The sequence below is a fragment of the Sceloporus occidentalis genome, unplaced genomic scaffold (assembly GCF_023333645.1).
Source record: "Sceloporus occidentalis isolate IW3139 unplaced genomic scaffold, rSceOcc1.0.p SCAF_104, whole genome shotgun sequence".
NCBI lineage: Eukaryota > Metazoa > Chordata > Lepidosauria > Squamata > Phrynosomatidae > Sceloporus > Sceloporus occidentalis.
This window is the reverse complement of record NW_028317084.1, coordinates 2,173,538-2,276,418: the sequence shown is the minus strand read 5'-3', so window position 1 is coordinate 2,276,418 and position 102,881 is coordinate 2,173,538. Positions and strand designations below refer to the sequence as shown.

The following is a 102,881-nucleotide window of genomic DNA, read 5'->3' as shown; positions in this document are numbered from 1 at the left end:
GTTTTTATGTTCTCAAGATGGAGTAGGGGTCTTAAGGTTCCCAGCAATTTCCTATTCAAAACTCTTTTAAAAAGAACTTTGATAGAGACTTACTGACTTCTGTCAAATCAGTTAATACACTCAGAGATTTTTTTAAGCTGACCAGAAGGTTCTGCTTCACCTGGTTCAGGAGTACACAACAGGCAATCTTCAAGCTACACAACACTTGAAGCCATTTCCTTTGCTGCCAGCAATTGCCCTGTGCCACCATACAATGCATGGTACCCCCATTTTCACTTTAAAAGGCCCTCACATCCTCTAGGACAGAGGTGGGCCTGCACTGGGGCCCAGAGGACCGCATCACAGAAAAGGTAATAATTGTAGGAAAGGTGGAGAGCAGTAGAAAGAGATGGATAGACTCAATCAAGGAGGCCACATGCATGAGCCTATAGGACCTGAGCAGAGCAGTGGAGGACAGAGGGGCTTGGAGATGTCTCATTCCCAGGGCTGCCATGAGTCAAGGCAGACTTGAGGAAGTCAACAACAACAAAAACAACAACACCCCAGTTGGCTTGTTATGTAGCTCAAGAACAGTGCTTGGAACATTAGGCTTGAAAATTAATTTCTTAATGGATTTCTTCTTCAATAACTAGGGTTTAACTATTCTCAGTTCAGTAAGACATTAAGCTAACACCTTTACTCACTATAACATACAATTCTCTGAAGTTCTCTCTCTTTCTAGAATTTCCAGATCATCACTGGCAACCACACTTTTCTCAAGAGTCAGCTCTGTATCAAAATCTGAAGTACACACCCTAAAATTAATTCCTTCTTTCCTCATCCTCTTCCTCCTGTTTGCCCCCGCTGTTGCCACCTCTTGCCTCCTCTTCCCCCCACTGCCTCCATCCTCATCTTCCTCCTTGCCTCTGATGCCCCCCCATGTGGTCTTGCCCTCTGCGGATACTCAAATCTGCAGATAAGACTGGCAAGTCCACGGATACGGAGGACAAACTGTATCAAGTAAACAGTGGCACAATTCTTTGAGAGCTCCCTATCAATAAAAGACCCCCTTCTCTCAGCTAGAGATGAGAGAAGGAAAAACACACAACAGCCTCTCCACTATGCAATAAGAGGCCTAGAATCATAGAATGCTAGAGTAGCTATTAAATGATAAGGGTTGATAAGGGGACAGTTATCCCCTTATCAACCCTAATAAAACAAGGGTATCAACAAATAATCTTCTTCCAATAAAATAAAAAAAATGCTCTTCCAATATCTCTGTGCCAGTTAATCACTTATATAAACCAATAATATAGAAACCAACAAGGGCAGTTGTGGCTATGGAAGGGAAGATGGGATATTGGACACAAACTACATTTGTGGGAGGAAAAGCCCTTGGGAGGAGAGTCGATGGGGGTAATCTGCAGTCTCAGCAGGCACGGGTCACACTTACACCAGACTGCTAGATCTAGTCATACTGATTGGATTGGGAAAATACTGCACAGATGAGCACCAGACTCGCATGATTGGTGGTCCCACTTGAGTATTTGCTGATTGAGGAACCACTGGGCCCCATGTCCACTCGACCTGAAGGGGCACACACCTTGTTAATCTGATAATTATGATATTTTAGAATATTATTGATTTACGACTAATGTAATTGTATTAATGTTGTGGCCATATTGTCAACCCGTAACATGGCATTTGGCCCATTTGGTCCAGCTCAGCAGCTGAAAAACAAGCGTGTGAAGGTGAGACTCACTCACCCAATTTCTTTTCTCAGATGGCAGCATGCCACAGGATGGCAACTAACCCCCTCTGAGAAACATGCCAAGAAAACTCTATGATAGGTTCACCTTAGGTTCACAGTAAGTCAAAAATGACTTGGAGGCACACAACAACAACAACAACAAGGTTTTTTAACCCCTACATTTCCACAACGACCAGGTGGCAATGGAGAAAGTTTAGCCAGTCTAACTCCTGTTTTTGTATTGGATGCTCCAGAATCTGGATGGAGTGGAATGAATGGATTCCAACGCTCTCAGATTTTCAACTCTGTGGCAGCTATGGTGTCACAACAAACTACAAATCCCAGAATTCCATAGCACTGAGCCATGACAATTAAAGTGGTGTCAAACCAAATTATTTCTGCAGTGCAGATGCAGCCTAAGCCACCTGGCACTTAACAGCTGGAGAAATTCCATTTGGCTCAGCTGTGGTTCAATGCATCAGCTTCAAGCTCAATTATTTTTATCTTACACATTTCCTGGCACTAACCCTGCCTCTTTGCCAGCTCCTGGGAAAAGGGGAGAGGCTACATTTCTCCAAAGGTACAATTTCTTTAGAACTAAAAGAATGAGGGCATGTGTGAAGAGCAAATGGTTTTGTCAGGTTCAGGAATAAAAATATTATTTTTAAAAAAACCTTGGCAAAATAAAATGTCAAAACAGACTGGAGTATGTTTCTTCCTCTAAATTCTTGGGAATTGGAAATAATACAATCTGCTTTGAAACAAACCTGATAAAGTGGGCCTCACCCACTTTGTTAAAATAAGGCCCAGAAATTAAACAATGCAAGGAAAGTCAGAAAGGGTAAAACACTTTGTATGCTTTAAAAAAACACTTAAAATGTAACAGATGTGAATAACAAAGATATCTGTCATATTATAAAAACAGCCAACGAATACTTCTCCATATTGCTTTTTCTATGACAAAAGAATCACTTTCTGATTTTGAAAATAAATATGAAACCTATTCTTTTAATCTAAAGAGTTTTAAAAGTGTCTCACTTTTTAAATGCAATCCTATGGATGCCTCTTCAGAAGCAAATGTAGGAGAAGGAGAATGACCTCACTCATGCATTCCAGGTTTGTTATTCACACTATGGATCTTCAACTATGTGCATCTCTGGGAGTTTGGTTGCTCACATGTGCCAGCACTGAAATAAACAAGGAATTGACTATGTGAATATTGTATATTCAAAATACTTTCCAGGCATGCAGATTTTAATCCTGAATTATCCTGAGTATATTTGCATCAGTTATTCACAATGCTGATGATGCAAATCTTTTTTAAAAACTTGGGAAAAACCCTGGTATCAATTATCTCAAGTTAAGTTAAGTGGGTTTTTGACAGCCCCCCTCCCCACCCCCCAAACTTAACCAGGTGTATTTGGGATGCATGTGAACAACAGATAATTCATCCTGAATTATTTTCACCATCTGAATAGGGCCGGAGTCTCTCTCTTATACACATTAGGATATATAAACCCTGCCACCCTGTGAGGTTAAACTGGATCCCTTCAGAGCTTGCAGTTATTCCATAACAAGAGAAGAAAAAATTAGAAAGTTATTGAATAACTAAGGGTGTGCTTAGTGTGGGATATCATACCCTTACACTGAAAATCTACATTGTTATATTAAATGAAAGCTGGAATGCAGGTCAATTAATTGTATTAAAGTTACAGGGCAGCATGCTTAGAACCCATGTAAATTTGGCTCAATATACCCTGTTATTTTGTAGGGGAGGATTGGGCAAAGTGTTGTTCCTTAAACATGTTTTGCAGCCTTGACAACTTCAGAATCCCCAGAGTGACTTTTTTTTTCCTGTCTCCAAAAAGCAGGGGAATTGTTCTCCCTGGAAGACTTTAGGTACAAAAATGTACATTTTAAATGAAAGGTCTTCCTGTAAAGTTAAACATTTTTAAACAGTTTTGGAGAACCATAAATGGACTTCCTGCTATTTTGGGACTTTTGTTTTGGCACTTTTTGGGGGGAGGGTAATCCCAGACCTGCTGTACTTGCCCACCTACTTTAAGGCCTTGCCATTAGCTAGTGTTAAGCTTTTTTGCTTCTAAGCATGCTCAACTTGTAAATAAACTGTAACAATTACAAAATTGCCAACTGACTGACACAACCAAAAGTGTGTCCTCCAATGTTGCATAGCTGAAAACTGGCCAAGCAACATCAGAGTGTGATAACGGGGGCAAAAGTTATTAATGAGGATGTACACACAAGCTAGGAGAGGCTGCAGTGGTTTGCTTTTACCTGAGCCTACTGGGAAGGGCAAGACTGCCCCCACCTCTTCCAGCACTAAAGTTAACTGAGTCCAAACTACTTTTGCACTTTGAATTCAATCTGCAGCAACTGAAGTAAATTGAGAAGAAAGGGGGAATGTGGGAGGAAAAGAGAGAAATATTAAAAGCAGCAGAAACATTGCAGCAACAGAGGATTAATCAGGACGGTCTCTGCTAGGACATTTGGAGGATATAAGACAGCTAAGCCTTTAGGGCAATTTCTTAGGAGCAAAGTTCTCCTTTATAATCATTCAGAATGACTAACTCCTAATTCATTTGTCAGCTCCAACTTATGACAATATATTGCCATGGCCATTTGAAAGGAGACTGGAGAAGTTGTGGTCTACATGTTATGGTCCAGGATCCAATCCATTGCAGTGAACATCCCTTTTAGATTGATCATTTACAGACTGTCCATAAATTCTACTCTAGAAACAATCAGTATTTTGGGGTTTAATACACCCACTCCAAAATTCAGGTTATTCTGAAAGTTGCATATACAACAAAATAACTCTTCTAAAAAAAAAAAAATCTCCTGCTGTAAGGGATGTAACTTTTGGTTACACAGAAAGTAGTGCTTTGCCAACTCAGGACTAATACACCAGCAGCTTGACAGACCTGTATCATTTGATACAACCCTTTGAAGTTTACGAAGAGGGTCACAATTTTTGTGTCATCTGCATATCTTAGGTTATTAATCTTCGTTCCTCTGATCTTCACTCCTAATGTCTCTGAGTAAATTTCCTATAAGGTGAGAGTTACCAAGTTTGGCTTCAATCTGAGAACTGTTGGAATCACAAAAATTACTATATTCCAGCAGTTGTTTTTGTAATCCAGAATATGGTGGGAGATATATGTATATAGGACAGAAAGGCAGTTACGGATGTGTAAACTGAGTTACAAATTCATAACTGTTTCATATCCACAATCCCTATTTCGCCCCTAGTTTGCAGGGCTACATAGGAACCAAAGTCCTCCTATCTCCACTTACCAGGAAGCAGAAACTATGACCAACAGGAGTCTGTTCCCCTATCTGTCAGGAAGCAGCTGGCTGATGGTGGCACCTTCCCTTGAATAAGGGATCCCCAGCACAAGGAGTAAATGCAAGAGGGTTTCTGCTTCTGTCCTTTGCATCAGATTGCTCAAAGGCAAGGATGACACCATCAGACAGCTGTTTCCCAATTAACAGGGGGCAGACTTCCATTGATGAGAGTGACTGCTTCCTAGTAAGTGAAGATTGGAGAGGATGGAATAGGATTTACTGCAACTAGTCTTTACACAAACATAAATCCCGAACAGGATTCTGGCCAATGTGCCTGTCTTTTTTCACTTCACAAAGTCGGTAGCAAAAGCAGGGAAGGCTTGGGAGGAAAAGCTTAACCATTCTCTCTTTCCTAGAAGATCGATGATTCTGCTAATTAGTAAAAGCAAAATAGTGTTTCATCATAATTACAGATAACTTCACATTTTGTCTAGTTCAGTTGCTATGGAGGTTTAAGTGGCTTTCTGTTCAGGTGCTCAAAGGGTGATCAAATTATGCATCAATCACACATGCTGTATGAATGGAAAAAAATATTTGGGGTGCCCTCCTGGTTCCCCCCACTCCAAAGTGAATTTCATGTCAAGTAAATAAACTATATGTTAATTCAAACTACCTCAAACACCCCCTCCAAATCTGGTGAAAATCCAATGAAACAATAAATAAATTGGGTGCCCCTCATGCCCACTGCAGAGTAAGTTTTGTGTAGGGCACCTACCCTATATTTTAAGTAGACTATCCCAAACATACGTGTCAAAATCAGAGAAAAGCCATCCAGCCATCATGCAGTGTGCTAACAAAAATGAAAACAAACAGGCACACTTTTATTTAGATGCCATCAGATATAATGCAGCTACTAGATAATCTCAGCCCCATCACTTGGATTGCTGTGCATTTTTGATTTTGTTGAGGGAAGCTTTCCTCAAAAGCATTTTAGGAATTCCTAAGTGCTGCTATGATTCACTTTAAGATTCACTTTCCTAAGAAATGCTGGTAACATATTTATGATTCACCCTAGGCCTCCCTCCAAATATTTTGGACTTCAATCCCCATCATACTGACCTAGCAGGGACAATAATAAGAGATCATGGCAGATGCCCAAAAGAACTGGTGAGCCAAAGGTTCCTGCCCCTACCCCTGACCTAGAGGGCTAACACATAATCAAAGACTGCAGTTTTGGAATAGCTGAATTTCACAGTCATAGATTTGGAAAAGACCCCAAGGGCCATCCACTCCAACTCCCTGCCATGCAGCAATACATGATCAAAGCACTGCCAAGAGATGGCCACCCAGATTCTGTTTTAAAACCTCCAAAGATTTTTATGACAAATCAAGCATAACATAACAGAGGTTTCTGTTTCTGTACTTATATAAACACTTGCACAAATAACTCTTCTCTTTCATTGTTTCTGTCAGCGAACTGGGGTAAATGGCAAAAGCAAAGATGTTGCTGAATCCATGGCATCTTGTAATGGTGTCCGTGCTCTTGCATGGGGTGAATGGGACCCTTGTAAAGCTCAACAATGGTGGGTTTGAAGACATTGTTATTGCAATTAACCCTGGATTATCTGAAGATATCAAAATCATAGACAACATCAAGGTAAGAATTTTACTTTTAAAAGTATGTTAATTTAGCAATTTAACCTTGCCAAATTATGATATGCTGTCAGAGGGTGGGACATTCTATCACCATAGGGATCTGTGCAGCCACTGCTAATGGAAATCCCCCCTGATCCCAAAGACTCATTCAAGAATACAAATGGACCTTAACAAGTTGTTGCAACATGGAGTTATCCTGTTCATTTTTCCATTCCATTCATCAGGACCTTTTTCAAGATATTGTACTCTGTTCCAGTGGATCTCAGACTCTGGATCTTGAGGTGTTTTGGACTTCCACTCCCCAATCGTTGGCTGTGGCTTCTGGGACTTAAAGCCCAAACACCTGGAGAACCAATGTTTAAGAACCATTCCACTTCCCACACAATTTTCTACTTTTTACTGCAAAGCCAGTCAGTAGAGTTGCATGGCCACTGAGCATGACTAGTCCTCAGTAGCTTTTAGGTTACTTAAGTACTTAAGGTTTTTGTCCAAATTGTTTTTGAGCTTTTGAGCCCAGTACGTTAAACTGAACCTCTTCTGCAGGGGTGTAGGGGAGGGAGGGAGACAAAAAGAGGACATTACTCCTACCATAAGAATTCTTCCCTCTCCCCAATGAAATTTTCCTTCAGTCCCCAATTTTCTAGCCTTGCATATGAATCACATTCTACCAAGTGAAAATTGTTCACATTGAGTCCTCTTCTATTCATTGTTTTGCATTCCCTTGGTCAGTTTGCATTTTCTTTGGATGCCTAAACTTTTTTTTCTAAATGCTCAACTGATGTTTTAGCTTACTGCAACACTAGAAGTTTCAGAGTGAAGGAAAATTTCAATGGGGAGGCAGAATTTTTATTTGGAGGTTAGGTCCCTCACCCCACCCGCCCCCACGGCTTTCCCCCAGCTACAGCCTTACTGTTTATGGCCACATAAGCAAAGCCACTCATAGGCTGAACACTGGAAATAGAGATGGGTGGTGTTTACATCAAAGAAACAACAAAACTCCTGAAGATCAGCATCCTGTTCTCTTGTTTTAACTGTGTCTTAAAATAAAATTTGTCAATTGTCTGTATGTATATATATATATATATACACACACACACACACACACACACACACACACACACGCCACTAATCAGAACATATTGGGCTATGTTGACAATACATTTCGGGTTAACCAAGTCAAACAGAAAGTGGTTGACTATTTTGGGGTATACATGAAGGAGAAATATACAAAAACACAGCCCCTTTCAAATGTCTAAAGTAATAATCAGTTCCTAGACTATATGTTTTTTATTGTGAATTATCCTTTAAACATGAACAGTGCACCCTTGTCTTATGCAGGGATCCGTTCTGGACTCCCCTCCCCCCGGGTAAAGGGGAAAATGTGTATGCTCAAGCCCCGTTAGAAGTAATGGGGCTCGTGCATGCGGTGCACCCCATTACTCCTTCTGGGGCACGAAAGGAGTTTTTCTGGCATGGCTTCCAGCATATGCTGGAAGCCATGTATGGGGCACCCACCTATAACGCGGGTGAGCTGTATTTGATTTCAATTGGATTAAAGTTCAACTAATCTATCCAACAACAATAGGCAAAATCCAATTCCAATTGTAAATAGACCTGCTGAATCAGTACAGCAATAGCAATAGCAATAGCAAGTATATTTCTACCACTTATCAGAGAACTAGCACTCCTTAAGCAGTTTACAATGTGTAAGCCAATTGCCTGCAACAAGGTGGGTAATCATTTTACTGACCTACAAAAGGATAGAAGGTGAGTGGATCTTGGAGTCCTCCTCTAGGATCAAACATACAATGTTGTGGCTGCAGTACTGGCATTTAACCACTGTGTCACCAGAACACCTAACACAAGTGATGAATTTACACAAGTGATGATTTACCAGATTCCCATTGAACAGAGGACCCTACTGTATTTGGCACTAACAACTGGATTTAGACCAGGATGAGAATCTTGCAGCCCTGCAGAATGATGTTGGGCTGGACTTTCCACTGTTCCTCACCACTGGCTCTGTTTGATAGGGCTGATCAGAGTTAGAGCCATAGAACATATGGACAGTGACACAATTACTGTCCCTGCTATATGTCATTGAATTTAAGAAATGGCAGATAAAAAATTAGCAACAAAAAGCACTGGTGAAATCAACAAAGTTGAAGAAAGGTCTTAACCTGCTGCTAGAAAAACATCAGAGTACATGCTGGGCATGATTTTCTGGACAAATGGGGTGTCACGACCAAGGGGGACTTTCCCCACCTCTAACCAGTAGCAAACAGAGAAAGACCTTGAAAAGACTTCCGAATGATAAATTTTAGCTTCATATCTAGTGATGGAGTAACACAATTGCTTTGATATACCATCTACCTTTCCTCACCACCACCACCACTTTGAAAAAAAGATGTACAAGCATCTCACTTCAAATTTTTCTGTTCCTCTAAAGTCTAGATAATGTACTAAATGCTACTGCTTATCTCAGCTGGACTAGATCCCTTGAATCAATTGGCTAAGAGTGAGTCAACACTAATGAAAAATTTATTAATTGAAAATAGCATAATTTGGTTGGAATGAATAATAGGATTTAGACTGACATGTGTGCATGTGCCCAACCGTTAACTTTGTACATAATGTCAATGTTCCTTTTTCAGGAGACAGAGTTAGTTGTGCATGCTAGCACTCAAGTTGCACAATATAGACTTGTTTCACATGAACAAATAATGTGACTGATCCCTGATGGGATACACTTGCATTTCAGTTTGCTGCTGGGTGTTATCAGACCCAGTAGCATAATAATAAAGCATAATAATAATAATAATAATAATAATAATAATAATAATAATACCTGCTAACAACCCAAAACATGACTGTATCCCATCGGGGATCAGTTGTATTATTTGTTAATGCAATGATCTCCTATGTTAACAGTATGATTGTCAGTGCTGTATATTTTTATATATTGCTTTCATTCCTGTACTTTACAGATAAACAAAATTGCAAGTTCTCTAAGCATGATATGCAAATCTGAGACTAACTGAACACATCTTTAAAACATATAATATGCTTTTTCTTTTCTTTTCCTGTTAGGATATGGTTAAAGAGGCTTCGCCTTATCTCTTCAGTGCTACAAAGCAAAGGTTTCATTTCAAGACTGTAAAAATTGTAATTCCTTTGAGTTGGACACAAAAACCAGAATATAAAAGAGTAACAAGAGAATCCTATGACAATGTGAGTGTAGAATATATTTTAAAATGTAAATGTGTTTCTTCTGTTTTGAAAAAAACCATGGGGATACAATCCCCCTGTATACACAGTGAAAGTAATTTCTTCTAAGTACAATGGGGCTGTCTTCTGATAAACTTGCACAAATTTGGGCCATACACAGTTTAATGTTCTTATTGATGTTATAGGAAAGTTCTTAAGACCAATTCATTTAGTAATAACAACATGCAACTTCCAGATACAGAGGTGATATACTTATGAATACCAGTTGGGGGGGGGGGGGGGCTGGGAGCAGTTGGAAATAGTTGTTGTGTTTACGTACTTTTTGGGGGTTTCCTGAAAATATCTTGGTAGCCACTGTCTGAAACCAGATACTCAGCTACTTGCATCCTTTGCCTGATCCTTTTTTGTTCTGTCACTGTGACTATACATACATACTCACACATTCACTGACAGGTAAGCTGCAATCTTCCATATACTCAACTGAACACAATTTGGTGCATATCTAAATTAATCTGTATAATATTATGGTACAAGTCATATGGATTACACATTTGCCAAAATGAAGGATTGGATTCCAGCTTCTTTAGAATATTTCTACATGAGATAAAACTTTCTAATAATATGCATATTGCAAGACAAATATCTGTGCATTCCTGCACAGAACAAAATTCTAGGTTTTTGTTGTAGTTAAATTGCCATATAACATCAACATGAAATGTTATTTGTCATTTTTCTTAGGTAATCTTTCAACCAGTTTCAATTTTATTTTAGGCTGATGTCATTGTGGCCAATCCTTTCCTGAAATATGGTGATGAACCCTACACCTTGCAATATGGAGGGTGTGGAGAACCGGGACGGTACATCCACTTCACCCCTAATTTCCTGACAAATACCAGTTTGCTCCGTGTTTATGGATCTAGAGGTAGTACTTCATAATTCAAATCAAATAGCTATTTTATTACTGTCTTAAAAGAGTTAAGCTTGCCATGCATGGGGTTAAAGTATATTTTTCCAATCAGTGTATTGTCATTTCTGTAGCATTCCTTCATATTAAAACATTTAACACGTCTAAAGACAAGGAAAGCTAATTTAACATTCAGTTAGCTTTTCAGAACAGAGGTCTAGGAATCACCATTCCAAAACATTGGGCAATCCTTTTATTCTATGTTTGTTATTTCTAATGTTGACCTTAGTCTCCCTTGAGAGAAATCTCGTAATAACTTAATTGTTGTTATTGTGTGCCTTCAAGTCATTTCGGACTTATAGAGACTCTAAGGTAAATCTATCATATATTGGGGAGGGAGCAAGATTTGTTCAGAGAGGTTTTGCCTTTGTCTGAGAGAGTGTGACTTGCCCAGGGTCACCAAGCAGGAGTTCGTGGCTGAACCCTGGTCTCCAGAATTATAATCCAATGCTCAAACCATTACTCTGTGCTGGCTCTCAATAACTTAAAAACTTAATGAAATTAAATTAAATGAATAATAAATAATAACTATTTTAATTTTAAAAATGTATTGTAAATCTCATGTGTCACAGCTAGGATCATTTCTGTGCTTTCTACAGGCAGAGTATTTGTCCACGAATGGGCTCATCTCAGATGGGGTGTTTTTGATGAATATAACAATGATGCACCTTTCTATACCACTGGAAAATACAAGGCTGAAGCAACAAGGTATGAATGAATTAGTGTGTCTTCAACCAAGATGAGTGTTTTAAAAGATATGCTTGACTTGGGCTTGTTGATTTAGATGTGGGGTGAGTGATTTTTCAGAAGATTTACCATTATATAGAGATGTCTGGTTATTCCCCCCCCCCCCTTAAAATAATCAAATGATTGAATCAGTCCACAGCCACTGGATATTCAGTGTAACATAAACATGAAGTCTCATTTTAATTCTTTTTCAGTCAAAAATTTGCAACCAGTAAAGATAAAAGTAGTATCACAAAGAGTCATTCCTGCCTCAAGGATCTCTGATCACAGCTCTAATAAATGCATTAGGATATCATTGTCTTCAACAATTTGATTTATACTAAAACAGGCATCTCTATCACTACTTTTTGCCAGAGATTATCCACAACTTCTGCATAAAATCTTCACAACTGAATAATCCCACCTGCCAAGAGTTCTGTCATCTAGCATTTTTAGTGTTTTGGGAGTAAAAGGTTTGTCTAGCAAGGATTATCTAACCTGCCAGTTGAAAATGGATCCCATTTTAATAGAAGTGCTATGAGAGAGTGTTATCATTTTTTGACTAGCCAACTATTTATTTCTAACATTGTTCAGATGCTCATCTGATATCACTGGTCAATATTTATTCCGAACTAAGACAGGAGATATCAAAAAATGTGAAATACAACAAGACACTCATCTCTATAAGTCGGAATGTATGTTTATTCCAGACAAAAAGCAAACTGCTCCAGCATCTATAATGTACAACCAAGATCTCTCTTCAGTAAGTACTGCTAAAACATCAAAGAAGAGGCTATATGATTTATTTTATGCAATGTCCATCTTTAAAAATATTATCAATTTAAATTTTGCCAAATTTTAGAAGAATGAAGCAGTGTCCTGCAGCTAACACAATGTCTGCATACACACTGCAGGAATAATCCAGTCTGACACTACTTTAACTGCCATGTGACTCAATGCTATGGAATTCTGGAGTTTGTAGTTTGTTGTGGCACCAGAGCTTTCTGATAGAGAAGGCCAAATGTCTCACAAAATTACAGTTGCCAAAATGTCTTCAGTATTAGTTTATGTCTGTTATCTCTCATTTCTCTTATGTTTCCTTCTTTTCCAGACTTTCATCTTCTCTTTTCTTCCCGCTATTTAATTTTCATCCTACTTTAATTTGAACATCATTTCTATTCTCTGAAGCTGATACAGGTTAAATATCCCATATCCAAAATTGTTCACATGAGTCGCTGAGATAGTGACATCTTTGCTTTCTGATGATTCAGTGTACACAAACTTTGTTTCATGCACAAAATTTCTAAAAATTTTATGTGTTTCATTATTAAATGCTCCTGTTCAAAGTTTCAGATACTCTGTTCCATTTTCTCTTCCTACTTCTCTGTTTTGTCCTCCTCCTCCTCCATCTGTCAGCATGATCAACTTCATTGGAATGGATATTGCTATTTTGGTTACACACTGTATTTAATGAAAACTGGATCACAAAATGGGAAACTGTTCTTTGCAGACTTTCAGATTAGTAGATAAGTTAGAACAAACGCTTGAGAGACATTTGCTATTATATTTGACAGATGGCACTCACCATTTTTAAGAGACTGAAGATGAAGTATCACAAGAATAACATTTGACAGAGTTTCTCTGATCTTCTTGTAGCAAAAAATTCCCTATTTGCATCAAATTCCAAAAAGGTAGATAGTTTGTAGAGGCTTGGGACCTTGGAGGCCTACACCTACCCCTCAAATGTCATCACTTACAGTTTTGCAAATAGAGGCCCATGGGCCAAAACAGGTCAGAATGATGGCCCATCAGTTACCTACAAGACTTGATCAACAATTTGGGGCTGGGGAAGAAATGGGTGTGCTCGGGGTATACAAGGGGTAGAGGGGGTCAAGCAGTTATACTCAGGCCCCAAGGAGTCAAATCTTGACCAGTTCTGTTTTATAATAATTTGTTTTATTTATATACCGCTATTCCAAAGATCATAGCGGTGAACAGCAAGTAAGCTAATTAGCAAGTAAGCTAATTTGCCCCCAACAGTCTGGGTACTCATTTTAGCGACCTTGGAAGGATGCAAGCCTGAGTCGAGCTTGGGCCCTTTTGCTGGTCTTGAACTCGCAACCTTGTGGTTTCGAGTGAATGGCTGCAGTACAGGCATTTAACCACTGCGCCATAAAGTAGGGATGGCTGTAGGGATTGCCAGAGAAGGTCTAGGCCTAACCTGTTCTTCTTATCTTTTATCTAGGTTACTCAGTTCTGTGACAAGAGTAACCATAATGTTAAAGCACCAAACATGCAGAACAAAATGTGCAACTTTAAAAGCACATGGGAAATAATTATGGACTCTGCTGACTTTGCCAGTTCTTCTTCAAGAGGTGCTCCTTCCCCTGACCCCATTATCTCCTTGCTGCAAATGCAGGAAAGAGTTGTGTGTCTAGTATTAGATGTTTCTGGAAGTATGGATGGGGTAAGTCTTTCTTCCACTTTTGCATAAAGTGTGTTATATTAGTTCAACCAAAGACATTAATGAGACCTAGGCCTGTTACAGACTGCCAAAATAAAGCTGCTTGGGGTCTCTTTGGAGGTATGCTATTTAAATGATGCATGCATCCTAAGAATCCAGAAGCTGCACCAAAGCTGCACTCCAGTGCTTAGGAATGGAGTGTGGCTGTGGTGCGACCTCCGGACTCTTAGGACCTATGCATCATTTAAATAGCATACCTCCAAAGAGACCCGAAGCAGCTTTATTTTGGCAGTCTGTAACAGGCCCTAGATTATTATGATCAGATCTAGCCTTCCAAAGAAAAGCCATAGTTAATGTAACTGCTGGAAGGTGTTCAGCATTGCCCAGCAGTGGCCTATCATATCATTAACTCCTTTTGTCTGAGGGTGGAAAATTCATCCATGGTCCACCCTCCAACTCCTTTTAACACTCTTCAGCAACACAGCAACATGGCTATTCTCCACTTTTCCAATGTAGTGCCATCAGAGCCACATGCAGTGTTAAGGAAATTTCCATAATAAGCAGAAAGGGTCAGGAAAAGTTGAAAAATGGTTAAGAATTGGAGGTATTTTGATGACTCTGTAATTTGAATAACTTACAAAACGTATTCCCTAATATACATGGGAATCATCCAACTGAAAAGCAAAACATTTTCAAAACTAACTAACTAACTAATTCTAGGCATGCCTTTCCCAACACGTATCTTCTTGATATTTTTGGATGACAAGTCCCATGATGCCTAGCCAACATGTTAAATGGTCAAGAATAATAGGGGATATAGCTAAATATATCTTGCGTGCACCAGACTAGGTATTTTTTCTTGAAGATAATATATAGCAATTTATAAAGCAAAAGAAACATATACAGTGAGCCCACGCCATACGTGGGCTTCCCTTCCATGGCTTTCAGCATATGCTGAAGCTGCGGCACAATGTAATGAATGGCAAGCATGCCTGTGGCATGCGTGGCGCATGGTGCTGCATGCACGTGCACCATTATTTTCAATGGGACATGAGCATACGTAATTTCTCCCTTACATGGGGGGATGCAGAATGAATCCCCACGTAAGGGAAGGGAAGACTGTATTACAGAATTAATATTACTCAGGTCCACTATCTATGGAATAAACTCAGTTCCAAGGAACTGTGTTGTTGTGTACTTCCCATAAGACAGACAAAATTATTTAGGACAGACATATATTTTATGGATGCATCTATACTTTATTAATGGAAAAATATCAACCCTCCCCCTCCCGAAATTAAAATCCTTTTTAGTAATTCTCATTTCATTTTTGTCTTTCCTGGAATGCATTAACAATTCTGCTTCTCTCTCCCACCCCTGTCTTCAAATGCAGCATAATCGTATTGTTCGGATGAAACAAGCTGCAGAAACATTCCTCATACAGATCATTGAAAATGGTTCCTGGGTTGGAATTGTCACATTCAATAATGCAGCAACCATTAAGACCAGTTTAAAACAGATTGTCAGTGACAGTGTGCGCAAAACTCTTAGTACCTATCTCCCCGTTGCAGCAAATGGAGGAACTAACATATGTGCTGGAGTGGAAAGAGGATTTCAGGTGGGAGGAAAAAATCCAATTATTTTGATTTCTCATGTTTCTGCTTAGTTTATTTCTTCAGTTTTGTTGAGATCTTGGAAAATTGGTTTATAAACGTACCTGCCGTAACAAATTCCTTTATCCAGGTTGGCCCTGCAGTTCCAACCCTTGGGATCTTGCCTCTCACCCTGCCCTTGTTCCCCTCTTAAAATCTCTTCCTGGATTGAGTACTTGGACCTCAGGGTGACACCTTAAATATGGACCTGTGGCTGTGCTGCTGTGTCTGGTTCATATTGGCATGAGTGGCTTGATTCCTATTCAGGCTTAATAGAAGGCCAGAGATAGATTTTTTTAAAAAGCAACAAACAGATTTATTAAATACTGTGTAAGAATATAATAAACCACTATATTCTGTTCTTTAGGGTCCCGGTATCATATGCAGTTCTCTTTCTTTTTCTTCAAACTCAAAACTCTGTTAACATCTGCACTGCAGAATTAATGCAGTTTGACACCGCTTTAACTGTCATGGCTCGCTGCTAAGGAATTCTGAAATCTGTAGTTTTTAAAAGATATTTAGCCCTCTTTGTCAGAGAACTCTGGAAGCTTATCGCACCCATTTCCCCCCATTATGGGCACTGGAAGGGACTGCTCAGAACCGCGCGAGTCTGAAGAAAAACGTATTTTACCACACCTCAAAATGTCCTCAAAATGGCCCCATTCCGTCACCCAGTGCCAAGCCGTTCCCATTCAGAACTGAAGTGCATCCTTTGCTTCGGTCAGAAGACTTCTGACCGAAGCAAAGGACGTGCCTCGGTCCTGAATGGGAACAGCTTGGCACCGGGCGATGGAATGGGGTCATTTTGAGAACACTTTGAGGTGTGGTAAAATGCATTTTTCCTCAGACATGCGTGGCCCCGAGTGGCTCCTTCCCCTGCCCATAATGGGGGAAAATGGGTGTGATAAGCTTCTCAGTTAGCTCAATGCTGTGTTGGTGCCTGGTTCAAACCCTGTCTCAAACTCAGTCCCTACCTATCTGAAACCCTGTCTGAATCTCCTCAGATGCATTCTGTTCCCCTCCAGTTCCCTAAGCCTTGAAGCCAAATCTGCCTAGCACTTCCTTCATACCTGTTTTTGTTGTTGTGTGCCTCCAAGACATTTTTGACTCATGGTGACCCTAAGGTGAACCTATTATGGAGTTTTCCTGGAAAGTTTCTTCACAAGGGGTTTGCCATTGTCATCACCTGAGGCTGAGAGAGTGTGATTTGCCCAAGGTCACCCAGGGGGTTGTTACACTCAAGAGGGGAATCAAACACTGATCTCCAGTGTCGTAGTCCAAGGTTCAAACCAATACACCACACTAGCTCTCCTACTTCATACCTACATACCTTCATTGGTTTGTAGGGAGCATTCATTGAAAGGAATATGACACCCAACCAGAGTTTCCAGGGGTTCCTAATTTTAAGAGATGTCCCTTATTCCAGAACTGCAAAGCTTGACACTGATAGGACTGGCAGGTGCTCCCTATTATAAGGGATGTCCCCTATTTGAGAACTGGAATGCTTTTCCTTTTATATAGAGGGAGCAAGATGTAAAAACATATTAATAATTCTATAGTTTGGGGTATAGACGCTTCATAAAGACAGAAATGTATTGTTGTTTTTATGTGCCTTCAAGTTGTTTCCAACCAGCAACACTATCATGGGGTTCTCTTGCCAAGATTTGTTCAGAGGGGAGGTTGATGTTGCCTTCCTTTGTGGCTGAGAGTGTGTGACCTGCCGAAGATCATCTTTTGGGTGGCCATGGCCAAGCAGGAATTCATACCCTAATCTCTCAGAGTCCTAATACAATATTCAAACCATTACACTGCACTGGCACAGAAATGTGTGCACCATGTAATTAATGAAGGTGGACGGTATGTTAATTTTATAGAGAAATACATAGCTAAATTAATTGAAATCATTTCTTTCATTTGGTATTTAGGTAGAACACAAACTTGTTTTAGAAGTTACTTCCTGGTTGTCAACACTATACAGTCAGTCTTTTGTACCCACGGATTCTTTATCCAGAGATTCAAGCATCCATGGATAGAAATCCCCCCCCCCCAAAAAAAAGTATAAATTCCAAATAGCAAACTTTGAATTTTGCCATTTGATTTTGGTATCCATGCAGGGTCCTGGAACCTAACCCCAGTGGATACCAAGGGTTCACTGTGTGTCATGAATTTTGATTGTCCCTTATTACCATTGTGAAAACCTCTTTCTATTTCTGTTAAAAGTCAGTAGCCAAAAGGGTGAAGCCAATGAATGAGAAAAATATATAGTAATAGAAAGATGTTTTAGGTTTAAATGTGTTGCTTCTGACACTCTTGTGTAATGGGTCAGTGAAAGAGTATTAAAGACAAAGAAAAACTAAGGGACATCTTATCTTATCTATGCTAGTCTTGGTGTCTTAGGTATCATCCAGCCTTTGATTCTCTAACTCCAAACATGAGAAGCAGTACATAGTGTTAGTTCCTTAATAAATTGCTATAAACACTAGTGACAATATATGCTGCTTCAGTTGGATATTGCATCCATCTCACCTAACTTGGCTTCTGGGACATTTTGGAAATTATTTCACAAATATTTCCTGCCACAACAAAACATGCCACTCTTGTACAGTTCTGCACATTACTATCGGCCCTCTGTTTTTGCAGGGGATCCGTCCCATACCCCCTGCGAAAATGAAGACTCGCCAATATTCAAGCCCCATGGGCTTGAAAGGGGCACGTGCGCACGGGGTGCACCCGACTGATAATAACAGAGGTCATCCCTCCATGACTATTCAAAACTGCGGACCTCAAGAATGGAGGTTGACTGTACAAGCTTCTCGCTGTTGTACCTACATATTTTATTTAACATTGTTGCTAAAATTGTAAATATTCTTTTTAATCTAGGTATTCTTAAAAAAATATGCAAGTACAGAAGGCTGTGAAATTGTGCTCTTAACAGATGGAGAAGATTCAGGAGTAAGCTCTTGTTTTGCTAAAGTTCGAAGCAGTGGATCTGTAATCCACACAATTGCTTTGGGGCCAAGTGCTGCAAAAGAACTAGAAATGTTGTCAGACATGACAGGTAAGGCAATAAGTGGAAGAAGCAGTTTTACTCATCTGCACGACATACTTGCAGCCAGTCACTCCCAATAAGATGTTGCTGCAGGTCCCAGCTTTGCTAAGCTATTTCTAGCTACACAATTTCCCTGCTAGTTGTTCAACCCATAAAATCAGTCCTAGCAACCATGATAATTAACTGGATAGTCTGTCTCATATAGATGCCGGGGACAAAAAACACCAACACCAGCAAAATGAAATGCCATTGACCACATACACTGCTTGTAAACTTTCAAGAGGTGTTTTATTTGAAAATGAATTTTGGACCAGCAGTTGATTTTCTTCTTTTCAATGAGATTTATGCTTTGTATAAAACATACCCTTGTAACAAACAATGGCACTTCTCTTTCCTTTAAGAAGAGTGATCGCTTCTTAAAAAGCCTTCCCTGGACCCCTTAGACTTTAACAATTATAGACTAGGATGAAATCTTCATTTTTCTGTATGCCTCTATGGTCATCTTAGTGGGTGATATTCACCTGAACATTGCCAGGGGAAGTGTGTCCCTGCTGGTTATTTTGAACCCCTCAGCAGTGTTCAATACCATCAACATCCCTGCTCTGCACACCCCTGCCATCCTCCCAACCCTCAGTTTTTTTAAACAACAACAACAACAACAACAATACTTTATTGTGAAATAAAGCCCTACACTGCTTAGAAGCATGTGGGAGGGTCCAAAATTGAGAAAACCCCACCTTTATAACCCTTAAGCTTGTTTTGAGTCAAAACATTTTTGAGGTAAAAAACTGAGGGGACATTTGGGAAACTCAGGGCTGTACTTTCCCCTTCTTTGTCCTACAACAAGGCACACTAGAAATATATGTCAGATTTGCTTCCAACTGGAAGATTATTCTAATTCTTCTGTCAATCATGTTTCAGGAGGTTTGAAATTTTCTGCCACTGACAGTGTGGATTCCAACAGCCTCATAGATGCTTTCAGTGGGATTTCATCAGGAAGTGGAAGCATCAGTCTACAATCTCTTCAGGTCTGGTGTGCAAAGATTTGGGGTTGGTGATGTTGGTGATGGTTGTAGCTTAATGCCCAGCTTGGAAAAGTTAATTTTCTGAATGACAACTAGAATTTTTCAGCCAGCCTGAGGGGAGATTCAGGGATCCGTAGTCTGAAATGCTAACTTTGGGAATGTCTGACATTAAGCAACACTTTGCCTAATATGGATAGGCCCTTAACAAAATTTTAAAAGCATACACAGGGAAATCAATTCTACAATCTACGTTTTGCTGCTGGTGTACAAGGATAAAGTCATAAGAAATTCACAGGAGGAGAGAGAGGAAGAACAAAGGTATATTGTTTAGGTAGAGCTGAAATAACATTGCAAAAATTGCAGAATTTGCAGGCCCAAGTTCAGTTTTATGTATAACTGGACTATACACTTTTCTCTTTTCCCTAGCAAAAAGCAAATTCAGGAAAGGTATGTATCAGGAAAATGGCACAGTGGAAAAAGATTAATACAAATTTCTTCAGTGCCATGATCCCAGTCTTGTCTGGACCTCAATGGTTGGCATTTGCCAAAATTAAGAGACAGACGACCTGGTCAAGGATCAAAGCTGTCTTGTTCAGTAGTACTGTAAAGCTGATCCAGTATAACTTTAAATTTCTGACTGCACACTTACTTTTCTTTGTTTGTAGAATAATAGTTGGGCCTTCCAGTTTCAGCCTCTAATCACTGATTGCATTTGGTCAGAGATTGTTCCACTTTTTCATATCATTATCATGCACCATGCTAAACAAACATCTTAATGTATAACCTGAAAACATCATTGAAATATGCTATGGTGCTGCATTCTTCAAATCTGGAGTATGTAACTGTTCAATAGATCAAGTATGTTCAGTTTTGAAATATTTTAGGGTACTGATGTAACTGCAACAGGGCAACTAAGTCCAAGATCATAAAGATACAAGACAAACCTTCTCATGGCCATATCAGCATTCTGTCTGAACATCTGGTATGTTTTTGTCCCTCAGTACACTACAGTACCCTTCGTACACTACAATGAGGGTACCTTTTAAAGCAGGAATGGGTGAAGTGCTGCTCATGTATCTTTAAAGAAAATTCTATTTCTGATCTAAAACAGGGGCTGAAATCGCATTTAAATGGTAAATTGTACCCCTCTGAGACACCTGGGGCACGATTTGTTATTTGGACTGAGAAAATAATAATCTGGGTGGTTCACCCTGCCAACATTTACTTGAGAAAGGGAAAAGGTAGAGCCCATACAGTGGCATCACAAGGGAGTTGTGTGTGGTGTGTGTGTGTGTGTGTGTGTGTGTGTGTGTGTGTGTGTGCTGACTGAACCGTGTGACACCAGTGGGTGGCACCACTGCTTCTGAAACATTTGTTTTTCGGCAGAAATATGCTGTGTCATCTGCCTGTGTCCCTTAAAAGGCTGATGAGTGGCATGAGTCTCAGTGGAAGAAGAAAGGAGAGATCCCAGGTTTTTTTAAATTCAATTTTAAAATAAAAATAACATTCAACTACACAAAACTATGTATATGTAAATGCATAGGGTCCGTGCATATGATATTGTCATTTAAAGGTCTAATTTTAATTTTGCTAGTTGTTTATGTCACAACTATTATAGTGGCAATCAGTGATATGCAGGAATTACAATTAATGAGTAACATTAGTACAAAAACCATGAGTAAAGATTCTGTATGGTGTGGAATGGGAGGAGGTCAATGGTCGGTGACAGCATGAGTTACCACACTGGGTGATACCAACCATAGTGACTCCACTGCCCTCATACTCTACCAAAATTGTTCAAAGGCAATATACTACTGTTTCCATTCTCTTCAAAACATGAAATAAACTGTTTAATATATTATGTTCACCGATATGCTTCATCAAACACTTTTTGCTTTTTTCCTAACAGCTTGAAAGTAAAGGACAAAACATCAGTCCGAAACATTGGATGTATGGCACTGTTTCCATTGATAGGACTGTGGGAAATGACACTTTCTTTGTTGTTACATGGACTAGGAGTATATCTCCACCAAGAATTTATCTGACAGATCCGAAAGGCAAAAATTACACTAAAACGGATTTTGCAGTTGATAACACCAACCTTCGAACAGCTCGACTCAAGATTCCTGGAACCGCAGAGGTAAAAACTGAGCTTTCTCTACAGTCCTATATATTTAACCCTGCAGACAATAAGAATGTGCCTGATTCTTTAAAAAAAACAGGCAACTGGCTGTCTTGTGGAGAAAAAGAAAATGCAGCTATGCCTGAAGGGAGGGGAGGAATATTGGTGCTTGGTTTTTCTGCACCTAAAAGGAGAAAAGAATCATTTCTCTTTACAAACACTAAATCTACCATTTTATATTTGAAGGCAGGAGATTGGATTTATTCAATCCAGAATACTGATTCAGCAGATCAAGTCATTTCAATAACGGTCACCACCCGAGCAGCATCTGCCACTGTGCCTCCAGTAACTGTGAAGTCCTATATGAACAGAGATGCCAACAACTATCCTAATCCAGTCATTGTTTATGCAGAGGTCACCCAAGGATTTTCACCTATTATTGGTGGAAAAGTCATTGCCAGAGTTGAGTCAGCATCTGGAATACCTGTGGAGCTAGAGCTTCTTGACAATGGCTCTGGTAAGTTTATGTTAAAGTATTTGGTGGTATTTAGAATTCGCCTGTCTTTTGTTTATAATTTATCCTTTATAAGATTTCTTTCACAAGAGTGAGAAGTTGGAGGGAATGAGCCACCATGCTGAATGCTGAACCCTAGACACGAATAGTTGTTGGGCTTTACAATTTGGAGACAGTAGAAGCTTGAGGCTTATCAAGCACATGGCAAGCAAATCATACAACATGCTAGTGGTCTTCATTTTGTTCGGCAAGTCACACATCTTACAGACCTGATTAATTCTGTGAAAATTAACACTATCACAGTTATACACATTAGTCTGCTGATGAATCTACTTGACCAAAATGAGAATCTGGTATTCATTTGCATCCACGAAAACAGCGTCAGATATTGCTGTAAATGTCTCTAGTGTGTGTTCTAACAGTAAGACATATGATGCAGATGTTAATTTCTAATATGTATGTATATTAACTCAGGTGCTGATATTCTCAAGCATGATGGAATCTATTCAAGGTATTTCACAGCCTTCAAAGAAAATGGAAGATACAACATCAAAGTGAGTGTTCAAGGGAAAGACAAGACTGTCCGGCGGACCCGCAGAAATAGTCATGTTCTCTATATACCAGGTTATGTAGATGATGGTAAGGATTTATGAAATAACATTATGTTTTTTTTTTTAAATGCAAAAAATAAAGAGTAAAGAATAGGCCTATTAATTGCCAAATTGTGAAGTACAGATCTTCAGGAAAACATTTTTCCCCCTCCTCTGGTAGGGAAATCTTTATGAAAGTCTACACTTCACAAGGAAACTGAGTACATGTTGGGACAGGGACTCTGCCAATGTTGGTTGTGGTGCACAAAAAAAGAGGCTGCTGGCCTCTTCCCAGTCTTCCTTCCCCATGGCAAGAATAGATGGCATTTAGCTGAAGAAGACCCAGAAAATTTGAATATGAATGAGCCCACCACTCTTATGGCAAGCTCTGAGCCTCTGGTTTAATGCATTTTGTTAAATTTGATTCTACATACAAATCTGCAGGTTGAACATAGCCAGTGGGTCCCATCCCAAAAGATGTCTTGAAATCTTCCAGAGCAACAGAGGGCCTTATCTATTATTATTATTATTATTATTATTATTATTATTATTATTATTACTACTACTATTAGAACGTAACTATCCAAACACAGAAATAAATCTATTACATTCTTCTATCTCAACATGACATGATTTATTCTTATCTTCCCTTTCTTTTGGAATCAAATTCCCCTCTTCTCCCTTCCTTATTTCTTACAGGTTTGAGTCTATCCACTTTAGTTTAACGGTAACTCATGATCCTTCTATTTATTTACATACTACATTGCTATTCAACCTCTCACTATTGCTATTTTATTTCTTGCTTACATCTTCTCATATAATTGTAAGTTCTTCTATTTCATCCATTATTGTATGAATGTAACATACCTTTATTCCCATGTGGCATGTGCGCGCACACACACACACACACACACATCATATCTCATTTATGGGTTCCTATAATTTTATCCATTTACTATCTCCATTTATCGCCATTATTCATCTCCATTTGTTCATTCTGTTTCAGTCTTGTTGTTTACTTTCCTTATTATAAACCTCATTCTTCATTCTCATTAATTTTTTAAGCTATAAATTATTGCCCACTAGTTTTGCCCATTTTTATTTCCAATAGTTTCTCATATCTTCCTAGCCCTCTTCATATTTCTTTATTGATTTTTCCTTGATTAAAGCGTTGACTTATCCATTTCCATCTTATCATATATTTTATTAGCCATTCTTTGATTGAGGGTGTGGCCTTATCTGGCTCTAATCTTGTGTACTTCAGACAATAGCATGGGTATGCATGACTCTCCAGCCAGTGACAGTCCAAATATTATTTGGCTCCAGTTTGTATCATCTCTAATTATCGTAGTCATGAGGACCAGATCAAATGGGACCTAGACCTTCTTCTGAAGGCTGAAGGAAGGTCCAACTAAAAGAATATTGCCATAAGCAATTCTAGAAGTAGGAAACTTGATGAGCATATTTGCAAAATTGTTATTAAGAATGGATATTTTAGAGTGAGAAAAATGGCAGCTTCGGCAAAAGAGGACATCTGAGAAGCAGAAGCAATCAAAGATGATGCATATATGGACTGGGAAAATAATGAGAAAATTTGGACATTTTTGGTCACATACTCTGACTTTCAAACAACCTTCTCTCCTAGGTGAAATAATAATGAATCCACCAAAGCCTGAACCTAGTGAGGATGAAATCCAAGAACATGTGGAAATTTTCAGCAGGGTTGCATCAGGAGGTTCTTTTCAAATAACAGGCGTTCCAGCTGGCAATGCCCCAGATGTCTTTCCTCCCTGTAAAATCACTGACCTTGAGGTCATATTCAATGGAAAGGATGATTTCTTTTTGTCATGGACAGCTCCTGGGAATGATTATGATGTAGGAAAAGGTGAGTGAAATTCTGCTTTGAAGAAAGGTTCTTGTATAAGGACAGATATATATTGTCTTTTCTGCATAAAGAAGGAGGGTGGGAAGAATACGGTAGCATTCTCTCCTTTTAACAGTCTACAATTGTATTTCATTACTGCTATGAAAAGATACAAAATCCACAAAGCAGTGTTACCTTTATTGGGACAACTTCAGATGATAAAATACAACATGCAAGCTTTTGAAGCATCACTGGTTTCTTCATCAGGCAAAGATTCTAAATATCATGCAGGAGAAGAAAGGTGACAGAATCACAAGCCTATATTTTGTCTCAGATGTTACCTTTTGTTAGTTAAGGTGGTATTCAGGGGTTTCAATGCAGGCAGAGGCCACTCCTCTACTTGGCTATGTGAGGATTAGGGAAAAAAGACAGGTAATAAAATTTAAATTCCATTAATAACAGAAACGTATTATGACCAACCCAGTTACCCTTCAATATTCTATGGAAAGAGTGTTTCATCCCTCGAGGTGTTATTGCTTGTCTTTTCTTGAGTTGTACATCTTCTGGGAGTGTTGGGCATGTTTCATTTGCACCATAAACTGTGCCTAGGAGAAGGCTGGGAATTGATATAACCAGGGAATAATGTGCTCTCTAATACTGACCCTAATCAATTGTCTGTATTTTGTGACCACTTTTCAGAGGAAACACTATATAGTGTGACTTACAGTAATTCAAAGTGAACGTAACACATTAATGTGGCCAGGTCAGACATCTTCAGGAACAGGTGCAACTGGTTGCAATGATATCTTGAGCTGGCCCTGTTATCACTCTTACTTTTGAAACATGAAAAAATATCTATGGGCTAATGTGTTCTCTGCTCTTTATTTTGCAGCTAAAAGTTATGAAATAAAAATGAGTGCCAATCCTTTGGAACTCATACACAGTACTTTTCATAGTGCCACCTCCCTGAACACATCTGGTCTGATACCTGAAGTTGCTGGAGTCAAACAATCTTTTCAGTATAAGGCAGAAAACTTCACAAAAGAAAATGAAACCTCCATCTACTTTGCCATGCGTGCCATCGATGACAGCAACAATGTTGGGGAAACATCTAACATAGCAGCTGTGCCTCTTTCTCAGTTGCTTGAAACTCCCTCTTATGCATACAATATTTTTACCATTATCATGATAGCAATATGTTCTTTGACTATTATCTGTTTTATTGTAGGTGCAACAGTTTGTGTTTTAAAAAAACAAAAAAAGGGAAATTCTAGAAGTCCTGAAACTGGACTGTAGCATTAATATATTAATGTTTAAGAAATAAGAATCTTAAAGTATACAGTGGAGAAAGTGGGTTTGATTTAGACTAACTTCAATGTTGGTCATGACTAACTTGTCTTATTGATTTCAGCAGGATCCAACTTCAACTAAGGACTTTATTGCACCAACTCCGGTGCCTGACATACAGTACCTCTTCTGAATTGATCTCAAATTCAGACGTTACATTGATTTTATCACATGGATATTTTCCTCAAAATGGTTTCCTGTTGCTTCCAGTGTTAAATTTGGACCCTGTAAGTCACTTCAGCAGCCATTTTTTCCAAATCGGAAGCTTCGGAATTAGAAAAAATGACCACCGAAATGACTTACGAAGCGTGAATTCAACACTGGAGGCAACAGGAAGCCATTTTGCAGAAAATGTCCATGTGATAAAATCAGCACAACTTCTGAATTTGAACCCAATTCAGAAGAGGTAAATTGGGCATCGGAGGTGGTGTGATAAAGTCATAAATTAAGCTGTATCTGCACTGCAGAAATAATCCAGTTTGATACAACTTCAGTCTGGAATTCTGAGATTTTTACTTTTGTGAGACATTTATCCTTCTCTGTCAGAGAACTCTAGTGCCACAACAAACTACAATTTCCAAGATTTCATAGCACTGAGCCAGGGCAGTTAAAGTGGTGTCAAACCAGATTATTTCTGCAGTGCTGATACAGCCTAAGTCTCGATCCAGCCCATTGATTATATTGCATAATCTTTGAGTGCATGAACCAGTAGATCATTTATCTCCATATATAATGTGGCTCTTGTGGTTTTCAAAGACTCTAGTATAATTATTTAGAATGTAATTTTATTTGGTCGATCATAGAAATATGTTAGCTTTTCTGCAGAATAAGTAAGAAACACAACTGCTAATGGCAGCATCCTCTACCTCTGTTATCCAAAGCACTATCAAGCTGTTGCTATGAAGAGCTGACCAGTCTTTCCCAGACTATGGCCTGTTACAGACTGCCAAAATAAAGCTGCTTCGGGTCTCTTTGGGGATATGCTATTTAAATGATACATGGGTCCTAAGAGTCCGGAGGTCGCGCTAAAGCCACACTCCATTCCTAAGTGCAGGTTTGGTGCAGCTTCCGGATTCTTAGGATGCATGCATCATTTAAACAGCATACCTCCAGAGAGACCCGAAGCAGCTTTATTTTGGCAGTCTGTAACAGGCCTATGTAACTGCAAAGGAGATTGTTATGTTGGGGGTATACATCCCTGGCATGGCAGCTAATTGCAGCAATCCAGGGCGGTCCTGAAGTATGAATTAATATGTTTATTCTGCACAGTGGGAAAGAATTCCATTGCAGATGTGCACTCTAAACGAAAAAAAGGAAAGAATGTTTGAAAATATTCAAATAATAGATGAAAATGGGATTCCTCTGTGTTGTGAAATCTTAGCAGCAGAATCCTGAACAGATAGAGGGGAATTTTCAGTTTGTTTATTCTGTGCCAAAAAAGGTGTGTGGGGTGGGTTGCACAGAAAGTGGCATATTTTGCACAGAAAAAGTTTCCCATGCAAAAAACATGATTTTATGCACAGAAAATTTCTCCATGGAAAGTCATGTTTTCTGCATCAAAGAGGGCATTTTCTTTGCCAAAAAACAAAAAAAAAAACAAAAAAAAAAACAGATGATTTTTTTTAAAGAGAATAAATCCTGAAATGCAAGTATTCCTTGAAACTGCAGTTTTCAAAAGTATTTCTCCTCATTCTAAACTAATGTAAAAAGGATTCTTGAGCATAAAAGAATGGAAATCCAGTAAGTGGATCCCTTGAAACTGGCTGCCTAGATTCAAATGTAGATGTGATGGTTGTTCTTTATTCTGCAGCTAAAAAATAAGAAATAAAATACATGAAAACCCCTCTTCTGTGAACACTGTTGGTTTGATATTTTAAGTTCTTAGGATAAAAATTCTTTTAGTGTGAACCATTACGTTTCACAAAAGAAAATGACTGTATTATGTTCTTTGACATTCATTTGATGACCGTAACAATGTTGAAGAAACTCTGATATACAAGGGATGCTCTGCTAAATTCAGCTAATGTACATACTACTCCCTCTGGTGGGAAAACCACCTTACTACTGTCCCTAATTTTTTTTTTAATGCCAGTGCAGCTCTTTGGAGTAACTGTTAAAAATTATGTGGCTTAATTTTTGTTTGCTCAGCCAGACAAATATGGTACACTCCCTTCTCTTCCACTTCCCTATAACACCACTTCCCTTTCTCCTGTGTTCCTGTGCCATTGCATTGCAGGTAATACAGTTGCCCCTCCACATCCAAGGATTTTTTTATCCACGGATTCAACCATCCATGGTTTGAAAATATTGAGGGAAAATATAAAAATCCAAAAAGCAAATCTTGATTTTGCCATTTTATATAAGGGACACCATTCCACTATACCACTGCATTTAATGGGACATGAGCATCCACAGATTTTGGTATTCACAAGGTGTCCTGGAATGAAAACCCAGCAGACAACAAGGGTGCACAGTACATAGGTGCGTTACAGACCACCCAAAAGCGGGCGGTCTGGTGCCGGCTCCATTAGCTGCGCCAAGAAGCCCCAGCGGCCAGACCGCGAGGCTTCCCAGCACAGCTAAAAAGGAGCGCCAAAAAGGTGCGCACTTGCGGCGTCACTTTCGCTGTGCCACGTCTGGACGCTGTGCGTCCAAGACATAAACATGGCAGTGCCCATGTGGACGGGCGCTGCCATTTAGTACGTGCTCCGCGCATCCTAGGGAGAGGAGTGGTTAGGAAGGTGAGAACCTTCCTAATCCTAGGACGCTCCTTCCTAATCCTAGGACGCACGGAGCGCGTACTAAATGGTGGTGTGTAACCCGCCATAGTGTGTAATCTGAAACTGAGCAAGGGAATACAATGCTTTGAGCATTGGAATGAGAGTCTGGAGACCAGGGTTTGAATCTCCACTCATGAAAATTCACTGGGTGACCTTGGACTAGTCACATTCTTTCAGTATCAGAGGAAGGCAAAGGCACACACACCCCCAAAACAAATCTTGCCAAGAAAGTCCAGTGAAAAGATTACCTTAGTGTCTCCATACATTGGAAATGGCTTGAAGGCACACAACAATAACACACATTTGGTAAATTCTTATTTCTCATATTTTGGAAGGGCAGGGAATGCTTAGCAATGTTGTTCTGCCCCAAAAGTCAGAGAGAATGGCGCTGAGGATGGAATCCTGTCAGACAACTAGCAATTCTGCTTTTTCCAGGCTCACACAAGTGGTAAAACAGATAAATCTTTCAGCTCTGAGTAGTGTGTTTCCCCAGTGCCTTGGTTTCTTCATGGTCATTGTGCCCATACATTTCCCCCCTATTGCTGCCACTACTTCTGCCAGTATTGTGCATCAACAAGATTTTGGCCAGAATCTCTTCATGTACTACAGGTCATACTATGTTTTTATATAGTCAGAAGTTTTAGGAACTCCTTGCCTAGCCCAATAACAGCCTGATCCTTTTCAAGAAGCTGACCTTTGTTGCTGAAGACGTTCCTATAAAATCAACCCTGTTCTGTCCTTCCAGAATGAGTACTTGTATGGTTTAGCGACATCCTAAAGAGGAAAGAATTAGCAATGGAAAGATTTCTGCAAAATAAGAGCTGGCAGACTGAGGAGTGTTTCCATGAAGGCTGGTGCCTGGCTTCTTTCATCTTGCTTGCAGGCTTTTAAACTCCAGGACTGGCATTTTTGGAAGTGAATTGTACTGTGTGTGTTTTTTCCTTTTTTTTTCTTTTTTCTTTTATACATACAATACAATATAATATTGGAAGGGCTGTCTTTTCAAAATACAGTGATGATCTGTTCTGGAAAAAATGGTATTCATCTATTCCTTTTAAATCATTACTCTATCTTTTTCTTCCTCGGCCAAAATGCTGCAGAGATATACTGTTCTCATATTATAAGCACCATTTGGGCTAAGGAATGAAGTTAGATTAGCCTTGGTGCTAAGAAAATCACATAGCAATGCCCTGCATTTCTTCTTAATCCAGCCCAGATTTACCATGTAAACTCAGATGGCTCCTTCCTGGCACTAACTTCCATTACCACAACACAGTTCACATTGGTTCCCAGATATTAAGACTATCTAAAAGAAATATTGAAGAATGCAACAAAAAGTTAGAAATAATGTTCATTTGCACATGACTAATCTCTGACATAAGCATTGCTCACATGTAGGACATTCTTAGTGTTTTGGGATAACATGCTATATACACAAATGTATGCATTTAATATATTGTGCACTGGATGGAAAGCTCTAATTATGGTGAGCTCATATGGCATGAATATATGGCAAAACAGATGAAACTGCATTTGCCTTTTTGTTTTTGTTTTTTAAAGCATATGGATATCTTTCAGCAGTAGCTATGCTTATGCATGCACTGCACTCCTAGCCAAGGGATCATTAATCTTACCATATTAAAGTTCTCATTGATTATATTGTAACACCAGGATATTAAACCTGTTGTGTCAAGGTCCTCTCTTTAAAAGGAACAGCCAGTATTATCAGCTACTTAACAGATCTGACAGTGAGGACAGTTCAAGAATGGAACACACTCCCGCAAAATGTAGTAGAGGCTGGATAGCCATCTGTTGGGTGTGTTTTGACTGAGAGTTCCTGCATGGCAGGGGGTTGGACTGGATGGCTCTTGTGATCTCTTCCAACTCTATGATTCTATGATTCCTTTAAGAAGGCTATTAAGAGAGATCTCTTCCTGCAGGCCTTTCCAGACTAGAACATCTTTGCTGATCTGCCTCCCCCCATACTTTTTCTTCCATTATCCTCCATCTTTATCTTTATTTTATCTGGACCCCACTAGAAACTCTTATTTCATTTTAATTGTTATTGTATATTAAAGTTTTTTATGTCTTTTCTTGGTTTAATCTCTTTTTAGTGTTAATTATGTTTTCATGACTGGGGGGAGGGATGGGGATCTTGAAATTTTTAACGTATTTCTCTTTTAATTGTATTTTATTTTACTGTTGCAATCTGCTTGAATTCCTCGAGATTAAGCAGACTATAAATTATTATTATTATTATTATTATTATTATTACTATTATTACTATTCTCAATGATCCCCCTAAAAAAACCTTGATGGAAGCATCGTTTATTTATGCTGCAGTCACTGGCAGAATGGACCTCTTCCTCCCTATGCATCTGATGCACTGTAAAGTAGGTTGGCAAGGGAGTTACAATCATGTAAAAAGTGTCACAATCACGTCTATGGACCATATACACATGCCTGCTGTCCTGCCATAATTGTGTTAGTTTAATAACTAGCATATTCTTTTTCCATACTGTTTTTGCATCAATCTTTACCACATGTTCTCCATATTAGTGCTTTAGCATTGCTTTGGTGATCCATGTGATCTGCTTTCTGTTCCAAATCTCTAAATTACAATTGTTTTGATTTTCTTCTAATCCAATCTGTATTTACTTCCTGTTCTTGCTATGTGCAAATTATGAGACGTTTATATTCTTCCTGCACTGAATTCATACAATTGTTAAAATTCATTTTAGTAATGTTAGCATTTATTTGAACAATTTATTTAATGTGCACAATTTCCCCTGTTAAATAAAAACATGTTTCTGCATAGTTTAGCCAGTTTTTAGTTGTTTGCATTTTAAACTATGTACATTGTATTGTCCTCATCTTATTTCTCAGAAACACTCTGTAAGCCTTGCAGACATGGAAGTACTTGAGCGGAGGTGTACCTTTTTCTTTCGAGTCTTAGGAGATGCAAAAATGCTACTTCTGTTAAGATCGTTCCAGCCTATGATTTTTTTCCCCATCCTTAATTTTACCAAATATAACATTGTTGTTGTCTGCCTTCAAGTCATTTCTGACTTATGATCATCCTAAGGCAACCCTATCACTGGGTTTCCTTGGCAAGATTTGTTCTTATTTTATTAAATTTTTAATTTAGAATTAATAAAGAAAAATAAAAGTTACATGCTTAATTACAACTAAAATATTCCTTGAGTACAAACAAATTATATATGTAAGCCTACTACAAACAAAAACCTGTTAACATGTATGGAAATTAAAAAAGAAAAGAGAAAGAAAGAGAAAAAGGGAGAAGGACAAAAGAGTGGAAAAGGAGAATAAGAAGATAAAAAGAAAAGAATGTATGAAAGATAGAAAAAGAAGAAGAAAGAAAGAGAGAGAAAAAAAGAACTTCCTTATTTCAACAGAGTCCTAGGATATCTTCATGCTTACTAACTAATGTCCAGGTCATTCAAGTGATTACTGTATATACTCGACTATAAGTCAACCTCATGTATAAGTCGAAGGCAGGTTTTGAGGCCAAAATTATGGATTTTGCTATGACCTGTCGAGGGTAAAATTTAAGGGCATATATTAAAGGATCTAAAAGAAGCAAAACAATGTCAAAGAACCAGCAGGCATAACTCTTTGCATTTAGTCTTAAGACTGGATGGATGAGAGAGTAAAGGAGGTTGGGAGCTTCACATATTATACTCTTGCTTTTCATCACGAGATGGTTCCTTCTTTTAAATAAGAATTAAGATACAATGCTTACATTGACCCCTGGATAAGTTGACTCAGGTTTTTGGGGTCAATTTTTTTACCTAAATTTCTAGACTTATACATGAGTATATACAGTAAATTATGATAATAATAATCATAGATCCCAACTTAAGTCAAAAATTCCAGTAAACTTTTCTATACATTATTAACTTAGTCATCTAGTACATAATTATTCAGTCAATCTTTAAAGCCCCAACTCATAATTTCACTATATTCTTTCCTAATATATGTTATCATCTGTTCCCAACTTTGTATGAATATGTCTATTTTGTTAGCTTTAACAAGACATGTCAGTTTATCCAGTTAGGCAATTCTAATACTTTTACCAACCAGTCTTGCAGTGTTGGCAAGGAGGGATTTTTTCCACATTTTGGTATATTCTAATCTGGCAGCTATTATCATATAAAATAAAAATCTTTCTTTTGATTTATTTATATCCTCTTTTATCACAGTCAATACGTATAGTTCTGGGGTCATTTTTAATTTTATATTCAATATTTTCTCGATTCCTATATGTATAAATATAAATAGCTGGTAGAGAAATTCCATTCAGTTACATAAATCAGTTTCACATTTTTTTCTATTCAGACATATCTTGCACATAGATAATCAGAAAGGCTAAACAGTTCTTGACAGTTTAAATGTGTTTTAAAATGTTTGCAGTGTGCTTTTCCCTCAATTGCAAAACATTACAATGAATGCTCTGATTAACCTATGGAAAACCTATGGAGATTTGCTGTGATAGTTAACATGTAACCTAAGATTACAGTAGCAAACACCTGTATTTTCCTGGCATATCAAAGTCCAGCCATAAATCATAAAGGAATTCTTTTTGCGCACCTAAGCATAAACTCTGCTATTGTATCTCTCAGTGAGGCTGGCATACGTAGTTCGAGCAAAATGGTGCTTCGAGGGTGGCTTTTTTTAGTGGTTTTACAATTTTTACCTGGAGCGACACATGCCAAGATAAAACTTAATAATGGTGGGTTTGAAGATATTGTTATTGCAATTAACCCTGCATTACAGGAAGACAACAAAATAGTTGACAACATTAAGGTAAGTGTGTGAAGTTATAAACTCATCAACTTAATGACGTTACCAAATTATGGTAAACTAGTAAATTTAGCTTGAATTCTGTGACCACAGATCCACATTTTAGTTTATTGCTGGATATGTCCTTTTCCAGCATGCTAAGTATATTATATATTAAGTGAATTATATATTATATATAAAGTATAAAATTCCCAAAGCCTGTTGTTTCATCCTATATATGGTTTTGTTTATGGTATTTTGTATTTTGTGGTATATCTGTATCTGAGATGTTTTTTAAAAAGGTCTATTTACAGACATTTCTATTAATTACAACTGTAAAGGCTATGGCCTGTTACAAACGGGCGTAAAGTACGTCCTGGGGACGTACTAGGGTTAGGCAAAGTGCGTGCCTTATGCACGCACCTAACCCTAGTACGGACCCAGTCAGTACAAAATGGCGGCGCCCTATGTACACGGTGCTGCCATTATGATGTCACGAACGCACCGCCTCCAAACGGGGCGGCGCGGACGTGACGTCATTGCACCGCATCGCACGAGGGCGCCTAGAGCGCCCTTTCCATGGCACGAGAAGGAGCTCCAAAACGGAGCTCCTTCTGCGGTTTGCAGCGCTGGCGCAGCCTTTAGATGGCTGCGCCAGCAACACATAGGAGAAAGGGGCCAAGCGGCCCCTTTCTCCTCCTCCTCACTGTTGCCCGGTGTCCTTGGGGCTTGAAGCCCCAAGGATACCCCTTTCCAGGCCACGGGGAAGCAGCTTTTTGCCACTTCCCCTTGGCCTGGAAAGCGACAGATCGGGGCCTCGGAGGCTGCCATTCTGGCAGCTGAGGCCCCGATACAGCAGGGAAAGGGGCGGGAACAGGCCACCCCAAACGGGCGGTCTGTGATCCACCTATGTTTCTTGTACTTCATGTCAAGCATCTGTTGTTGTTCTTGTTGTGTGCCTTCAATTCATTTCCACCTTATGGCAACCCTAAGGTGAAACTATCATGGAGTTTTTTTGGCAAGATTTATTCTGAGGGAGTTTGCCTTTGCCTTCCTCTGTGGCTGAGAGAATATGATTTGCTCAAGGTTACCCAATGGGTTTCCATGACTGAGCAGGGATTCGAACCCTGCTCTCCAGAGCTGTAGTCCAATGCTCAAACCACTACACCATGCTGGCTCTTGTTTAGTAGGAGAGGAAAACTGGATTCTAGTGACATATGTAATGTTCAGTTCACGTTCTGGCCCAGTATATAGACATATTCCTTTAAAACTCCTCTAGTAATAAATGTATTTAATAAGTGCATAGTACAACATAGGGCTTAAATATCCTAGAGCTACCAGATCACATCTGATCTTGGATCTGAAGCTAAGCAAGGTCAGCCCTGGTAAGTAGTTGGATGAGAGGCTGCCAACAAATACAAGGTACTTTAAACTATGCTTCAGAGAGATGATAAAATTTTAAATATTCTTTAGTAGTTAAGTATGATTACACATACTTTTAAGGCACTATTAGTATTTAGAGCCAGCATGGCAAGCAAAGTAGTTTGAGTGTAGGACTCTAAAGACCACGGTTCAAATTCCCATTTGACCATGGAAACCCACTAGGTGACATTGGGCAAGTCACACTCTCTCAGCCTCAGAGGAACACAAGGGCACGCCTCCTCTGAATAAATCTTGATAGAAAACCCCATGATATGTATGCCTTAGGGTTGCCAAAATGCTCACAAGATGTTACATGGAAATTACATTTTCCAAGTATTCAAACAGAACTATTCTGTGGCTGAGAAAATATGGTGTTCTACTTATCCAACTACACGGTTTTGGTGATGAATTCAGTGTGAAAAACAGTCAAATAAATATCATGGGCAACTAGTGAAAAGCTCTGTCTTGTCACTGATGGGGAGTAGCACTTCATAAAATGGGAGTAGCCATTTTTTGAACTATTATGCTTCTTTAATACAAGCACAGGCAGATTTAGATCCAGTTCTGTGCAAGCAGAGATGGTGATGGCTGGTGATGGTACGGTCACTGAAAAATAACCAGAAGGAAAAGAGAGCTTGCAGTGTATACAGCAGGTACACATAAATGTTCCAAGACATGAAACTTGGACCCCATTCACACTAAGAAAATAACCCAGGAAGAATCCAGGTTGAATTCTGTTGTTCACACACATCCCAAATGCTCTGGATGCTCTTTTGAGGGGGAGAGGTGGTAACCTCCCCCCCACTTAACCTGGGTTTCCCTTGACTTTTCCTGAAAGATTCACATCAATCTGCATTGAAGGCAGTGTGAATAAGCTTCCAAATCATTCAAAGGAAAGGAGGCAGCTCCATTTTATTCTGAAATGATGGTATGTATGAATAACGCAGGGGTTACAATGACTAGAAGAAATTTGTGAACCCAAAACAAAATGGGAACAACAAACCTGATATACATCAGTGTGACGATCCGCATCTCCTCGGGACATGAAAAAAGTGAATCACTGGTGTCTATTTTAAAAACTGCACTGACCCACTATGCCACAATGTGGTTTAAACATTCTACTACTGCCACCAAGTGGCATCCTCTGATTAGAGCAGCCCAGTTTATTGTTCCCTATAGGACCTAAACAGCCTAGAAACACGAGATTCTGACTAATTAGATTTGCAACCTAATGTTGCAGACCTGTAACTGTTCTGTAAGACTACGTAGTCTTACTGCAGGACTATGTAAATATTCCTCAGCTAACTTTAACTGGCATCAGTTGGATCAGGTGAAGGAGGTCTGTTCAGCTGCCAGCCTGGGCACAAGGAAGATGATGTTTCCATGTCTTACCAATTTTCACTTTAACCACATGAAACTATGTACATGTAAATACATTTAGGCTGTGTGTATGACATCATTATTTAAAGGTATAATTTTAATTTTGCTAGTAGTTTATGTCACAACTATTAGCATTATATCAAGTCATATACAAGAATTACAGGTTATGAGTAACATTCATGCAAAAAAACATTAGTAAGGATTCTGTATGGTGTGGGAGGGGGTCAGTTGCAGGGGTGACACCATGAGTTACTGCACCAGATGACGCCAAACCTGACTTGACCTATTAAGTCACTAACAGATATACTGAAGGAAAGTTGACGGAATGTAAACTGTAGAACTCTGAAAGTAATATATTAAAAAATCCACTGTATCAAGTTGGAGCAGAAAGAAGTAGGGAGAAATTACAGAAAGCCAAATGCAAGTAATAGGCACTGAACACAAGCTGTACAACAAATTGATTATGCTTTGTGCTTTCTTTTTTTGTTAGGATATGGTTAAAGAGGCATCCACTTATCTCTTCAATGCTACCCGACAAAGGTTTTATTTCAAGGCTGTTAAAATTGTAATTCCTTTGACATGGACACCCAAATCTGAATATAAAAGAGTTAGCACAGAATCCTATGGAAGGGTGAGCATGAACAATTCAAACATAACTGAATGGTGGTAAAGACAAAAGATACAACGTGAAGCTGAAGACCTATATGCAGTTCGTGAAACAAACTTTCATTGAACTAAGGGGAACTTATGTATGAGTAAAATGATGGAGTGTTTCATACATTTTTTTAAAAAAAAGATGCGATGACCAGTGGTTTCAAGACACATTTCTTAAAATTTCTACAAATTTGTGGACTATACATCTGTGAATTAGAACTGGCCATGTTACCTTAAGGTATGTTTTAGATTTAGAGGCAGTATGCTTTTAAATATAGTTGCTGGAGAGCAAACGTTTGACTGTGTGCATGCAGGAGACATTTGTGTACTGTAAGCAGTATAGAGGACTAATCTGACTCCACAGGGCTCTGGCTATGTGATATCTACTGACCATCTGCCTACTCTATACCACTAAAACCAATAGGATTTTCTTCTTAAAAATGCATATATTGAGCTTCATATATAGCTTACTCAAGTAGTTACTCCAAAGACGACTAGCTGTTTAAGAAAATTCTCTATGAAACAAAATCTCGGTGAAAGCATATACTGGTATTACAAACCTAGGCTGCATTCCAGAGATGCAGAATCCTATTCTGCCTGCAGGGCCTAATTCTAATTTGTAGATATTCTTGGGTTCTGCATTCCAGCAATGAGTAAGATTTAGGTCCTCCAGTGCAACTTTATGGTCAACTTTAACTAAAAGTTGCACTGAAAGACTTAGCATTAGATTCCTAGAGAGAATGCTCAACTAAGCATTTGTAGCTCCTTCAGTGCAGTTCTATGGTCAGTGTCTGTTGGACATTGACCACAGAGTTGCCCTGGAGGACCTAGAGATTCCTACAGAGGTGTCCTCTCAAGTAAATACATGGTGTTTTTGTTACTTGGAGGTCTCTCGTATACAGGATCACCATGGGTCAATGTTGACCTGAAGACAGTTAACAACAACAGCATATATATACAGAAAGAGAGAGAGAAAGAGAGAAATGATTAATTGGCAGAATTTATTAACAAAAAATAATGTTGCATTAAAATTAATGTTATATTTTTTAGTTCTTTGTGTTAATTACACACACACACACACATACAAAAACGCATACATATATATCAGCCTCTTTGTCTATCCTGATACAGAGAAGTGGGAATTTTAAAATTAACACATATAAATTACATATGTGAAATACCTGTGTAAGTTCTGCTTCCACCAAAATGGGAAAATTAAAATTAAAAAGTACTTGTCATTTCTTTTCTAGGCAATCTTTTAAATAGCTCCTGTTTTATTTTAGGCTGATGTCATTGTGGCAGATCCTTTCCTGAAATACAACGATGAACCCTACACCTTGCAATATGGAGGATGTGGGGAACCAGGGCGGTACATTCATTTCACACCTAACTTCCTGACAAATGACAGTTTACAAGATGTTTATGGATCACGAGGTAGCTAATGTGAATTAACATTTTTCTTTCTATTCTTTAAATATCATATAATGATCTGAAAAGGGAATAACCAACATGCAAAAAATCATGAGAAACTTTTATTTTTCTGTTTTTAAAGAATCATTTATCTCCTTACTTCCTTGGGGTCCAAAAATGGTTAAGGAATTAGCAATATGCCGATGTTGGGTTCATCTGTACATTTTAAAGTTATAAAAGCCTATGCTCCTGGTTGGAATGCACTCTTGCTAGAAACAGCATCACTGATATGGCTCAAAACAACTGCCTACATTTTTAGATTCTTCATGGGACTGTAGCTATGGGTACTGATAAATTATGAATATTCACAACTCACAGTCTAACACCACTTCCCATGTCATTCTTTTTCTATTTGACTGAAAAACATTTCCAAATGTTATTTTAAATGATCTGGGAGGAAATGTAAATAAATTTATATTCTAAATGGAAATAACTATTATTACAATTTTATTTTATTTTATTGCTGGTCCTGAAAGGCAGAGTTTTTGTCCATGAGTGGGCTCATCTCAGATGGGGTGTCTTTGATGAATACAACAACAATGCACCATTCTATACTACTGGAATAGACACAGCTGAAGCAACAAGGTACCATCGTAAAAGTAAATATTTCTTTGTCTGTAAGTGCCTTCAAGTCACCTGTAAACTTATGTCAACTCCATGATTTTCATAGGGCTAACCTAGGCCTTGCCATTGCCTTCTTCTGAAATAAACTAACCTACAGCACCTGGTACTCCTTGGCCATCTTGTTTGCATGTACCAACCATGTCTGACCCCTCTGAGATTCCAAGATCAAATGAGATCTGGGGTCTTTAAAATATTTAGGCCATATCTTATTAAATATAAGTAATATGTTACATGTGGTGGTTTACCTTTGGTTTCTTACTTTGGGTGTGGTGTGAATGGTTGTCAAGGGCAGTTATTTGGAAGCAGTTATTAGGTAATATATAATGTTCACTTGAGATGTTGGGTGTCCTTTTCACTTGAACAGGAACAATTCCCTTAGAAAGTACTGAAATTATGGAAGAAATAGGGGCATACTCTAATCTACCTGTCTTGTTCCTGTGTCACTCCATTGTTAGCCAGCCATAACATCTGTAGTCATCAATAAGCAGTGATTAAACTCCTCTTTGACATGCTGAAGCAAAGGCAGACTGAATGGATTCCCCAAACTGTCAGAGGTGTAATTGCTATGTCTAGGTGCCCCTATTTTAAAGAACACCCTTGTAATTAAATTGAATGTGGTTTATGAATCACATGTCCAGAACAAAGTGATTCATAAACCACAGCTCTCTGGGCCAATAGAATGTTATGAACAGTGGTGTCACTGGGGTTGGTGTCACCCCAGTGTAGTAGTTCATGCTGACACCCCCCAGCTGCCCCCCTACAAAAGACAGGCCACCTCTGCTCTGGTGGGGGTGGGGTGCTCTTGCCACCTGACAGCCCTTTCCAGGTCTGGCATGGCTGCTGGCCAGGTGGAAAAGGGAGGTGACTCCCTTTCTCACCCGGCAAGTTGCTCCCGCAGACCCAGAAGGCAGCTCCTTCCCACCTGTGGCTGCTGGTGCGAGTGAAGTGCTGTAGTTGCCTGATAGCCCTTTCTGCTTCTGGTGAGCTACTGGCTGGATTGGAAAGGGAGGCAATGGCAGCAAGGATGATCATGGACCCATTTGATTTTGTGGAAGGGAAGGATTCTGTGGCTGATGCTGGTACCTTCTGTTCCTGGCCTGGCCAGCAGCCTTGCCAGATGCTACCTTTCATATGATGGATGACAGACATGCCCTGGCTGGTGGAGTGGGACAGCTGGTGGAAACAACCATGAGTGACTGCCCCACTGGGTGTTCTCCCCACTCTGAGGTGTCACCCAGTGCTGTCTGTACCCCCTGCCTAGTGTTAATCCTGGTTATGAGGATGCTGTCCCCTCCCTATTTTAAAGAACACCCTTGTAATTAAATTGAATGGCAGAAATACATACAACAGCGGACCAGTTAAAGTGTACTGAAAGGCACCCCCTTAATATCTATCTTGTTAGCTACCCCGTTGTATGAAACTGATGGCACTGAGAGTTTCCTGGTATACTATCAGATGTTTACATCCTCATAGACTTAGTTAGATTCCAGGAGCTCCTTAAATGTCCTCACACAACCACTGCAGGGCACTGGATATTTTTAAAACCCTCAGTCAAACATGTATTTTGGAGACTGTGTATACAAACCAGTGCAAAGTGCCATGTCCCATCTTATGACCAAGTAATAGCCTCATAGCTCAGTCTCAAATGCTTGCTTAATCTACTGCCATCCCTCCAGAAACCATAGATTAATATCTCATTGGATTCCACTGTGGCACTCATGCATTATCATGGGCTTCTCTCTGCTGCTTTTGATACAGTTGAGCCCAGTTTTTTTGGTAGACCTGCTCCAGGAGCTGGGATTTGCTGATTTACTCCTTGAGTGGTTTACATCATATCCTTTGAATAGGTTGTTTGCTGTGGTAGCTGGAGGTCAAGTTTCTACTTCTGTTTTGTTGTCAATTGGAGTCTCACAAGACACTGTCTTGGGTCCGCTGTTGTTCTCCTTTACACTCGGTCTCTAGGGAATCTAAGTTCCTATGGTTTTCAAAATCATTTATATGCTGATGATACTCTAATGTACTTTTCCACTCTAGAACTTCCCTCGAATACTGAACAGCAAGTTTTGTTATGTCTCTCAGCCATATCAGCATGGATGTTTCATCGGCATCTGAAACTTAACATGGCTAAAATAGAACTGCTTATCTTTCCACCTAAGCCGACTTTACAACACACATTTTCAATTACAATCAATAATGTTCTCATTCATCTAGTCAAGGAAGCATGTAACCTAGGCTTTGTATATCTGATTCTTTGTTGTTGTTTATCCCTCAGATCCAAGCTACGGCCAAATCTTGTCAATTCTTTCTTTATAATGTAGCGAAAATTAGACCCTTTCTTTCGGTATCTACTGACCATGCCCTGGTTATCTCGCACCTGGACTACTGTAACCTTCTTCTACTGAGGCATCCTCTGTCCCACCTTGGTCCTTTATTCTCTGTTCAATATTCAGCTGCCAGGAATATTTTTTCAGCCTGACGCTTTGATCACATCACACCTCTATTGACTTATCTCCACTGGCTTCCCATTCCTTTCAGGATTCATTATAAGCGTCTTCTTTCAACCTTTAAAGCCCTTCATGGTTTAGTGCCCTCCCTCCTATTTGTCAGGTCTTATCTCCTCTTACTACCCTACCCACGCTTTATGATCCAGAGGCTCTGGGCTTCTGTCCCAGTGAAGACCTTTCTCTTCCCCAGCTTGGATTTGCCTTGGATTTTCTCTTGCTGCCTCCTATTCAGGGAATCAACTCCCCAAACGTCTGTGGACAATGAGTTCCTTGGTTAATTTTAAGTCTGAATTAAAGACGTTCTTGTTTATGGAGGCATTTCAGATCTCAGCCTGATATTTTGGACACTTTAGATTAAGAGTACATTGTTGCTCCATAGTTCACAGTTTTACGGTTACAGTCACCCCTCCATTTTTGCAGTCTTGAAGTCCGCAGTCTCAATGATTCATGAAAGGGCGAGCCCCATTGGCTAAAATGGCATGTATGCCCATGGAGTGTGCAGCCATTTAAGCCAATGGGGCTTTAATATATGCAAGTTTCCATGGGGGTGTGTGTGTGTGGAACGGATCCCCCTGTGAAACGGGAGGGTGACTATATTTGATGGTTAATTTATTAATTTTAAAATGTTATGCTTTGTGATTTTAGAATGTAAGCCAATAGCAGGATTTATATTATTTATAACTTGTTTGTATGATTATGTAAAGTGCCGTGTAAATCATACGGTGCTATTGCCGAACCATGGCAGAAATAATAATAATAATAATAATAATAATAATAATGGGCAAAGATTCTGTTTCTTTGTATGATTAAAGTGAATGAAAAAGGTGAATCAGGGCTGAAACAGACGGGTAGTAAGCGTCAGCTTCCCGGCAGTGTGGGGGCATGGCAATCAGACAGCGCACGCTCCCATGCCTCCGTAAAGCTGCATGGCTGACCACACATTCACTGGTGTCACAGCATTCCGGCAGCATGGCATTTACACGCGCTTCACCTCAGAAATGCCGAAAAGCCTGCACTGGAGTGGAAAAGATGTCACAAAAAAGAGCGGCAATTTGCTGCTTCTTTTTTGCGCCAGCAAAATGCCGGAGTAGGGTCGTGGTGTGTGGTTTCCATGGTGCTTCTTTCAGGGGCAGTGATACACTGCCCATTTGGGCTGGTCTGTTTCAGCCTTTAGTTAGCAAATCCATCTTTCTTCGTTGGACTGAGTTGTTTTATTTAAGCATTGTGATATTATTAATGCTGGCTTCTTGATTCTCTAACTATCTATTTCTGTAATGCTCTTTAGATGTTCAGCAGATATCACTGGACAATATATATTCCGAACTAGGTCAGGAACTACCAGAAAATGCAGAATTGAACGCCGAACTCAGCTTTATGAGACTGGATGTCAATTTATTCCAGACAAAAAACAAAGTACCCCAGCATCTATAATGTACATGCAAAGTCTCTCTTCAGTAAGTATAACTAATTTCACCACTGAGGCTACAGTTTAATTCTGAATTAGAATTAGAATTCAGTTCGGGAGCAGTAAGTCACTTTTTAAAGCTGTGCAATAAGCTCCTTTGTCTCAGTTTAAACCTTAAAGGGTTTTTCCAGGGTATGGAGCATGGTTCGGCAATAGAATTCAGTTCCTCTACCCCCACCCAAAAAAACCCCAAACCCCAAAGAAGATTTATAAACTTTCCTCCCTGATAGGTATGGCAAAGAATTTCCACAGTTGTGTCATCATTTTTAAGGAATGACTGTCATAAAATAGAAATTGCTAATAAAGTTGTAATGGGAACCTGTTCTTACCTTTTATGTAGGTTAGTCACTTCTGTGATGAAAGTAACCATAACATTAGGGCACCTAACATGCAGAACAAAATGTGCAACTTCAGAAGCACTTGGGATGTCATTAAAGACTCCCCTGATTTTGCCAATTCTTCCCCAAGAAGTGCTCCTCCACCTGACCCTGCTATCTCACTGCTGCAAACAAGGGAAAGAGTTTTGTGTCTAGTGTTTGATGCTTCTGGGAATATGAATGAGGTAAGTCTATTTTTTTTCTATTTCAAGAGGAAAAGTTTTCAGAAATTATGCAGTTTCAAAGTAGTGGAATTGATTATGACGACAACGATGAATCTTTGTAGCAACATCACAAACATGGAATTCCTCAACCAAGGAAATTAGGGTGCCTCCACCTCTTTTAAGTTTCCATCAGGCAGCCCAAACTATGCTGTTTCACGTGGCTTTTAATGTTTAAAATTGAATATTTTAATGTGTTGTGAAATGCTTTTATCCTTGTGTTTTTAAAACTGTTTTTGTATTGTTAAAATTGTTCATCATCTTGTGGGCCCTTGTGACCTGGGAAGCAATAGTCCCCTCTCCCTTTTAAATCACCTTTTGTTTTTGCCTTATTATCTATAATATATTAGAAACATATTCCGTGAAACAATCCAAAATGTTACAAAATCCAAAATTGTCAAGACTGGTGGCTGAAATAGTGACAACTTTGCTTTTTAATGGTTCAGTATACACAAACTTTCTTTCATGCACAAAATTGATAAAAATATTGTGTATAAAATTATCTTCAGGGTATGCGTATAAGGTGTATGCAAAACTTAAATTGATTTTTGTTTAAATTAATTAAATTTATGTTTAGGCATGGGTCTCATCTATTATGTATATGCATATTCTGAAATCCAAAAAAACTCTAATATCAAAAACACTTCAGGTCCCAAGCATTTCAGATAAGGGAGATGCAACCTGTATAAAGTTTCTATCCATATTTACATTTTTAGATCAACCTATAACCTATAATTACATTTTCTAGTAATTTTCACCTGCTGTGTTTTGTGAAATGAACAGACTGTTTTACATCTCACTCCCCATGCAGAACAATCGCATTAGTCGGCTGAGGCAAGCTGCAGAACTATTCCTTCTACAGATCATTGAAATGGGATCCTGGGTTGGAATTGTCACATTCAGTGATGAAGCAACCATTCAGACTGGTTTGCAACAGATTGTTAGTGACAGTGTGCGCCAAAATCTTATTGCCTATCTTCCTACTACAGCTGGTGGAGGAATCAGCATATGTTCTGGAATACGTGCAGGATATGAGGTGAACATTTCCAGTTATTTTTAAACTGTTGAGACATTTTATATTTCCATTGTTAAGAACTTCTTTTGAATTTTGCTACTGGAAAGCCAGAATGGTATTAGTTACTGATGGGTCTAGGAATGATCATATCACACCAATATTACAGTCACTCCACTGTCTGTCAATAAGTTTCTGGGCAAGTGCAAAACGTTGATTATTATCTTTAAAGCCCTGCATGGTTTGGTTCCAAATTAGTTCTCTGGGGGACATTTACTTTAGTCACGCAGGTCCAGGTTGCCACCTCCAAAATTGTGGAATGACCTGCCAGAAGAGATTCACCAGCTGGTTATACTATTTAGGTTTAAGACAGCACTAAAGACCAATCTCTTTCAGCAGGCCTATACACATGACTTTTAAATTATGACTGTTTAAATTATGAATTGATTGTTTATGCATGCTCTTTTAACTGGTATTATGCTCTTTCAACTGATTATGCATGTTTAACTGGTGTTACATGCTTTTGACTGATGAAGATTTTCATACCAGCACTTAAGTGCTGGTAAAATGCAGCTAAAACGTTTAGGAAGTGCATGTGTGTGAAAGCCTGATGTGCTTCCTAAACATCAGGAGATCATCGGCTCCCCTCCAATGTCTCTGAATAATTTGGAGAGAGGCAATTTCCTATGAATGGAAGCTCATAGGAAATTGACTCTCTCTGAATGATTCAGGGATGCTGGAGGAGAGCCAACAATTCCCTGATGTTTAGGAAGCGCATCAGGTTTTCACACACGCGTACTTCCTAAACAGTTTAGCTGCATTTTAACAGCGCTTAAGCGCTGGTCTGAAAATCTCCGTTATGTGTCCATCTGCTGTATTTGAATCTGTTGTTCTCCACCTCAATCCACAGAAGAGGCAGGTAAATAATAATAATAATAATAACAATTTTGCAAAAATACTGGGGAGGGGGATGGAGTTGTCACTGAAAGGAGACTGACATCAGTGTCTGACTTAGCAATACACAGAAGGCAGAAACAGAATGATATTAGAGAATAGACTTGACTCTCCAAGGTTTGCCTGCTCCACCTAAACTGGTTGGCTACCTTCAGTGGTGAGGATGCTGTCCCATCATCTGTCTAGAAGGGAGATTCAGTTGCAACACCAACCTGTTTTTATACCTAGAATGATAGGACACACCATCTTGGGTTTTGCCTCTGACAAAAATATCTTGGGTTAGCCCTGCTCTAGGTAGTGAAGATTTGCTGTAGAGGCAAACAGCGTGTTTTCTGCCTTTCTTCAGAGAAAAGGGAAGAGGTATTTTGCAGCACTGAAGAAAAGCATAAAGAAATTAATTTTATATGTTTGAGGGAGGCATCAGAAAATGGTTGAACACTGCTGCAGAAATGAAGGACATCTTGCCAATGATTGCTCAAGTTCAAAAGCCCACAAGAACACTCCAGTGCTTTAATGCTAACTTTGACTGTCCTCCAGTCCCTATGATCTTTCTTTGTTGCCTTGGAATTCAAATCTTCTTTGAGGTGATCGACCTGTTTCTGGTCTACTTGGGCAGACAAGAAGGTCCAGGCATGTGCTGGTGGAATCCAGGTGTCTCAGCACAGTACGCAATGGACATATGACCTTCCTTTAAAAAGTAAGAAGCAGTTAGGAGTTGCCATTTAAATCTTCCTCAAAGAATGCATGCCTCTTCCAGTCCATATTGATAGTCCTCTTACAACTTGCAAGGACCCATGAGATGACACTTTGCAGAGGGACTCTTCAAAGCTGACTGATTTTCACAACTTCCAGGCCCTGATGAATCTGACTGTCTTTGAGAGATTATAGAATCATAACTATTTTTAGTGGTTAATATAAGCATGACTCCACATTACAGTGGGCCCTCAGTATCCAAGGGGGATCCATTTCAGACCCTCCATGGATACCAAAATCCACAGATGCTCAAGTCCCATAGTACTCAATGATGGCACGGCCATGCAGCTTCCCAAGCATTTTGGATAAGGGAGACTCAGCCAGTTTTTCTCCTTCTGCTGTCCTTTCTCAGAAGGGGTGAAGAGTGATGAATCTTGAAGGCTTGATAATCCCGATTCATCAGCTTCTCAAGCCAAGGCTGGGATTTCTTATCCTTGTTCTACAGCTTGGCAAAACACACCTGCAAATTAATCCCACATAATGTCCTGTAACTTTTATGTTTCCTGGTAAGATTTAAAATGCTTATTTTCCCTCTAATATAGGTATTTTTACAAAAGTATTCAAGTCCTGAAGGCTGTGAAATTGTACTTTTGGCAGCTGGAGAAGACTCGGCTATAACCTCTTGCTTCAGAGAAGTACCAAATAGTGGGTCAATAATTCACACCATTGCCTTGGGGCCAAATGCTGCAAAAGAATTAGAAATGTTGGCAGACATGACAGGTGTGTAATCCGACTGCTATTTTATTTTATTTTATTTATTGGATTCATAGTCCACTTTTCTCTCAGGATGGGATTCAAGGCAGATTCCAATAATTTAATACAAGACTCAGTTATAATCCTGTTTTACAAAAGATCAACAAGAACTGAACGTCGTTTTAAAACAGTTTTAGCAGATTTTTAGGAACTGGCTACAAGAGCTTTTAATAATGTGCTTTTCAAAGAAGTAGCCATGTTAGTCTCTTGCAGCATATAAAGAAGGAAGGGGTAAAATGGATGTGGCAGCACCTTTAAGACTAACTGGGTTTTATTTTAGCATGAGCTTCTGTGGATACAAACCCATTTCTTCAGATGCAATACAGAGTGAGTATGATGATATTCTTGAACGTTGGTCTCAAGATGAGAAATACCCATGGTGACCTCCTAGCTACTCTCCTTCTTTTCCAGTATAGGCATGAGAATGGAAGTTTTCACTTTCATTTTTTAAAAATTAACTATTGTTTAGCAAGTCACCCAAGCCCACTAATTCTGGTTTATTTTAGCTGTGGTTTATTTGACGTAATCTACTTTTATAGTTCTCCATATGAAGTCAGCATGTTTCAAACAAAGCATAGGCCTGGTACATACCTCTGGGACAGGCTGGGCTGGTGGCGGCCTGTTTTCCTGCAGAGGGGTCCCTCCGCCCCAAAAAGAACCCGGAAAAAAAGGGTTCTTTTTGGGTTGCCGGGTGAATGTCACGAGTGCACCAATGGTGCACTCATGACGTAAATGACACGCAGCAATGTGTCTATGCTGCACATCACTTACATCAAGATGGCAGTACTTGTATGGATGGGATGCCGCCATCAGGACGCCGCCATGCCGTGCAGTTGGTGCACGGTCCCTAACCCTAGTATCGCTGCCACCTTTCAGCCTGCCTGTCTCAAGCCATAGTTAAATAAGATTAACCACAGCTAACCCTAACATTAATTACTGACAACAATTAGGCTGTGGAACGTACGGTGCAGCCATTTTGCAGTTGCCTGCTGGGTTTCTCTCTCTGAGGGGGCAGTGTGGCACATCCAGCTAGAAGCAGCTAGAAGCCCAGCCAGAGTGAATGGAATTGGAGTACCTATATGGCAGCTGTTGGGATACCTGTATGGCTGCCTCCTCAGTCTAAGCCAGTTCCTTCTGGAACATCAGCCCTCCTTTGTACACTTGATTTTCTGTTCTCTGTGGGGCTTGTAATTAGTATCTTCATTCTCAGCTCTGTATAATTTACCACATCTTTGGGGGGTAGGATGGTCAACATGAGGCTGGAATCCAGGACATTGGTTTGGATGCTCTCTTGGGAACAAAATGTATGTTAAGCCGCATTATTGTGGGGGAAAAAGGCTTTTTAATTTATTCATCTGATGCGTTTTAGGAAAACCTTTCTTCATGGACTGAAAAATTACAAGGTTTATACATTTATTGACAAATGTTATACAATATTTTTCAGAAAACATTTTCAGAAAAAAATTATGCACATTAAATGCATTATATTTTATGTGACAAAGTACTCTAAAGGGTAAATGAATAAAAATAAGTAGAAAGTGTATATTGATGGTTTTGTTAAGCATTTTTATGTAAAGCATTTTTATGTTTGTTAATCATTTTTCTGAGAAATATTTTTAAATAAATATGTATAACATTTGAAACATATTTCTAAAATAAATATGTATAACATTTGCCAATAAATGTATAAACCTTGTAATTTTACAGCTTCTGAAGAAGGTTTTCCTGAAATACAACAGCTGAACAAATTAAAAAGCCTTTTTTACAACAATATGCCTTAATGTACGTTTTGTTACATATAACCCTACTGTATTCTGAAAGGCTAGATAATAATCTATCATATCCTTTTCCTAAAAAACAAACAAACTATAACTATGCCCACCAATGCCCACTGAACTGTAAAAAGAAATATCTAATCTAGACGAAATGGGACAGTTGAGCATTCTGATCTATTTTACAATATACCTCTCTTAGAAGTATAAATCCATTTTCATTGAAGCCACAAGCCCTACATGAGCAATGATTGCTAGTGTTGTTGTTTCCAACATTTTAAAGCCTCGTCCACTCACATTGTACAACTCTATATGTGAATATTTCGTAGTACTACAAAACAAATCACCAAGAAAGCTTAATTGCTCCATTCATTCTTCTATATCATGTTTCAGGAGGTCTGAAGTTTTCTGCTACTGACAGTTTGGACAGTAATGGCCTTATAAATGCTTTCATTGGAATTTCATCAGAAGGTGAATCTTCATCAGAAAGTGGCACTATTTCTCAGCAACTCATTCAGGTCTGAATTTCAAAGATTTGGGAGCAACAAGGAGTCCACGGTATAAACTGAATTGCCATTTTAAGAAAAAAAAATCATTCCTGAGCGGTGAACCTTTAGTAGCTAAGTGTTGTGAAATGTTATAACAGTTTTCAGATATTAGATTTCAATTCTGCATTAGGAGTACTGTATAATGTATAAAGAGATTTTTTTTTAAAATGGCCAAGGAAGACAGATATGGGAAATAATTAAAGATGCCAAATATTTTGGGTCTTCCATGTGACATAACATTGATATGTGATTGTTATATATTTATTATTTTGATACTATTAAAAGGGAAAGGGAAGTTGGTATTTCGTATTATTAAAAGAAGTATGTAGCTGTGTGATGTGATGGCATGGATTGACTGTAGGACTATAGACTTTGAAAACAGGGATTTCCTGGCAACATTTCTTCAGAGAAGGTTTGCCTTTGCCTTTTTCTGAGGCTGAGAGAGTGTAACTTGTCTAAGGTCACCCAGTGAGTTTCTATGACTGAACAAGGATTCGAACCCTGGTTTCCAGAGTTGTAGTACAATGCTCAAACCACTACAATATATCTGTTGTGCGTTTTTAAAGTAAAATTGTTTCGTATTCTTTTAAAATTTTCCAACAGCTTGAAAGCAAAGGACAGAGCCTCAGTCCCAACAAGTGGTTGGATGGTACTGTATCCATTGACAGAACAGTGGGAAGTGACACTTCCTTTATAGTTACATGGAATCTGACTGTATACCCACCAGGATGTTTTCTATTAGATCCCAAAGGAAAAAGGTATAATCTGAATGACTTTACCCTTGACAGCACCAACCTTCGAACAGCTCAGCTCAAGATTCCTGGAGTCGCAGAGGTAAAAACTGAGCTTTCTTTCAATTCCACATATATATAAAACATTGCAGACATAAATAATATGCCTGTTTCTTTCACTAAACTGGCACATGGCTGTTTTACAGAGTTGCTGAACCTGCAGCTGTGACAACAGATTGTGCCAGTGCAGCTTAAAGAGCGCAATAGATTTTGTAACTAAGAAGAGCCATGTAGCTCTGTTCTGTTTGCCTCTGGAATTTTCTCAAAGTTATTTAATTCCAGAATTCTCAGTTGCAGTGTTTTGTAGCAGCTGTGATTACCTTCAGTATGCCATATTAGCATTTTCCTTATTCAGGGAAGATGAATATATATTTGAGCCACAGACCCCAGAAGAGGGTGGTAAGTGAGCTCCAGCTGAGGAGGCTGAGCCCTAAAACTGGATGATCAGGCAAAATTAGACCAGCAGGACTCTCGTGTAGTTGAATCTCCCCAGGAATTATCAGAAGTAATGCACTTATAATACAGTAATCTTTCCACATTGTACATGTAAACATCTTATTAGGTAAAGATGATTCATTGATAATGGATGAAAAAAGTAATTTGCCCTTCCCCTGCAAGTAAGTGAAATTAGTACAGTGGGCTCTTGTTATCCACTGAGGTTTGGTTCCAGGAACACCGCCCCCCCCCCCCCCATGGATAACAAAATCCGTGGATGCTCAAGTCCCATTAAATACAATGGCAAAGCAAAATGGTGTCTCTTATATAAAATGGCAAAAATCAAGGTGTGCTATTTGGAATTTGTACGTTTTAAAAACATTTTCAAGCCATGGTTGCTTGAATCCATGGATAGAAAATTCGTAGATAAGGAGGACCAACTGTATCAACCCGTCTGTGACTAATGAGCCCTCCTTCCACTTGAAAACAGTTCTGGTGACCCTGTGCTCAGTCTAAATCTCTATAACCAGTTTAAGAACCCTAAAACTAGTTGAATATGTGTAGCAGAGGCTCATCAAAACTGCCACCTAAATCTATATCAGCTTTCCTGAAGCTCAGCTATTAAGCATATAGGCTTTCTTCCTGCGTAATGTCACCTTCCCCAACTTGATGCCCTATCAATCATATCATATGGTCTTTCTATGCCTTATGGATGTTGTAGCCCAAAATATCAGGAGGGCACCAGGCTGGGAAAGTATTTGACTCTAATGCTAATTTGGAAAGGGAATTGAGCAGGAAATCTCCTTGATTCTACTCAGAGTCTTAATGAGATGTGAGTATAATAGAATTCCTGACACTGAAACATAATTTTGATATAGTGCTTTTAAAGACTCAACCAACTACTAATGAATCTGAAGGAAGCCCCAGTGTTTTAACTTACTACTTTTTCAATAGCTCAAAATAAGGGAAACCAAAGACCACATTGCATAAGAGCAGGGTGGAGGGTGAAGCTGGATCCAATTTAATTCTTCAGTTCAAATTATGAAGAGCAGAGATAGCGTAAACCTCTCAGGGAATGAATATCACTGTGGATCACACCCTGCTACCATGGAATCCTCTTAGACTAAGATAATATCTCCTGTATTATTCAAATTCTCATATGTCCAGATAGCTGTGCTATCTCGAGTTTGGGCAAAAGAACACCATTCATACATTTTTCAAACATAAAACTATTTCAAAACTGATTTTCAGGCAGGAGATTGGAGTTATTCAATTGTGAATACACACTCGGCAGCTCAAACCATTGCAATAACGGTCATCACCCGAGCAGCATCTCCCACTGTGCCTCCAGTGACTGTGAAGTCCTACATGAACAGAGATACCAACACCTATCCTAATCCAATGATCATTTACGCAGAAGTCAGCCAAGGGCTTTTGCCTGTTGTTGGTGCAAAAGTCACCGCCACAGTTGAATCACCATCGGAAATATTTGGAGAGCTAGAGCTCGTTGATGATGGTTCAGGTTAGTTTATTTTAAAATAAATGCAGTTCAAAATTCACCTGTGTGTGTAGTTTTCAAATGTTAAATACATATAAAAATGCCTGCATGGAATTGGCCCATCTAGCCCAATACTGTCTGCACTGACTGGCAGTGTTTCTGCTGACTGAGAACCTTCATGTATTATAATTGAACTATGAACCTATTGAGCTAGTGGTTAGCACCCATGCAACTGCAATGCTATTATGGAGGATAATTTAGGTTGGGTTGTGGGATAAATTCAGTGCACAATTGTCTCCTTCTTTGCCATGCTGCTTTCTTGTGACAATGAACAGAACTGCTAAGGAATCTATCTCTCTTCCTTCAGGTTGGTCCTCAGGACACAGATAGCCAATGAATGACAAAAATGAAATATTTGTATAGTTTAACTTCATGACATTACATTATGATTACACATTGGCCTTTATAGATCACCAAGGAGGCTTAAACAGACTAGAATGAAAATATGCCATAGAGATTACTTTCATCTTGTGTGCCATGTCTTTTCATTTCTATAAGGATCTGAGGATCTGCAGTTTTTAATCCCTCTTGCACTATGCATTGCCCCATTCTTTTCAGCTCTGTTTGTCTCTAGTTTCTTCACAGGTCCTTTGGGTAGATCTGCACTGTAGAAATAGTGCAGTTTGACACCACTTTGAATGCCATGACTCCATCCTACAGAATCCTGGGATTTGTAGTTTTGTGAGGCACTAGCACTCTTTGGCAGAGAAGGCTGAAGACCTTGTAAAACTACAAACACCAGAATTCCAAAGGATAGAGCTACCACACTTAAAGGGGTGCCAAACTGCATTATTTCTACGGTGTACAAACACCCCCAGTCTTCTCAATTTTTTTCTCAGAGGCTCCATCATCTACCAAGTGCTCCTTCATTATATTTACATGCACTTGAACCCATCACATTAGTAGATCCATTCTTCTAACTCTTTCCTTGCTATGTTTCACCATTCTCCCTTGTCCTACTAAGCATACTCAGCCTTTGGTCTTCTAGACAGTGACTCCTGCCTTTGCTGTGGAATGTCTGCCTAACCCTTCAATGCTATTATCAGTGTCCAAGCCTGTCAGTCCCTAAAGGGTTTACCTCCCCTCTAGCACCTTCAGTTTTCCTCACAGAATTATACATCCAGTTCTTTAATTCAAATCCTAGACTATGCAGGAAGTCACAGACAACATACACCTAAAATTTAAGTGGAAAAACAGAGTTGAAAGAAGCCTGGTGAGGAAAAGGCATATTGCACATGCTTAGAGATATTTTACCCAAACTCCAGGAAACAGTTTGAATACAATGGTGCATTACAGACCGCCTAAAAGCGGCAGTCTGCCGGCACTGCTGGTTGCTCCATGAGGGAGTCACAGCAGCCAAACCGCGCGGCTCCCACGCGGAGCAAAAAAGAAGCCCCAAAATGGCGCTTCTTCCTGCGGCACGGTTATGACGCCGCGAGGCGCCAATGGCGCACTCGCGACATCATAAGCGCTGTGCGATGTGCGGACGCACAGCATCCGTTACGTCAATATGGCAGTGGCCGTGTGGAACGGCCACCGCCATTTTGTGCGCGTACTATATGGCGGTATGTAACCTGCCTCAGATTCTGAATCCTTGTTTGAGTTTTGGGGAGGTTTGTCATGAATTAAATATGGACAGATGTGGAAAAGCTGCATATAAAGCAGGACAGCAGCAAACAAAAACTTTTTTTTTAAGTTTCTAGGAAAAATCTGATGGTAGGAGGAAACATACCGTGAAGGGGAGAGAATCAAGATGTTCACAAGTTATTGCAAATTAACAAAACATTTACATCCAATGCTTATACTTGAAAGAGAAGTACTAGTGCTTTTATTTCTGTGAGAGATATGCCATCATTTTGCATGTGCTACGTCTTAATTGCATGCATACAGAGAAGAAGTGAAACAGATTGTTTGCTAGCACTGAGAAAACATTCCTTATATCCTGAGAAACACTCTCTGATCATTAATTCTTAATTTCTGTGTCAGAATTTTCTGCTGTGAATTTACTTATGTCACATTGGGATTGTGGTTATCTTCTGTGGCTTAGTGTTTTTCAGATTTAACAAGGGTATACATTTATGATAATAAGACATAACTCCTTAACAGTACAATGCATATACAGGATAAAGCAAAATTTGCTAGACAGTTAGATGTATTTATAAATACAAATAATACAAATCTGTAATGTAATAACAAAAAAATAAATAAGTTAAACCAGTAGTAAAATCAATTAAAAATCTATTAATACCTGTGCATTATGTTGTTACTACTTTCTATGTCTGAAACTTTTGAATATGGATTGCATTGGCCCTTTCATTGTCTACCAGGTTCTGCTAATTTCTGTCTGGAGCTCCACCCAAAAGTCTCATTTTAATCCATAAAATGTTGGAGGCTATGCACAACTAACATCACCTTATTATTATTATTATTATTATTATTATTATTATTAACCTTTATTTATAAAGCGCTGTAAGTTTACACAGCCCTGTACATACAATCTTTTTAATTAGACGGTTCCCTGCCCTCAGGCTTACAATCTAAAAAGACACGACACAAAAGGAGAAGGGAGTGGTGGCGGGGAAGGGGATGAGGTCCAGCAGTTCTTCTCTACCTCCGAGGCCTGGACCAAGGCAGATGGACTGGAGGGAGGGCTTGGCTTCTTAATGGATGGTTAATCTTCTTCCAGGGAGGCCTGTTGGAGCTAGCCAGCCTCTCTAGTAGGATAATACATATAAAACCCTAAACCAGTGGTTTCCCAAACTCTGATCTTCCAAGTGTTTTGGACTTCAACCCCCAGATGCCCCAGTCTGGGAATGGAAGTCTTAAACATCTGGAGAATCAAAGTTTGGAAACCACTGCCCTAAACATAAGTAACTAATTGGGCTTTACTGTCTGGGCCTGTTGAAGCAGGAAACATGCCCAGTGCATAGCAAGCTACACTAGATACTAGCTGACCATGTTTGGTTTGGTCACACATCTTTCAGACCTTCAAATTAGCAATCATACAGTTATGCACATTAGCACACTAGCTTGTTAATAACAAAGTATAATCACTGTTTGAAGCGCACATTGATCTATATCCATGAAAATGAGAGTGCCTGCTTCGTTGTTGGGGGGGTTGTTTTTTTGGGGGGAAACATGGTAAGACCCTTGCTTTACATAGTAATTGTTGATATTTTTTTCTATTGAGGTGCTGATATTATGAAGAATGATGGCATCTACTCAAGATATTTCACATCTTTCAAAGAAAATGGTAGATACAGCATTAAAATATGTGTCCAAGGGAATGACAAGAAAGTCAGATGGGTCCGCAGACAGAGTCAAATACAAAGTTCTGTGGAAAATGGTAATGGTTTATAAATTATGCCTATTTTCCATTTGTATTTCTGGCCCTGCAGTGTAGATTTTGAGAGCACACACACGTGAAACTGTGGACAATTCTCTGTCTGCCTGCTGCTGCTGGAACTCTTTCCTTCAGTGGACCAGCACTTTTGAATCCTGGTCGAGGTTAGAAGGAAAAAGGCAAAGAGATATGAGGTACAAAGCACAGAGAACCATCATAAATAATGCCAACACTGCAAGTTTCCTCAATAGGGAGGACTTCAGTTGTTAAAAGCAGTGAAGAGGTTAAAGAGGAAAACCAAGTCATTTGAGTTTTTGCCTGTTGATTTTTACATGCAGCTTGATATGTAGAAATGGAAGTCAATAAATTAGATTGTGAAGAAGGAAAGAAGGAGAGATCATGTGTGAAAGAGAGGAAGATCTAGATATTATCGGCACAAAATCATGCTCTTAACCAAATAAGGAAACAAAGGGAAAGATGCCTCTCGCACTCAATAAAACACAATAATGATAATAATGAACAGACAAGGCAAAGTAAAGCTGCTTCGGCTCACTATGGAGGTATGCTGTTTAAATGATGCATGCGTCCAAAGAGGTCAGAAACTACACCAAAGCCATGCTCCAGTCATAAGGACTGGAGCACAGCTTTGGCACAGTTTCTGGCCTCTTAAGATTAGGGTTGCCATAACTGGCTGCCACCAAACCGGGACAAACAAACAAACAAATTTAATAAATAAATAAAAATAAAAAATACAGGGAGGCCCAGGCCAAAGCGCTGAGCGTTGCGCTGCCTCCTGGGCCTCCGCCAGCCCCGAGAAGGCCCAGGAGGCAGCGCAATGCTCGGTGCTTTGGCCTGGGCCTCCTCCAGCTGCAGGGATGCCCAGGCTGAAGCACCGAGCGCGCTGCCGCCTCCAAGGCCTCCCCAGGGCTGGCGGAGGCCGTGCAACGCTCTGTGCTTCGGCCTGGGCCTCCTCCAGCCACGGGGAGGCCCAGCCCGAAGCATTGAGCCCAGCTCGGCGGCAAGTCCCTCTCAGAGACGGAGGACGCTCCTCCGCCTCTGGAGAAGGCCTTGCCTGTCCCGGGAACTGAGGGTGAGAGGGATGGGAGTGTGCCTGCCTCCCAGAAAGCGGGTTAATCCCACCAGTTCCCAGGATTTGGCAAACCTACTTAAGATGTGTGTGTCATTTAAACAGCATACCTCCAAAGTGACCCAAAGCAGCTTTATTTTGGCCTGTCTGTTCAGGCCCATTGTCTCATTCTGTCATAGAATTTTTGCACAACAGGGAAAAGCAAGGAGACTTAAAATGTGAATGTTTGTATCTTTGTAATCAGACTATATTATTTGATGGGGGATTATTTATTTATTTATTTATTTATTTATTTATTATTGGTAGGTATAATAAGAATGAATACACCAAGAAGTGAAGGTACTGAAGGTGAAATCCAAGCAGACCTAGGACACTTCAGCAGAATTGCTACAGGCAATTATTTTACAGTGGTAGGAGTTCCTTCTGGATGTTCAAATCGCACAGACGTTCTTCCCCCATGTAAAATCACTGACCTTGAGGTAGAGCTAGATGACAATACATTTATTTTATCGTGGTCAGCTCCTGGAAATGACTATGATGTGGGAAAAGGTAAGTGTGAAATCACATGATAAATGAAGTACTGTATTGTTATCCAAGACTATGAGTTATAGCTGTATTGATTTACTAGGAATAAAATATTTTGTCTTGTCTACATAATGGCAGGCGAAGGCAACTGCTAGTTTTATTTACACAAGCATTTTATGTCCACTGTATCCAGAAAATGAGACTTGGTGGTGTGGGCTTTGTGCAACTGCAGTGAGCGTTGATATGTTTCAAAGCACACTTCCATGGGATGGCAACTAAACCCAACTGGTCTGGCTGATGTGGAAATATGAATTAGAGCATGTCCTGGACCACATAAGGATTCCAGGATAGATGTGTACAGAGAGTTCCTTGGGACAGGAAAAAGGAAAGCTATTAAATGGCAGCTTTCTAAGACTAAACATCTTTGTTAAAATATGCATGTGTTGAGATATGATGTTTCTTCTTTATTTTGCAGCCAGAAGGTATGAAATAAAAATGAGTGAAAACCCTTTGGACTTAAGAAATGCAACCTTTCACTATGCCCACTCTCTGAACACTTCTGGTCTGACACCTGAAGTTGCTGGAGTCAAACAGTTCTTTCAGTATGCGCCAGAAAACATAACAAAACAACATGGCACCTCCATCTACTTTGCCATTCGAGCCATTGATGAGAGCAACAATGTTGGAGAAGCATCTAATATAGCCAGGGCAGTTGTGGTTATTTATCCACTGGCCAGTACACCCTCTACCAATGACAATAACAATACTGTCACCATAATTGTGATAACAATATGTGCTTTAGCAATTATCATCTGTGCTATTGTAAATATAACAGTTTGTGTTTTACATAAGCAAAAAAGGATTCGGCCGAGAAGTCCAGAGACTGCAATGTAAGAATTATATATTCACTTTTAAGAGGCTAGAATCCCAGAATGAAAAATGGAGAATGGGAGATAGATCCAGATTAATTTAGTTGAAGTTATTATTAACTTGTCCCACTGATTTAATGGGATCTAAATTCAGCCCATTGATTATATTTCTGGTATTTTAGTACATGAACCAGTAACACATTTCTCGGTATATCTGATGCGGATCTATCTAATCTCATGCTTTTTAAAACAACAAAATAAATCAGAGCATTTTATTTTAAACTGGGCATCTAGTTCTTAGTCCAAAAATTTAACTTCAATTTGTTAATCTATTAATTATTTAGGTTGTCTAGCAATTTTATTTCTTTATCCTGATTATTTTAAAGTTAATTTGGGAACTAAAGGCAACCCCTCAAAACTGTGCCCCTGATCATCATAATTGTATCTAAAATTTATTTTTTCCCCTAGAAGTTGTAATATTTTTGAAACTTTTGTCAATCAGTAAATATACTAAGTAAATTATCCTGAATTTCAGAGTACCTGAAGTGAGAACTAGTGGACCATTTTTGACACACTGAGCCTTGAAAAGAAGTAGTCGGTCAAAAACACACATACAACAGATCTTTAGAAGAATTTCATGCTAGTCAGATTATAAATAGGATGCTTCTAACAGACGCAAGCAGAGTTTTCTTACTCAGCTGCTATAAAAAGTCACTGCTCTTTCAAATAGCTATATAAGTCTGCTGAATATGCCAAGCCCATGAATACTATCTGTACAAATATCAGGAGCCTTTATGCCACAATGGCCACAGATATGCACTCATCATTCTTCCAGAGGAGAGGCGGAAGTTCATTTAGCTCCACTCCTATTTTCATAGGAATAGTTCAGAAATACCCCATAAGACTCAGCAGTGGTCTAACTTTAGGATTCATCTAGCCCTGAATAACTAGATACAAGATTAAAAAGGCTTAGATCCAAGTGTTTAAGTGGATACACTGAAGTTGTGGCGTTTACATAAGTGTTGATTTACCAAGTTCCCATGAATTCATGGGTTTGCTCTAGCGGGGGGACTAAGAACTGGATTTATGTCAGAATTACAAAAATGTTGTCTCCTCTTGTCTAGTAAAAATACATTTCTCTGTCATTTTATTAGGAAATATTAGGAGACACAGAAATAATTTGTTCAGAGTTTTATAACATTTAAGAAACTATAGTTTTTTGTGAGTTTTGGGGCTATGTGGCCATGTTCTAGAAGAGCTGCACAGCCCGAAAAGACCAAAAAACTATGGATGCCGGCCATGAAAGCCTTCAACTTCACATTTAAGAAACTCCCAGTATATTATAAAGCAGTATAAAGGGAGATCAGCATGGTGTAGTGGTTTCAGCATCAAATTTGGACTCTGGAGACCATGGTTCAAATCCCCACTCTCAGCCATGGAAACCAACTGGGTGACCCTGAGCAAGTCACAAACTCTCAGCCTCAGAGGAAGGGAAAGGCAAAACCCCTCTGAAGAAATCTTGCTAAGAAAAGATAACACCTTAGGGCCTCCATAAGTTGGAAAATGACTTGAGGCCACATAATATAAGGAAGCCATTGTTTGGTAGGCAAAACAAGTGCACAGATGTCATGTGTGGCAAACCTTCACCCAACATACAGCTTATGCTTCTGAAATCAGTCTTCCTAGAGACTTTTCACCTCTAAGTAGTGATTCGATTCAAGAAATAAATTGACAAAATAAAAGTATATGGGGAAGGAATCTATGGGGAGAGAAGCAGTGCAAGTAGGTAGAGTTCAAATCCTTTCATGCAACTGTGTGCATTTTGCTGTAAAACCCAATCTTTGTTTTCTGTACTCATGGGACAGAATTGGATTTAAATTAATGAGTCTGGTTTGATCACGTCTGGTTTGGTCCACAAGACACATGCAGATTCACTAAGTGAGAAAACCATCTGGATGCTCATTCACCACTATCTTGGGAGCGGAGGAGAATTTTGTCAGTTATGAAATGTTGAGCTAGACAATCTTTGCATTTACAGATTAATCTGGCAGTACTGTATATGAACGTGACAGATTTATGCTGACATCTAGTGGCCAAATTTACAGTGTTGTATTATTATTATTATTATTATTATTATTATTATTATTAGACTTTGCTTCATTGCTAGACACCCAGAGTTGTACAAATTTTTTATGTTGGATCTGTCATACTCAAAGGTTATGGAAAACTCTGGTGGAGGTTATTGATCAATATTACTCTTCACGGCCCTTAGGCATTTACAGTGAAGCTCACAGCCCCGCTAAGAGAAACTCAATAGAGTCCCAACTAGGAATGAATAAGGTATGACTCAAAGGTTTGCAAAGATAAGCCAATGTACACTTGCTAAAGTTGGGCAAGGAAGTGAAGCACTCGTTCAACATGAATTCATTTGTCATTCTGACACAATGTGTGCACATGTCTTTCACAATGAGCCATGAAAGCACACAGGATGGTTGAACTGTGTTCTCCTGGTGCTTAAATATATCAATGGGAGCGTCCTCCAACCAAAAGCTTGATGTAGCAATAACTAGTGGCAGGAAACACACTGAAATCCCTTTATCGGTTTACCTGGGAATAAATCCCATTGAATTTAAAAAGGATTTACTGGACTAGGTGTGTATGGGATGGTGTTATTTTCACCAGTCCCTTCCCACTGGGCATTCAGAGCTATGCTTCTGGTCATGGAAAGCTGGCCATGAAACTCTGAATCCAATAGGGCTACTACCATGCTTCCCCCAAAATAAGGCATAGCCATAAAATGAGCCGTAGCAGGATTTCTAAGCATTTGCGCAATATAAGCCATACCCAGAAAATCAGACCATAGTGATAGAAGAGGAAGGGAAGGGAGCGGAAAGATCGGGGGCAACGCTTCTCAAGGGAATGGAGGGCAAGGAATTCTGGGTGGAGTTGGAGAGTTAGGACCATGTTCCAGAAGAAGAAGACTTGACTGTATCTGAATAAACGTAGATTGTTGTACCACTTAATAAGACGGCCCCAGAAAATGAGCCATACTGCGTCTCTTTGAGGGAAAATAAATACAAGACAGGGCCTTATTTGGGGGGGAACATGGTGCAGTGGCATAGAAATTTTACACTTCATCTATTTTGTTCAGGGAATGTTAGTGTTGTCACAGGAGGAGTTATTGTGTAGCCCAATGGGGCTAGTTTATAACCCAGAGTCGCTGTAGCATTAATACAAATGCGAATTCATCACCACACGGCAGGAGCACAAACCCCGTGTGGCCTAGCAATCTGGACTTTGGGCATCAGCCTTTGATTCCCCGCTTGAGCATGAAAACCCACTGGGTGGCCTTGGGCAAGTCACACTCTCTCAGCCTCAGAGGGTGGTGGCAATGGCAAACCCGCTCTCAAGAAACTTGCCAAGAAAACCCTATCTACTACCATCAGGGCGACCGGGTGTCCTCCTTTTCCAGGACATGTCCTACATTTCAAGTTTTTGGTATTTGATTAATACGTGCTCTCTAGGAATATCTAGGTCCTCCTCCAGAGCAACTCTATGGTCAACTTGAACCAAAAGTCGCCCTGGAGGACCCAGGGATTCCTAGAGAGGACGCTCCACTGGGCACCGCGAAATGTAGGGCATCCGAAGAGATAATGTAGGACGTGGCCCGACAAAAGCTGAGAAACACTCCTGTCAATGTAGTAAATCCATGCTTCTGAGTCAGACTCAAAATGGAGGGCGTTTTGGAACCCCTCCTGGGCAGGTAATAAAAGCTAAAAGACACTAGTATAGATCCATGCTTCTTAGTCGTGATCAAAATGGAGGACGCTTTGGGATTCCTCCTGGAAAGAAGGATGGAAATGGAGGACGCGTCCGGGAAAAGGAGGGCGTCCGGGTGCCTCTCAGGCTCCGGGCGGGGCGGAAGACGCTGCGCGGATTGGCCGTTCCCATCTCCGTTCCGCCGCCGGGGGCGCCCAAGAACCTCCCCCGCTTTATAGATGAAGAGCTTCTGAGAAGTGGTATCTTCCACGATATGGGTGCAGCGGCCCCTTTAAGACGTCCCTTACGTTTCCTCACCCTCGTCTCCGCCCACCAGCTGGCTCCACCCAATCAGAGGCCGCTGTCGCAGCGCCCGGCCGGGGCCGACGCCACCCCTGTGGCCACTGCCTTGGCTGGCGGCTTCTGAAGGAAGCGAGGTGGCGGCAGGAGGGCGCCGCTGCCGCTGAAGACAACGACGTCGACGACGTCACCCTCCTCCTCCTGTTCCCCCCGCCCTTTGGAAAATGAACATCATGGACTTCAATATGAAGAAGCTGGCGGCCGACGCAGGCACCTTCCTCAGCCGCGCCGTGCAGGTACTGTAATGCCAGGGCTGACTGTAAGGGCGTTGGTTGGGCCGTTGCTGCGCATGCGCAACCCCCTCCTCATACCCCCCTCGCGCGCCCCCCTCCGTTGGTGGCGAGGCCGGTGTCCGTGCGCCCCCAGGCCTGTCTGCGCATGCGCACAACGCGGCAGCGGCCCTATTTTGGTGGAGGCGAGGACTGGCCTCGTTGCCAGTCTTGTTGTGCCTCCTGTAGTAGGAGCAGCTGTTTCTCCCCTCACAGAAAGGAGGCAGTTCATGGCCTCTAGGCGCCTGTGGCCGACCTTGGTCGGTGGCTGTTGTGTGCCCCGTGTATAATAGTAATAATAACAACATAATAATAATAAAAATAATAACACAATATCTGTCCTTGTGGGCTTCACCTCGTTCCCTGACATCATGGGGGCTTTGGTGGCAAGTCTCCTCAGAGAGGGGTTGGCCATGGCCATCTTAGCATCACAGATATGTCTCTGCCTGGGCTTCCACCGCTCCACCAAATGCATCTGAGGAAGTAGGCTAAAGTCTAGGAAAGCTAATGTAGTTTGGTGAGGCAACAGCACCTTTTGGCAGAGAAGGCTAAAGGCCTCGTAGTATTCCATAGGAAGGCGCTTCCGCACTTAAAAGTGGTGTCGGACTGAATTGTGTCTACAGTGTATACATACTCCTAGTTGCAGCTGTTCACCAGACTTCCACCGTAGGCAAGGCTTATGCAGGGAGAACAGCTGTCATATCCTCAAAGGAGGACAAAATGTAGGACATGGCAAGAAAGATGGAGGAAATGCTCATGTAGAAGCTAAAACACAGATACAGATATAAATTCATACTTCTTAGTCATGCTCAGCATGGGGGACATTGTTCTTCCTGGAAAGAAGCCTGAAATGGAGGACATGTCCAGGGAAAAGGAGGACAGACGCCTGGTCACTCTGGGCTCATGCACACAATGTTTTTAAAAAGATAAAAGGTGTGTCCTGCCTGTCATTTCCTAGATACATTAAACTTTATCTTGAGCAAACCGGCGCATGACACGGCAGGACAGACATGGGCGCTGTGCCTAGTGCCTGGGCTTGGCTTGCCTGGGAGTACCTTTTCCTCCTTGGAGGAGTGAAAGTCAAAGGAACTTGAGGGACAAAGGGAGCCTTTGCCAACCAGAAAGACCTGCTTGTTGTTGTTGTTGTTGTTGTTCCCTGGATCCCTTTGTGATCTTGTAAAAAAGAAACTCAAGCTTGAGCTCTCAGGGCTGAAATGGGAATACAAGTTGTGTGAATAAGAGAGAGGCGTGTCTGGGTGCAGCAAGGCTGCTTATGACATTAGGAAGCTTCTGTTTGCCTACTTCTGCCTAGCCTTACAGTGCTTTTTATATCTTATTGGATATGCTTAGTTTTCCTCCCTCCTCTCAGTTCTAGCTAGGGAAATAATGTCCCTAATCGTGGAGGTGGAGGAATAGGTACTATCCACCTCCACACCTCCATCCAGGTGGAACAAAGCACAGTTTCAAGAGTGCAGCCTTGCTCCTCTTTTCTTTTTAGTCATAGCCAAGGATAACCTGGGTGAACTGGTGCTTCCGTAATTGGATTTGTTTCTAAGTAAGTCTTGCACTGTACTTCCTGTATTGTGTAATCGTTGTTGCAGAACATCAGTGTGGCAGAGGTTTCGTTACATTTGTCAGTTAATACGAGGGTAGTATTTTTGACAGAGCCAGCATGGTGTAGTGGTTTGAGCACTGGACTAGGGATGTTATCAGACAAGGGAAATTGGAAGTATAATCCAATGGCAATCCAAATGCAATCATGGGGTTTCACATTATTGCGTGATAGACTACCACACACAATTTGGGGCAATGGGAAGTCAGTCCGAACGCAATCATGGGGTTTCATGTTATTGCGTCTGAGGTGATCACACACGATTTCGGTCAATGCCAAGCTATTTTTGGGCAACAGGAAGTCAGTTCGAATGCAATTCAAATTCATGTAAATTCTCTGAACTAGCGAATCCACATGAATGCGTTCTGGCCCCACTTTCTTTTCATTCAAAATTAAGAGAAATTCCTCCCGTGTGATAAACTCCTAGGATATTGGGAGACCAGGGTTCAAATCCTTGCTTGGCTGTGGAATCCTACTGGGTGATCTTGGACAAGTCACACTCAGCCTTAGAGGGAGGCAAAGGCAGTCCCCTGTCTGAACAGACCTTGCCAAGGAAACCAAGTGATAGGGTTGCTATAAGTCAGAAAAAACTTGAAGACACACAGCAGCAACAATAAGTATTTTTGACAGGCTTTTAGTTAGTTACATGGCGTCTGATAGTTCCAGAAAGGGGAAGTGCATGCAGTTCTTTCCTTCTTCTTAAGTAGCTTTCAAATAAATAAACATCTTGTCACATTTCCAGTGGTATAAATTAGTCCTGTGGAACCTTCCTCCGCCCATGGGAGATTATCCTGGCAGCCTATTATCTGAATGGAATCTGCATATTCAGAGGAAATATGCATCAGAATCAGGGGTGGATGGAAGATGGGTTAGGATCTAATGGTAAATCCAGGTAACTTGCAGTATATTCATGAGGGATTCTGTTCCCAGTTGTCTAACAGTTGATGTTATTGTGCATCTTCAAATCGTTTTCGATTTATAAGGATAGCTAAAAAGCTTATCTACCCCTTCCAGATTGGGTTGCTGAAAAAGATGGATTTGTGTGCGGAGGAATTGAGTTTGATTCTGGATATGGTCAACCTTCCATATCCACATATTGTGCACCCACAGATTCCACCCTCCATGGCTTCAAAATATATATTTTTAAAAATTCAAAATGCAAACCTTCATTTTTGTAAAGTCGAAGACTTTCATGGCCGGCATCAATAGTTTTTTGTGGGTTTTTCGGGCTGTGTGGCCATGTTCTAGCAGAGTTTCTTTCTGACGTTTCACCAGCATCTGTGGCTGGCATCTTCAGAGAATGAAACGTCAGAAATAAACTCTGCTAGAACATGGCCACACAGCCCGAAAAACCCATAAAAAACTTCATTTTTGTCATTTTATATAAGGGACACCATATTACTATGCCATTGTGTATAATGGAGCTTGAGCATCCACTGATTTCTGTATCCACAGGGAGACCTGGATCCAAACCCCAACTGATAGCATGGGACCACTGGCATAGCTAATGAATACTGAATACAAATCTGGAGAGTAACATTCCATTTCTTTGATAGCCAGCCTCATCTATTCCCAGATTTACATTTCTCATGGATGGGTTGGTGGGGGAGTGTCCGAAAAGCCCAACTAGCATGACCGTAGGGCAGTTTTTCTGGGAGTTGAACTCCAGCAATATGTATAGATACTGCATTTGTTTACTGTCTTTCAAGGAGCCTCTAAATTTAACATTATGTGCCATGTTGAATGGCAAACTGCTTTTGAACCTGGAATATATATTTCAAGAGAGCAGCTTCCAAGCAGGAAATGGTCAACATTCTAGCAAACTGAAAGTCAGGGTATGAATTCTGTTAATACCGTTTTACTGCTCTAGAGGAGAATACTAGGAAGCAGGAGAGATGTTAACATTGGCAACATTGTTTTATTGAGAAAGAAGTATTTAGGGCACAACTGTTTCATAGATTGCAGTGTTCATGTCCTTCCTCTTTTTGTGTGTGCTGTGTTTCTACATCTGAAGCTTGTTTGCCTTCGCTGGAATGAAACGGAGGACAAGGCAAGCTATCATATAATTAAGAGATCCTATGACCCACGTCTTGTGATGCTGACTCTGATTTGCTTTTATAGGAAAAAGCTGAACGTACATTTTCTCTTTTGGCTTCAGTTCAAATAAATGTATTTATTTGGTTGGAGTTAATAGGGTTCACTGGTTTTCTGGCAGGTTAGGCCCATAGGCAGATCAAAGTAAAAGGTCATCATAGCAATATTTTTACCGTTGTCGTATTCATAAATCTAGACACTTCCCTTTTAGCTACTGATCACTAAATTCCTGTATATTCCTCTGTGATTAACTAGAATAGTCAGTTGCGTTACAAGTCTTTAGATTGTTTTATGCAGCCCTTTGAGAGTGTCCACACAGGTTCATTTCTTATTTCTGTGATATTAAAAAAAATGAAATGGCTTACGAAGTTTCAGTTCATAACATGATTAATAAATTTAATTATTAATCAAAGGGCGCTTCTAGGCAGCTATTGTATCCCCTTGGATTTTCTCTGCTAAGAAAAAAAGATGGTAAGATACTGTAAGTCAGGGGTATAATATGGGAGAACTATAAACTGAAGCAACATTACCTCACTCTCCTGTAAACTTTCACAGTGAGGGAGTGTGATTGAATAGTAAAGGCCTCATCTCTTTGCAGAGTAAAAACCGAAAGGAGGAGTGAAAAACATCCAGCAGAGAAGAAAATTGTTGTACTTAATTGCCGTCAAGCAGCTTTGATATGATAACCCTATGAACGAGACACTTGCAGGAATCCAGGTCTTCAGTAACCCTGCTCAGGTCTTGCAAGCGCTATGCAAGTTCATCTCTGCTGGACATTTTTGTTTCTCTGAGCTTTTACTCTGCAGAGAGATGAGGCTTTTACTTTTTAAGCTCACTGCCTCTTTCTGAAACATTAATGCACACCAGTAATTAAAAGGCTTTGGAAAAGAGCATCCAGTACCCAGCAGAATAGGCCATAACTTATACAGCTTGAATTGGTGCCTGTGTCTGTATTTGAATTATTGTTATTTCTACATAGGCTTTGAGGTATTTCAGTAGTCCTAGAGTTGGGTTTGGTTTGTTCATGTGTGTCTACAAGTAATTCCCCACTAATGGCAACTCTAAGGCAAGGCTATCATGGGGTTTTCTTGGCAAGATTTGTTCAGAGCAGGTTTGCTATTGCCTTCCCTGAGGCTGAGAAGTATCACTCTCTTTTCCTATTGCTATTGATAAGTCATGGTTTCATGGCTGAGCTAGGATAACCATGACCAAAAAAACCCCTCCTTTTTTACAAAAGATTTTTGTACACATCCAACTCCCCTGTCTAGTTGGAGGTTTTTAGCAGCATTAGCATTGGATGAGTAGTGAAGGATGGCTGGAGAAACACAAACTTTCAATGCTGAGTTGTAGCTAAACAATGCAGTAAAGAATGCTTGAGCCATGTATGCCTGCCTACCACAAGTGGAGACTGGTGAAATAAAAAGTCAACGCTTGATGAATTTTGGAAGAAGACTTCAGGTGGTTTCTAGGAAGTTCAAAATATTTTTATTTACTTATGCAAGACTTACTTGACCTGGTTATTTCATTTCATATGTGATTTTTTGAATAAATATTTGCAGAAACTTGTGGAAACTGCTCATTTTTTTTGTTTGGGTAAGATTACATCCCTATTCTCTGTTATTTCTGCCTCTGGTACCGATTTTTTTTTGTTTGTTCAAGAATTAATGCTCAGGAGCACATCTACTTCATTATTTAAGACATTACAATCTGTTTAAGAAGGAACATGTAATGGAAGGTGTTTGAGTCATATCAACAAGCTGGACCAGAGGTTTCCAGTTCCCTTCAGGGCCTAAGTTCTCAAATGGTGGGACGCCAACTTCAAACTCAGATTAGTTGACCCTCCAGAGAGCGGAGGTACTTGGAACACTTTTTCAGCATCCCCTTCAGCTCAGACTGTGTGGTGGGGAGTGAGGAAGAGAAGAAAGTGAGTGTTAGGATTTAGAGTAGAACACAGAATTGAAAGAGACCGCAAGGGCCATCCAGTCCAACCCCCTGCCATGCAGGAAATCAAAATCAAAGCATCCCCGACAGATGGCCATCCAGCCTCTCTTTAAAGACCTCAAAGGAAGGAGACTCTGAAGGAGTGTGTTCCACTGTCGAACAGCCCTTACTGTCAGGAAGTTCCTCCTAATGTTGAGATGGAATCTCTTTTCCTGTAGCTTGCATCCATTGCTCCGGGTCCCAGTCTCTGGAGCAGCAGAAAACAAGCTTGTGCCCTCCTCAATATGACATCCCTTCAAATATTTAAACAGGGCTGTCATATCACCTCTTAACCTTCTTTTCTCCAGGTTGAACATCCCCAACTCCCTTAGTCATTCCTCATAGGGCGTGGCTTCCAGACCCTTCACCATTTTAGTCGCTCTCCTTTGGACACGCTCCAGTTTCTCAATGTCCTTTTTAAATTGTGGTGCCCAGAACTGGACACAATATTCTAGGTGGGGCCTGACCAGAGCAGAATACAGTGGCACTATTACTTCCCTTGATCTAGACACTATACTTTTATTGATGCAGCCTAAAATTGCATTGGCCTTGTTAGCTGCTGCATTGCACTGTTGACTCATGTTCAATTTGTGGTCAACTTGGACTGCCAGATCCCTTTCACACGTAGTTTCATTCAGCCAGGTGTCACCCATCATTTTATTTTTCCGCCCTACGTGCAGTACCTTGTCTTTCTCCGTGCTGAAATTCATTTTGTTAGCTTTGGCCCAGCTTTCTAGTCTGTTCAGGTCATTTTGAATTTTGATCCTGTCCTCTGGGGTATTAGCTACTTCTCCTAATTTGGTGTCATCTGCAAAATTGATAAGTATACCCCCAATTCTGTCATCCAGGTCCTTGATGAAGAGTTTTAAGAGTTCAGTTTCAAGAGTTTTGTTTGAAATAAGATGAGATTCCTTATTAAAAAATGAATTGCTGCTATTACAACCAATTATAAAAACAGTGATTATTAATTATGAGGCTATTCTGTAATTATACTAGAGTAGTAGGGAGGCTGGGGGTTAGATGAGCGAGCATGGCAGCAGTTTGGGAGGGGATGGAGCAAAGTACACTGCCCCCCTTTTCTTCCGTTTTACTCTTTCCAAAGGAAAAGACCCTGGGCTGGTGGAATCCCTTTCATTTTCTCTTTGCTCTTTCCAAATGAAAAATGCATAGTTTCTGTTTTTGGAAGGAGCAAAGTGAAACCCCTTTCTTTTCCTTTTCCTTTTTGTACAAAGGGAAAACCCATAGTTTCTGTCTTTGGAAGGAGCAAAGTTAAGCCCCTTTTCTTTTTTGCTCTTTCCAAAGGGGAAAAAACCCTTGAAAGGAGCAGTGTTAACCCTTTTTGTCCCCTTTGCTCTTTCCAAAGAGAAAATCCTTCATTTCTGTCTTTGGAAGGAGGAAAGTTAAAAACCCTTTCCTTTCCTTTTGCTCTTTCCAAAGGCAAAGTTCTATATACTACCTTGAGTGGGAGATGCCCCCCAAGTTGGAGACCAGAGAGGAAAAGTTTGAGAACCATTGCTTATTGGCAAGTCTAGTCCCAATAAGAAACCCTACCTAGTTTACAGTGGTGAACAGATAACACCCTACATTGTTGTACAGCAAGAGAAAAACATGAAACATTAAAATCAACAAATGATAAAACCACCAAAACAATGTTAAAACCCAAGTCCAAAAGGTGTAGTTTGATGCTTTTTGTAAAAGCATGGGAGGAGGAGACTGATCATAATTCTGTCCCACATTTTAGGAGCAATGAAGAGAAAGCTCTAAGCAGTACTTGGTTTTAAGGCTGGGTGGGCAGCTCTGGCCTTCCAAATGTCATTGACGGCAACTGCAGGCCTAACCAGCATAGTGAAGGATGCTTGAAGTTGCCTTGTAGACAGCCAGTAACCCACTGGACTGTCTTAAAGAGACACTACATAGAAGCCATTCAGTGATCAGGACCCAATGAAGCAATACCATGAATATTTGCTGCAAATAAGGGAGGCTGTAGCTGGCACACTGAATGTAATTATACAAATAAGTATTTGACCAACTGAAAAAACAGGACAGCATAGAGTCAGGAGTACTCCCATACCACAAAACTGATCTTTCAAGGGAAGCATAGTTGCTTTCAGGATATGTTAAACCCTGATCTCCATACAGACTGTCTACTGACCAACCTTTATCTTATAAGAATGTAGCTGTAGGTTGTTAAGCCTCATTTAACCCATTATCAAACCCAGGCAATGATCATGGTTATTGGCTGCTTAATTTGTGTTCGCTGATAAGGAACAATGAAAGTATTATCAGCAAATTGGTGACATTTCATTCCAGAATTCCAGGAGATTCCCCAGTAATGTTGTGTAGCTGGTTTATAATTCAGGGGACAAAAAGAAAGCTGTGGAACACCACGAGGTGGAATGATGAAGCACTGCAGTGCTGTACTCCTAGTCAGTGGGGACTAATGGCTTCTATGCTCTGGGTTTTAATCTGCTGTAAATATGCAAGTATTCATCTACAAAATAGGCTCAATACCTTGGATAGCTCCCATAAAGTTCAGACTAGAGCAGATTTTGCTACTCTATTAGCATGGGAACTGTCACAGTTCTTATCAGTCCAGAAGGATACCACATTACAAAGTACAGAAAGCTGCAAAGAGATCCAGGAGGACCAGTAGAGCTCTGCTACCCTCCTCCATTCCCTAATTGACTTTTCTCAAGATGACTGAAGTAGTTTTGGCTTCATATTCTATCTGAAAGCCCAGTTGAAATGGGGCCACATAGTTGAAGCTGGCCTGTAATTAGTTAACACTATTGGGTAAAGGGAAAATATCCTTAATATATTACTATCTCTGTCAAGCAAGATAGCATGATTGCTCCTTAAACAACCCTGTTCATCAGCCAGGCAGGTTAGAAGCTGTCTAAGTACAGTACTTGGTAGCCTCATTGCTCTGGATAGGCTTTCTGCATTCTCAAGAACTACAGATTTGAAATAATCCAGTAGAATGGGATTGTATGCTGCATGCCTTCAAGTTGTTTCCAATTTATGGTGATCCTATCATTGGGTTTTCTTGTCAAGTTTTATTCTGAGGCTGAGAGAGTGATTTGCTTAAGGTCACCATGGGTTACATGGCTGATCAGGAATCAAACTCCAGTCTCCAGAAATGTAGCCCAGTGCTCAAACCACTACACCATGCTGGCTCTCCTACAGTGGGATTAGTTGTGGCCAAAATTAAAGCAACCTGGTCTGGTCCAAATTAAGAATCATCTAAGTAATTGATCTGCAAATCTTTTACACTGAACCATTGACTGCTCTCGTTTTCCTCCTTTGCATCATGGTGAAGGAGATCTTATACATGTGGGAAGGTATTAGTAGTCTATTCTATACAGTTGTAGTATTAACAAAGAAATAACATTTCTTTGTTGGCCTTCCTACCACAGTGTAGCTTTTCACGTGAACTCTGATGTCTGTTTGATCTGAATCATTCCACATTTTTCTTTATCAGCACTCTAGGTACTGTTGTTCCTGTTTTGTCACTAACAGCTGCCTTTGAAACTGATGAGCTAACCTGGCTTTACCAGTAGGAGAGTGGGCACTTGGCAATTGTTTATGATATGCTGTTTTTCAAGGGGTTCTTTGTGAGTGGCATCACACCTGCTTTCTTCAAGACAGCTGGGACTGCTAGCTGTTGTAAGAAGAAGGCATTTGCTAGTTCCAGAATGTAAGAATATCTCACTACATTTTATGATTAGGTGTGGACTTTATTTGCCAGTTTGAGAGGATTTTCATCAAAGCACATAAATCTCAGCTAGTTTTAATGGCCATTATTTACAATAACCCTGTCACTCCCTCAAATCCTGGGCTTACAAAGTGAAACTTCTTGATTCTGACTTAACACACAGCTTTGGGAGCAGTGGAAGATAAGAAAAAAGACTGGGGAAAGGACAGGAGCATCTTTCACTGCCAGGCTGGCAGTTGCTAAAATCAAATACATATGCCAGGGGTAGGCAACCATTTTGAGCCGGGGGCCGGGTTGCTGTCCTTCAGACAACGGGGGGGGGGGGGGGGGGGGGCCGAAGCCAAAAAATAAATAATTAAATAATTTTTTTAACATTTTCAAATGGTGGACACTTTTTAAAAAAAAAAAGTGGAGGACATGCAAAAAATTTTGCTGATTTTTTAAAAAAATGTTAATATAAATGCATTTTTTGGAGGCATCTATAGACAATTGCCCCCCCTTGCCCCTGTGCGTGAGAGGCCAAAGGCCCCAGCGGCAGTCAGCGGCAGAACCGGGCTGGGCCGGTCCCAAGGCCTCGCTGGGCCGCATTCGGCCTGTGGGCCGCAGGTTGCCTACCCCTGACATATGCCCATGCACACTTGGTTTTTGTATTCTCTTTTAGTTACTGCTTCTTTTTTTGTTGAGGGGGAAATGTATCTTTTAAGAGTGTTATTGAAAATAGCTTGAATTCTCAAGGCCCTTCCATACACATACAGATTGCAATTGAAGTTAGAAGGGGGTGTAGTGGTTTGGGCCTTGGACTACAACTTTGGAGACCAGGGTTTGATTTCCAGCCCTGCCATGGAAACTGAATGGGTACCTTGGGCAAGTCACACTCTCAGCCTCAGTGGAAAGCAGTAGCAAGCCCCTCTGATGAAACATGCCAGGAAAACCCCATGATATATTTGCCATAAGTCAGAAGTCTTGGAGGCACACACATTAACAACTTATTCTACCCTTTTCTTTCTTTCTAAGAATGGGCTAGAAAAGGTTAACTCCAGCTTTTGAGGTCTTTCGGTTTCCTTTCAGGAATTTATTTTTCAGAAAGACACAACTCCAGCTCATATTCAGATATTGAATATTGCATTGTGCAGCATTGCAAATAAAAGCAGCATAGCAATGTTCTGTTCCTCTGCTTGGGAAACACAAGTGCAGAACTCTGGAGTAAGATGAGCAAGTGCTGGTTATCATTGGTTGCTTGCCAGGTGCAGTTGTTACATGTTCATAATAAATCATTTGTGCATGAATGTGCTTCATTATAAGGAAGCGTTTTTCAAATAAGAGCAGACTTCTCAATTTCTTTATTGTAAGACCTGATAATCAGGTGTTGGAGAAAACTATTACAGTCGGCCCTTCTTATACACGGATTTTTTATACACAGATTTAAGCATACACGGTTTGAAAATGTTCCAAAAAAGTATAAATTTACCTTGATGTTCCATTTCTTATTAGGGACACCATTTTGGTATGTCATTATACTTAATGGGACTTGAGCATACACGGATTTTGTTATACACGGGGGATCTTGGAACCAAACCCCAGCGTATAACAAGGATCCACTGTACTTCTCTTCCAAATATTGCATATTTATGTATGAAGTACCAACTACATGGAATGTGACTTGTTAGTGAAAACTAAGAGAAATTGTTTTTTCTTAGGTCACAATTTTTTGTTGTATTACTGACAAAACTTTGCTAAGCTGTAACTTGAAAAGTGTTTTACTTTTTGTTTTGTCAATGCAGTTTACAGAAGAGAAACTTGGGCAAGCAGAGAAGACTGAATTGGATGCTCACTTAGAAAACCTTCTGTGCAAAGCGGAATGTACTAAACTTTGGACAGAAAAGGTTATGAAACAGACAGAAGTATTATTGCAACCTAATCCAAGTAAGAGAAAAATATTTTTCCATTAACAGGTTTGCCTTTTAATACTTGGTGCATGCACAATATAAAATGCGCCATCATTAGCACATCATGATAAACTGGGACTTTGCAAGATGGCTGGCACATTTTGCCTGTTCATTCCAGCCTTCAGCAGAAACAGCTAAAAAAAACCCTACAAATTTTCTATCCTTTGTCTGTTTGAGTTTTTTTTGTGACACTTGAACACAAGAATCTGTTACTCTTGGTTGCCTCTCCCATGACAAATTAGAGACATAGTTTGTTGTGAGGGTATTTCTCCTGCCTATAGAAGGAGAAGTAAGCTAGAAAGCCAGCTCCTTCCTTTAACTATTATAGGCCCCATACAGACAGGCCAAAATAAAACTGCTTCAGGTCACTTTGTAGGTATGCTGTTTCAATGATGCATGTGTACTAAGAGTCACAGCATTCTTTTTTCTTTTTAAAGGAATCTTGTCCTAGCTAGCTGGACTAGGAGCATTTTAAAAATGCCTACAAAATGGATGATGTGAACATGTACGGGGAATCAGATATCGATATTGCATGTGTATAGGTTTTTGATGTGTTTTTAAGTTTTTTATCATGAGAATGTATTTTATTTTAACTGCTAGCCTTGGCTGGAGAGCGGGGTATAAATAAATAAATAAATAAATAAATATCTTATTGTAATTTTATACTTGTGTTGTTCTCCAGCCTCTATCCGTAGGGAGAGGTGGGATATATATAAATAAAAATTATTATTATTATTATTATTATTATTATTATTATTATTATTATTGGCTAGGTAGCCATATTCTACTGTGAGTCAGTCTGTGAAAAAGTGTGTGCACTGAAATGTCAGTTGGAAATAATTGTTTGCAATTGATAAGCAGTAGTGCAGTGGTTCCCAAACTTTTTACTTTTCTGACCCCCTTTACATCTAATGTAATAAAATTTATTCGGTCATTGACCAGTATAAAAACAAAACCACACAAGGAACATATCAATATAACAATAACAAATTAAAATATAAACTGATTACCATCAGTACAGTATCAAACAGTTCTTTCTACATGGTTGGACTAGGGCTGCTTGAAGACCTGGCTGCTTGAAGAACTGTGAGTGTTTGTTCCTCCCTTGCTTCACCACCTGCCTCAGGAAGGATATAAGCAAGCCTGCCTTTTTTCCTTTGTGGGTTGGGCTGCTTGAAGACCTGTGGGTGTTTGTTCCTTCCTTGCTTCAACACCTGCCTCAGAGGAGCGAGAGGCAGAGGACACCGATCAACACCAGTAGCAGACCTGCTCCAGAGGAGACTCCCAAGACACCTGTGGACTTCTGGCGCCACAAAAGGCCCTCTTACTCTTATGTTTTGTAGTTGGCCTTAAGTGCTCTTTTAATAATAGTCTGATTAGGGATTTTACCTTGTATTTTTGCTCTTTCCCTTACTCTAAGAATTCTGTTGAGGTGCCGTAGTTTGGTTGGATACCTGGATATCCAATGACAATATGGTAGTCAAGAATAGCATTAAGCGGAAAAGGAGGTTAGCTAAAAAGATGTTTGTTCAAATTTTAAAAGGTCTAAGAAACCTGCTAAGAACTCAATTGCAAATACAATGAACCCAGAAGTATTGGAGGCTGCTACTACTCTGAAACAATTAACAATGGAGGAGCTATTCCTTCCTAAAGACATTGATAAGCCCACTACAGAAACATCTTTTCTTGCCATGCATGAAGAGCCAGCCCTAAACCTCGACACAGATACCAGCATTAACCATATGACTGATTTGGACACAGTTGCTAGGAATTGTTTACTTACTGCAAGATCGGTAATTGCTATTTTTGGCAAATTAACAAGCATAGATCAGAAACTCGATGGGTTAAAAGACATCTATATTTTACATCTATATTTAGATGTTGTGCCCCCTCCAACTCTAAGAAGTATATGGATAAAATACTTTGTTCATTTAGTGTGCATATTTTTATTTACACATTTATGTTTATTTATTATTTAAGGTATTTATACCCTGCCCTTCAGTCCTAGAGGCTCTCATTAATATACATTAATACTGTATATTCATGCAGCAATATCTCGTCCCAAGAACTTGGGCAGTATTGGGATGAATGGAGGAAAAAGCAGTGGAGGCTTGGGATGGGTCCCACCAGAGGATATGATCCAGTGAACTTCTCCACTCTCCTCCTCCTTCAGGCAGAGGTGGCTGCTCACGCACTCTCCTTGCCTTTCTCTTCTTCTCTAGGAGAGAAAATGTTTGGGAAGAGGAGGAGGATGAGTTCAGGACCTCCAAGTTTTAGGCCCCTTTTAAGCAACTCTTGTGCCTCCCTGGAGGTCCTACCCCATAGTTTGAGAACCATCATAGTAGTGAACATAGAATAGAGAAACTTTATTTTATATCCCACCATTGTCAGAATTTTTACTTACAAAACTTACAGAATTTTCATGAGCAAGATAGGCCTGAAACAGACGGGCAGTAAAGTGTGGTTTCTGGCTACTCTGGGGGCATGGCATTTAGATGGTGCATGCCCCCAGAGCGGCTGGAAGCTGCATGGAGAGCGTTCCCAGCTAGGAAAAGCTGGCTGCAAAAGGAACAATCAAAGTCTGCTCTTTGCCGGCATCCCATTTGGGACCGCAGCAGCGGGTGGGATTAGGACAAGGACTGTGCCAATTTTGCTCCATCTATTTGAGGCCTTACTTACTTAACTTTGATTACTTTTCTAAAACTGAAGCTATAGTAGCATATGCCATATGGTTATAAAGCTGAACAAAGGGATTATGAAACTGAACGAAGAGCCCTAGTGGTGCAGTGGTTAAATGCTGGTACTGAAGCCACAACATGGTAAGTTCGATCCTAGAGGAGGGCTCCAAGGTTCGCTTAGCATTTCATCCTTCTGTAGATTAGTAAAATGAGTACCCAGCTTTTGGCGGGCAATTAGTTTACACATTATAAACTGCTTAGGTAGTGCTAGTTCACTGATAAACGGTATAGAAATATTATTGCTATTGCTGTAAAGTACTTGTAATATTAAAAATTAGTCTGGAAAGAATTGCAGCTAATAATTAGATTGGCTCCTTCAATCTTATATGTGAAATTTATGTGAAATTTGGGTTTCTCTTCTAAGTACAAAAGCCTGTGAACTCCTTTTCTGTAAAGAGTACATGTAAGACTATCTCTAATCCCTATTTCCTGTTAAATGAAGTTGATATTTATTACTTGAGACATCCTATTAATAAGCTCATACTAAAAATCTCTATATGGCTGGATACATTGAGAGGAAGTGCTGTAACAGGAGGAGATCAGATTATTTGGTGTTAACTCTGCTCCATTAATTCCAATATAATCTAGAAAGTGTAAGAATATATGAGATTCCTGATCAAATCTGATCTGGTTTACAGCCTAAAATTTGCAGCAGTCAAAGTGAAGCCTTGACTTGGGACAAAAAAATTTTTTGTGGACTTCAAATATTCCTTGATTTGTATATAGAATTAAGTGGTGCATGTCATGTTATCTGTAAACTTGATTAATAGCAGAATGAGGTAACAAAGTACTGAAATGGTAGAATTAACCACACTACTTCACTTTGCAGGCAAGGGAACTATAATCCTTGAATGCTTTCCTGTGTCTTTAGGATTCTGTAAATAGGTTCTACCCAATATTGTTTTGCAGTCACCTTGATGTGCTCATTTTTATCTTGTGGGGAGGTTATGTGGTGAAAGAATAAAAAAGTATCCTTTAGCTACAGTTTGAAATCACTTCTGTCCTTGTACCATATGTGTTGCGGGTATAAAGTAAAGAAATACTCTGACCTGTGCTGTATGGGGTAGTCTTGAAAATAATTACTTCACTAGTAGTTAGCTTATTTCTGAAATGAGGATGGTACAGAACATATGTCATCTTATGTATTGCAGAACTGCTGCTTAAAGCTGCTGAACTTTAATGCTGGAAAGGGGATTCATGCATGTCTCTGAGCTGAGACCTGTTTGGTACAGTGAAATAAAGGCCATAACATCTCCCCTTAATATTAATTGCTTCCATACATTTCCACCTTTAAATCATAGTTTAAAAGTTAGAAATAACCTAATTGCAGTATATATAGGCATCAACAAACTTACTTGCAGTGATAAGAGTCCCTAATTGGTGTGATGTTAGATCCCTATTTCATATCTCTGGGAAGGATTTTATGCTACACTGATGCCACTGAAGCTGAGAGTAGTAATGTTTATTTCAGCATGGTACTGTTTTTCTGCGGTGTTGGGACTGTGTGCTCCTGTGAGGCAAGAGGCTATGCTGGTGCTGCTAGTAGGTTCTCCCATGTCAGATAGACTTTTGCTGAAGAGCCAGACTATATGTTCCAAACAGCTATTGAACAGCAGCAGTAGTGGGGAGTGACATCCCTAGAGAATCTGTCAAAGACACATGACAGTGGCACTATAGCTAACACTTGTTAGTATTGCACAAAAGAAGATGGGCAAATCCCTTGTGAATGTCTTTTACCATAAAAAACAAACAAGAGGGGAGGGAAACACTAGGTAAACTGTAATACTAATTATAATGAATACACCAAAGACATATTGTTACTTGCAAAATATATATATATCTGTGAAATAAATATTGAATCCAACAGTGGTATACAAGTCTTGAAACAACATTCAACATGAAGCCAGCTGTAGGAAATAACTCTTCTGAATCTTTTTGAATATAAATTATAGTCCCAAAAATATGAGTAGAGTATCCCGAGTGTCAGCAGTAGCAATATTCTGCTGCTTCACACAAAATATCCAATCAAAAACATGAGAATTATTTGTAGCACTTGTAGTATAGGTAGCATGAAGGTAAACAGTGTATTTTTTCAATGGTAGCATTGTCCTTCAATGGTATAAATCTTTCAATGATATCATTGAAGCTCCAGTTGATACGAAACATGGCAGCCAGACTGGTTGCCGGAAAATCCAAGTTCGACCATATTACACCTATTTTAAAATCACTACATTGGCTGCCTATTAGCTTCTGGGCTCAGTACAAGGTGTTGGTTATCACCTATAAAGCCCTACATGGTCTGGGTCCAGTCTACTTGAAGGAACGCCTCCCCCATACAATCCTTCCCGTACACTCCGATCCTCCGGGAAAAACCTTTTACAATCTAGAAAGACCAGACGGGCGGTGACCTCCTGGAGGTTCTTTTCTGTCACCACTCCAAAAACTTGGAATGACCTGCCGGAAGAGATTCGCCAATTATCCTCACTCGAGGCTTTTAAAAAGGCGACAAAAACCTTTCTCTTCTGGCAGGCCTTCCCTGATTGATAATGTCCAGAACCAACGGAATCCCCCTCCTTTTATTATTTTTCTTATTTGTGGTTTGTCTAGTAACTTTGTCATATTGTTATGTATTTTTAACCATGTTTTACTGTTTAATTGTATAGTTGGGAGGGAGGGTTGGGCTGGGGTCTTGTGGGGCTTGTTGTTTTTATTGTTGTATACTGTATTAACTCTGCTGTTACCTGCCTTGATCCTCAAAGCGGAAGAGGCAGGATATAAATAAATATTATTATTATTATTATTATTATTATTATTATTATTACTGCTGGATAGTAAACCAAGTAAAATTTGCTGACCACCTTTGTAAAGAATTCATTTGGCTCAGGTATTTTTATAATATACAATATTTATGATGTACTACATAAAAATGCAGTTTTCCAGAGATAATTTGAAAGTTTGCTTGATACTGAAACATCTTTGCTTTTCTAAAGTAACTAAAGCAATGTAGTTTAATGTGGTTAATTAAACTGGATAAAGTAATAGTTTGCATCTACCAAAAAAAAAGAAATTTTGTACTCTTGAGGATCAAGTTACTCCTAGGCTAGAAAAAGAAAACCTTTTTGTATAAATGCCTTCTCTCTCTTTTCAAATCAGACCAAATGGAGTGTTAAGTTATACTGTATTTTTATCTGTACTACCCGTTTCAGAGCAATGTAATGAATAAATGTAGCAAGTATAGATGTATATCTGATATGTTTAGTTTGAATGTGAAGTGTCCTGATTGAGACATTTTATATATGAAGTTAATTCTTGGTAAAACATAGTGCAAGACTCTTAATCAGAGAGTTAGCTTTTCTATTTTCCAGAAGAGGCACAGATTCTTGCGGCAAGGGCCCTGCCTTGACATGGGTGTTAACATTTGTCAGATGTAATATTAATTGGTGTTGGATGTATTTTATAAAGCTATCACCAAGTATTATGTTTGAGTGTTGAATAGTATATGAACTGTTTCCTCGACCTTTTCTTTAATTTTAAATGCTTTTTAAATCTACTACTAACTGATTATGATTGATTGTGTATTATGTTTTTGCCAGATGCTAGAATGGAAGAGTTTGTCTATGAAAAACTAGACCGCAAAGCACCAAGTCGTGTGAATAACCCAGAATTGCTGGGACAGCACATGATTGATGCTGGGAATGAATTTGGCCCAGGAACAGCATATGGTAAGTTGCAGCTAGTTGATTCATATGATGCAGGTGCCAATGATTAAATAAATATGTAATAATAATAATAATGATGATGATGATGATGATGATGATGATGATGATGATGATGATGGTGTTGACCTGGCATCATGGAAGCTTGAACTAGCTGGGCTTAATTTGCTTAGTAATTTGTGGTACAGCACTGTAGCCTTGACAAAATAGGATGTAGCTTTATAGTGGGTCATATAGCCTGGCTGCTGTATGAATGGTTTGTAACTCATATTCTGAAGCTACACGTGGGAGTTTGAGAATTTCAGAATGTTTTTAGGAATAGAATGTAATTTTGAAATGGCACACTGTAAAAACAATAACAATACTTGATAGGACCCACAGTAGTTTTCAGATACAAAATATCCGTAGCAGCTTCCTGAAGTCACTAGCTTACATTTTTACAGCTCTAAATGTGTGAGCCACCTTGAGTCCTATGTTGATATATAAATTAATTAAATAAATAAAATTAATTCCTGCTGAAAAAATGTACAGTGCAATCTTAGAGCCACCTACTCAGAAATAAGTTTGCATTTAATAGGGGTGAGTCCAACGTAAATCAGTATAGGATTGCAACCCTGAACTTTTTTCTTTTGCAGGAAATGCTCTCATTAAATGTGGAGAAACAGAAAAACGGATTGGAGGTGCAGACAGAGAATTAATACAGACAGCAGCAATAAACTTCCTCACCCCTCTAAGAAATTTTATAGAAGGAGATTATAAAACAATTACTGTAAGTTGTAAATGTAGTTTCATAGATGCAATTTGGAGTGGTTCTAAAAACACAATTTTATACTATTTCTATATAGTTAAATGTACAGTATCATTTACAAAAAAACCCTCAACCTCTATTAATATAATACTGACCTAGAAGCCTTTAAACATTATGGAATGGGGGGGGGGGGAGGAAGTATCAGTAGCTTATGCTTTATTTTATATGAAACTGAAGTTTTTCTCATGCTGTTTTCCCCAAGTAATAACTGTCTCTTCTTTCACAGAGAGAACGCAAATTATTACAGAACAAACGACTAGATTTGGATGCTGCCAAAACTAGACTGAAAAAAGCAAAAGTAGCAGAAGCTCGAGCTGCAGTAAGTAAGATCTCTCTCCATGAAACTTCCAAATATATTTATTATATTCTGTTCAATCTTTAACATTTTCTCTTGGCTCCAAAGTTTGCTCCTGACAGAGGAAATTGGTCGAAGTGACCTTTGCCCCATCTCTTGCAGTTAGCTTACTTTCTTTGAAAAATATACTCTGATGGGTTGGGGGAATTCTTTACATTTTCAGAGGACACGGGTAGTGAAATGAAATTTTGTACTCTTGAAAGGGAAAGTTGGCAGAAATCACTTCCCTGTTCTGTCAGTAGAATCATTCAGCTTGGAAGTAAGCAAACATTGTTCAAAATCTAGATGGTTCCACACAGTTAATTGAAAAAGGAAGAGTATCTGGACAAGAGTTTGGTGGAGGAATGACCATGAAGATATAAAGAAACAGCTCTCAGGTTCTTTGCTGGTGGGTAGATGGAAGAAGTGGATGATCGCTGAAAAAGGATGCTGTCTTCAAATATAATCCTGAGTTTTTGTCTCTGAGGCAGAAGGCTTGACTATACCAGTGGTATACCAAGGTGTATTCACTTGGTTATTACAATTATTGTTACAGTTATTACAGTTTTGCTATATATAATATATTACATATATTACAAAATGTTAAACTATAATACAATGCACTCTTGCTTTATGCTGGGGATCCATTCCGGATTCCCCCACATAAAGCAAATACCGCGCATGCTCAATCCTCATTTAACTGAATGGGGCTTGTGCATGTGGTGGCATGCGCATGCCATGGGCACATGCCCCATTAAGCCGAATGGAAAGTGCCACCCCTTGCACCCCGCACATTTCTGTGCAGCTTTCAGCATATGCTGAAAGCTGCGTATAGCGCGCCCGCATATGACACGGGCGCACTGTATTTAAAATAAATAAATAGAGCAATGGATGTCTAAATATAAACTGTGAAATTCTTCTTTCTTGCCCATAATTACCTTTGTTAAGAATTTTGTGCATATTTATTTATTCATCTGAGTGAACAATAATTCTCACTTTGTAAATCTTCTCCTGCTCATCCCTTTAAAACTATTCTTTGTAAACCAAAGAACTACTCCATATACTCGACTATAAGTCGACCTCATGTATAAGTTGAGGTCAGCTTTTGGGGCTAAAATTGTGGATTTTTATATGACCCATGGATGTCAAGGGTCAGACTTAAGGAGGCAGCCTGGCTGGGAACAGGCTGTGGGTGCGATCAGAAGCTGCAAGGGTGATCAGTTGCCTTCGGGGGACGAAGGCTTGCCCTTTCTCCTACCACATTGACCCATGTATAAGTCGACCCAGGTTTCTTTGGGTCCGTTTTTTTGACCTAAATTTTTCAGCTTATACACAAGTATATGGTATATATGCCCTAATTATTGCCAAATGACAATGGTGATGTTTGGTTCAAGGATGGGGGTCATAGGATTACCTATATAAGCAGGATCCATACGTGCTCTGGTCTGGCAAGCACATCTCTTATTGTGGCAAAAATATCTTATTTTGTTGCATTTTAAGAATATGTAGATGATACATTCATTCAAAAAGTAAATCTTGGAGCAGTATATATAAAAATTCTGAAATGCAATTTTAAAATAAGAGAGAACATTCAATTGAGAATAATAATTTTTCCACCAGCTAGAAAAGATGTACAGTATTAACTGAATAAAATTATAGCATAGCACTAAAAAGAATGCAGGATAAGCACAAATGTACCTCCTTCAAGAGAATTTGGGGTGAAGACAAAAGTTGGAGTGCAGCTCCATTCTACAGCAATTGAAACCTCTGGTCCATTTTCAGTAGATATACATAGAACACACTAGATAGAACACATATCACTGAACTACTGCCCCAGACTGTGCCACTGCTTCTTCAGAGAAAGCATGGCCCTGTTCAGAATGGATAACTCATAAATTTTCCAGGCACAGGGACTACCAGTCCACAGTTGCCTCCATCTTGTTAGGATGCAACTTTAATTTATTGGCCCTCATCCACCCTTTTATCAAGCCCACATGTTGATCAGTACCTCCGAAGTCTCGCCTAACTGATGACAATAAGAAATATTACAGGGCATGTCTCTTCAAATCTCTAGGCAAGTCCCTGACTTTATCCTGAGCCTAGAGAATGAAAGGAGCTATCCTTCACATTATACCAGCACTGAGAAAGGAGCAGATAGCCATACTGCTTTCCAAATGTTACTCAAAAACATTTGGAAAGCAGTACGGCTATCTGCTCCTTTCTCAGTGCAGTAGGTATGGGATTTACTCTGTTCTGAAAAGTATACCGAAATTCAGGATGAGTATGATTTCAAACAATACTTTGCCTCTTTTGTTTGGTATGTGAGGGTGTAGAGTCATAGTGAGCATGGGTTTGAATTTATGACCAAGATTAGCCAAAATGTATCAACCCAGCAACATAAATGCAGCAAATTGATCTAGACTGTTAGCCTTTAATTATAAGCCTTGAGTACTCTTATTTTTCCTCCCAATATAACATATTCTTGTTTTTGTGTACTTCAAGCAACTAAACCTTTCACCACCTGAGGATAATAACATTATGGTAAATGTCTCTTACATGCTCAACTTGCTGCATGTAAAATGGCTACAGGTTTGTTGGCCTCTTGTCTTCATAACATTTCTTCAAGTGTTTCCTCTTGCTTTCCTGCTGATACATATGGTTTATTCAGATGCCTTGAATGAAAGATTGTATCAATACTTAGATAATGTTGGATTTGATTTCCTCATTAATCTTGAGGAAATAAGTGTCTTAAACTAGTATCTCAAATTATAAACGTCAGTTGTGGGCTAAACTATTTTATATGCATATGCTGCTCTTCTTCCAAGCATCCCTGGATTCAGTATATAAGGGTTTAGCAAATCTGGATGAATGTGGAACACATATCTCCATATATACAATAAATAATCTCAATTTATTTTGCGGGTTATCTAGTACAGTTTATTGTAGTGAACATACACATTATCTTGGTGTGCCTGCAGAATATCGATACTGTGGATTCTTTTGTAAATGGGGCCTTCTTTTGGAAGCATTGCAGACATGATAGAACAATTCTGTATCTACTAGAACTCTTGGCAGAATAAACAACTTGGTGTTGATTCAAGTTGTACTTTGCTCCATAATTGTCTTAAATGATTTACAAGAAAATGTTCCCTGTTTACTTAGACATTCCTTTTTTTGTAAGAGCCCAGTGAAGATTCCCTATAGACAAATCAGCTAAAAACTTGTACAGCAGGGTTATACAGGGTTTTATTTGTTTTCTCGCCCAAACCCTTTTTTTGTGGAATTGTGTAGTCATATTTGAAAGCACTGAAGTCTTAAAGAAAACAGTAACACTGATAAAGTGGGTGTTAGCCCAAGGGTGGAGACTCAAGATGTTTTTGGACTGCTGCAACTATCTCCCCACCATTGACTGTGCTGGAAAAGATTGGTGTGGGTTTAATCTAACAACATATTGGGCCATATGATCCCCACACCTGCATTAGTCCCTGAAGGTTTATGACATAAGGCTAAATCAAATAGTCCTACTAAAAGTAGAGCAGTTGAAATGAATGGAATTTGCTAGTCACAATATCGGTCTAGTACAGATAGTATCGATAGCTAGAGTTGGGTCTAGCCTGTAATAAACCTATTCCTCTACCATTCCAATAGTATCTGCAAAGTAGCAGGCATAGTGGGATGTATTATATAATCATTGATTTGATATACATTGGGCCCTTGGTATCCATTTTGGTTTGGTTCCAGGATCGCTTGTGGGGTAGTAAAATGTTATACTTTATATAAAATGGCAAAATCAAAGTTTGCTTTTTGGATTAAAAAATACTTTCAAGTCATGGATGGCTGAATCCATGCATAAAGAATTCATGGATATGGAGGGCTGACTGTACAGAGAGATCTTGTACCACCTCCGAAACTTAACTGTATGAAAGAAGTTGTAGTATAGGCTTTCATAGACTTGGGCCTGTTACAGACAGCCAAAATAAAGCTGCTTCGAGTCACAGTGGAGGTATAGTGTTTCAATGATGCATGCGTCCTAAGAGTCCAGAAGTTGCACCAAAGCCACGCTCCAGCCCTAAGGACTGGAGTGTGGCTTTGGTGTGGCTTCTAGACTCTTAGGACGCATGCATCATTGAAACACTATACCTCCACTGTGACTCGAAGCAGCTTTATTTTGGCTGTCTGTAACAGACCTTGGTCTACGAAAGACGAAGTCTGCAAAAGCTTATGCTCCAACTTCCTTCACATAGTTAAGTCTCAAAGGTGCAGCAAGATCTCTTTTCATATTGATATTCCAGACTAGCATGGCTGTGTCTCTAAATTCAACTCCTATTGACGATGGCAAGAGGAATCACTTTTCATTATTACTTATATTATGGTAGTGTGTTTTCAGTATACATGGCGTGTGTATAGGACATTATTTGAATACATCTCATCCATGTATTCATTCATAATTGAGTAAATTGTGATTTTGACTATTCTTTATGTGTTTTCTTTGTGTGTATATAAATTAGTTTCTTCTCAATCACACTTAAATTACTACAGTGAGAGATCCCATGGGTGGAATAGTGTTTACAGAAAGTAAAAAAAGGCAGTTCTAGCCCATTCCATATATGTTTGTGTCTGTTACTAAGGGAATAACTGCTGGATTATCTGCCCTTCCAATTGCAGAAGGTCTGCTGTAGATCCAGTACATATAGTATCTGTTTATTGTAAGAATCTATTTGTTTCTAGCAAGTGGCATCATAGAACTGAAGCCATCTTGTGTACAGAAAGTACTTGTTGCCCACTTCCCATTTTAGTCCATCTTTACTGAGATTAGCAGGGAGCAGAAAGCCTCCTTTTATTCAACTGTAGTCATTTTCCAGAACATGTTACTTCTGTCATTAAATATAGTAATATTTTTAGAAGATACGTTTGTATCAAATTGTGTTATACATCTACATCTATTACCACTTATAGAAAACCCATTTTTATTGTAGTACCAAATCAAGGTGCAATTTTACTTGAGCATGCCATCATGTTGTTGTTATTGTGTGCCTTCAGGTTATTTCTGATTTATGGCAATGCTAAGGTTTGCAAAACCTAAGGTTTGCACCTACTATTGGGCTTTCTTGGTAGAATCTCTTCAAAAAGGGTTTATCCTTGCCTTTCTCTGAGGCTGAGAGACTGTGACTTGCACCAGGTCACCCATTGGGTCTCCATGGCCAAACTGGGATTCAAACTCTAATCTCCCAGTATCACAGTCAAGACACTACACCATGCAGCCACTATGCAGTTAAAATGAATGCTGCTTGTGCTCAATGTATTTTATTCCATTAGTAGTGCTTGTGATTACTAGAAGAATGCCATTGCTTCTTGTCTATCTTGTACCAACCTTATTTTGGAAACACTCTTGATAGAACTGGTAATATTTTTGGAAACTACATTGTATACTACACTGTATACTAGGGCATTACATTGTAATAACCTGTAGCTTTGTGACAGTATTCACTAGTTAAAAGGTTCACTTAGATAGACAACGTGGTGGTCACCATATGTTTTGCAGTACAGTGCCTGCAATTCTTGGCCATTGGTCATGGTAGCTGGGGCAGATAGTTCATATTGTCCATACCATCAAGATACAACAGGTTATCTCTCCCTGCTTTAACTAGTGTAGAAGCAAAGATGCAGCTCTTCTTGATATCAAACACAGTACAAAACCCGTAGCAAGAAAATTAAAGCAGGAAATTGCTACTAATAGACCAAAGTTTGCCTGATAATTTCTTCATGTACTGTTTTTCCACCTCTTTATGCATACAAGGTTTGGGCAGAAGAAGTAACAAAAGTAAGTACTCCATAAGTAAAAGTTAGTAAGCTGTTGGCTATGAAATATTGTGATGTTCAGATGTGATTCAAGTATGATTTGTCCTTGATGTCAGGGGACTAGTATTGTTTGATGTAATTTGAAGTGTTGCTGGCAAATTGATCCACAGAGGTTTTGAGCAATATTAGAATCTAGAACAGGATATGATGGTGCATTCATAAGATGTAGAGAGAAGAGTGCTGTGCCTTTCAGAATGGAAAACATGTATTATGATTCTCTGGACTTCAGCCTCTGAAACTACCCAGCCAACATGCCTGAAATAATAAGCTTAACATAAAAGCAACAAATATTCTTTTTCTGTTTTCAGGAATATGAGGAACTATAAAATACGATTTGTTTCTCTGTGTATGCTACCAAACATTATGTTTCCTATGTGTTTAGTTTGCATCAGCTTTATTGTTTTTATTGTCAAGGATTTATTTGGCTGTATAAAATTAGTGTCTTAAATGTTCCTGCTAACAGCAGTTGTCTGGGATTCTTTAAAATGTTTGGATGAGTACTTAATATTGAACCTGTCAGCTGCCTTACTACTAAATAGTTACCGTTCACCCTAGAGCTTAATGTTCCTCTGCAGAACTTTGAAATTACAATGACTCTGAATGTCACCTAATTAAATGTTAATATATAATCAGATGTTAGGCATTTCTGTAATCAACATACATAAAATGAAAGAAGACGAAAGAATAATCAACTGCTAAATTAAATCTACATAAGAAACTTTCCTTATCTTTATTCATTTTTCTTATTTGAAAAAGGTTCTGTCCAAATTAAAACAGACCTGTACTAAAATTCTATGTCTGAAAAGGATAAGTCTTCACAAACAATGCAAAGAAATGTAGGTTCCTCATAGAATGTTGGAACAATGAATGTTAGATATTGTAGGTATATAAGTATAATTAAATAAGGTGTATAGTACAGTGTTTCTTTATTCTGCCTATGCAGGGGATCTTTATGAATGATCTTTGAAGCTGAAACAGTAGGCTAGCCATTCCCATTAGAAAACTGCGTTCTTCCTGCAGCAGACAGATACAGTCTGATGATTTCCTCTGCCCTCAGTATTAAAAGTGCCTTGTTTGAGAATTGTAGAGTATTCTTCAAACCATTTTTTCAGAGCCAATCTTTAATAGTCTGAAGAGATTTGATATTAAATGAGAAATAAAGTATTGTCAATGATTTGAGGCAGGCTGTTAGTGCCATTAAGTACTAAAATGTCCCGATTCTTTAGTGTGAGTTACTGAAATGTAAATAGAATGATGGGACTGTGAGGTACATTGTTATTGGCAAAGCACTGTAGTAAAGGCTGTACTAGTTGCCAGTAAGTTCCATTGAAATAATGGAACTAAAATCCATTGTTAAAAGAAGCTGTATTGATTTTCAGTGTCATTTACTGTTTTTTCCCCAGCAGCATAGTTACGCTTTGGTAGCAGTATTCTGTTAAATGTTGTCATATGCCTTACAGTCTGAACAGGAAGTCAGGATAGCCCAGAGTGAGTTTGATCGGCAAGCGGAAATTACTAGACTTCTCTTGGAAGGCATCAGCAGTACACATGTAAGTACTGAGTATAAGGGAATAAAAGTGATTCATAATTGTTTATTGAAAGTTGCTTATATAAAATACCCTAGTTTCTCCTGAAGTTCCCCCCTCCCACTTAATTTGCTAACAGAACTACCAGTAGAAATTGTATTCAGGTGTTACATAATGCTTTGTATAAACACTATTGAGGACAATAAAATGTAACATCATTATACCACCCTGATAACAATACCTAAATATATTCTCTGTCTAAAGTGGGAGTTGGCCGTTTTTGGATTGTAACTCGCATCATCCCTTGGTTCTGGCTGTGCTAAATAATCCAGAGGGAGTTGAAGAACAATACCCAGAAAGCCATAAGTTGCCCAGCCTTGATTTAAAATTGAGTTGCTTGAGGAAATATGAAGTTAACCTGGCTTCTGTCTATCATTCAGAATCATCTGACAAAGTATACATCAGTAAAAAGAAAGCCAAGTGGTAAGGCTTTTGGAGCTGCTAGCTCTCCCTCTACATATTATTTATTTTTAAAAATCAGCCCAAATGGCCTCTGATTCAAGTTCAGCTATGTCAACGTATCTTACTACCCACAGTGTCTGAAAGAGTTACTGAACTGGGCTTTTTTGTTTGGACTATTATAGATTATCTTTAAAATATAATTCCCTGGAACATTTCTGAATCAAGGTCAAATGTGGAATGTGGCTGGAACATCTCAGTATCTGGTAATGTCTAGTTAATGCAACACAGTAGCCTTTTCTGTACTAACAGTTCAAATTCTGCTGCATTACAGGCACATCACCTTCGTTGTCTGAATGATTTTGTAGAAGCTCAAATGACCTATTACGCACAGTGTTACCAGTATATGTTGGATCTTCAGAAACAGCTTGGAAGGTAACACAGTTATATCCCGTTGTTGTTGTTGTTGTTGTTGTGTGCCTTTAAGTTGTTTTTGACTTATGGCAACCCAGAGGCAAACTATAATGGGGTTTTCATGGCAAGATCTGTTCTGAGGAGATTTGTCATTGCCTTCCCCTGACGTTGAGAGCATTTGACTTGCCCAAGGTCACCAAGTGAGTTTCATCACCAAGCCAAGAATCAAACAAACCCTGGTTTCCAGGGTCATAGTTCAACACTCAAACCAGTATGCCAAGCTGGCTCACTGTTGTATATTATGTAAGTAACTATATTCCAGTAACTATTTACATAAACTTCAGAGAAATAAACTATCAAAATAGAGGCAATTTGGAAGGTATTGATTCTACTCCACATTAAAGAATTTCAGCCAAAACACTGCTATGCTCAGAAATGTATGGAAGCAATGATGATGATGATGATGATGATGATGATGATGATGATGATAATAATAATAATAATAATAATTTTATTTGTATACCGCCCTTCTTAAAATCAAGGCGGTGTACAGCAAATATGCAGCATATAACATTACAACTATACAAAATTGGTTAAAACAATACAATAATAATAATAATACAATTCATAAAATTCATACCGGCAAAACAGTGCTGACCACGAAAAAGGGGGGGGGAGGAAGTATTCTGGGGCAGAGGTCAGGGGTAAGCCTGCTCAAATAAGTAGGTTTTTAACCCCTTCTTAAATTGGGCTAGGGAAGTGGTTGAGCGGAGCTCGAAGGGCAGCGAGTTCCAGAGGTTGGGGGCCAAGATGGAGAAGGCCCTCCTAGAGGTGGACATATATTTCCCCTCTGGAATTCTTAGCAATTGCTGCCCTGATGATCTGAGTGTGCGGGGCGGATTGTACGGGGAGAGGCGGTCCTCGAGGTACCTTGGGCCCAAGCCATTTAGGGCTTTATAGGTGATAACCAACACCTTGTATTGCGCCCGGAAGCGGATAGGCAGCCAATGTAGGTCTTTAAGGACTGGTGTTATATGACTGGCCCTGGCAGTGCCAGTGACCAGTCGGGCTGCCATATTCTGCACAAGTTGCAGCTGCCGGGTATGGTACAAGGGTTGCCCCATGTAGAGCGCATTACAGAAATCCAAGCGAGAGGTTACCAGGGCATGTACAACAGTTTCAAGGTCCCTCCGGTCAAGGTAGGGTCGCAGCTGGCGTATCAGCCGAAGCTGATAACAGGTGCTCCTGACCGTCGCATCCACCTGAGATGTAAGGTGGAGCGACGAATCAAGGAGCACCCCCAGACTGCGTACCGAGTCCTTCACGGAGAGCGTGATTCCGTTCAGGACAGGTGGAACCACCTCCAACCCTGAACCGGGAGAACCTATCACGAGTACTTCCGTCTTCTCTGGATTAAGGCTGAGTCTGTTGTCCCTCATCCATCCCATTACCGACTCCAGACAGGCAACGAGAGGAGAGACGCCAACCCCAGTCACTGCATCAGTAGGAGACATAGAGAAGACTATTTGGGTGTCATCAGCATACTGATAACCCCGCGCCCCATGTCTCTGGATGATCTCTCCCAGCGGTTTCATGTAAATGTTAAAAAGCATGGGAGACAGAATGGCTCCTTGAGGGACCCCAGATGTAAGGGCCCTCTTATCGGAGCACACGTCTCCCAGCTGCACCATCTGGAACCTCCCGGAGAGGTAGGAACGGAACCACTGGAGCGCAGTGCCCCCAATTCCCACCTCCGCCAGGCGCTCCAGAAAGATACCATGGTCTATGGTATCGAAAGCCGCTGAGATGTCCAAGAGCACTAACAGGGACACGCTACCCCTGTCCATGCCCAGACGGAGATCATCGACCAAGGCGACCATAGCAGTCTCAACCCCGTAACCCGCCCGAAAGCCGGTTTGAAATGGGTCTAGATAATCCGTTTCATCCAAGACCGATTGAAGCTGGATTGCAACCGCCCGCTCGATCACCGTCCCCAAAAATGGCAATAGCGAGATTGGCCGATAATTATTATGCAACAGGGGGTCGAGGGAGGGCTTTTTTAGTAAAGGTTTTACTATGGCCAATTTCAGATTAGATGGAAATTGCCCATCCCTCAGAGATGTATTAATAATCTGATGTAACAATGAAGTCACAACCGCCGCCCCCCCCGTGCCGCTAGCCATGAGGGACAGGGATTGAGAGAGCAAGTTGTCTTCCTAACACTTCCAAGGATCTTGTCCACATCCTTGGTACTGACAGACTCAAACTGATCCAGAATAACCAAGTTCACGGAAGCCCTGGATGCCTCTACTCTAGGTTCTGCTCTAAAGCTGGCCTCAAGACCTTCGCTTATCCGAGAGATTTTATCCGCGAAGAAGTTGTTAAACTGGTCGCAGCAGGCCTTAGAAGGTTCAAGGATCTGGTTCGGGGCAGGAGGGAGCTGTGTTAGCTCCCTCACTACCCTGAACAACTCTGCCGGACGCGACTCCGCGGACGCGACACGTGCACCATAGAACGAATTCTTAGCTGCACGTATCGCCTCTCCGTAGTCCTCCAAAAGGTGGTTTAGGAGAGTCTTGTCGGATAAGCGCTGGTGTTTCCGCCAGCGGTGCTCTAGCCGTCGCAGAACCCGCTTCCTCGCCCGGAGATCTTCCGTGTACCAGGGCTTTCGTTTGGAAGCAGGCCTGAGAGGGCGCTTGGGAGCAATACTGTGTATAGCCTTAGAAAGACCGGTATCCCAGATACCGGTCAGGGCATCAACAGAGTCGCCGTCATTTCCAACCATAAGCCCCTCTAGGGCTTCCTGGAACCTGGTGGGTTCCATCAGCCTTCGAGGGTGGACCATTCTAATAGGTCCGCCGCCTCCGGGAGGGATCTGGGTAGAAGCCTTGATCACTGCCTCTACCAGGAAATGATCCGTCCATGACAAGGGGGAAATATTAGTTATTTCCGCCCACGGATTTTCCATGCTTGTACAAAAGACCACATCGAGCGTATTACCCACAGAATGCGTTGGACCCGAGACCAATTGAGACAGGCACATGGAAGTCATGGTATCCATGAATTCGCGAACCGCACCGGATGGAACATAGCTGGCCGCGAAGGGAATGTTGAAGTCGCCCAGGACCAATAGCCTGGGCGATTCCAACAGTACCTCCGAGACCAGCTGTGTCAGCTCGTTAAGGGAGTCTGTTAGCGCACGAGGTGGCCGGTACACCAACAGAATCCCTAGACTGTCTCTGGCCTTCAGGGTCAGGTAAATACACTCGATGTAGGAAGTTTGACGAACATGGTTCCTGGAAAGAGACAAGGTGTTCTTATGGATCAAGGCGACACCCCCCCCCCCCCCCCGCGCCCACCTAACCTGGTCTGGTCCTTCACTGAGTACCCGGCAGGTAGGGCCTGGGCCCACACAGCTTCCCCTCCAGGCCCAAGCCAGGTCTCAGTAATGCAAGCCAGGTCACAGTTGTTATCCTCAATTAGGTCATGAATGATGTGGGACTTGTTCTTGATGGACCTGGCATTGCACAGGAGCAGAGTCAGGGTTTGTGGTATGGTTGGAGTGACCCTCAGGTCCCTTTGGTTAGGAGAGGGACAGGAAGGAGAGATAGGTATTAAGCATTGATCTCTCCTTCCCCTGTAACGCAAGTCCCTACTCCTACCGCCATACCTCCCTCTGCCCCACACTACCTCAATAGGAGCTCCGCTCGTACTAGATGGACTATCCCCTACCTCCCCAGCCAAAACATCTCCCACTTCCATGTCCTCCCCCTCCCCCCACAGTACAGCAATAGAGACGAAGAGAAATCGCAGTGAACATTCTTCGTCTAAGAGCCGGCAAGTACGTCTCCTCTGCCCTCTAACAAATCAAGTCCTCTAACGGCCCTTAAAAACGCTGTTCCGGCGGCAAGAGAGTCCTCCGGGCCGCTGCCCAGGTGAAAGAGGGTGTCTTTATACAGTGGTGCCTCGGGTTACGAAATTAATTCGTTCCGCTGTCAATTTCGTAACCCGAAAGGCTTTCGCAAGCCGAATCCCCATAGGCGCTAATGGGGAAAAGCCGCGATTCCGTGTGAAATCGCGCAGAAAAGCACCAAAAGTTTTTTCGTAACCCGAAAAAACTTTCTTAACCCGGAACAATAATTTCCTATGGGTTTTTTTCGTATCCTGAAAATTTCGTAACCTGGGTATTTCGTATCCCAAGGTACCACTGTATTCCTTCTTCTGTGACTTTTCAAACATCTGACAAAATGATCTGATAAAGCACAATATTAGTTCAGCCTGCCTTAACATAGGCAGAGAGATAGATATAAAATACATGGGTTTGGATCATGAGCAGGTCTGCCTTGAAGCATCTTAGTTTGGCATGGTGCATGCGGGTGCATCAGGCTATCTGAACTAAACTGCCTAGAGCCTGACAAAGGAATGAATCCTTCAGAGAAATGAAACATGACAATCTATTTTCCTGGCAGAGAGAGTTCCGTACATTTCCTGTGATATAGAACAACGATCCAGCTGAGTGGCATTGCTTCATGTTAGCAAACAGTTGTCACATTCATTAAAAACCAGTCTCTAATGGGCAGCTGCATCTTAACACTTGGCTTCCTAATTGAAGGCCTTGGCTTGATTTGAGAATATTTCTGCAAGCTTGCCAGAGTATAACACAGCTTACTAGTGCAGAAAGCTGCTGTGGAAAGGGAGTAGGGAAAAAAAACTTCTGTGTGTTAAATTGAGGAAGGGAACATATTACTGCAGAAAGTTAATAAGCAATAGCTAAATAGGAAAATCCTGTGAATTTACAGGCAATTTTTTTCAGAGCTAGTACAAAAATACATTTAATCTTAGCTATGTCAGTATATTTGATCAAAGATCTATTTGTTAAGAGTCTAAATCTCAGCAGTCCTTTGAAACTAGTCTCTCTGAAGTTAATGAACTGTTTGCCAGAAAGGGCCTTGAGAATTAGCTGTAGTTATTTCATTATTTTTTTAAAAATCTAGTTCTTGGAAGTGTCTTAAAGAATTATACGCTTATTAAGGATAAATTGTGTTTACTTAAACAAGGGTTGGGAATCATGGACACATCCAGCTATGATTGGGTCAAATATCCTAGCAGCCTGAGGTACTGTGGTCAATGGTGAGGAGTGCTGGGAGCTGCAGTTCAGCATTTTGAGGGCTGCTTTATCCCTGGATTAGACACTAAATTAGACACTAAAACTGGATGTGGGTGGGGTTGGAGCAGTTAGGGATTGTAGAATATTGCAGACTTTCCACCACCACCACCATCTGCTGAGTAGGAAGTTTGTAAACTAGATTATCCATGGTTCAAGGGGAGAAAATGCACCAGGCCTGAGTTTTGGCCCACCCTCATGTCCACATGTACATATAACATACACTATACAGAGCAAGAGAGAGCTAGAGAGCGAGAGAACACCACCTAGTGATTTACCAAGTGCCTTTTTCACTCCCTCCACCTTCTCTTTTTATTCTCCTACTCTCACTTTGCAGGCAACATACTTCTCTTTTCTTCAGTTTTCTCAGGCCTTTTATAATCAGTATTTTCATTTCCACAACTGGCCTCCAGGTGATTATGTGAGCCCAGGTCCTGTTGAAGAAATCTATATGTAAGGTATGGGAGAGAGCCATTGTGGCATAGTGGTTTGAGTGTTGAGTCTGTAGACCACTGGGTGACCTTGAACAAGTTGCACTCTCTCAGCTTCATGAGAAAGCAATAGCCAACCTCTTATAAATAAATCTTGCCAAGAAAACCCCATGATAGGTTGCCTTAGGGTCAGTCATAAGTCAGAAATGACGTGAAGGCACACAATGACAGCAAGGTATGAGAACAGCTTCAATCTGTGCAAGGAGCATCCTGGAAAGTGAGGTGGAAAGGCATTTGTATTGATTTCAGCAAGAGTAAACCTTAAGGCTGTCAACTTTTTACAGGTTTGCTTCTATGACCTTTACAGCAAAAACACTGGCATGTGGGATTTATGTTAATGAAACTTTCTGCAACCAATTTTTATACAGGATTACAGTGGAAGGCTTTCTTTAGTACAGAAAGTAATGCTGTGTTTTCAGAAGATATTGGTCTTAGGAAGATATTGTTCTCCCCAACTCTTAGCCCTTGCAATTCCTTCACTTTAAATAAGTGGCCTGCGGCACACATAATGGAGGTATCTAGATATATGCATCATTATATAGTGGACAATAGCAAAATTAAAGGTGGAGGGAACATAGAATGTTTCAAACAGGAGCATATCTACTCTGTTGCATGTCAAATTCCATCCCTGCCGTCATGATAGTCAGCAGCTGTAAATTGTACCTTTGTTAAATATAACCTTGGGGCCTTTCTCACATAAAATACTGCCTTAAACCACTGGTTTAAACCAAACTTGGCAGCCTTGATATGTGTTGGATTGCAGCTCCCATCTTCCACAGACAGCACATCCATCTCAAGGGGGCCACATTGAGAATGGCCCATTTAGCCATTCCCTTGTCACTACCTTCGAAGTACTTAGAGGAGATGTCTTTCCCAGTCCTATTTCTGACATCTTTTCAGTCGAAAAGCCAGAAATTGGCTTGGAGTCTGTCATTTGAAAACATCATTTGTCTGTATATGTCTAAAAACATTGTTCATTTTCAAGCAAATCAATTATTTACAAACATCATTTGTCTCTATAGTTGAACCTTGTTTTCATTTCTCATTATATATTTTGGAGAGTGGAAAGGGAGTATTTACCTCATTGAGAAACTGGCTTAGGGTGTGTTAGGACCAGTCAAGAAGGAGATTCATATAATCATAGAATAATAGAGTTGGAAGAGACCGCAAGGGCCATCCAGTCCAACCCCCTGCCATCCAGGAAATCCAAGTCAAAGCATCCCTGACAGGTGGCCATCCAGCCTCTCTTTAAAGACCTCCAAGGAGGGAGATTCCACTACACTCCGAGGGAGTTTGTTTCACTGTCAGACAGCCCTTACTGTCAGGAGGTTCCTCCTAATGTTGAAGTGGAATCTCTTTTGCGGTAGCTTGCATCCATTGTTCCGGGTCCTAGTCTCTGGAGCAGCAGAAAACAAGCTTGCTCCCTCCTCAATATGACATCCCTTCAAATATTTAAACAGGGCTGTCATATCACCTCTTAACCTTCTTTTCTCCAGGCTAAACAGCCTCAGCTCCCTAAGTCGTTCCTCCTAGGACATGGTTTCCAGACCCTTCACCATTTTAGTCACCCTCCTTTGGACATGCTCCACTTTCTCCACAACCTTTTTAAATTGTGGCGCCCAGAACTGGACACAATATCTAGACACTATACTTTTATTGACACAGCCCAAAATTGCATTGGCCTTTTTAGCTGCCACGTTGCACTGTTGACTCATGTTCAACTTGTGATCTACTTGGACTCCCAGATCCCTTTCACACGTAGTTTCATTCAGCCAGGTGCCACCCATCCTATATCTGTGCATTTCATTTTTCCGCCCTTACATTTCTCTGTGTTGAATTTCATTTTGTTAGATTTGGCCCAGCTATCTAGTCTAATCAGGTCATTTTGAATTTTGGTTCTGTCCTCTGGGGTATTAGCTACTCCTCCTTATTTGGTGTCATCTGCAAATTTGATAAGTATGCCCCCAATTTTGTCCTCCATGTCATTGATAAAGATGTTGAATAGCACTGGGCCAGGACAGAGCCCTGTGGGACCCCACTGGTTACTTCTCTCCAGGCTGAAAAAGAGCCATTGTTGAGCACCCTTTGGGTTCGGCCAGTCAACCAATTACAAATCCATGAAACAGTTGCCTTGTCTAGCCCACATTCTACAAGTTTGTTTTCAAGAATGTCATGGGGAACTTTGTCAAAGGCCTTAATGAAATCAAGTTATACTATATCCACAGCATTCCCTTCATCTACCAAGCTGGTAATTTTATCAAAGAAAGAGATCAGGTTTGTCTGGCATGACTTGTTTCTCTGAAACCCATGTTGACTTTTTGTGATTATGGCATTGCTTTCTAGATGTTCACAGACTCTCTGTTTAATGATCTGCTCCAGAATCTGTCCTGGTATTGATGTCAGACTAACTGGACGATAATTGTTTGGATCCTCTTTTTCCCCCTTTTTGAAGATGGGGACAACGTTTGCCCTCCTCCAGTCTTTTGGGATTTCTCCTGTTTTCCAGGAGTTAGGGGTGCCATAAGATAGAAGAAGAACTTGTCTTCCAGACTCGATCTCCTCTTAATAATCTTTCTGTCATTAGGCTTGGCCTGCTGGTAATGCTTTCTCCTTTCAGCACGCTAGACAAAACCTTGATGGCTTAGGGTGTGTTAGGACCAGTCAAGGATCCATAGAATCCTGTGTTGCCTCATTCTGCTGGTATAACATTGGCTCCATACAGATAGGCCAAAATAAAGCTGCTTCGGGTCACTTTGGAGGTATGCTGTTTAAATTATGCATTTGTTCTATGAATTCAGAAGCTGCACCAAAGCTGCGCTCCAGTCCTTAGGACTTAATTGTGGCTTTGGCGCGGCTTCCGGACTCTTAGGATGCATGCATCATTTAAACATCTAACTTTCAAAGTGACCTTTGTTTTGGCCAGTCTGTATGGGGCCATTGGTACAGCCAGTACCTACACTAGATGAAGTGCTGGCAGAATAAATTCCCCACTGTTTGAGACAATAAGATGGGAAGGAAAAAACATGGCAGACCAGATTCTTCTGCTCCCTCTCCTGTATGAGCTACAGGGCTGACAGAATGGCTGAATGAAATCATTACCTTTCTACAATATAATTTCTGTGAACCTTCTTTTAATATATTGATTGGTAAAAATTAGTTGTCTTTAAAGACATGCGTTACACATATGACATAAACTTTTTATTGTAAGATGGCCTGATGCAGGTTCACAAAGCTATTTCAAGACATAATCCAAGGGGATGATGTCAAGGCAAAACTCATAGGGGCTTTAATTTGTCTCCAGTTCATCAGTGTTAGTAGAAAAGATGTAAAATTGTGCAAAGCTGTAACAATAAATATTGCAGATTGATGATGGCTGGCTGAGATATTTGGTTCTTCCAGTCAGTTGTTGCAAAATCATGCTGAATCTCTTTGTTTATGATTCAGTATATGCCTAGTGTTAGGTTCTTATTTGAAACCAACCAGGATAAGGATTTATTCTTTGCGGTTTGAAGATGTATGGGGAGATACTTTAAAATCTGTTTCTGGAAAAATTCTGAATGTGTAAAAGAAGAATATCAGTAAATATTACTGTAGCTAGGAAAGAATAGCACACTTTCTGTCTGCATAGGAAAAAAATTGGAGAGGCAAATATATGTAAAGGTTACCTACAAGATGACAAGCTACCTGTATAATCCACCCATACACTCAGGTTCTCTGGCAGACATTTACTGCAGTCAGCCAAGACTAGGTTGGCAACTCTGAGCCAGAGGACTTTCCCTTTAGCCTCCCCTAGACTATAGAATAATCTGCTGGAAGAGTTTGACAGCTGAATATGCTGCCCGAATTTATAACAGCATCGAAGACCAGTCTGTTCCGGCAGGCTTATCCAGATGATGTTTAAATTGTGAATTTGAAATGATGAATTTTAAATGTGGATTGTTTTAGAATGTGTATGTCTTATTTGTCCTTATAAATTGTTGCATGTTTTAATTAATGTATTTTAATTGATGTTGTGCCTTCTTTATTTGTTGCTGTTCCCCACCTTGATCCATGGATAGAGGCGGAATAATAATAATAATTTCTTTCACAGCTTTCCATCCACGTTCCTCGCCAACAATAACCAGTCGACTACAACCTGTATTCCAAGTAGTTCTAATACTACTGCGGCTGCATCCTCTGCCTCTGTTACAGCCTCCCTGTCTTCACTAAGCAATGTAGCAGCTACTTCAAGCTTTGGTGAACTGAAGACATCAAGTGGCAGCAGAAAAGCCAGAGTTCTTTATGATTATGATGCTGCAAACAGCACTGAATTATCACTTCTTGCGGATGAGGTACATGTTTCTTACTCTAGCTCAGACATAAAAGTAAAATAAAATTATATTGAAAAATCCTGTGCACAGCTAGAGGACAACCCATCTTCTGATCTGACATCATTACAATCAAAGGCTATAAAGATAAGTAGCCATTTGTTGCCAGCAACTGAATCTGTGGCAGTGTACCAGCAACTGAATCTGAAGTAATGAAGAGCTTAACTTACATAAGGCTTGTGATATTACCAAGTCATAGGCTCCTTTTATGTTCCTCATATGACTGCAACATTACTTTGATGTTCTAGTTGCTGTTGATCTTTCATGCCAATTTCCCATTGGCATCAGGACAATTATAAAATAATTCATTTCTTTTTTGTGAAACTAGGAGGGCAAATGCACACTTCTGGTATCACTAGGGAATACTGATGTGTGTCACCATTCTCATTTTAAATACATGCACAAGTTCTCCCCATTTCTCACACTCAGTAGATGAGGACATTAGTGTTCTCTCCACTCTCCCCTACCCACCAAAGTACCCCAGTATTCTAGGCTAGTATTTGCTTGAGCAGGGAAGAGAAGAAGTTTTCTTTATTAATGACCTGTATCTTTTGCTTTTTCTTTCTAGGTAATAACAGTATACAGCATCCCTGGCATGGATTCAGATTGGTTGATGGGTGAACGAGGAAATCAGAAGGGCAAAGTGCCTATTACTTACTTAGAACTGTTAAACTGAATCACTGGCTTTTTATAAAGACTGCCAGTGATGGTGAGACCATATTTATATGCAATTAACTTTATATAAAGCAGATTTAAGTGTCTTCCGTGTTAATGTCTTAATGGATGAGAGCATCAGCCATTAAAAATGGGCGTTTCTGCCAATATTGCATGGTAATACTCTTTTCAGATGTAAGTTGTTTAAAAGCTTTTACTTTATGTGCCAAGATTGTTTCCTACAGAACTTTGTTTCTACTGGACTTTTCACTAACAACAAACGTCTACTTTTGAGTAATCTAAAACTGAAAGCAGGCAGAACTGTTTTCTACAGAACTTTTCATAATGCAGGCTTCTTCACAAACAATAAATTGTTAAACAATGACACTATTCTTTTTCTTTGCTGAACAGATTTTATTTTTAATATCTTAAAAGGCCTGAGGTTTCTAAAGCTGCAAACATTAAATACACTTCTGAAAGGAAAGTAGCATTACTCTCTTTTTTATTTCTGAGTTCTTTTTTTATTTTTTAATATTTTTTTTTGGTCCAGTGTCTCTTAATCTGACTTCAAATATGTCCAATAAGCATTGCTGAGGCATAGCTTGCAAAACTATGCTGTCGCTTCTTACAACATAATTATAGGCTAGAGTGTAGGTTAGCACACTAAAGCTCATATCTAGCTTTTTTTTCTGTCACAGTTGGAAATATCTGGATGACAAATTGTGCTTTAAAGGACACTGAAGTCAAGTAACTTTCATTGATGTTGGAAAACACTGACTTGAAAATAATTGGTAGTTCTATGAAAAATCCATTATGTGTGATCTGGGGAGCAAGAGCAAACATGTACTCATGAACAGACTAGCAAAGGGGCAGTGAGGATTTGATTCTGCTTATTTAGTAGCATGCCTTTAGTAGCTGCTGATATCACCTTTGAAAAATTCAAAGATTTCCTCCCTTTCAAACTTTTAATTGTCTGGAAATGAAATAGTCAGAGGGAGCAAGATCTGGTGAGTAGGATGGATTGTGTATGCACACAAAACCAAATTCTTCAAAACATCCATTACCTTGCTATCACTTGTGAGCAAATAAATTGTCCTGCAAAAAGAGAATACATTTCTGCAGGTTCCCTTATCATTTTTCTTTCAGTGCCTCCTTTAATCAGCATAGCAAGTTAGAGTACTATTCTGCATTAACTGTTTGGCTCTTCTGAAGACAGTCATCAAAATCCCTTTTCTATCCCAAAAAAATGTGGTCATGACCTTTCCTGATGACCTTTTTCTTTGGCCATGGAAAACCTGAGTGCCACCACTGCGGGGACTGTAGTTTCATCTCCAGATCATAGTGCTGTAACCATGTTTGATCAACAGTGATGAGTCATTCCAAAACATTATCACTATATCACTCAAAATGCTGCAAAATGAAGGTATCCACTTGATTTGGTTTCTGGTCAGCATTCACACATTTTGGCATCCACTTGGGGTTTTGATAGCTTCTGCATAACTAACTGCTCATGAATTATAAACCCAGTGCGTTCCCAGGATAGCTCTAGTTTCTCAGCAGTTCTTTTAGCTGAGATTTGCCAATCTACCAAAATCAGGGCATGAATATGCTGAACAGTTTCAGAGTTGACACTGTTGAAGGCCTTCCAGACCTTGCTGCATTCTCAGTCTCAAAATCTCCATGCTGAAATTTGAACACCACTTCTTCATAGTTGAGTATGACAGGCAGTTGTCACCCAGTGGTTGCATCATACACTCATGGATTTCCTTTGGAGTTTTCTCTTTTGCAGGGACAGGAATTTCATGACAGCCTGGAGATCAACACTTGAAAATTCCACACTTTTTGTTGACATGATTCTATAAATGATCTGAAAAAAATCCAGAACTTCGAGCTGTGATCCTGCAAGTTGGCAGTTCACAATACAAAAGAACACTCTTTCAAGCTACAGTGACAAAATTACAGTCAGATTTTGGGAACTGTTCAAGACACACTTGTAAGGAAGATCACCAGTTTCAATAAACTTCAATTTTCTATTACTGAAGTTGCAGCCACTCTTGATGTTGAAATATGTTACAGTCTTTATAAACAGAAACTATTTTAATTAATGACAATATTCTTGGCTGCTTTCTTGTTTTTCCTCTGAAAGCAATATAGCCAATTTAAAAATGGAATCTTATTTGATGTGCAGCAAAGTCTTTCCCCAGGTTCTGTGATACTTCAGATTGAATGAGTGGCTTTCGCTGTTACTGAGAGAATAGCATTTGGAGGCTACACTGACCT

At 39.9% G+C, this 102,881-nt stretch overlaps 3 protein-coding genes across 6 annotated transcripts; all 3 read left to right on the top strand.

Moving 5' to 3' along the window:
• The first annotated feature begins 6,536 nt into the window (after positions 1 to 6,536).
• Positions 6,537 to 26,344, top strand: LOC149283434 (calcium-activated chloride channel regulator 1-like). Its single transcript, XM_089497529.1, has 14 exons — positions 6,537 to 6,692; positions 9,782 to 9,922; positions 10,691 to 10,841; positions 11,483 to 11,591; positions 12,204 to 12,372; positions 13,855 to 14,076; positions 15,467 to 15,691; positions 18,606 to 18,783; positions 19,696 to 19,802; positions 21,709 to 21,939; positions 22,168 to 22,438; positions 22,910 to 23,074; positions 24,671 to 24,910; positions 25,782 to 26,344. The coding sequence occupies exons 1-14, from the start codon at positions 6,537 to 6,539 to the stop codon at positions 26,183 to 26,185; spliced, it is 2,769 nt and encodes a 922-aa protein (XP_089353655.1). The 3' UTR covers positions 26,186 to 26,344.
• A 7,343-nt stretch (positions 26,345 to 33,687) lies between these two features.
• Positions 33,688 to 58,361, top strand: LOC149283433 (calcium-activated chloride channel regulator 1-like). Its single transcript, XM_089497530.1, has 14 exons — positions 33,688 to 33,843; positions 37,112 to 37,252; positions 38,559 to 38,709; positions 39,222 to 39,330; positions 43,159 to 43,327; positions 43,679 to 43,900; positions 44,748 to 44,972; positions 47,198 to 47,375; positions 49,574 to 49,698; positions 50,332 to 50,562; positions 52,206 to 52,476; positions 55,703 to 55,858; positions 57,249 to 57,491; positions 57,943 to 58,361. Exons 1-14 carry the CDS (start codon positions 33,688 to 33,690, stop codon positions 58,359 to 58,361), a joined length of 2,796 nt encoding a protein of 931 aa, XP_089353656.1.
• Positions 58,362 to 62,451: 4,090 nt separating this feature from the next.
• On the top strand, positions 62,452 to 102,637 carry SH3GLB1 (SH3 domain containing GRB2 like, endophilin B1). 4 transcript variants are annotated; one of them, XM_089497554.1, is made up of 11 exons: positions 62,452 to 62,691; positions 73,907 to 74,048; positions 80,403 to 80,531; positions 81,161 to 81,294; positions 81,560 to 81,652; positions 84,170 to 84,256; positions 87,465 to 87,488; positions 88,987 to 89,076; positions 89,846 to 89,946; positions 99,671 to 99,911; positions 100,516 to 102,637. In XM_089497554.1, exons 1-11 carry the CDS (start codon positions 62,620 to 62,622, stop codon positions 100,621 to 100,623), a joined length of 1,221 nt encoding a protein of 406 aa, XP_089353680.1. In that variant the 5' UTR covers positions 62,452 to 62,619; the 3' UTR covers positions 100,624 to 102,637. The 4 variants fall into 4 exon arrangements, with proteins under 4 accessions (XP_089353680.1, XP_089353681.1, XP_089353682.1 ...); XM_089497555.1 differs by having other exon boundaries at positions 62,453 to 62,691; positions 84,170 to 84,208; XM_089497556.1 differs by lacking the exon at positions 84,170 to 84,256 and having other exon boundaries at positions 62,454 to 62,691.
• Positions 102,638 to 102,881: the final 244 nt, after the last annotated feature.

Bases quoted from the DNA above. Each gene is read 5' to 3' on its own strand.
- LOC149283434 (XM_089497529.1), top strand. From the start codon at position 6,537: ATGTTGCTGAATCCATGGCATCTTGTAATGGTGTCCGTGCTCTTGCAT. The intron at 12,373-13,854 runs GTAAGTACTGCT...TCTTTTATCTAG, and splicing joins ACAACCAAGATCTCTCTTCA to GTTACTCAGTTCTGTGACAA. The intron at 18,784-19,695 runs GTAAGGCAATAA...ATCATGTTTCAG, and splicing joins AATGTTGTCAGACATGACAG to GAGGTTTGAAATTTTCTGCC.
- SH3GLB1 (XM_089497554.1), top strand. From the start codon at position 62,620: ATGAACATCATGGACTTCAATATGAAGAAGCTGGCGGCCGACGCAGGC. The intron at 62,692-73,906 runs GTACTGTAATGC...TTGTCAATGCAG, and splicing joins TCCTCAGCCGCGCCGTGCAG to TTTACAGAAGAGAAACTTGG. The intron at 89,947-99,670 runs GTAACACAGTTA...TTTCTTTCACAG, and splicing joins CTTCAGAAACAGCTTGGAAG to CTTTCCATCCACGTTCCTCG.
- LOC149283433 (XM_089497530.1), top strand. From the start codon at position 33,688: ATGGTGCTTCGAGGGTGGCTTTTTTTAGTGGTTTTACAATTTTTACCT. The intron at 43,901-44,747 runs GTAAGTCTATTT...CTCCCCATGCAG, and splicing joins CTTCTGGGAATATGAATGAG to AACAATCGCATTAGTCGGCT. The intron at 47,376-49,573 runs GTGTGTAATCCG...ATCATGTTTCAG, and splicing joins AATGTTGGCAGACATGACAG to GAGGTCTGAAGTTTTCTGCT.